A 144,179-nucleotide genomic window follows, 5' to 3' on the forward strand; every position below is an offset into this window, starting at 1 on the left:
GTAAAAAAAATAATTAAAACGATTACATGTAGTTCGCCCGAAAGTAACAGCCCGAATAAACATTTGCCCGAATATAGAACGCCCGAAAAATATTTACCCGAATACTTTTGCCCGAATATAAATTCCCGAATCCTATTAATTTTCCCGAAAAATACCCGAAAAAATAAAATTTTATGCAACATATAACTTTTACTCTCGTCTCGTCTCCAGTATTATATTGCCTCTCCTGAAAAAATGGAAGTTATTTGTAAGAGAATGTAATTTAAAAAATAAACTATCGCTTCTAAATTTTGATCCATTGTGACACCAGAAATTAAATTTTACTTCAACACTTGAAAATTTTGTGCGTTTGAAAAGAAGGCAATGTTTACACTACAATTTTGACGTTTAAATGGTTAGCAAACAACTGAATAACTCTCTTTTGTTTCTATCATTGCATATAACTAAATACCTCTCTTTTGTTTCTTTTTTTTAAAAACTTTTATTTTTTCGGGAAAATTAATAAGATTCGGGAATTTATATTCGGGCAAAATCATTCGGGCAAAAAAATTCGGGCAAAACCATTCGGGCGAAAAAATTCGGGCGAATTACCATTCGGGCGTGTATCTATTCAGGCAAATAAATTCGGGCGGGTACATTCGGGCGAATTACCGTGTACCAATTAAAACTGCTTCCAATGTAAATAAAAAAATAATAAATGCCCTTTCTGAATTTTAGCTTTTGGATATAACTCAAGTTTTCAATTTCTAAGACAAAAATTTATAAAAAAAAATTATATACAATAGCATGTCACAAACTACTCAAAATCGAGTGTCTTTTACCTTCTTCTTTCTAATTTTGAGCATCAGCAGCACTAGTAGTTGGACATAAACTTTACAAGCTTTAATCTAATTAAATAATGAATTAATTAATATAAAATAACTAACTAATAAATTTTATAGTTGACATTATTAACTAATATACAAATACAAAAATATGCAAATAAATATGCGTATTTCCTTATATAACTATTAGTCCTTATCATGTCCAACTACTGGACTCCCTAAAATTGCATGTTCAACTATTACGGTAAAAAAGCAATTATTTAGTTTCTAGATTTATATTTAACTACAATAAAAACTTAGATCAATTTCTTTTAATTTGAATCCTTTAATTATAATACAAACGAAATGTGAAAATGTTGTCAAGTAAAATTTAATTATCCTTGTAAAAATCGTTGCTAAATTTATTACTTATTTTAGCATTTTTAATGAAAAAAAATTAGCAGTAATTAATGAAAACATTGTTCATGAGTTTAAAATTTCTGCAATTTACAAAATAATTTTAAAAATATAAATGAAATAATTATTTCGTAGGCAAAAAAAAATTTGACAGTATTAAATGTATTACAGAATTCCGGAATTATTTCTCTATGATTTCACGATTGCGAGAGGATTATCAGTGACTACAATGGTTGATCAGAATCTAAGCAGAAAGAGGCAAAGGCGATTGCATGTTTCACCCGATTATACTTTAGCAGTATGATCTATCACAAAAGCCTAAGGAATTATCTACGAGTAAAAAATAAAATCAGAAAATAAAATAGTGCCTATCAATGTTCAAGAGAAATATTCGGGTAAGATATTTTTAGAAATAAATTTAATGTTATACTAGGAGAAAGACTTGTAACTCCTGGATCATAATTACGAATAAATTAGCAGAATTGATTTCTTTCTTTTAAAAGAATGACCCTTTTTGCAAGCACATTAATAGAATTAATATTGTTGTTTGTCTGGTCGTTTGCTGCTCTTGTTATTTTTGAATAACAAATTTTATGTTCTTGTCATTAACAAACTTGCACGACAAGCTTGTCGCAAACTTGATACAAAATTATATGCTATCTGGGTAGTCGAATTTGACTTATTTTCTTAGTTATTTATTTATTAATAATTAGTTATTTTCTACTAATAATTAATTAATTTTTACTGATTGATGAAGAACAAAATTTATCAAGGATTTTATTATTCAGATTTAGAGGGTGGAATGAGAAAGATATTTGAGAAGATGTTTAGTTAAGTTATGGATGAGTAGAGAAAGTTTTGTAACTGACATGTTTTTGATATGTTATTTTTGCAATGTTGTCTTATGCCCACAATAGGCTCTTTTGATGTCCTTATGGTGAAAACAACATAGAAATATTGTGGACAAAAATAAAAGCGTGTAGGTTAAGTGTTTTTGTAAATATTTATTTAGATTGCTAGTAAAATCCACTTTGAAGCGTCAAACCCTGCTTAACGCAGGGAGAGTACATAAAATTTAATTACACTTTAAATTCGGTTTTTTAAATTATAATTTAATTAATATTTAGAACTAAGAAATTCTCTATTTTTGAAACAGGTTCAAAAAGGTCTTGAATAGGATTTTTGGTGTTAAATAGGCTTACAGAATGTTTAAATAGGACACAGCGTTGGTGTTAATTAAGTCTTAAATTTTGACTTTATCTTCTACCAAGAAAAATGTAGTTTATTGATCCAATTTCTTATAGAACTCACGCGTAACAAAGGCATCAAAGAAGGCGAATAATTTAAATAATTGAATTATTCTTTTTAGTACTTTCTGAATTATTTACAAAGAGAAATTTATAGTAGTGGGTAACATAATGATAGTTAGGGTGACCATCTTTAGTGTTAAAAATACGTAATAATGTTCAAATGCATTAATAAGGGTTCCGACCACTCGACTAGTACAAAAAAATTAAAATTTTTGTACAAATTTCAAAACTTTAACCCCAATTAGTTTCTATATTTTTTAACGAACTACCCATGTAGAAAAATTTCTTGGCGCTAGCTAGCAGTGCTAGATACATGGTAAATTTACATGCAGTCTAGCGCTGCTAGCTAGCGTTACGAAATTTTTCTACACGGGTAATATTTTACGAATTTTTAAAACTTATAGAGGGCAATAATTTATCAAAAATTCTAGGAAATCCATTAAGATTTAATTTCAAATGGCTTATCAGAAAATGTCTCATAAATTAAAAAAATATCATTATAACATAATTAGAAATAATTTTGAATTCCAAATTCAACAACAAACAAAACTCATAATTATTTAATACTCAGGATTACTTGTCTTTCTCCTAATATAATAATATCTTAAAATTAGTCATAAGATAATAATCTATGTTTATTTTGAAATAAATGTTTGTTTTACTAATATAAGAGATCTTTTAAAACAGAACGAGTAAAATACCAGTAGTAAAAGTCTGCGTAGCGTCAGACAAAAGTAAAATACGTTGAATTTGAGGAGATAGAATTAATAGGCGTAGATATATATTATAGTGTTTTCCATGATAAATAAATTGATTAATCTTTATGAAATTATTTTAATCAAATAAAACTAAAAATTAAATAAAGATATTAAAAAAAATTTTAAAAGAAAAATATTTAATTATATTTAATAACATTTTTTAATATAACGCACTACACACTAGGGTCAAAATATTTTTTAAGATTTGACAGTATTGTACAATATCAAGAACAAATTCCATTCTTTAATTCTAGACCAAAATCAATCACATATATTAAGTATTTCTTCAAATTCTATAAAAATAACTTCTCTTGCTCTCTAAATTTTTCAAAGAATATAAATTGTAAATTCGTCGTTTCCGTTCTCTTGTTTTATCAATTAACCACATTTTTGAAAAATATGCATCTCTTTGTTATTGTAAAATAAGAAAATTTGGACCTAGAAAAAAAATAAGGAAATAATGACAGAGTTAAAATTTGTAAAATTATGTGAAGAGGGATAAATTTCATGTAAATATCTTAAATTTCCTAAAATCAAGAGGTTTTATATTTTTCAAAAGTGTGGTTAATTGATAAAACAAGTGAACGGAAACGACGAATTTGCAATTTATATTTTTTGAAAAATTTAAAGAGCAAGAGAAGTTATTTTTATAGAATTTGAAGAAATATATGTAAAATTGTAAATGATTTTGGTCTAGTATTAAAGAATGGAATTTGTACCTGCTTGATATTATACAACTATCAAATCTTAAAAAAATGTTTCAGAAATTTAAGAATTCAGATTTCGAAATCGCAATTTTCCCATAAAATCTCTGACTAAAGAATTATATTTTCATATTTACATTATTAAATTGGTCACATTTAAGCCTATTAAATTGTCAATTTAATGAACTTTAAACTGATCGTAGTTGTATAACTGAAGCATTTCACGTCAGAAATATCACGATTTGCAAAGGGTATGCCGATTTTCGCAAAACTTCGTGGGATTATAGTTCTATATAAGAAACTTCTTTCCCTTAAATTTTTTCAAAAAATATTCAAAATTGTTGAAGATACGCCATTTTGAATTTTAATATTAATTTTATAAAAATTTGAATATCTCGGAATATTGTTCATGGATTTTTATGAAATTTACACATTTTTCAGGTAAAAGTATGTACTTTAAAATGCAAATAAAATTAATAAAAAAATGCATTTTTAAATAAAAAAATTTTTTAAAAAATTTTTTGTTTAGTTACTCCTCTCTGAGAAAAATGTTATTAACATATTTAGATTCCTTATGAATTCACCTTTAATTTTATAAAAAAAAATTAATGGAGACTCAACTGGTTCCGGAGATATTGAATTTTTGTAAAAAAAGCATCGCCGCGCCATAGCACCATACTGCACAAGTCGCGTAGTACGTTACCGCAGTCGTGCATTGCTGCTGTAACTATGACTATTTTTTACAAAAAATTCAATATTTCCGGAACCTGTTGAGTCTCCATCAATTTTTTTTATGAAATTAAAGGTAAATTCATAAGGAATTCAAATATGTTAATAACATTTTTCTCAGAGAGGAGTAAATAAACAAAAAATTTTTTTAAAAATTTTTTTATTTAAAAATGCATTTTTTTATTAACTTTATTTGCATTTTAAAGTACATACTTTTACTTTGAAATGCCTCAACTCTTACATTTATTTCTACAGAAATATTTGAATTTGAAGTGAAGCGAGCATTTAAAAGTAATGAATACAAATGTACTGAAACTTTTTGACCCCAGTGTATAATTTAGAAACTCATTCTCTCTAACATTATTGTTCTTTATTTCATTTCTTTAATGATATTATTATTTATAATGCTTTTTTCCAGATTCAAAATCGAGGACCTCGAAAATCAGCGAGTGCTAATTTTCGACTAAAATATAAAATGTAAGTAACCTCTGGTTCTTTGTAGTCATAACAATTTTGAAGTTTAATGTCTTAAAAAAATTTTTTATTTTATGGAATATGTTTGTTGAGAAATACCTGTAAGGACCCGGATGAAAGATTAGATCTTCCCTTAAACATATTTTTAAATAATTTAGAGATGCACGACGAGCGGGACGAGCGAGAAATTTATAGAAACAAGAAAAATTCTCGGTTATTAACAATAAATCTCGTTCTCGTTCTCGTTTTAAAGGACGAGATTGTAATATGCCGAGAATCTCATTGTTTCTCGTTTATTTCTCGTTTTACAAGGTGGCCGCCGCTGGACCGTGAAAACTGGGAAATGCAAGGAAATTTTTTTTAACCGTTAAAAACCGAAAAATGACAATGAATTTTGAACTTGACCGGGAGTTTTGAAATTTTATATTAAAAACACTGATTATTTTGTAAGAAAAAAAAAGAAATATTAATTTTAAAACTTATTAATTAATAATTATATTTCCTTAAAAAAGATTAAATGCCTTTTTTTAAATCGTTTTATTTTGTCAGGGAATTTTATCAAAAGTACCGGAAAAATAATCCATTTTTAGAATTTATATGAAAATTATGAATTTTGTAGTCCAACGTAACAGACTTAAAAAAAGAAAATATTAACTTTATTTTTAAATTATTTCTATTTCTACCAATAATTGAACAAAATACAATTTTAATTAAATTTGTCGAAAAAATTTGAAAGAGAAAAAATTTCACATTCTATAAAATAGTGAAAAATAAATCAATTTATGAATTTTTTTGCAATAATATTATCACAAAACAAACAAATTTGAATTATTAAAAATTTGAACTAATTGGAAGAAAAGTGATAGGAATTTTCTGAAAATTAATATTGTTAAATAATGAATACAGTAAATAAAAAATATTAATAAATAAAATTATGTTTTCTTTGAAAATAAATTTTAAAAAACCGTATTTTGCATTAATATCAATTCGTTTTTCTGCAATAATTTACTAGTAACTATTTCTATATTTTAGAATGTTAAATTATTATTACTAATATTAATGTAGAATGTTACGGAAAAAATGAAGTATTATATAAATTCTATAGCTTTATGGTTTTCAATAAATTTCCAAATTATAGAGTAATAATTTTTTTATTAATTAAGAATGTTTAAAAAGTAACAAAATTCTATTATAATGCGTAATTTAAGTCACTTTTTCCTTACCGAATTAAATCTGCAAGAGAGCATGTGGCCCACGAATTAAGTAACATTAAAAATCTAATAGAGTCATCATTTAATCGATTGCGCCGTTTTGTAACAGTTAACGAACTCCGCGAGAATAAACGTTCACAAAAAACAGAAGTTGTTTGTATCGATAAATAGTCTTTGGCCATCTTGGAGAGAATCGGATATGTTTTTTGATGATTTTTCCACCACTCCAAAATGTCTGTTGAACTGTCAGCTCGTTTTTCCGAACAATAGATATTGAACTCTCGTTGCCAGTTATTTGTTGTATTATTATTAACAGTACTTTCTTCAAAAAATGCATTTAAATCAATATCATCATTTTCATCATTGTCAATTGAATTTTCGAACTGATTACTCGATTTATATGTTTCATTAGGTGCCTATATAAATAAATAAGTCCGATTAAAAATTTTGTTTTCATTTCACGCTTTAAAAAATTATTTTATTTATAAAAATGGGGTCAATTCTTTTTTATTTATATAAAAACAAATTTATTAATTTAAAGAAATTTTTCCTTATTCCAAATTTTTTTGAATTTAATTAATTAATTTTAATTTTTTAATAATATAACAATGTTAATAAAAAACTATTTTTTGACATACAAAAATTTTTACTTTACTTTAAAGAATTTTTTTTTTTTTGGTTTTATTAGCAATGAACAAAATTTTTTTGTCCGAAAAAATTTCTCTCTAGATGTAAATTTTATCCTAATGATGTTATTTTAATATAGGTTTTGGTGTTTTTTTATAGAACTTATTGAATTAAATGTAATTGTATATTGTAACGTTGTAATTAATAAAATGTAATACTATTACTTGATCCTCTTGATCTTGTGTTGAATTGGAATAGATTGTACTTAAAACAATTTTAAATTTCTTAATTGATGTATTTTTCATTTCTTTGCCCCAAGCAGTTTTTTCAAAAGTTTCAATTTTGAACCTTGGATCTAAGATAAGAACTGTACAGTACGTCCAGTTCGTCTTTGAATAATGCTTCATTATCTTTTTTTGGGCTGCTTCAAGAGCAACAAGAATAATTTTTTGAATAGGATTTAGAGTTTCAGCATAACGAAGATTGTTGATCGAATTCTCTAATTTATCGAGTAGTAAATTGATACCAATTACAACCAAATTCAAAGTCGGAGTTTTTTCAGCACTAAATAAATTTGTCAGAACTTTAAAATGACGTAAGTACTTTGTAACTTCTTTGAAAATTGTCCATTCTTGCTCAGTGATTTTTAATTTTTTAAATTTCTCATTGTGATTACACACTAAATCTAGAGCTGACTCCATTCGAATTGCAATGACTATCATGTCGTGGGTGGAATTCCAATCTTGTTTTTACATCGACGTTAGGTGACAGCATTTTGATATTACATGTTTCGCAGCAAAGTTTCAATATATTTTGCATTTGTTCTGACTTACTTAGAATTTTAAATAAACTTCTTAATTTATTTACAGGAGAGGTCCAATTGTTCGCTTCAGATTCGTTTTCTTCTACTTCCTCGCTTATTTCTTCACTTTCAGGGTCATCAATATCCATTTCTTCATCACTTTCTTCAATTTCTTCTTTTTCCGAGTTTCCTTCCTCAATTTTCAAAATTTTCAACAAGTCCTGAACAGCGAGATTAAGAACATGCGCCGTGCATTTAAAATATTGATTGATAGGGTCGAAAAGTTCAATTAGTTTTTGTAATTCGCTCATAAAAGTTGTGTTGGACGCCGCATTATCCACAGTTATTCCCATTATTTTATTATCAATTTTATTTTCGTTAACCACTTTAAAAAAACAAGATGCAATGTCTTTTCCTTTGTGCTGACCATGCGACGGACAAAAATCTAAAACCAGCGAATGAAGTTCCCAATTTTCATCAATAAAATGAGCGGTAATTTCGTAGTAGCTTAGAATGGCAGTAGACGTCCAACCATCTATTGTGAATGAAATTTTGGAAGCATTCAGTTGTAAATTCATTCAGTTGTTTTTGTTTTTCATTAAACTGATTTTCAATCAACGATTTCAAGTGATTTCGCTTTGGGAGTACAGCTGAAGGATTTAAATATTGAAATAAATCTTGCGCACCCTCATCGTCAAAGAAATTAAACGGCAAATATTTCTTAACAGTGAAGTTCAATAACTTTTCAATAAATATTTCCTGTTCAAATACCTAAAAACATTGAATAAAGGTTTGAGTAACACGTAGAAAAGAACATCTTTTTGTGAGGAGACTTATTTTGTTGCAATACCTTTAATGGATCTTAATTTCAGAAAAATTGAAAATTTTTTCGTAAATTCAAATATATAATTTTTATATAAATTCCATTTTTTCAAAAAAATTTACTTTTTAGACTTATTTAATTTGATATTTATTTTAAAATAATTCTTTTTACTCTTAAAAGTTTTCAAGAATCTAAAGAAAAATCCTTTTAGTTTACAAAAATGCGCAAATGTTTGAATATTAAAGAAAATACAATTTTTTTTATTTTAATAGAAAATTATGAGTGTTGAATATTGTAAGAATATAATGTTTAAGTTATTGATAGTCAAAAATTGTATACTGGAAATCCCAATAATAAAGAAATTCATACCTTTGATTTTGGAGTCGCAAAGTAAATGTCTTTGAATTCTTTTTCGTGGTATCGATTAAGATGTCTCTTCACTCCTGAAGTATTAGCATCGGTCATTTTTAAAATTCTTATGATTGGTGGCTCATTTAATTCGCAGAGCTTGCATCGAGCTTCCTTCACTCCATTTTCGACAAAAATGTCAAAGAATTCGGTTAACTGAAGAGCATTAGTTTTCCTTCTTTTAAACGATGTTTCCTTTCCAATATTTTTCTCATCAGTACACTGTAAAAAATTTAGGGAGTTAACGGACTCGGGAGTTGGGAGTTAAATTTTTCGAGTTAAAAATCAACTCCAAAAGAGAGTTAATTTCTAACTCCCTTTATTCAACACCCGCGCGAGTTATATTTTCCATGGGGAGTTAGCATTTGGGTGTTAAATTTTAACTCTCTTTATTTAACTCCCCTAGCATTAACTCTCCAATGGGTGCGACTTTTATAGACTCCCCTGGGGAGTTAAAATTTAACTCCCTTTTTTTACAGTGTACAACTACTTTTAAGAAATATAACCCGATGTTTTAAAAGTATATAAAAATTAATATATAACATAATTCAAATTATAAAATATGCACATTATTTACAATAACGACGTAGAAATAAAATAGAATTTAATTTTTCAAAAGAGGTTAAAACATTTATTTAATATTATTACTATTTTTATTATTCTTATCATTATTATTATTATTATTATTATTATCATTGTTATTAATATTATTATTAATTTATAAATATTCATGGTGTAAATAAACTCAGTATGAAAGTAATAATAATTTTATATTAAATTTATTTTTATAATATTGAAAATATATATTTACTGGGATAAAATTTCTTTTTCTTGATCTACATTACTATTTTCATTTTCCTGAACTGTGTCCGCAATTAAATTACCAACAGGTTCTGTGCTTTTCCTTTTTCTCATCATTTTGCTAAAATAATGTTCAGAATTTGAAGTTGTCAATCTGAATTGACATTTGAGCGAGAATGTGTAATTTGAATGGAGTTGAGAAAAGACGAGTATGAACAAATGAGGGGAGATGTTCACGTTCTGAATATATTCTCGTTAATCGAGTAAAGAAATTAAAAACAACGAGAAATTCTCGCTCGACGTGCAACTCTACTTTCACCCCACAAACAGATTTTACAAAAGATTATAATAACTTCCATAATATTTTTAAAAAATTTCATAATAACTATAATACTGCATTCTGAACACTCAAATTAATAAACATACCTGCTCTGTTAATTTTTGCACAATGTTTGCAAAATTAAATAATGAAGTGAAATAAAAAGTTATTAAACTTGTTTGTATTTAACTTATGGCACTGTTATGCGGTAGCCTTTGTTTGGTAAACGGATTGAAACTCCAGAGGCAAACAATTCAATTTTGATTTAAAATTCCAAACAAACGATTTTGTAAAAAAAAATTATCAAAAATGTATCGTACGGATATTAAATACTATAACTTCTAATTATCAAATTTGTCTAAAAATAATACGTCGTAACTTCAATAATTTTAAACATTTAATTTTTTTCTAATGTAATTATACCCATGTATAATTAAAAATTACCTTGATTTAATTACATACTTAATATTGTAAATGACTAATTTTTTTAACTCCATAAATTAAGATTATACTGAAATATTAAAATATTTTTATTTATTTTTACAGGGTTTAAACTGACCATTCATGTGGGACTTTCGTCTTCAAGAAGTAAAATGTCCATCTAGCTGCTGTCAATTCTCTCAATGAAATTTTGCGAAACGCAAAATAAGGTTTCCGTATCTGTGGCGGTGGTTATGTTAGTAACTCAGAATAACCCTCTCGGAGGGTTTGGGCGCTTATTATTCGCCCTTTTTCTCTTAACCACATGTTTTACTTTATCTAAGGCTGCAGCATTTCCTGACTGGACAGATTGCCCTGCGGTGTGTAAATGCAAATGGACATTGGGAAGAAAATCTGCCATCTGTCCTGCTGCTGGACTTACGTCATTACCTTCTGATCTAGATTCAGACATGCAACTGCTGGACTTATCAGGCAACGAAATTCCAGCCTTAAAAGCAGGATTATTTAAGGATGCAGGTTTATTAAACTTACAAAAAGTGTTTTTGCGAAACGCGAAAATACAGCAGATTCACGCGAATGCCTTCATAGAAATGCGAATCTTGGTTGAAGTCGATCTTTCGGACAATGCTATTACCAGTCTTGATCCAAACACATTTTTTGGTAATGAAAGATTAAAGACCGTCATCTTAAGTGGTAATCCACTTGTTACTCTAAAAAGTCATCAATTCCCAAATTTAAAACACATGCGTAATTTAGAAATTCAAAGATGTTCCCTGAAGGAGATTCATAAATTAGCCTTCGTGCGACTTGATGGACTCGAGTCTTTGAGTTTGGATAACAATCTTCTACAATACATCGACGTATCTTTAGTTTCCAGTCTAAAAAAGCTGAAGACTTTATCTCTAAACAATAATAACTGGAAATGTGATTGTAGGTTACGTGACTTTCGAACGTGGCTCATGACTGAAGGTCCAAGTAGGCTGTACTCAGTCGCTCAAATTTGTAAATATCCAAGAAAAATGGAAGGACGTCGTTGGGAAGATGTCAAATTAACAGAATTTGCTTGTGAACCAGAAGTAGTGGCTCATGCTAGCAGCACTCAAATTGAAATGAATGGGAACATAAGTCTATCTTGTATGGCAACCGGAGACCCAGAACCTGAATTATCGTGGCAGTTAAATGGTGGCCCCATTAATCTTACTCGTTCGGAACAACCTAATTTTGGAACTTATATTACTTATTCCATTTCATCTAATACAGTTGAAAACACCAACACTGGGATGACAGTTAATAAAAGGTGGAGCAATCTTACGGTCTACAATGCCAGTGATATTGATGCTGGTGAATACACATGCTATGCTAAAAATCTAGCCGGTACAGCAAGCACTGCTCTAAATGTAGCTGTCCCTCGCGTGTTCACAGCACCCACTCTCTCCCAAACAGACAATTGGCTCCTTTGGGTGAGTCTTGCCGGGGGTGGAGCTGTTGCACTTTGTGCTTCTATTTCTGCAGTTTTGTTGGCGCTTTGTTTTTGCGGTGAAACACGGCGCAAAAGTCGACTCCAAAAAGAGAAACTTCAAGGAAGTTCAAGTTTCGGAGATCAAGAAAAGAAGCTTCTTGATTTATCAGTAACAACAACCACGGCGGGTAGTTGTAATGAACGCACCAGTGGTCAAGGCAGTTTAGCAGAAGCTTGCAGTCCAAGTGATATGGAACTTATTGAACGTAGTTCCATTTGTGAACAAATTAATTCCGCTAATGTGACAATTGAAAGGCTGAGGCCAGAAATGTGCAATGTAAGTGCAGTACGCACTCTTCCCTGCTCTGCTATTTTCCCACCACCCCCATCTGGTTTTACAACAGGCCTCCTCCCAGCGGGGACATTCGGTAATATTTTCATTTCCGTGTCTCTTCCTCAGGGCTCGGAGCGCTGTTACCCTGACCTTCTGGACATTCCCGTCCACGGTACAATAAGTCATATGACTGAAAAACCAGCAGCAACTAATGTCTCAATTCCCACAGAGGTATCAAATTTTGCAACACTGCCGAGGCGAACATTGCGATCAACTGAACTTGGCTCACCTTACGACAATATGGGTCCCCGAGTTACTGCAACAGGAAGTTCAACATTTTCTTTAACAGACTTGGAGCTTCATTTGACGCCCACAACTCCACAGTCAGTTATTCAACCGCCCCCTGAATTCGTCTCGCTTTAATTTTCGGCGATGACTCTTTCATCCAATGACTTGTAATTCCCGCACAATACATCCAAAGCATAATTCACTTTAAATGCTGTCGGAATATTATAGAGTGATGTGAAAATAGATTTTTAAAAGTCGATATTTTCTAGGTTCTTTTAACAATTTTTTTATCTACTTCACACGAAATCAATGATTAAAGAAAGCTTGCGATGCTGTCATGTCATTTTTAGTAAAACTCATAATAAACTTACTTGGAATATGTATGGGAAATATCATTTCGAAATAAGTTGTTTGACTCCTTGTCATGGTGGTGCAAAACCAATTTTGACTTTTTTGAATTTCTTTACCGTCATGGCATGGAGTTTAAAATATCTTGCAATAAAATTATTTAATTCTCTTTTAATACTAATTTGTTGTAATTTACTTCAATTCCTTCACTATGCGTTTTAAAGATAAACTAGATAATTCTAACTCTGCTGACTTTCCTTAGTAGCTGCAAAGAGAACCTTTTACATAAGTTTTTTTTAAGTTCATGCTATTTGGAATGCACATGTCCTAATATGGGCCATATAATCACAGAGTAACGTAATTTTCCTTAAATTAAATTTTATTTATTTCTTTAGTAATGTACAATTTACAAGAAATTTATTTCAAAAAATCTTCCTTAGTTCCAAAGATATAATTTTCTTTTAGTTTTTGTTTTATTGTTTTTCTAAATGATTTAATGTAAAAAAATGATGTTTTTTCAGTTTTTTATAAACGTGGAAATAATTCTGGAAATGACTTCCGCAAGTAAATTTTGTTCCAAAATTGTATCTAAATGATTCCCGATGAGATTATTCGATAAAAACTTTATCAAAAATAAATTAATAAAAAGTTTTAAGAAACTTAATTTCAAAAAATTAAAATGTTAAACCCGAATGATATCGAAATTGTTGAGAACGGAAGAAAATCATTTTCCATAGTTTGCAAGACTTCCTACACTTTTACACTTTTGAAGAGTGTAAAATTTTACACCTCTACTCATAATTTTTCAAAAAATTCAAACTTAATATAATATCAATAAAAAAATAATATAAATAATGAACCTCAGGTTGAAAACACGTGAAGTGTTTACTTTCAGAAGAATCACCCATATCTAGTATTTCTAGATTATTTTATCAAACAAACAAATGTGATTTAAATTAACCTTATATTTAAAGTTGATATTTAAATGTTATTGAATATCATTACATTAAATAATTATGGTTATAATAATTATTAACAATGATTGATTTTTTAATTTTTTTAAAAGTAATTTTTAAGAAATTATTTTATTTAAACTTATTTATTCCTTAATGGTTTTAGGGAATTTGTCCCTAAATTACTTTGCAACATTTTGTAAATCTTGCTTTCGAATTGGATCATCATAGAATCTCATGTCTCCAATGATAGCTCGAACAACTCCATTGATTACATAATTGTCCGTGGTCCCATTGTTGCATTGCTTCGATAAATCTGGAGTTATTTGTGTCCAAGGTATTATATACTCACTCCAGTCTGAAAAATTATTTTTTTTTGTAAAAAATTTGTGATTTCTTCTCCATTGTTTGAATTTGTGATTGTGATTTGCTCGCCATTGTTTGAATTTGTAATTGTAATTTCCTCACCATTGTTTGAATTAGATATTCTGTTCTCATCCATTAATTAGTTTAAATTTTCAAACGGAGTATGTGTGTTCGATGCATTTTCGCGTTGAATTACAGTCGATTTATTTACAACTGGGAGATCTATAATTATGTTATTAAAACTTTCAGAGGACCACAATTCATTTTCTTCTAATAGCAATATTGGCTTATTTTGATTAGCGTAATAGTGAATGTCCTCACTTTCTGTGAGGAACGTGCCATCTTCTTCGGGAATGAAATGTGGCCCGTTGATCTGTAATTTTTTGTTTCCATTTTTGATGATTGTTTCTATATTTTCCTCCGTGAAGGATGCTATGATGAATTTCAAAATTTCCATTTTCGTTATCCCCAAAACATACTGACATGCCTTTCTTATAATCTATGCAACGAAAAGTTAGTGTGTTTGAGATGAATTTGTAATTCACAGTATTTTTGCCAATGAAAATATTACAATGTAAATCCCACTCTGTATCCATGAAAGCATTTGGAGTATACTCAAAGGTGTGTTTTGTTTCAACAAAAGCATTTGGAGGAAAAGCAGCTTTTTTAATTGATACCGCGATGATAGAGTTTGAGTTACATTGGTAAAATTAGTAACACGTCTAATGTCAGATTTTAACTTTGAAATGGTTTTCCAAACCAAATTTTTCTAAAGAATAATTTTACCAAATTTGAATCTTTTGTATTTCATGTGTTATTCGTTATTGTTTTTTTAATTACTGTTTAACGTAATACAATCAACTGACAGCAACAACTTCGTATTGTCTATTAGACTAATTATCGCATATGAAAATTCCAGTTTTGTAATTTGATGCGGAAACGATTTACTACAGAGAGGATACAAAACATGCCTGAAAATCCGACATAAATTGAAAATTTAAAAGATTTACCTAACCAATACAAATATATTTTTTCAGGAGAAAACTTTTTTCTGTACGATTCCTTTGATGACGAAGAAAACGATGATGACCGAATAATTACTTTTTTAACAACAGAAAATTTACGTTAATCAGCACGAAGTAGTATTTGGTTCGTCGATGGAACTTTCAAAGGGACATTTTATTCCATCGTCAGAGCCCTTTATTTGAGTTTTAATGTGCTTATTGAATTGTTGAACTGATTTGAAAGAGTGGTTACAATTATTAACATTACGAGAATGAGCATTCTTATCAGTGGCATAGGAATAATTAAAATAAACTTGTCTTCTGAATTGCTGGTACGATTTAAATTTTATGTTACAATTTAAATCATAACATATTATGTCTATATTTGGATCGTTTGAGTGCAATCGCTGATGCTTATGTTACAGAACTTGGGAAATTCAATAATTATTTAGTGTTTCCATTCTCAACAGGTATCACGAGAACGCTTGATTTGATCAATTGAGCAATTCCAACGGAGTTGCCATTGCCCTCTGACTGGTTTTAACTCTTGCGTCTCGACCGTCCGATCAGTTCATGAATTGAAAACCTCAAAAAATTCGCAATATGATTACACATGAGACGCACGTGAAACAGGATGATGAGAAGGCGAAAAAGAAAGTGGGTGTTGGATGAAAGCAAACAAGACAGAGTCCGAAAAGGTCCGATTTTTAACAGTGATTCAAAACGTTTATTCAAAAAACAAGATTTTAAACAATTTTTCAAAAGTAACAATGCACATGGTCAATGAAGAAAGAAAGTTAGAAAAAGAAAAGGGAGTTTATGAGTCTTCAGACTTGCATTGTGGTCATTCTGTTAGCGAAGCAGATATGAAATTAGCAACAGAGCATTTAAATGATGATTTAGATTGTTCTCGTCAAAGTCCAAATAAAAAAACATTATTAATGTTTCTGAAAAATGTAATAAGATATAAAAAAAAGGATCAAAAATAGGTGAATCCACATTTTACTCTTTGCGACCAAAATGGGTTATGATTGTTTCACCGAAAGAGTTTGGTTTGTGCATATACTATTCCAATTTGGAACTTTACCTTAATGCACTAAATAATATTAGAAATCAACGACAAGCTAATATTGCAAATTTCAGAAAGAGGTATTTCCTGTAGTACTTTGTTCCCCAACAACTAAAAATTGTAATTTTGAAAATTGTTCCCAGTGCCCCGTAACCAATAGTATAACACCGCAATATTTAGTTATTTCGGATGAAAGTAGGGAGCAAAATGTAACTTTTGCTATTTGTAATAACGAAATACTAAAAACTGGAACAACCACCGTTTCTACATTTTTAGCTGAATTGAGTACGTCGAAAATCAATGAAAATCTTCATAAGAGAATAAAAGAGACGCAACAATTGGAAATAAAAAAGAAACTGCAAAAACAATTTAAATAAAATTATTTTGCATTTTGATTTTGCTGAAAATTGGAAAAAAATTAACAAACAAGAAATTCAAAGTACGTATTGGATTTGTTCACATTGATAGATTTTAAATTTATTTTGTTGAAATAATAAATTTTAAACCTCATTATACTTGAAACTTTCCAGCACTTTAACTAACAAACTCGTTTTTGGAAGCAGATTTTTTAAATATGATAAAAACTACAAAGCAGCTTGTTTTCAATCACCAAAATTTAACAGAATCGAAAAGAAGGTCAAACTTAAATATTAATGGATTTTTTCGTTTTGCACCTTAAGGATATCCTAATTTCCGAATACGCATAGGAAGTTCAGAGGATATTCTAAAATAATTGTTGCTGTTAGGGGAAACATTACATTCTATTAAATGCGTGTAAAATGGCAAATAGAAACATCTAAGAAGTCAAACACCTTTAATAATATACATACATAATAATTCTAGACCAAATCTAGACCTCGATCACCTCTCACCTTTTTAGATGTCGAATAGACGTTGGTTAGACCTTTCATTTCTCGCTGGGTTCTTAATAAAAATAAGTATCCCGTGATTGTTAATCATCTATCAATTCTTAGCCTTAAAGTTGATAATTTAAGCTTTCATTAAAATACTTTCTGAGATTTTTATCATGTCGCGTTTTTATTTTACAGTAGGGGAAAAGCTTGCAGGTTGTCACGGCTTGCAGGTTTTTCCACTTGCCTTATTTTTTATTCTTGAAGCTCCATAATTAAAAATGCGACTGATATTGTTGTCAAATATCAATATGTTGTAAATATCAGTCGCGTTATTAATTATGGCACTTCTAGAATAAAGAGAAACGCAAGTGAGACAACCTTCAAGCCTTTCCCCTACTTTAAAAAGTGCTAAAAAGGCGATTTTTTGACATTTTAATCTCGTTTTTTATGGAACTGACCAAATGAAAAACTTTTTGATATCTCATTCTTGTTCAGTGACACCTAAAGTTTCAATAAACACAAACATTTTTAACTATACACTACATTAAGCTTTTCCTGTAACTCAGTGTAATGAATGATTAAATCCTTAGTAAAGCAGTCATGAGCTTTTAAACTGATTTTAATCATTGATTAACTTTAAATAGGAGTTGGTGAAATGTGGATTTAAAAAAAAACGAAAAATTTCGAGGTAATTGAAAATAGAATTGTTCCTAAAAAATTTGTAAAAAAAAATAGTTGAATTGGTAATATTGCCATGCAATGTTGACACAATATTGGGCTCAAGTGTTGTGCTATTTGGGACATAATTTCAAAGATAAACCATGTCAAAAGCAATATTGTAAAAATTTAAATAACTTAGGGTTAGAATTTCTCAAACGGATCACCTAAAACTAAAAAATTTTCTTTTTGAACCAAAATAGTTTTTTAGCGCTTAATATGGCTAAGAAGAATCCCTAAAAATATTAAGCCAAAAAAAATGTTTTGTAAAAGTTATTAACAATTCAATTTTTTAGTACTGCTAAATTAACAAATTTTTTTCTCGAGTTCCAGTTGACGGATTTTAAAATTAAAATATGGGTTTTTTTCGTCTTGAATTATTGCACTATTTGAATATGTTTTTTGTGTTTAAATTTTTTTATTTTTTATAATTTTTTATATAATTAGTTTATAAAATGTTAATAAACAAATATGTTCTTCACGTCCTAACAAAAAAATTAAAATTGTATTCTATTCCTTAAATGTCTCCGAGTGTAAAACCGTTTCGAAAAAAAATGAACCTCAATTAGAAAAAAAGTTATTAATTAAAAACTGCAGCTGTGTAGAGCTTTACATGACGTTAAACTCGCCCCGCGCACATTGGCATTTTTTACAATTTACTGTTCAAAATTGTCTGTAACCTACAAATTTTATCGGATTTTTATGGGCTTAGTCTTAAATTAAAGGGGATAAAATTTCTAAGATATCCCACTAAACCAATTTTTGAATTTTAAATTGTTTATATTTTTTTGTTACTCAAAGTTAACAATGTACAATATTTTTAGAAAAAATCATGTTTATTTTTTTAATTTTTCATTGCAGATGATTGGAATCAATATAAATTAGTCAAGCATGACACCAGACAAATAATAATGCATAATACAATCTATTTAAATTGTTGCAAATAATGTTAATTAACAAATAGATAACTTTGGTTTTTTTTATAAATTTTTTTTTGCAGACAAATTTATGTTTATTTAAGTAATCTATGTCGATTTTGGTAAAAAATTATTTTGAATTTAATAATTACCATTGTTATTAACAATCATATAAACAATAATATAGTTATCAATAATCAAGTAGAGCTTTACATGACTTTAAACTCGTTAAAATAGGAAAAATAATTTTTCTTTTTGCAGAAATAAGCCATTTATTTGTTTAAAAAGTAAATAATTTGTTTACAGCAAATGTAATTGTTTGTGCTAATAAATTTTTAAAGTTTCTGAAAGAATATATATATTATATAAACATTTTATGTTTAAAAAATGCCTAAAATGTTTACAACACGGAGAGAAAAGTTGTAGTTAATTCTACTTAACACGTTTAGTAAGTCAGTATGTAGTAATAATAACTGAATATTCAGTTACATTTAAAAAACATTATTTAGTTTCGTTTAGTCGATTTTACTAAACAGTGTTGTCGAAGACACTGAATGCTTAGTTAAACTCACAGAACACTGCGCAGTACACTGTTTTTTCAAAATTGCGCTAATATGTTTGCAGGTAAGTTTCGATATTCACGAAGTGCTTATTTTGAGGTTAGAAATTGAACGAAACGCTTTTATTATTGACAAACATTTCTTTATCAATATAGTAATGCAGTTTTCTATATTTAATTTGAAAAATAATTTCTGTAGTGATTACAGAAAAAATCAAAATAACCCCTTAAAAATATGCAAATTAACTGCTCGAAATTTTTTTGATAATTATGTTTTTGTTTTCTGTTAAAATATAAAAATTTCACGTTGACTTTCTACTACTATTAAAATTATTGCAAAATTGAATGTAGAAAAGAATATTTCAATATTTTTACATTTTACTAAACAGTTTAGTCCATTTGACTTTCTGTGCAGTTGAATTAACTTTTTCCTGAGTAGTCACAATGACTAAACGCCTGTTTAGTAAATCCTACTTCTCTCCGTGAAATGTTAAAGAAACTTTATTATTGTTCATATGATTGTCAATAACAATGGTAATTATTAAATTCAAAATAATTTTTTACCAAAATCGACATAGATCACTTAAATAAACATAAATTTGTCTGCAAAAAAATCCCGACTCAAAATATTTTTTTTATTTTTAAATGAGACGTCTATCACGAACCATTATTTTTTCCCGGATGCCCTTAAAAGTCCTGGAAAAAAATTAATTTTCATAACGCCGTGCTAAAAAGGGCACTTTTTTGCACCTTGTTATGAAAAATATCGTTCGTAACTAGTGCGAGCAGTTGCCAATTTTTGAACGAGCACTTTTTTTGGAACAAACTGTAGGCAAAGCTTCGCTATTTTTAAATCCACAAGAAAATTTTGGTGTTTTTTTGTTTGACTGATAAACTATGAAATTACCACGAATGTTAATAAAAACCCTTCAATTTTTTCTATTACTGACAATAATTTCTGTTTAAATCACTTAATTCTTCAAGAACTATCATAAAATTAATACTTAGAAATTATTTAATGAATAATTTTACTTAAATATTTCTAAATTAATTGAATTTTAAACAACTTAGATTTTTAAAATATTTTAATAATCCAAATTCTTCTGAAATTATTTTTTTTAATTTCTTAATATATATTAAATTAATTATTAAAAATCATGGATTTATAGAAAAATTTTAGTTAAAAACACTAAAAAAATAAAACATTAGAGAAATTATAACTGTTTGCAGAAATTCAATTATGTATGATCAAAATTTTTTTTTAAATTCTTCTCAAAATTTCAATTATCTTTCAAAATAAAAAACAATTCTTCTCCAAGATTCAATTATTTTCAAAAATTTTTACAAAATTCTAAGTGAACGTGAAATTATTGTCATGAATAATACAATTTTTTAGAGGTTCAATTATTTTCATTAATAATAAAACTCATCATAAAATTGCAATCATTTTTTACATTTTTAACAAAATTCTTCGTAAAAATTAAATTTAAAAAAACATTCAATTATTGAATAAATTATTTATTTTTGAGTTTCAATAACTAAATTGTCGTTGAATTTTTTAACAAAAGTTGATTTAAAAATGAATTTCATTTAAAATATTTGATAATAATTAAATATTAAAAGCATTATAACTTGAATTATTAGAAATAATGAAATTTTTAAAAAATTTAATTAAATTTTTTTAGAAATTATTTCAAGTTTTTATTTTCTAAATATTTAATTGAAATTTTTCATTCCAAATAATTGATAATTTATTTCTATTGGAGAAATTTACTTAAAATTGTATTCAAAATAATTAAAATCCTGTGAGGAATTTTAATAATAGAATTACTGCAACAACTTTTATTATATTTTTTAAAAATAATTCAATTCTTTTGAAAAATTTTATTAAAATAGTAGATTTCGAAAATATTTGAATTTTAGCGAAGAATTTCATTATTTGTGAAGTGTAACTAAATTTTTTCGAAAAATTTTTGAAAATAATTACATTTTCGAGGAATTTATTTAAATTTGTATTAAAAATAATTGAAATCCTTAGAAAAATTTTATTATTTATGAAAAAAATTGAATTCTTGCAACGAATTTTATTATATTTTTTAAATAATTGAATTCATGTGAAAAGTTGTATTCCTTGTAAAAGTATTTGAATTCTTGCGAAAGATTTTATAAAAATTGAAATTTTAGAAAAATAATAATTAAATATTTTTTTTAAATAGAACTATTTTCGAATAATTGTAAAATTAGAGAAATTCATAAATGAATGTAATAGAACATTGTTTTCAGTATATTATTTTTAACGTGAATTAGAATATTCTTTAGGCTCAGCGAAAAAGTCATGACTGAAAATCAGGGGAAAACAAAATTAAAATATTTAATATTTTTTTATTAAATTTAGTATGATTTAAACTAAGAAACAAAGCATTCTTTTTATTTGACTTTAATGAAAGTAAAATTAAAAGTTATGAATAAAATTAGAATATATTATTTTTTGTGCTTATTATCGTTTTGGATTATCATTAGTTACCATTTTGAATTTGAAAAATATCTCAAAAAGATTAAAAATTCTTTTTCAAATTTAAGTAGAGTAATAATTTGTATTAAATAATGATTATATTGTTAATAATAAAATAATTAAAACGACTCCATAAGAATCGAATTTTTAACGCAGCGTCTGACTCTTTTCATAGCGGAAAGAAAACATTCAGTCCATCTCTCTCTAATTGCCGATGACGGCCGAACACACGGTCGCTAACTTGTATTAGTAGTGGGAAACGAGAGAGAGTAAGAGATATCGGAAACTCTTCGCCACGCTCTCACCTTCTCTTTTCCCTCTCCTGTATACAATTGCCGTTTTGCTTCTAAGGTGCTTTTCTTCGCGACGCGTCACATTTGTTAATTAACATTGTTTGCAACAATTTAAATAAATTGTATTATGCATTATTATTTGTCTGGTGGTCATGCTAGACTAATTTATATTGATTCCAATCATCTGCAATGAAAAAATAAAAAAATTAAAATGATTTTTTCTAAAAATATTGTACATTGTTAACTTTGAGTAACAAAAAAAATATAAACAATTTAAAATTCAAAAATTGGTTTAGTGGGATATCTTAGAAATTTTATCTCCTTTAATTTAAGACCAAGCCCATAAAAATCCGATAAAATTTGTAGGTTACAGACAATTTTAAACAGTAAATTGTAAAAAATGCTAATGTGCGCGGGGCGAGTTTAACGTCATGTAAAGCTCTACACAGCTGCAGTTTTTAATTAATAACTTTTTTTCTAATTGAGGTTCATTTTTTTTCGAAACGGTTTTACACTTGGAGACATTTAAGGAATAGAATACAATTTTAATTTTTTTGTTAGGACGTGAAGAACATATTTGTTTATTAACATTTTATAAACAAATTATATAAAAAATTATAAAAAATTTAAAAACAAAAAATATATTCAAATAGTGCAATTCAAGACGAAAAAAACCCATATTTTAATTTTAAAATCCGTCAACTGGAACTCGAGAAAAAATTTGTTAATTTAGCAGTACTAAAAAATTCAATTGTTAATAACTTTTACAAAAAATTTTTTTTTGACTTAATATTTTCAGGGATTCTTCTTAGCCATATTAAGCGTCAAAAAAAAATATTTTGGTTAAAAAAGAAAATTTTTTAGTTTTAGGTGATCCGTTTGAGAAATTCTGACCCCTTAAAAAAATTTGGAAGAAGAAGATTTTGAAAAATTTCGAAATGAAAATATTTTCAGTATAATGGAATTTTTTCTTAAGTTATTTTTAAGTATACTTGAAACGTCCGTTAGACATAATTTTTTAATTACTTTTTTATAATGTGTTTTTAAAGTATTTTCTAAAGAATCCAGTGCGTATCAGTTTCAACTAATAAGACTTGTTTGCTTTTAGATTTATCTTATGGTGAAATAGTTAACACGTTTCTTCAACTCAAAGGAAACAGACTAGTTTTCTGTCCTCGCGGTTACACAAGTTCCGTATCAGCCGCCGTCAATTTTTCTCTAATAACCTATACAGCACTGAAACTTTTCTAAAAATTTATTAAAGATTTACTTACAAAATTTGAATTATTTTAAATTTGGTGACATTTGTGTAAATATTTAAATGTCCCTCTTCAATAAATTTTTAACGTGGGACTTTCCTGAACATTTAAATTACATTTTCGTTTAAATATAGATTTAGGCGAAAATTTAGTTCAAATTTTCAGGAAAGTTTCACGATAAACAATTATTATTGAAGTGGGATATTTAAATCTTTATACAATTGTCACTAAATTTTGCAATTAAAATACTCTGAAGTTTGCAAGTAAATCTTTAATAGATTTGTATCAAAGTTTCGGTTCTATGTGAGACTGGGATGGTTTTTCTGTTTTAGAATCTTGATAAAACAAAGTATATGTAATAACCTTCAAGGATAAGAAAGGTAGAGGGAGAATTAATTAATTTTTTTTTAAATCTATCTAACTCTTAATTTTTTATGAAATGATTTCCGACTTTTTCAGAAAAGGTGTTTGTCAAAAAGTGGTAAAAGAATTGTAATTTCTAGAGAAATAGTATATGATTTATCTAAACAGGCAAGGTTGAATTTCTTCAAAAAATTCTCTTATTGTATTCCAGTAGAACAATGCTCCCAACTTTTCTCCGAACAAATTTTTTTTGTTTATTATTCTATATTGTATTACAATGATTTGTATAATATTACATTGCAAAATGCATTAAGAACCTTTAATTTTGTAAAAAAATTTATATTATTAAAAGTTCTTATTTTAAGAAAGTAACGCGGTCAAAAGAGTTATTTTAATTTCTAATGATGAAATGTAATTTATCATTTATTAAATCACATCTACAGAAAACTTAACAGAAATGGGTCAAACTGATATTGCGAGATGCGCTAAAAAAATATTGCGGTTACATATATTTGTAGGTATAAAAGAAAATATTTAAATCAGATAAGTTTAAGTTTTTATTTACAAGTCGTTTTTAGAATTATTTGTGGTGAACTTTTTTGAAAAGGGTTAATTGAGAATTTAAAAAAAATTTTTTTTTTAAAATGTTTAATTTTTTAGTACAAAATGCAAATTATTTTGATTTTCATAGTGCAAAAAATAACTATAAACAAATCTTTCAAAAATTATTTTTTAATAATTTTTGATGATAATTAATTTTTTCAAAGATATCTATAATAAAAATCGTTTTAAATAATTCAAATTTTGTAAAATTAAATTGAAAATAATTAACTTTTTCAAGTATTTCATTACAATCTTAGAAATCTTTAAATATAAATTTAAAAATGAAAATTAGATTCGAATTGTTTTTAATTCAATAACTTTTTACTATTTTTATCAGGTTAATATATATGTGATATTTTTAAAACTGAAGTTGGTTCAAAATGATGAAACAAGAAGACCTAACTTCGTCCTTTAAAAATCACACTTATTAACCTGATAAAAATAGTAAAAAGTTTAAAGTTAATTAATTCGGAAAATAGCTTCTGGACCAAAGAAAATCTTTTTCCAGTGTTTGTATCTAGTGATCAATTAATTATTGCCCAATTTTCGTAATTTTTTATTTTTCTGAAAGGGAGTTATTTACATTTAAAAATCGTAAAAATAAGCAAAATGCCACTTTTAAGTGCTTATTTTTTCACATTTGTGAAGAAAAAAGGAAGAAAGTGATAAGAAAAACTAAAAGTCAATCACAGGTACTTTATATTTGATAAGGATTTATTCAATTTAATGATTTCTCTTCCTCACATTTAGTGAATGAAATTTGCAAAATTAGGTTATTTGCCAAGTGAACTTTAAAATCATTTTTCATTTAATATTTCTTATTATTAATAAATTGATTCTATTAATTTCTAATAATAGACTAAATCATTCTTAATAAATTCCAATAATTTTTTTACGTTTTTATAATAAATTATGTATTTTTTAAAATGTTTTCTAATAGATGAAAAAGTGACAGCTTTTACGACCTCATATACTTTAGATGCTTATTTTACAATAAATATTAAAAATATTTAAAAAATTCTTTTTGTTCAGTGATCCTAATACATTTAAAATCATTTCTGCAAAATATTACAATTTTTTAAAATCAGTCGGCAACGACTTTAGTCGAAATATAATGGAATGACTCATTATTTTCGAAAAATTAGATAAAAATATTTTTAAAAAGTAATTTTCAGAATTCTTTTATCATAATTTTTAAAATTCAATTATCTTCGAACAAATTAAATAAAAATTTACTTTTTTAGACTTACATATATTAAGATTTCGGAGAAACCATGGTCATCATATTTATAATTAAAATTCTTCAAAAATTTGATTATTTCTATTTATATATTTTTAAAAAATTCAATTACTTTTAAGAGATTTAACAAAATTTGAATTGTTTGGTGAAAAATTATGAAGAATTGAGTTTTTGCATTTAAGTAATTGAATTCTAAAAGAACTTTCGGAAAATTATTTAAAATAATTGATGTAGAGATGACATTTAGTTAAAAACTAGCCACAATTCGCGCGTGGCTGACTTCTCACTCACTTTTTAAAATAAAATTAGCAATTTTAAAAATAATAGAACGTAAAAGTTTTTAATTCAAATTATTTTTTATAAAAATAAAATATGAATTCGATATATAGTTTTAATATTATTATAATTTTAACAATCATATATTCTGGCATAGCGAATTTAGGGAAAAGTCAGGAATTTTTATTTAAAGTACTGAATAAAATTAAATTTTTAGAATTCATAAGAAAATTCTGAATTTTTGTCCTTTTTTTGTTTGACTCATAAACTATAAAATAATTACGAATTCTAATACAAAACCTTCAATTTTTACAATTTCTGACAAAAATTTCTTTTTAAATAACTTAAATCTTGAACAACTATCATAAAATAAATAAATTATTTAATGAATAATTTTACTTAAATATTTCAAAATTAATTTAATTTTAAAATAGTTGCGTTTACAATTTTTATAAATAAATGAACTTCAAACAATTTAAATTTAAAATTTTATAAAATTTCAATGTTGAATGAATTTATTAAAAAATTTTAAAGAACTTTAATTTTTAAAAAATTTTAATAATTCAAAATCTTCTAAAATTAGTTAAATTTGTCAATATATATTTAATTAATTATTAAAAATAATGGATTTATAGAAGAATTTTAGTTAAAAACACTAAAAAATGGAATTTTGAAGAAGTTGCAAATGATTGCAAAAATTCAATTATTTTCAAAAAATAAAATTCTTATCGCAAAATTTAATTTTGTCCAAATTTTACAAAAAAATTTCGACAAAATCTCAATTATTATCTTTATAACTAAAAAAATTATTTTTCAAAATTCAATTATTTTTAAAAACTTTATTAAAATTCTTGTCAAAATTTCAATTTCAAAAAATTTTCTCATTTTGATGATTTTCAATATCTACTATTTTAATAAAATTACCCAAAAGAATTCAATTATTTAAAAACAATTTTAATAAAATTCTACGCAAACATTTAATTCTTTTCATAAATAATAAAAATTTCGGAGAAATTTAAATATTTAATCATAATTTTTGTTTAAATTTTCTAATATTTTCAATTTGTCAAACAATATTTAAAAAAAAGTATACACAGTAACTAACTTCAAACTGCGGACAGAATGAATGAAAGAATACGAAAATTAATATAGTTAATTTTAAGTTTGGTAATACCAACACCACGTGATAAATGTTTATCTTTAATTTTAAAAACAATGTTTGTTATAAATTTGTTATAAATAACAAACTTGATACTATTTTGACTATACAGCCAATGCTGTATCATTTGTGAATATTTTAACCACTTATGGAATATGACCTTTCATTTGCAGGTGAGTATTCACATAAGCTATCCGCCCCTGATTTAGATTCTTTCTCGCTTTCCTGACGCTTTTAGCTCATCAGTTCGGCTGCGAGGCAGATCTTTGGTTCGAGTTGTATTCGCGACTGGTAAAGAGGAAAAGCATCTTATTGTTAAGAAATAAAACTTTAGAAAAGAAATATCAATCAAAACGCGGTCCAGAAAGAGAGAGAGAGAGATCAGACTCTATAAAAAGAAGAAGTGAGAAGGGGATGGAAAACGAGCAACGAGGTCGTGCATTCCGAGCATCCTCCACCTCCAGCCTCGGCCGCGAGGTTCGATGTGGTTGTCAGTTTTACCAGAGTGATTCGCTTCTCCCTGAACGTTGTACTCTTGTAGGCAGGCCACCATCCAGGTCGATGATGCAATCCCCATCATCTCATATAAGAGTACACCGCCCATGGTGAGTTGATTTTATAGTTTTGTCCTCTTCGCACGTCAATTGATTCATAATAAAGTGTTCTATATATATATATATTTGCCTACATTAGACCCTACGAAGGTTAAGAACAATCAATACGAACCCTTGAACAATAGCCTTTGTAAATGATGATTAACTCCGAGAACCCAGGTAATATTTTCTTTCCCCCTTCATCGCATGGAAGAATATAGATAAAAGTATGGAACTTGAAGTGTTACTCAGGAATTGAAATCTTTCTTTCTCACACCAAGGGATAATAAATAAGAACTTCTTCATCGTACATCTCTATCTCAATTCAAAATGACAAGACTATCTTCGTCTAATTAATTTTCAAATTACAGTGTATTTTCTTCCTCTTAAACGAATGCCAGAAGGATGTCTTCCTTTACCTAATTTGCATATCTCTTTTCATATAAGGATTATTGATTATTGATACTCTTAGATAGTTCAGAAATTTTTGTTAACAATTGAGTAAATAATGGGTGAAATTTTATTGGTGTCATTTTCCTTCTCATTTGCTCCACAGATATCATACTTCATGTTGGTGTTTATATATTGTGCGGTTATTTCGAGATTGCTCGTCTGTCTATAGATAGAATCAGCGCCCAGCTATAGACAGTGGTTCTGCACTATGTAGCCGAGAGCTGATTTTATCTTTTCATGGCGATGACGAGAGCGCATGTCCACCACACTACCGAGAATAAATCCAGATTTGAATCCGAGATGTGTTAATATATTTTAGTCGTGCCTCTGCACCCCCAACGATGGACCACGTTTTGGGGTCAATTAAACAATATTGTCCTTGAAATAATTTCTACATATTCGAAAATACTACTGATCACAATAACCCTAAACAAATCAAAAGATTTACTTAGTTTTTAATTATCATAAAAACTCAAATAATTAATTACATAATTTAAGTCAATAAAGTAAAAAAACATGTCTTCCCGCAGCAGTGAGCACGAGTACGAACCAATTGCATCTCCACCTCCGCCACCACCACCGCCGGTAGTAAGCATGGTGGCACCGGTGGTTCGAATCACTGATACGGACGTTACGCCTGTGGCAGACAGTGATGATAGTATTGACGACCGAGGACGATTCAACTTAAGGTTGGCCCTCGATGGCGATATAATTTTGCCTCTGGATGGCAAAATTGAAGACAATGCAATGGCAGGACGTGAACTTGGTGAAACAATTGATACCTCAGACGAAATGGAAAGCGAACAACTTCAGGAGAAGTTGGAAGAAAATTTCGCAAGAATTTCTAATTTGGAACAAAATGCTGCTGAAGGGGGGTCTGTGCCTTATCAGGTAAATTTTATATCCTTCAGATGAGGGCATATGTGTTTAAAAATTTATTTTGTTTTTTATTTTCAATTTCTTTCTAATCGACAATATTTACCTTTTATTCTTTTGTCTTAATTAACAAATCTTATCGTCCAATTATTATCCTTCATTCACTTCCCAGTTGAGTGCTTATTTAATTAACAGATCTAAGCAAATAAATGTTCTGCAACTGTAGTCATTAAAATTAAAGTGAAAAAAAGTGGGTCTTATGTTAACTAATTTCTCTGTCTAAATTTGAGTTCGCTGAATCTAAAGTTAGATTTTAAAAATTCAAAATAACTGAATTAGTAAAGAAGGCAAAAATTTGGTACTTTTAATTTGGAAATTTGGATGTTTTATTCATATTCAATAATTTTAAAAACTAAATAACATTTCAAATTCTGAAAATCTAATGTTATATTTGTGTTTCTAGTTCAAATTTTTATGATCTGATAAATAATAAAGGATATTATATGTGATTAATAATTTTTTATTTTTAATCATTTTTAAATGATTTAAATTAAATTATATTTTATTTTTTTGCCTGACTTAGATTAATTCATAATTATTAATCACATATATTAAATATTGACCAAGTTATAACTTCGAAAAAATAATAATAAAGGATATTATTAATTTTAACAAAAATAATATTTCGCGCTATAAAATATGCGAGATTTGATTTTTGTGCTAAATATATAAAAATACACTCTCAACATTCGCATTACATATTACATTTCAAATAGAAGAGGTGGCTCAGTGGGTCAGAATGTTAAAAAAAGTTGGCATAAAATGTATTTTCGATGGAAATTATTAACGTAAAAGATATTAAAGTTTTTGGGTCGCTGATTATGAATATAAAGTCAGTTTTTTAAACTTCAAAATAACGGATCTAATACGAGGGTGTTTTTTAGAAATTAAAAAAAAATGTTAATGCAATCATTCGAAAATAAATATTCGTGGGTTTTTAACGTCGCTGATGACGAATATGAAGTCAGATTTTAAAAATTACAAATAGCGGATTCAATATGGCAGATGTTTTTTGAAAATTTGAACGAATATCGTTTGGAGTTTAATATTTGTGGGTTTTTTAAATCTTGTTATGAATTTTATATTAATTTTTAAAAAATACAGACTTCGCACACATCTACTAAAACCTACTATTTACTACTTTTTTACCATATGCTACTATTTGGGTAATTTTTTAGATTTTAGCTACTAAAAGCTACTACTTCTGGTTTTTTTGTTTGATAATTTCCACAACATAAAACGATTCAATTATTTTCGAAAAATATTCAAAATTTAATTATTTTCAATATCTAATATTTTCATAAAATTTCACAAAAGAATTCAATTATTTAAAAAACAAATTGATAAAAATCATCCAAAATTCAATTTTTTTTTATAAATAATAAAATTTCCACAAAAATTCAATTAATTAAGAATAGCATTTTCAAAAGGATTTCGAAAAAGTCAATTGTTTAACAAAATTTTTATACAATTCTTCACAATAATTATGGAAATTCAATTATTTAATAAAAATTTTTGATAAAATTGTAAGCAAGAATTTAATTATTTTCATAAATAGAACTCATCGAAGAATTTCAATTATTTTTAATATTATTTTAAATTAATTAATCGAAAAATTCAGTTATTTAAAATAAAATTTGCATAATATTATATTTCGAAAAAACTAATTATTTAAAACAATATTTATAAAATTCTTATAAAGAATTCAATTATTTTCAAAAATAACAAAATTTTTTACACAAATTCAATCCTTTTTAAACATTTTAATAAAATTTTTTAAATAATTCACTTATTTTCATATATAATAAAATTCTTCTCAGGAATTCAATTATTTTTGAAAATTTTAAAAAATTCTTAACAAGTATTCAATTATTTTTATAAATAATAAAATTCATCGTAGGATTTCAATTATTTTTAATACAATTTTACAGGAATTGCTGGAAAAATGTAATTATTCTTAAAAATTAAATATCAATTTCTCGAAAAAATCAATTATTTTAAAAAATGTTTTTTTTTAATTCTTTGGAAGAATTCAATTATTTTCAAATATTTTAATAAAAATTTTCGAAAGAAATGAATTTTTTTAAATACAATTTTAATTAACTTTTTTTGAAATAATTCAATTATTCTTTTAGATTTTTATAACATTTTTCCCAAAAATATAATTATTTACATAAATAATTCTTTGAAATAATTTAATTATGTTGATAAATAACAAAATTATTCTCAAAAATTTTTAAATTTTGAGGCATATTAAAAAAATTCTTTCCGAAATTAAATTATTTTCATTAATAACAATATTCCTCACAAAAATTCAATTATTTTTAAAAAGTAAAAAATTTCTTCTTGGAAATTCAATTATTTAAAAAAATTCTAATAAAATCGTTCGCAATAATTTAAGTGTTTTCATAAATAATAGAATTTAATTTATTAGCAGGATAAGAAAGAAGTAAATATTTTGGATGAAAATTAGGAAAAAGTCAGGAAAATAAAATATAGAATAGAATTTTTGTCAGTTTTGTGATGTAAGAGGTCGTTTCTAAATAAAATCTACAATGATTAGTTTTTAATTGTAGACTAATGACAACTATTTATTGAAATTAAAGACACCTATGCGATAAATGATTCGAAAATTGTAAGAATATTCAACCTTTATAAATTAAAAAGTTTAAATTTTTTAAATTTACAATATGGAACGTTTTAAAAACTAAAGTTTTTTCAATTTAATTTTTAAAGGTTACCAAATTTGTGTTATTTTGTAATGCGTCCTATAAAATTCGTTATACTCGAAAAATAGCAAATATTAGCAAAAATTGCAAGCAGATACTGAAACTTGGAATCAAAACATAATGTAAAATTCAAGAATTAACGTTTGGACTAGCTTGGAACATAACTAAAATTATTAATCTTTACAGAAAAATTTTCCAGTTTTAGAATTTCAGAATCTCGTTTCTTTTAAGAATTTTAATAATTTAAAAATTATAACATACCTGAACTTGAAGATTTCATGGTAAATTTTATTTTTTAAGGCATATGTCGTTATGTACATTATAAATTTTATAATTGATGGTATATCACCTAATATTTAATAATTCATTGGTGCTTCGGAGTAATTATTTATTTTTAACCTATGACTTTTAAAAACATCAAGTTATAATAGATATGAAATTCGCAATGCTTTTTAAATCAAAAAACTGAAAAAGAATTTTCTTAAATTTATAATTTACTTCCAATTTTAAAGTGCATAATTTTTTTTACAAATTTACTTTTCTTTATGAGACAATTACCACCCACGAATGTCCTAAATTTTTTATTCAGGTAATTAAAATTACCTTTTTTGTCATTTAAATTGTCACTTTACTTTTACTAAAATAAATTTTTTTTAACTTTAAATTTCATTTCTACCAAAACTAAAATTAATTTTTTTCTTATACTCATTCACTTTTAGCAAAATAAAAATTTTAAATAAGTAATGAATGATATTATGTAAATTAATTAAGATGTAAAGTAAATACAAAAAATTAAATTTATTTATTTATTATTATTCATTTATTCCTGTAGAAAGTGAGCAAATTGAAAAATTTTATTTTCTTCTGGTTTAAGTGAGAATGAGTTTTTGAGTAAGGGTAAAAGTGAATATAATTAATTGAAGGTTTGGTTAATATTAGTCTATGAGGAAAGATGTAATTGATAAGTTTTGTGAGTGAGAGTAAAAATTAATTTTACTTTTTGGTAAAGACGAAAGTGAGCTTCTTAATGAGAATGTAAGTGAAAATAATATAGAATAAATTAATTGTTGTTTTAATAAAAGAGAAAATGTTAGTGTAAGTGAAAAACAATTAATTACACTTTCGGTTTATAAATTATAACTTTACCTCATTAAATTTTTGACCTAGTGAGTGTATGTAAAAATAACTGATTCTAGTTTTTGTGATGTGATGGCATAAGTGACATTTATTCCAGTAGAAAATAACAGGGTTTAAATTGTAGAGGTTTGTTATTTAGTTTTTTAGGTAAGAATCAAATGGTTTTTCTTTTTTTAAAATCGGTTTAGTAGATTTCGAGAAAAGTGTCTCCGATTATAGTCGATTTTGATGACAGACGATTTCGACTGCTTTAAAGCGTACATGTAGTTTTACTGACATGCGACTTTAAAACGTATGTGTAGCTGAGTGAAACTCACTTCAAGACATTTAAAGGTTATAACCTTTAAATGACTCAAAGTAAGTCACCTATCTTAATTAATGACACATTATGTCTCAATACATCGGTTTCAGAAATTTGAAACGCAAAAGTATCTTCTGATTCAATAAGATATTAATAAATGTGTTTCATAGTAAAACACTGAGACAACTCAAAGAAACGCATTGATTCGCCTTAGAGTTGCGAAATATGTTACGTGTTTAATTTTAAAATACAAGAGAAACGCCAATTTTTATAACGTATTAATGTTTTTGTGTACTTTTTCCCGTGGATTTAGACAAAATTTGTTTAATCTATTAAAAAGAGTAAATAAATCTAAGTGTAGAAGCATGATGATTATTTAAACTTAGAGCCACATATTCTTACGTAATAAGAAATATTACAATTAACAAATTATGATTGTCACCAATATGATAAATCTTATTTCTTAAACCATGAAGTAACTCATAAATTTTTAAATTTAAAACATTGTACAGACAAAAATGTTTATCTGACGTATATGCTATTTTGTCTGAACGCTTTCTTAATCTTTTATTTTTTATTGCAGGTGCCAGTGGAAGAAGAAATTCAGAACAAGCAAGCAAATCCTGGATTACAAGAGAAGCTTCGCAATCAAGCTGAAAAGCTGACTTCTCGATTTAAAAATTTCCAAAGGCCTAGTTTCACAGTTCCTACTCGTTGCAAATTTAGTAAAAAGAAACCCGCGCCAGTATCTGTTCCTGAAAACCAAAAAACTAAAAAATTGAACAGAATGGAACGTTTTAAAATGGCACTTCCTGAAAGGCCACGTTTTCAATTTCCTAGTATGTCAAAGTTGAGCTTAAAGAAGCATCCGAAACTTAATATTAAACGTCCTAAAGTGCACCTACCTGCAGCTATCAGTAGCACTCTGAAACGCACGCCTTCTTCGCGAGTGAAACAAAAACAACAATCAACGAAATCTTCTTACGGATCTCACAAAAATATTTTTTCACATTTTTCAAGTTGTCAGAAAATTTTTGATTGGAAGGCAAAAAATAAAGATGAATATACTACATCGTCACCAAAAGAAACACGTGCTCATGTTATCGACAGTTTCACTTATCCGCGCGCTAAGAATACCCTTAAGGATCGGGGGAATCAAGAATTTAAAGAAAATGAATTCTTAGATGAGGACATGTGTGATCAAAAAGTTGCAATAGAAAGAACAAGACCATGGAGACATGCATCTCTAGAAGAACCGCGATTAGCTTTTAGAATTCAGTCATCAGAATCTCATGAGGAATCAGAAAATTTACCTTGGGAGATTGAACAAAAAACATTTATTTATCAGGAAGAAATACAATTCGCTGATTATGAAGAAGATTCTCAGGAACAACCCTGCCAAACAGAAGACAATATGGAGACAGAAAAAGATGATAATTATAACGGTGAAGAAGAATATAAATTAAGGGTTATAAGACTGAAACAAATCGAAGATTTTAGAAACAACGACAATAATAAGTTTGAAGAATCTACTCCATCATTAGAGATTAATCAAATTGAAATTAGGAATATGTCTTACGAAGAAAATTCTCCAGGGCCTTCAAATGCTGAACAACAATCAAGTGAAAGTTCCTATGGAAAGCCTAGTCATATTATTCAAGAGACAGATTCAGACAATTTTTCAATTCATGACGATAATAGTCACGATAATATGAATGTAAAAATGTATATTGATCGAAATTTACATAAATTTCACGAAGATAAGTACACAAATTCACTTACTGACTTCAACGAACCCCCTGTACCACCTCAAAGACCTTATCGCACTAAATCATTAAGAAAAAGAAAAGAGAAATTTTTGAAGTCATTTAAAGATTCACCACCTATGCATACAAGAAATGATCAAATATTACACTACAGTGATCTATCATTGGAACACTTAAGTCGAAGGGACAGCTTCTCAAATTCTACTCACAGAATAGTTTATCGAGCAGAAACTATATCTCGTGAACAATCTCCAATAGATTATTTAGATGATATCGTAGTTTTAAAGCCTATACGCAGAAAGTCAAAAAGTTCCATTCACAGTCAAGCTGAATCTCATATTGGATCTACAAAGAATTCTGTTGATGGTACTACAACAGAATTGTTTTCACCAATTGTTCCTTGTCGTAGGAAACGAAGTCGACATCAGAATATAAATGGAGTAATTGATACAGAAAATGCAATAAACAATTCTATTTGCAATGGCCATAATAATATTTTGCAAAATTCCGTACATGATGAACTGTCATCAAACAAGCACTTCATGTATTTCCCACTTGATACAGAAAGGGAAAAAAACTTTTTACAAAATGTTGAAGGTGAAATGTTTCAAGTTCCACCTATACCTCCAAAAAGAAGATCGCGGTCTAGGACTGCTTCTTTTACAACAGATAAAAACCACTCTTTGCATGATGTCGAATCGATTTCAGAAGTATATCTTGCAGATTGTGATATGGCTCAAGCTGATCTTCATGAACAGTCACCTGGCTATGCTGTTATAGATAAACGTGAAAAGTCGTCACATGTTCCTCCACCTAGACAACGAAGACACAAAAGTGCTACAAATCCGAGACCTTCAACGCCTAAACGTACACAAAGAGCCTACAGCACATTAAGTCACGTGAAAAACAATATACCTAAAGCAGAAAATATAATTAATTCGTCGGAGGATGTTACACAATATGTTAACATTGATTCAGATGAAGAACATAAAAATTTCAAAAGTGAATTTCTCAATAAAGTTCAAAGTCGTCCTTTACCAGCTCCACCAAGGCCACCTAGATTACAGAAATTATCAAAATCAAGTGAATATTACGAACCGGAAAACGTGCGTGACAGTGGAGAAGCGGTTGCTTCTACACAGACTGATCCACTATCAGATGACGAAGTAATAGAAGAAGAAGTAACCCAAGCTAAGCTTGTTATGTCCCACTCAAGACATGGTTCACAGATATTAATTTCGACTGAACGAATTCCAACGCCAACTCTTCGACCAACAACGCCCTCATTACAAATTTCAGATCAACCGCTTGAAAATGATGATTTAGATCACTTAGAAAAACCTATGAGTAAATCAGAGGAAAATATTCCAGACAAAAATGATATTTTGCGAACAGCTTTACTATCTGATGAACCAATACGAATTAATAACCTAGAAGTTGGAGATTTACGAGTGGACCGACTCAGTGTTTCTCAATTAGAGGCATTTAAAATTGCAGCTTCTGAAATTGATGCGATGGTTGTTTCAGCTTCTGAACTAAGAAGGGAAGGAAGTTATAAAGAAAGTGAAATAAGTCAATCGTTGCTAGAAGAATTATTAGCTATTAGAAATCGTTTAGAAACTGTAGCACAATTCCAAGAAAGACCACGTTCCACAACAGAAGATGCATGTACAGCTACAAATGACGAAGAAATTAATATACCAGGCGATTTACAAGTTTCAGATGAAGTTCTACCGAGTCCTTTGCAACATGTTGAATCAGATGCAGAAACAGGGTCAGGTAATGTAGAAATAATAAAAATGAAAGTCAATAAAGTAGTTGAGCAAATGGCGCGATCATCTGCACAAATAGAAATTTTACAAGATCAGATTTTGCAGGTAAAAAGTCTGAAACCTGAGAGTGAAATCAGACCTGAGATGGACCTTGCAACTTCACGTGAAACATCTGTAGAAAAAGATGCGTTACTCTGTCAGAAAGTAAGAAGCAGTTCAATAACCTCAACACCACCTAGTGGAAAAGATTTTAAAATTCCATCTCATGCAAAATCTCTAACACCAGTAACAGACACTTCAGAAATACGACCAACTCATCGAACAACTTTGGAAATGTTATCACACCAAACAATTACTCCACACATTGAAGGAAGAGAATGTACAATTGAAACCTCACAAATTCCTGTTCATTTTTTTTCATTAGCTTCACCTATTCCACCGCAAGCTGAAACAGAAATCAGTCTTACAGAAACCACTCGACAAATGTTCAGAGCAATTCGTATCATTGGGGTCAGAAATTTGAGGCACATGGTAAATTACATTGCCTTAAAAGTGGGCAGGGAAGATGCAAGTGACAAAATTCGAGAAGTAGAATTAGTTTTGTGTGCCTTGCTACTGATAGTTGCTGGATTGTTAATTATATCGTTTGGAAGTCCACGAAATGTAACCCACCACCATCACTGGGATTATTTCAATCCACCACAATAATAATCCTATATCTACTTCATCCACCAGCAACATAAAATTATTATTTCTTTAAAATATGAAATTTAAATTGATATATTCTTTTTATTACAAATTTGTCTACATTGCTAAACTTTAATAGCTAGTGATAATCAAAATTAAATTTGACTTTATTATCTTCTTTCTACGAAATAAAAATTAATTTTTGACGAACAATATTTTATATTTTAAGAAAAAATTGTATAAAAGTTGTAAAATAAGTTCAAATTTGTTTTTCAATTTTTAATGTATACAACAATCGATTCACAAAATATTTTCTAATGGAAGAATAGGAAACCTTTTTGAAATAAAATTAGCCTTAAAAACTGAAATCCTTATAATCATAATTCTTTGCAGAGGACTTTATATTAAAATGCACTTTTTATTATAAATTTTTTACTACATGCCCGAATAGCAACGGATATTTCAAGATGATCGATGGACGTCCTATAAGTATACGGAAATTTCAATATCCCTAAGATTTCGGGTAGGTTTTCAATGCCCCATAAATAACCTAATTCCCACATACCTATGGTTTTTCCTTGGACATTATGAAAATTTAGGTGCTGTGTAGAGTTAGTTATAAATTTAAAACAATATGATGGCAACAACACTTCTATTACCTCTCTCTACTCTAATAAACACTAAGTTATTGTACAAGTCAACTTGTCTAAGTTATTATTTCATCAATCAAATATAAATAAAATTAGGGATATCTATAATTGAAGGGCTCCATAGAATAAGGAGACGAACGCGTGGTTTGGAAGGGATATTACCAGTCGGGTAGCAGTGGCAAGCCTTGAGCCTCTTACTGCTCCTTGACTGGTATTATCCCTTCCAACCACGTTCTCGTCCCTTTATTCTATAAAGCCCCTCAATTAATAATATTGACAATGAATAAAATTTGTCGGTTCGAAGATTTGAACCCTCAAGTTCCATTGTCGGAGACAAACAGCTTGTCCGCTCAGCTGTTTAAACTGTACTATGACATTCGAATTTGAGAAGCACTTATCTCAAAGTGTTGCAAAATTCAGAGGAATTGAAAAATTACAAAATATTAAAATGGAATAGACAGAAATTGAACTTACCGAGTATCACACAGTACCCAGGTGCGAATTTTGGTCGGCCGCCAGAGTTGGAAGGTCGGGCGCAGGTCGGCCCATCTATGGCTGCCAATAGGTCGGCAGCCAAAGTCGGGCCGACTTTGGTTACTGTTTCCACCCAAGTTTGGGCCGACTATGGGTGCCAAAGTTTAGAGAACCTAATTTTAGTTGGTCGGGCCGACTCTGGCCTCAGTCGGGCCGATGGTCGGTAAAACTATGGCAGCCAGAGTTTAGAGAACCTAATTTTAGTTGGTCGGGCCGACTCTGGCCTGAGTCGGGCCGATGGTCGGCTAAAGTATGGCAGCCAGAGTTTAAAAAGGTTAATTTCTGTTGGTCGGGCCGACTTTGGCCTGAGTCGGGCCGATGGTGGGTTAAACTATGGCAGCCAGAGTTTAAAAAGGTTAATTTCTGTTGGTCGGGCCGACTTTGGCCTGAGTCGGGCCGATGGTGGGTTAAACTATGGCAGCCAGAGTTTAAAAAACCTAATTTCACTTGGTCGGGCCGACTTTGGCCAGAGTCGGGCCGATGGTGGGTTAAACTATGGCAGCCAGAGTTTAAAAAACCTAATTTCAATTGGTCGGGCCGACTCTGGCCTGAGTCGGGCCGACGGTCGGTAAAACTATGGCAGCCAGAGTTTAAAAAGGTTAATTTCTGTTGGTCGGGCCGACTTTGGCCTGAGTCGGGCCGATGGTGGGTTAAACTATGGCAGCCAGAGTTTAAAAAACCTAATTTCAATTGGTCGGGCCGACTTTGGCCTGAGTCGGGCCGATGGTGGGTTAAACTATGGCAGCCAGAGTTTAAAAAACCTAATTTCACTTGGTCGGGCCGACTTTGGCCAGAGTCGGGCCGATGGTGGGTTAAACTATGGCAGCCAGAGTTTAAAAAACCTAATTTCAATTGGTCGGGCCGACTCTGGCCTGAGTCGGGCCGACGGTCGGTAAAACTATGGCAGCCAGAGTTTAAAAAGGTTAATTTCTGTTGGTCGGGCCGACGGTCGGTAAAACTATGGCAGCCAGAGTTTAGAGAACCTAATTTTAGTTGGTCGGGCCGACTCTGGCCTGAGTCGGGCCGATGGTGGGTTAAACTATGGCAGCCAGAGTTTAAAAAACCTAATTTCAATTGGTCGGGCCGACTCTGGCCTGAGTCGGGCCGACGGTCGGTAAAACTATGGCAGCCAGAGTGCAAAAAACCTAATTTCACTTGGTCGGGCCGACTTTGGCCAGAGTCGGGCCGATGGTCAGTTTGAAGTTGCAGCTTATAAAATCATTTTTGTTCTTAGGCTTTCATGTAAGCGTAGCGTAATGGTTAGCGTGTTAGACTTCGGTGCGTTAGGTTGCGAGTTCGATTCCTGCGAGCGTTAGAAATTTTAATTTGTATTTATGTGTAAGATTGCGTTTAGTGTTAAGATGTATACAATAAACAAATAAATAATGAATAATAATAATTAATAATAATAATAAATAATTAATAATTTTTTGCAATCGGTCGGCCGACTTTTGGCTGCCAAGGTCGGCACGACCAAGGTTGCCAAAGTGAATCCGACCTTCTTTCTCATGGTCGGCAAAGCTTTGGCACCCCTGGTCGGTCCGACTTTGGCAGCCATAGTCGGCCCGACCATGTCAGCCACTGGACGGCGGGTGTTACAATTCGCTAGTTCGGCCGACCTTTGGCTGCCAAGGTCGGCACGACCATGGTTGCCAAAGTCAAGCCGACATTCTTTCACATGGTTGGCAAAACTTTGGCACCCCTGGTCGGTCCGACTTTGGCAGCCATAGTCGGCCCGACCATGTCAGCCACTGGACGGCGGGTGTTACAATTCGCTAGTTCGGCCGACCTTTGGTTGCCAAGGTCGGCACGACTATCCACTTGGTCGGCGCGACCATGGCCCGACCAACTTTTCGCACCTGGGTATTTCGGAATTCACAAAAATTCAAAAATTAAAGAAATATTAAAACGGAATTGATTGGAATACACTTTCAAGAAATCTTTGCCTGAAAAAGGAATACATAGGAATTGGACAGAAACGGAATTCAAAAAAATTGATAATTTAACATTTTCTGTAAAAAGTTAAAAATGTTCAATTCTTCTCAATTCCTTACTTCTTACTGGGGACTTTACTCCTTGTCGTTAGCTATCAGAAAGCGACATTTTTGTGCATGTGAGATAAAAATTTATTTTAATATTTTTTTGCTTATTTGTCCCTAACACTATAAATTTTTTGTTTGAAACTAACTGTCCTTTCTTTAAAAATTCTAACGGAGGAAGTGGTTCTTAGCAATTAGCAACAACGGATGCTTTGGTAAGCATTATTATAATAATATATTTTTGCTATTAAATTTGATTGCTATTTTATTGCTATTAAATATTCAATAAAATTTTTTTAGTCATCTTGGGCGTAAGTTATGAGTCAAAACCAAAGGGTGCCCACAGCCGAACCTTTTTCCCTAATATTTCAGCTACACAGGAAGCGGTTAATATGTTTCAACATTTCCACAATTTAATTAAGTTTTTAAAAATGAATAGAATTTCTTTCAAATTGATATTTGTTGAATGTTTTTTTCCCTTTTTCCGTAATATACAGCCTTTCTGATAGAAAATTTAGTCTTTCTTTAGAATCCATTGGAAAAGCTTTAAAAGGCAAAAATACAAATTTTATTTTGTACATTTTTGTCAGAAATTTCTTGCTATTCAAAGAACTCATTTTTAAAAATGTCAAAGAATGAAAATTTTATTTTTTCTTCAACTTTTAAATTAAAGTTTATGTTTATTTATTTCCCAAATGCTCAAATTCCCGGAAACCTTTTCCCAAAAAGAAAATTCCACGAATGTATAATTTCCTGAAAAATATACGAACCCGAAAAAATTTGATTTTATTATTGGTATTTTATAAAGTTTGATTTAAAATGGATAATGCTGTAAAAATTGGGACTTTATACCGCCGCATACAAACTGAAGGACTACAGGAAGCTTATAACCACGTGACCAGTCTAGAAATAAAGAATTTTACACGCATGATGATGGCTGTTGCTTTCGTCCAGCCAGATCGTGTTAAAACAACTTTTCAGCTTCTCGTCAATGAAGCTCTCGAGGAACTGCTTCCTACTTTTGACTATTTCGAGGAAAATTATGTAAATGGAAGACCAGGTCGAGAACGAAGGAGAGCAATTCTTCCTTGTTTCCCTATAAATATTTGGAACTATTGCGAATCAACAGTGCAAAGAAATCTTCGCACCAATAAAGATTTAGTAAAGGATGGCACACTAAATTTTTTTACTGATAGGGAAACACCACCCCGATTTATATTTGATTCTTACAGAAATTCGAAAGGAACAAGCGGATACAAAGATATCTGTTGCAGAGTTAATTTTGGGAAGGCCCATCAAAGCAGCCCCCAAAAAGAAACGGGAAACTTATAATATTTAAAAATAATTATCTTACTACATTGCCCTTTCATTTTAATTTATTTTTAATTTTTTAGTTCACTATATGTGTCCTGACGCAGTGAAAGGGACCTTACGTCCAAAAAATTAATTTTTAGTTATATTTTTAGTTACTAAAAATTATCTACATTCTTTCAATCGATAAAATGACAATAATAACACAAAATCAATTTTTTGGGCGTAAGGTCCCTTTCACCGTGTCAGGGTACATATTTTATATATTTCATATATTTGCATACCCAAGTTTTATCTTTATACTTTTTAGAACCGGATACAGTAATGAATTATTGAGTTCTTAAATCACTTTATTTATTTTCGCGAAAAAAGGACATTCAGGAAAAAGGTAGCTACAAACCAGGTAGGTTTGTAGCCACTGCACCTATTTTGACTAGTCTCATGACATTCTTGACAAATAATTTTTCAAAGATTTCGACGCCTCCCGTTAATAAAATGCATTTTCAAAGTCCAGTGCAATATAATCCTAACACAAAATAAAATGCAATTTGAAGTTGCCTAAAACTCCCTGAAATAAAATTCTTATTCAACCTCCAATGCAATAAAATGCTTATTCGCATTAAAAAAGACAAATGCAAACCGGGTCAAATAAATATTTTTATGACATATATGTTTTTACTTTGACAACTGTCAGTTTAACTTTATTTTGTATTTTATGAAACGTTTCTGGAATACAAATTAATGAAATAAATAATAAATAAAATTAATTAACCAATTATGGATTCGAAAGAATCAACTTCAAGCGGTAAGTATTTTAAATAAGAATATTAAAAGTATATTGATTTTGATATACACAAATGTTTATTTTGGTTTTAAGAACCAAAACTATAATTATATAGGAAAAAAATATTAAAAATTTTTTTTATAATGTAAATAAAGATGAAGTTTACATTTTTATTTTCTAGAAATTAAAACATCTTTTATTCTGTAGGTTATTTTAATTGAATAAGTTTAATTTAATAGAAAAGTATGTTAACACAAAAACGTTTTAATAATATAACAATTAACACCACAGTGTGAAAAATTTTAAAAAAGAATAATTTAATCATTTTCGAATATTTCGCCTAGTAACAATCAATCATCATTTTTAAATTAAGATATTCCACGAAATAAATCAAATCATTTAGATGCGAGACAAAAATTTCCGAAGGTACAAGAAAAAATTTGTTTCAAGACTATTGGAGTATATATTAATAATAATTATAATATAATTTTAATCACATAATGGAGGAATTATTGAACTGTTATAATTTACTTTAGATAACCAAAGTTATCGTGAAATAAATGTTTTGACACTCTGATAGTCATTTATTTATTTAATGTAAAAGGTAAAAGGTGCGGGAGAAAAATTGCAAAAGACACGAGAGTGTAAAAGAACTGAATGCAAAAGATCCGAGAGTCGAGTGTATTTTCTTTTTGACCAAAAATATTTAATCAAAATATTATATTAAGAAAATTGTCAGTCAGCAGTTTGTTAGCAATCAACTGTTTCTTACAAAATTTAAGAAAAAATTAATTTCAAGTATGGAAATGTTAAAAGATACAAAGAATTATATCAAAAATGGTGTTAGTTATAAAATAATTCAAACCAATAAATACTAGTGCATTACATAAGTTTAAGAATAAACCATGCTAAAAGTTTAAACACATTGCACAAATAAAGGTTTGTTCTCTCTTATTTTCTCTCTTTCTATTATAAGAAATATTGTTGAAATTTCTGTTTCTATTTACTCCGAATTTCCAGTTTTTAGGGGTAAATAAAAACATTCTTCTATTTTTAATTAAAGTTTACAAAATGAAAAATTCAAAGTTGATTTTTGTTGTAGTATTAATAAGAGATAATTATTAATATAAATTTTTAGTTAATTTGTTTCCAAATCCGATTGATGCGATGTTATTGAAATATTGATTTCTGTAAAATCAAGATTAAGATTAAAATTAGTTTTATTACTATTTTTTAATAAATAAATAACTTTTTCAGTGTTATCATTTATAAAAAGTTTTTTTATTCAAACTCAAAACCAGTTGAGATTAAACCGGAATTGATTAAAGTAAAACTGAAATTAGTAACACCAGAACTAGATAAACCTGAACGTAATAAAATAGAACAAGTTAATGATTTAATACAATTAAAGACAGTTGAAAAAAAGCAGAAAATGAAGTGAAAAAAATGAAAGATGTGGATAAATTGAAAGAGGAAAAGAAAAAAAATTCAGAAAGAAATTTAAGAGGGAGAAATAAAGAGAAAGAAAATAAAAGGTTTCAATAAAATTTAATTGTTTAATTTAAAAATTTTTTGTCTTTAAAAATATAACTATTTAGAATAAATTAAAAAATTAAAATTATAAAATAATATTATATTTTAAACAATTAAAAAAACTAATTTAATTTTATCTAAATATAATTTTTTTGTCACAAAACAATTTTAGTAGAAGACATATGATTTTAATTTTCTTTGTAATATATAAAGTATGGAATACCTATTTAATTTATTAAAATAATTAGTTTTCTAATTTTCATTATTATAAAAAGTTTTCTTTATTTAAATAAGTGAAATATGACTAATTTCCAGTAAAAATAATTGTTTAAGTAGTTTGATTTTTTATAATAATAATATTATATTATTATAATATAATTATTATTATTACCAATAATACAGTTTTAAATGTTTATTTATTATTTACACAGGAAAAAATGAAGAAGATTCAAACAAACAGGAAAAGAGAAAAAATAAAGACTAGTTTTTATTTCTAGAAAGTTCATTCAGTTAAATTATATCAATTCTTCAAATGTAAATAAACAAATCTTTTTATCAATCAAATTTATTAAAGTAAATTTATTAAAATAAAAAAAATATGCAGTATCTAAAGAAAAATAATATTATTATTATTAATAATACAATTTTCAAATTAAATAATTATTTTCATAATATTTTAAGAATGTAATTTATTGAATTCTATTTGTGAATTTTTATAATTGGTTTATCTTTTTATATTTTATTATTCTTTTGTTTGTTTATAAATTAATTATATAAATTAATCTTGAATTTTTAATAATTTAAAATTAAAATAAATTAAAATATATTTTGTAGTATAACAAATAAGGTAAATGTTCCTATTATGGAACACATTAAATTTTTGACCCTATTATGGAACAACGAAAAATATTTCGAAATTAAAGTAGAAAATATGTTTCTCATCAATTAAAAGTGTTATTATTAGAAGATTTGATATATATTTGCACTATTAACTCAATTACAATAGTATTCATATTATAATTCTTTTTTTAAAAATGTTTTCATCATGTTTGGTCAGAGATGGGACAAATGTAGACAAAAATACGAACCTTGTTAGGGGAAATACAGTGCAACTGTGAAATTCAAATTGTCATATTTATTATAAATATGACAAAATGTAATTAACGAAAATTAATTTTTTGATTATTTATAACTTCGAAATTCATAATTCAGGAACCATTTTCCCAAAAAGTTAAAAAATTGTTTTAAATTATGCATGTTTCATAATACATACATTTTATATTAAAATGTCCTTATTTATGGAACGCCTGTTTCATGGTTACGTTCCACTATTTCTCAGCTGCGCATATTAATGGAACACGAATCATGTTTACTTTATTGCACTGATTTTCCACGATTTTTCACTTATTTCACTAATAAAAATTTAGTTTTTATAGTTTTACTTGATGCAAAGGTGTAAAGTGATTGTAGCATAATATTATTTATTCGTCGGATCAAGTAAGTATTTCATTTTCATATACCATTATCTTAGTTTACGTGCACCTAACCTCAAAAATCTGTTAGTAAATATGCAGTGTCATATGAAAATTTTTATTATCAATTAATTTATTGAATATTTTTTTCAGAAATGAAGGTAAATAAGAATAAAAAAAATGTGGATGTAAAATTAAAAGATTCTAAAAAGAAAAAGAATGTTAATAATCTATTGAAATCGAAGGTGAAGAAAGTCAAAATAAAAAAAGGAGCCGTATCAGTTAAAAGTTTACAAAATAAAATCACAAAGGAGAAACAAACCAGAAAAAAATATTCTTCAGAAGCTTTAGAGAGAGGTATTTTAGCTGTGAAACATGGAGTAAATCTTCGAAAAGCAGCAAGTGAGTGTGGAGTGCCAGCTTCAACTTTGTGTAGAAAAGTGAATTGCCCAAATAAAAGTGAGAGAAGATCAGGTCCACCAACAGTTTTATCGGAAAATATTGAACATAATATAGTAAATTGGATGATTCATAGGTCGAAAACTGGATCTCCAGTTAACAAAAACGAACTTTTGGATTCTATTCAATCTTATTTAAACTTCGAAAGAAAAGAAACTCCATTTAAAGATAACAGACCGGGTCGCAGTTGGTTTGACCATTTTATGAAACGATATCCAAATGTAACTGTGAGGAAAGCTCAGAATCTAACAGCTGCGCGTGCAGCAGTTACAGAAGAAGATCTACGGGAGTGGTTTGAAGAGATCCGTCTTTACCTCGAAGAAAATGCATTATTGAATTTACCTCCTTCAAACATTTTTAATTGTGATGAGACCAGTATGGAATTGTGTCCAGCTACAACAAGAGTATTTGCAGAAAAAGGGTCGAAAACTGTGTATAATATTATTGATGGGTCTGGCAAGGAATGTTATACAGCATTATTTATGTTCGGCGCAGATGGAAGACGAGCTCCACCAATGCTCATGTTCAAGGGTAAAACAAAGATTTCCAAAAATATTCTACAACACACACCAAGCGATTGGGGACTTGGAATATCCGAAAATGGCTGGATGACAGCAGATAGTTTTCACGAATATTTCACTATGGTTTTTTATCCTTGGCTTACAAAAGAGGACACAAAGTTTCCTATACTTGTGTATATGGATGGCCATGCCTCGCACATATCGATTCCTTTATTGTCTTTTTGTAGAGAAAAACAAATTCATCTGATTTTATTATTTCCAAATTCTACTCATCTGATACAACCTCTTGATATTGCATATTTTCATCCATTGAAAAATTTGTGGAGAGAAATGGTTCCAATCTGGAAGAGAACAAGTAATGCTTCTGAAGTGACGAAAGAAAATTTCCCAGCTGTTTTAAAATTGACAGTAGATTCTTATAAAGATGAAGCTAAAACAGTTATTAGTGGATTTAAAAGAGCTGGATTGGTTCCTTTCAACCCTGATGCTGTCAACTACAATATTTTAGATAAAAGAAAGGAAAGTGTCCAAAACTAAAAATAAAAATCAGGTACATATTGGTGATGTTTCCGTATCAAAAATGGAATATTTGGAGCATTTCGAAAGAACATTAGATCCTGGAGTGAAATTGTTATTCGAGACTAGTGAAACTGGACAATCGTGGATTGGTCCACTTGAAATGAAAGGATTATATGATTATTGGTTAAAAATGAAAAAAGCAGCTTGTGGTATTTGAATACTATCTATTTTTAATTTATTTTAATGATATTTCGAATAATTAATTTAATAATCAACGTTAATAATTTTTACAATATAGTTATATAAATCGTTTCGTATTGAAACAGAATGTCAACGTGATCGATTTTTTTAAAACAGATTTTTATTCATATAATTAAAGTTTTTAAATTGTAATTAATAATAAGATATCTTTGTAGATGTAGAAACTCAAGCGACAACAAGAAAAAGAGTCAATATCATTACAAATGAAAATCTTGAAAATCTTTCTGAGTATGTACAAGGTGAAGTAAATAATTTACTGAGAAATGTTACAGCCGAAAAAGTCCAACAGAACGAAAATTTGCAACTCAATTTAGACAAGTCTGAAAATTTCCAGTCGAATGAAATTATCGTTTTAAAAGAAGTCTCTCCAGCAATATTAGAGAACTTAGTTGATACAAATTCGATTGAAATATTGATTGATAATGATTTACCGTTTACTGAAGAAGAATCTCGTAATTCTATGTTTTCATTAGACCTTACTGGAGTTTGTAATGATAATATTAATGTTGACCAAACAGTAACCAAGCACATGGAGATAATCACCGAAAATGGAAATATTAATGGTAAGAATTTATAATGCATATTCAAAAATTAACTTATGAATATTTTGTTAATTAAATCTGAAATTCTTATATATATGCTTAGATATAAATGTTATTAAGGATAGTTCTCTGGATCTAAGTGAAGTTCCACAATCTGAAGTTTTATACAGCACAAATTCCAATGTCGCCCAGTTTGAAAATTTCGAAAACGTGGAAACTCGATTTCTCGAGAATCATGGATCTAAAGATCTTGTGAATGACACATCAACGAAAATTCAGGACGAAAATAATATAAGTAAGTTGATTAAATCTAAATTTGTTACAATTATATTATTGATAAATTAATATTTATTTATTTAATTAGAAATATTAAAACAATTAAAAAATTTTTTAGATGCAGAAAATTCTCGCGAAACCTTCGACAATTCATTTTTATTCCCGACAAAGTACCTTCCAAAAAAGAGAAAAAGTGAAATTGAAAAAAAAGGAAAACCCAAAAAACCATCTGTAGCTACTTGTGATACAAGGTGGATTGAAATGATGGAATCAGAAAAAGAAAAGGAAAATAAAGAACTAGAGCAACGACAAAGAAAAGCTCTGCAAGATGAAAAAAAAGATTTAAATGAAAAAAAGAAAAAATTGGACGATGAAATTAAACAAATACAAGCTAAGTTAAAAAGACCACCAAAGCAAGCAAAAAAAACATTGAAAATAAAGCAAGAGAAAAAATAGTGAATTATATTACTTAAGTATTTCTAAGTCAAAATTGGTTGATTCGTTCTAATGAAAGATTTTTAATGTAAAAGAACTTTACCGACTGTTTTATATTGAAAAATAAACAATTAATTATTTAGATGTTTAAATATTATTTGATTTACTATTTTCTTAACCCTTGCTGACAAAAACTAAAGAGAATTATGTACAAATAGCTCAAATTAGAATAAATATTAATGTTCCATTAATAGGGGCATTAATTATGGAACACCCATACAGGAGTGAAAATGGCGTTTCATAATACATGCATTCTACCGTTACAAAAATTGTTTAATTAAAAAAAGAAAATCGATTAAAATCATGTGTAAAAAATGTTTTTGGAATCTATAAAGATAGGACAATAGATTCATAGTTGACTATTTTTAATTTATTTAACTGTTTACTACAAAAAAAAATTAATTTTTAGACAATTGAAAAAGTGTTCCATAATAGGGACATTTACCTTAATAACACAGGCCTCAAAATTTTTTTCGAGAAAATATACATTGATATATATGTAGGGGAGGGTTGTCCCATACCGACCCCTCGTACCATACCGACCCCCTTATGTTTCTTGAAGATGGTACCACTAAAAAATTCGCCAGTACCATCAGTCGAACACTTTTTATCAATGCGTTTGATTTCATTCTGAAGACTCAAGCAATATTAGATTTTAGCATTGTTTAAATTAATTTTTGACCTATACGGAATTCGAGCTAACAGTGTTTTTTGAATACAGGAAAATTTTTACGAAATTAATTTTGATTGTGTATGACCTTAACTTTAACGCACAACATTCAAATTAAATTGATTCCATTGATATAAGTGATTGACAAAACATTTTGTGAAAATAGTGGGGGTGGTCCGAAACCGACCCTCAAGGGGTGGTCCCAACTCGACCCCCATATTTTTACAATGTAATTGTTTATTCTCTTCTTCCTACTTGTTCAAATGAAGTGAGGATAGGTTTTGCATATTATTACTTTTATTTTTTAGGAATTTATAAAATATTTTACTAGCAATCACAGCACTTACCTATTACTTAACTTTTATTCTCTTTTGGTTAAAAATTTTATTCATTGTCAGTTGTAAAATGTTCTTGACAAGGCGATATGAATTAAGAAAAGGTGTACTTTTCGACATCTTTGAAAGCAGTTAAGTACGAAAACGAAAAACCGGACAAGTGCGAGTAGAACTCGTACTAAAACCTAGGGTTCCGTACCCTCCATAAAAACTTCTAATTTTCTTTCTTTTAAAAATAAATATATATCAATTCCAATTCAATTTGAAGTTACTCTGTTTTGAAAATATAAACAAAATCATATTTAATGATTGAATTAATAAAAAAACAAATTTAATTTTTAAATATTTTTTTAAAAGATTATTTTTAAAAAATAGTGAATTAATAATGATTACTAAATATAAAACTAAATCAAATAAATTTTCTGTTATTGAAATTAAATAAATTATTTTGAACAAATTAAAACAATTTATTAATATTATGTAATTTTAATTACAAATATAGTAAATAATATAATAACTATATTATTCTTAATAATAATATTAATAATAATTGTATTATTCTTAATTATAAAAATACTTTCATTTGCTTCAATAATAATAATAATAATAACGAAAGTAATTTCTTCTGCAAATTATTAATAATCAACACTCGCTTCATTGAACAGCTATAAAAAATATTTGATTAATTAAATTAAATTTGAATTTAAAAATTTACATTTGTAAATTAATTAATATATAAATATTATATTTCGAATTTAATAAATTTTTTATTAAACTCAAAACAAATTTTTGATAAATATATAAAATTAATTTTTTTATATTTAATTTATATTATTTATTTTATATAAAATACCCTTCTAAATTATTGCCTGCCTAATCGCCATTGTGGATAAATTTCAAATGCTGGATGCATTGCACGTGGTGCATTCATTCCAAAATATTCTTCACGTGGGATATATTCATATTGTGTACGAGGTGCATATACTTCTTGTGGAGTGTACTGTGCACGAGATGCGTAATGTTCCGGCAGGTTATACTGTACACGAGGTGCGTAAGCTTCGCGCGGAGTGTACTGAGCTCGAGATGCGTATTCTTCCGGCAGGTTATAAACACGAGGTGCGTTTTCTACCCGTACAGGAGGTACGTACAATTCAGGTCGGGTGTACGGTGCAGACGGTACATACAGTTCACGTGGGGTATACTGTAGATGAGATACGTAAAATTCACGTGGGGTGTACTGTGCACGTAAATTGTTCATTCTTTGAAATTCCCTGAAATGGAAAACAATTACATTTTAAAAAAATTATATTATTTAAATATTGATTAATCACTACATTATTATTTTTTTTTAATTAATTATTTTTTTATTTTTATTAGAATTATTATTAATTTATTAATCTTAAATTATTTAAATAATTTTAATTAATAATTAAAATTATTTGAAAGTTTATTCAGTTAAATTATATTAATTTTTTTAATGTAAATAAAAAAATTTTCTTTTGATTAATTAAATTTATTAAAGTAAAATTATATTATTTATCATCATTTTTTTAAATATAAATAAGGTTATAATTATAACCTTTTATTATTTGTTAAAATTAAATTTTAATATAAATTAAAAATGTTATAACATTTTTATTGAAACCATTTTCTATAAAATATTTAAGTTTATTTTTATTATTTAATTATTTCATTATTTAAAAAATGTAATTGAATTATAATTATTAAAATTATTTTATCTTTATATAATTTATTATTTTTTCATATATTTGTTAATAAAATAGTTGTGAAAATTAATAATGAGTAATTAGTAATTAAAAATTATAAGAAATTAAAATATATTTTTTAATATAACAAATAATAATTAAACTTTGTAAATATTGTACAGAAGAAAAATTAGGAGACAGTAGGAGACAGTGGAATCTTCAACAGAAAATATTGAAGAGGGTATTTTTTCAATTTTTAAAAATTTTAATTAAACATTTAAAAAAAATTATATTATTTAAATATTGATTAATCACTACATTATTATTTTTATTTGTAATTAATTATTTTTTTATTTTTATTAGAATTATTATTAATTTATTAATCTTAAATTATTTAAATAATGAATATTTATTTTTAATTTAATTATTTATATGATTAGAAAACTTGCAAAAATTAAAAAAAATAAATAATATTAATAATAAATTTAAGAAATTAATATTTATTTGACAATGATAATATAATGAAATTATACCTTCTAATTTCCTTCTGTTTCAATCTTCTTTTCAATTTTTTTCTGCATTTTTCCCTTTTTCCTTTTCTTCATTTTTTTTATCATTTTTTTTTTGAAAATATTTAAAAATCCAAAAACTAAAAATCGAAATTTATTGTATTAAAGATTATATCAATTATATTTTTGTTAATAAATAATTTTTTTATATTATTATTTACCCATTTTTTATACGCTCTCTTCAAAAAAATTATTAACGCTCTTACAATCTGATTATGACGTGACGTTTCATAAACACAATCAATTGACAATCGATTGCATTTCTTTTATTACTTTATTTTTATTATGTATATATAATACATATTAATTTTTAAAAAACTTTTTTTTTATTTTTAAAATTAAATATCTTTTTAAATGTTTTTGAACATAATAATTTTTATTAAATTTTAATTAATTAATAATTTTTTTTAATAAATATTTTAAAAAATTTTTAGTTAAAGTAGGATATTTTGTATATTTTTATTATTTATTTTTATTAAATTAAAAATAAACTAAAATTTTTTATAATAAAAAATTTTACAAAGATATTTTTTAGTTTTATTAAATTGAAAAAATTTAAATATTATACAGAAAATGTTTATAAAAAATGATAATAGTAAATATAATATATTAATATATATTTTTTTTAAATTAATAAATTAAAATAGATATTTAAAAAAATAAAAATTATTTATTAAAGATTATTTTTTATTGTACAAAATTCCACTTGTCCGATGTGACGTAGTAAACACATTTATGATTTTTATTTTTATTTGTTACTTAATTAAAGTTTATATTTTATTAACAGTTTATAATTTCATTGTTTTCCTTTTCAAACTGCTCGATTATGCTCAAAAATTCTTCGTCTGACTCGGTCAAATCTAAATTATAGCAAACGTTTAATTGAATTAATAAAATAAAAAAAAATTGAATTAATTAATTAATTCTTAATTATTAATTAAAAACCTAATTCTTTAAATTAAAAAATTTCTACAAAAATTATATAATATAAACAAATTAAATATTAATTTATGCAATTATTTTATTAATTAAAAAAAAATTAATTTTTTTAAATGTTTAATTACAATTTTTAAAAATTGAAAAAATACCCTCTTCAATATTTTCTGTTGAAGATTCCACTGTCTCCTACTGTCTCCTAATTTTTCTTCTGTACAATATTTACAAAGTTTAATTATTATTTGTTATATTAAAAAATATATTTTAATTTATTATCATTTTAAATTACTAATTACTCATTAGTAATTTTCACAATTATTTTATTAACAAATTTTTAAAATTAGAATTCAATTACATTCTTTAAATAATGAAATAATTAAATAATAAAATAAACTTAAATATTTTATAGAAAATGGTTATAATAAAAAGATTATAACATTTTTAATTTTTATTATAAAATTAAATTAAAATTTAATTGTAACAAATAATAAAAGGTTATAATTATAACCTTATTTATATTTAAAAAAATAATGATAAATATAATTTTACTTTAATAAATTTCATTAATCAAAAGAAAATTTTTTTATTTACTTTTAAAAAATAAATATAATTTAACTGAATAAACTTTCAAATAATAAATAAATACCAGTCTTTATTTTTTTCTTTAAAAAAAATAAAATATTTTATAGAAAATGATTATAATAAAAAGATTATAACATTTAATTTTTATTAAAATTAAATTTAAATTTAATTGTAACAAATAATAAAAGGTTATAATTATAACCTTATTTTTATTTTAAAAAAAATGATGATAAATATAATTTTACTTTAATAAATTTCATTAATCAAAAGCAAATTTTTTTATTTACATTTAAAAAATTAATATAATTTAACTGAATAAACTTTCAAATAATAAATAAATACCAGTCTTTATTTTTTTCTTCTCTTGATTGCTTGAATCTTCTTCGTTTTTCCCTATTTAAAAAATTTTCTTTGAAAATTATATTATTTAAATACTTTATAGTTCTTGTTTTTAATTTTTTACTTACGTTTCTCATTATCCATTTTTAAAATTTTAAATTTAATTTTAATTATTAAATATTTTGAATAAATTAAATATTTTGAAAGATAAGATTTTTTTATGTGGTTGTATTCAAGTTCAATCATTATTTACTCTTTTTTTTTACTTACATATTATTGTAACTTCACGTTATAAATAATATTCAACTGTTGTCTATTAATCGCTCATTATTTCAAACTTTTAATTATAAATTAAACTTGTTCTATAATATTAATATATAATTAAACTGTAACAAAACCATACATTATTTTAAACTATTAAAAATTATTTTTTAATTAAAAAACTTAAAATTTAAATATAAATTGATAATAAAAAAATTGATAAAGTAATAAATAAAAATAAATAAAATAATGATTTGAAATTAAAATAAAAAATATATTTTGTATTATAAGAAATATTTAATAAAAATAAAAATTTAAATTTAAAAATGAATAATAAGAAACGTAAGTAAAAAATTAAAAAAAAAATTTTAAATTGGTTAAATTTGTTCTTAAAACAATTTCATTATTTTTAAAATGTTACTAAAAATGATCAAAATTCAATATTTTATATAAATGTTATTAAATATTTAATAAAACTTTGATACTTTACTCGATTCAATAAATGTATTTACATTTCATTTTATACAGAAACAGCATATGTCTGTTAGTAGAATATAATACAAAAAACAGAATTAAAAAAAAATTTTAACATTTACAAGAAAAACAGTTTTTCCTGATTCCTGAACAATTTCGAATTATTGACTTATGTTGTTTCTTCACATTAGAATAATAAATAAATATGGCTCGGCATTACATTTCCACTCTTGACATTGTATGTGTATTCGAGTTTGGGTATTCCAATTAAGTCCAGTAATTAGTCTAATACATTTTTCTAAAAATTTAAAAAATTATTATTTTAGTTAGTGATACGTGATAATTAAATTACCATTCATTGGTATTTAGCCAATTTCATTGAAATTTAAATTATGCCAGAATAATAATAATACATTAATTTTATTTGTCAGATTTTAATAATATATTTATTAAAATTTTAATAAAACTGTTTCAATGACATTGTTACCAAGATACACCACGTGGAGGTAACCAATGCTGTATCTCAAAAAAAAAATTTTTAAATTAACGTAAGTTAGTTATCGTAAATCTGTAGTGATCATAACGCAATAAATTATGATCTCTCTTTTATATTTTTAAAACAAAACATTTTTATTTAAGACCGTTAATACTGCCACTGCCAGACATGATTGACATCATGGATATGTTCGGTAGACCTTGTCGTGGTGGCGGGGCTTTCAACTAAAGGACAACCAAACAGCAAGAAAAAATGAATTCAAAAACTTCTGAGAAGGTACCCCATGTGAGCAGGCCGGAAACGGGAAATCTCACCATCGGTCCCAGGACCGATGCTCAAGTGCGCGCGGATTGTGGGGGCGCACAATTTCTTGCAGTGCCACGAGTGATCGTGGAAAGGGTAGATCCACAGAACATCGTGGAAAATAAAAAAACGAGGAAAGGAAGCACGTCGAGCCTTCTGAGTGTGTCAAGCTGCAGTAGCGGAAAAACCGTTCATAGCGCTATCCACTCAGAAGTAGACGACGAGGCGATAGAAGAGACTCGCGAGATATGCTTGCGGCTCAGAAAGGAGGAGGCGACTTGTCTCGAAAAAATGGAGTTGGAGGTCGCAAAGATGATAAAATCTTGCGACATTCAGAAGACCGTCAATAGGACGGTAAAGGATGGACTCAAGGTCATCGACGTCCTGCTAAAGGAGGCAAGGGCAAAGCATGCCGCGGCCGATGAGTCGGACTTCGATTTGGCATGCGTTCTGAGCGGTGCGGAATGCAACCGCAAGGACCGTAAGAAAGAGAGAGAGCGTTTCTATAGGCGTAATCTCAAAAGCGTCTTAAGAGATGCTCAGAAACGGAAGAGAGAGGGTGACAGTCCAGAAGAGACTCGAACCAAAACCGATAAGAGGAAGAAGCTCCTCCAATGGAAACGGAAGTACCAGATCCAAAGATTCCTCAATTGGAAAGAATTGGGTCAAAAAGATCCACAGTTCTAATCCGAGTCGGTAAAAGATTGACGTATGCTGACGTTCTGGGTAAGCTTCGCAAAGAGGTCAACCCAGAGGACAGCCATACGAGAATAGTAGCAGCAAAAGCTACAAACAAGGGGGACCTTCTGATTAAGTTCAGAGGAGACTCCGATAAGGACGCTTTCACCGCTGAGGTCACCAAGGCGGTTGGAAGCATGGGTAAGGTGCAGTCATTGGATCGAAGAGTTACACTCGAGATCCGTGATTTGGATTGCCTTACCCAAGAAGCTGAGGTGCAACAAGTGTTGTCTGATGCAATGGGTAAGCCAGTAAACAGGAGAGTGACGGTCTTAGGACCCAACCGCCGAGGGATGAAGCTCGCGGTTGTAGTCACCAACCTGGAAGAGGCGAACAGGCTGGAGAAATTGGGACACGTAAAAATTGGTTTTATGTGTTGCCCAATCAAAAGAAGAGTAATGGTCGTCCGGTGTCATCGATGCCTGGGATACGGCCATATTGGAGCCAAATGCCAGAAGGAGGACAGATCGGCTGCGTGCTTTAAGTGCGGTGAGGCCGGTCACAGGTTCTCCAACTGTAAAAACAACTCAAGTTGCTTTTTGTGCAAGGAAAAGATTGGTAATAAGGTGTCAACCACCCATATTGCAGGCAGCGGAGGATGCGGAGTCTTCAGGACGGCCCTTGAGGAGGCGAAGAAGACTCTCGCAAGAACTAAAAGCAAATAAGAAGTATTAAAAGGAGCCAAAAAGCGTGATTTAAACAGCTTTTAATTTGTTTGTTTGTTTTTTATTAATTTATTTTGTGATTTATTTGTCCTTATACATTTTTTTGTTTAATTTGTTTTGTGTTTTTTATTCGTCTTTAAACAGTTTTATCTTTTCAACATTATATACGTGTTTACTTTTTTTTTCTTTTCTTTTTTATATCCGTTTACAATTTTATCTTTTGACTTTTTACACTTCTTAAAATATTTGTTTTTTTTAATTATTTTTGTGCTGTGAATTCCGCTTGGACTTTGTAATAGTTTTAATCATTTTTTTAACTACGGACGCAGGAGGACCGCAGAGAAAGGGAGAAGGTCGCATTAGCGACAGAGTTGGAGCGCCACCCTCGAAGGCTAAAGTCTTACGACAGTTCCGAGGGAAGGTAAAGGGCTCCAGAAGAAGGGTTACGGGTTTTAGTGGGTCGGGCTGGTAGTAGGTCGCCAGTTTATTAAATTTATTATAACATTTATGTATTTATCTTTTTTTTTAATATTTTTTTTTGTTTCATTGTACCAACCCCACATAACCTTGGAGTGCGGAATCCAAGGTATCTGTAGGCAGATTTCCCAAAAGTCCCTAAGCAAAAAAAAAAAATAAAAAAAAATAAAAAAGTTATGTTTGAGTAAATTTTTTTTTAAATTTGAATTTATTTATTGCAAATCTATAGCGATGATTCGAGATTTGTTTAGTAATAACACAATAAATTAAGATCTCCCTTTTATATTTTTAAAACAAAATTTTTTATTTAAGACAATTAATTTTTACGCTTAAATTTATCGGATTTAACTTTCAACCCACCGGAGGTTAGAAGTATCAATTAAAATTTATTAAATTTTAAAGTTATGTTTAACTAGATTATTTCCGCAGTACGAACACAAAGAATTTTTTTAAATATATCCTTTAAATTTGAAGTAACATAAAATTTATTCATGTCAAACCCAACGTTGATTCGACATAATTTAATAATTAATTAATTTTATTAAATATTTTTATTTTTAATCAATCTTTATACCAAATCGAATCCATAATTGTTTATGATGACTAAAAAAGCTTTCTACTGTACCAGCTTTAATAAATTCTAAATTAGAAAATATATTGTCTATACTTGTACATTGTTTTGTTGAATATTCCATATTAAGTTTAGAATGTAAACAGTATTTAATAAAGTACTTAGAGATTTCATTATTTTGGATTTTAGAAAAGTCTACATTAAAATCACCTACTACAATAATGGGAGGAAGTGATATATTCTTTTGTACATTTTTGAAAATAACTTCATCAATACACGCAAGAGCAGTTTTAATTATACACTTTGGCGATCGGTATACACTTATTAATCGAACTCCTGCCAATCGCATTTCTACACATTCACAGTGTCCACCAACTGGACTAAGCTTTACATTTTTCTTAAAGTCATAATTTTCATTATTTTTATTCAAAAACGATTTCAAAAATATAACTGATCCCCATCCAGGATTCGGTTTTGTTTCTATAGGTCCATCTATTCTGACCGTCTGATAAAAATCTCTAATATTAAAATCATTTTTCCTACAACTCCACGTTTCCACGAAAACAAGGACATGAGAAGCTTTAACAATTGGATCTATTTCAATATCAATTATATGTCTATTAAGCGATTGTACATTATGAAAAATAATTTGAAACTCATGGTTGGGTTAGCTGTTGAAGCTGACAATTCAGGCATAGTATATCCGCATTGTGATATAGGTAGCCCAAAAACACTGTGCACGGTTTGTCCCCCAATTTCAAAGGCCGCTTTCCCAGTAAAGGCAGACAAAATTATCTTAATATCATCTGGATTTGAACCTGGAATTCTATTCAAATGATATACAAGAAGATACTGGTACAATGCTTTTATTAACAAATTTTTACCTACGCCAGCACCGCCATTTATAAACAAATACAAAGGTGAAGTGTCAACATTTTTATTTGAAAAATAATTTCCAACATGTAAAATAAAATTACGTTGATCAGAATTCAGAATACGAATCAAAGAAAGTACTTCTTCTTGATTTAAGACAGATGGTTGAGTAATACTAATTTCATCAACTGCTGTTGATGAAACACTGTCTGGTAAAATATCTAGAAAATTACAGTCATTTTCATTATTCTCTTCCTTATTTTCATATTCGAAACCTTCTAGTGGATCACTATAAGAAGGAATGTCTTCGTCATTAATTGATTGATCTGCAGTTACATCTTTAACTGCATTTAATAGCCATTTTTCCTGAAATCTACATATGAAAATTCGTAAAATAAGCAAAAATATAGTCCAATAGGCCAAGAATTGTGAAAACCAAAGGGGGAGTACACACTTTTTTTTCTAAAACGAAAAAAAATTTTAGTTTTTCGAAAAAAAAATATGAAGATGAACTCCAATAATTTTCTCTGTATGTTTGTTGAAATCTACACGAAAAAATAAATAAAAATGTATAACCCCAGTCCACTAGACTAAGAATTGAGAGAACTAGCATAGGTATAATTATTATCAAAAATTGAAAAAAAAAATTTAGGTTTTCGCTCAAAACGCAATGAAGATCAATTCTAATCATTTCCACTATATTTTACCTGTAATCTACACGTGAAAATACAAAAGTGTACCAATTTTCAGCTCTTTAGGTAAAAAACTGTGAGTGCTAGGGTGAAATAAACCCTTTTTTGACGAAATTTTTAAAAACTTAAGTTTTTCGATGAAAAAAATATGAAGATCAAATCCAATCAGGTTCGCTATATTTTTCCTGAAATCTACTGACGAAAATACATAAAATAAGCAAAACTGCAGTCCAATAGGCCAAGAATTGTGAAAACCAAGGGGGGGGGTACAAACTTTTTTTTTTAAACGAAAATTTTTTTTAGTTTTTCGCAAAAAAAAATATAAAGATGAATTCCAATAATTTTTTCTGTATGTTTTTTGAAATCTACACGAAAAAATAAATAAAAATGTATAGCGACAGTCCACTAGATTAAGAATTGAGAGAACCAGCAACGGTTAAATAATTTTCGAGCTTTCAAAAAGAGATTTTACTTTTACGATGAAAACATCATGAAGATCAATTCTAATCACTTCCGCTATATTTTTCCTGTAATCTATGCGTAAAAACGAATAAGTATGCCAATTTTCAGCTCTTCAGATAAAAAACTGTGGGCGCCAGGGGGGGGGGTACATGCATTTTTTTCGAAATTTTCAAAATTTTTGACTTTTTCGATAAAAACAGAATGAAGATCAATACTAAATGTGTTCGCTATATTTTTCCTTTAATCCATTTTTGAAAATACATATGCATACCAATTTTCAACTTTCTAGGTAAAAAACTGTGAGCGCTAGGGGGGGGTACATGCCTTTTTTTTGCGAAAAATGGCCAAAATTTGATATTTTTCGACGAAAACTCTATGAAGATCAATCCCAATCACGTTCGCTATATTTTTCCTGTAATCTACGCGTGAAAATACATACGTGTACCAATTTTTAGCTCTCTAGGTGTAAAACTGTGAGTTCTAGGGGGAGGTACATGGTCATTTTTGTAACCGTTCCAATAGGGTTCCTACCGGGTACGGAACCCTAAAAAGAATTAATAACAAAATTCGTATATATTTTACTAGAAATAGGGCGAAAATTAAAACAGGCAAAACCATTGCTGCTATTATATTGGAAATTTAGACACTGTTTAACAATTTATATTTATTATTATTTTAAAAAAGGCCTTAAAATTTATTTAAATAAAGTAATCATATTAATTCAAGTTTAACTACGTCAACATAACTTAAAGACATAAATAATCTCAGAGTAAAGTAACTAATGATTCATTTATTTACCTTTTCGTTCAGAAAAAGGTCCAAAAATGTATTTAAATGAAGTCAAAATAATTTAACAGTTCATTACAGACTGTTGAATTTTATTTTAATTACTATAATAATTTGATATCTTGATTATTCTTGAGATTTCCCCCAAACAAATGGGGGGTCGGTTTCGGGCCACCCATTTTGAGAAAGTTAAAAACGTAAATTTTCGCTTTTTCTTTAGATCTTTTATTAATGACAATCAGAAACCTCGGGAACCGTCAGAAAACATTGAAAAATAGTTCCTTTACTCAAAAAAATTTTGACGAAGGCAAAGAAACACATTTTTGGCACATTTTTAGCCTTTGCACTTTAGGGGTTCGGTATGGGACCACCCTCCCCTATAATAATATATATTTTCAAATTTCTATAGGGATACAAGTTTTTCTCATAATTTTCTTCACATTTGTCAGAAATTTTATGTTTATTTGTAAGAATTAACCCTTCATTGTTCTCTAAATGTGTATTTAATGTTACAAATAGTGCAAGTAAATAAGTAAAATATACTCAATATGTTAATGACTTACTTCACAGGTTTTGAATACTACGAGATCTGATATTACTGTCAGTTCTATTTAAAGTTAAACATTTTGTTCATAGATACAAAAATCTGAAGTATATTTAATTACATAGTAACTTTATATAAATCAAAGTAACCATTTACTTAACGATTTTTTCCATTAATTTATTTAGTAATTTCTAGATTTTATACACATTTACAGGTGTCAATTCTCATAAACAAACATGAAATTTTCAACAGATGTAAAGAAAATTATCAGAAAAATTTGTCTCTTTATAAACGTTCGAAAATAATGGTAAAAATATCTATTTTTTGGAGAAATTTTAATTTATTTTGAAACTGTGACGTGTTGGGGCAAAAGTAGACCCAGATTTGGATTCATAATTTTTATTTTTTTTTTAAATTTAAATTAGTTACTTTATTAAAGAAATACATTAATTTTAAATTTAGTTTAAATATATTCAATTTCAATAGTTACTTTTTTAGATTTGACCGGAGAAAGTATCATTCATACAGTAACATCTACTGCACTGTTTAGTAAGATAGTAAGATACACAAAGTAAACAGTATATTCTGCCTATTCTACTAAACACAGGGATTAGGTAGTTGTATTCTACTAAACATTCAGTTGGGGCGCCACTATCGGCATAGTAAATATTTTACTAAACTCATTCTGTCAAATTAACTGCAGCTCTTCTCTCCATATATTGCAGATTAGTTTAATCCATTCTCGTGTCATTTTAACACCTTACGATTTACTGTGATTTACATGAGGTAAACTAGAACTCTGTGGTTAAGGGTCCAAATTGACTTAAAAAAGACGAGAATCTACTCCCGCTCCTAAGAAAAACGAGTAACATGAGACGAGTATGTGAATTTACACAAGAATTCGATAATATTCAAGTCCTCTAATGCACTCGAGTACTTTAAATTATTATTCGAGTTTTTTTTATACAGCTCGGCTCGCCTCGAAAATACTCGATTACAGATTCAAGTGCGTAAAGAGCACAATAATAATTGATTTGACATTTTAAAATGTTCAATTAACAACAGAATCATAATCAGCAATCTCAATTACACCTTGTAGAGCTTATTAAAAAAAAAAAATTCTTCAATTTTATTTTATTTTTTTTAAGATTTCTATTCGAGAATAAAAAATTTAAAAAAATAAAATAATTTACAAATATTTTTTTTTATTATACAGATAGAAAGAAACAAATATTTTTTTTCATTATTTTTTTTGTGTCTAAACGATACTTACTTAGATCTTAATTTCCTTCCAATATCCTCTCAAGTTTTCCTCTCAAAACAAAAGTATTCCCCTTGAATGTATATTATTTTTGGTTTTTGGTGGTTAACCCCTTGACAGTCCATGGCCCATAAAGGGACATATCCTGTGGATATTTTTTTATTGCTCTCAAGAAAAACAATAATTGCCTGTTGCTTGAATTGTACTTGAAATAGAAGAATTCAGTGTTTTTAATGTATAATTTTTTACGTGTTTAAAGAAAGATACATTAATATAAAATCCTACTGAAAATTGAATACCAGTTGGTGACAACAGACGATAAATTTTCATGTGAAATTAATTAATTTTTTTGATAGCAGCTGATGAATTTCAAGTTAAAATTTTTTATTGCTCTCAAGAAAAATAATAGTTGCCTGTTGATTGAATTGTACTTGAAATAGAAGAATTTTGTGTTTTTAATGCACAATTTTTTCAGTGTTTGAAGAAAGATATATTAATATAAAAACCTACTGAAATTAAATACCTGTTGGTGACAACAGACGATAAATTTTCATGTGGAATTAATTAAATTTCTTTGAAACAAGTGATAAATTTCCTGTGGATATTTTTTGATTGCTCTCAAGAAAAATAATAATTGCCTGTAGATTGAATTGTACTTGAAATTGAAGAATTCAGTGTATTTAACTCTAGAAGCAGTACGTTAATTTACTCACCCTCTAAGAAGTAACTGGGGTGTCCTGACACCCCACGCTTTAAACTTGTTTTATAAGGTTTATAGTTGACGTAAAAAAAATTTATTATAATGAATTGAATTGAAAAAAATTTTCCGCAAGTCTAATTTTCCGAAAAAAAAATTTCCGAATCTAAATTTACGAAATAATTTTTTCGAAAATTAATAATTCCGAAAATGAAAATTACTTTGTTGTTTTTGTTAATCAAAAAGAGTGTTGTAACCTGTGTGCTTGTTAAAGTCAGTGAATAATAGAATAATGTCAGAAAAACTGTGAAAAAGTTAAAATTATTATTTCTTTTATACAAAAACCTACTATTTTTTTTACAGTCAATAAATAATTCTCAAAGAAGGTGCATTTCGCATATGATTAAAGTTTTCTTTATATTAAAAGGTTAAACTTTTTAAAACTGATTCGATTTAATATATTTGTTTTTCTATAAGATACAATGCAGCCGATAGGGCACGATTAATAACGATTAAAAAGTCAATCGTCCGCAAATGTAAGAACACGATTAAGAAACATGATTGAGGACAATAGACAATTTTTTGTTATTGTTTTCAATTGCTTCCAATCGATTTTTTCTAGAAGGGTTAAAACTCCTGATGATACATCAGTTAATTCCCTGTGAAGTATTTGGGCAGGTGGTTGTTCAGGGTGTTCTTCTGCAAGCCTTTTTAAACCAGCGTACTATTACGATGCATGTACAATACAAGTATAAGTCGTACTGGTACTTTATTCGCCGTGTACCTTTGCATGGTAACAGGTACTGTACTATTATGTCGTACCAGAATGCTATACTCGTATAATACATGTACGATAATAGTATGGTTTACTAAAGGTTTTTGTAATTTAGTTTATCGTACGGTTACTGTCTTCATACTATACTAGTACCGCGTGTAAAGCGTTCTATATCCTTCCCCCTCTTGTACTTTAGTCTGTATTATGTATTAACTATTTTAATTTATTATTTAATGGTAAATTTTCTGAAAGAATCATTACAAAGCAGCGGCGTAGCTAGGGCTGGTGTCACCCGGGGCGATTCTGTATAGTGTCACCCCTCCCCCCAAAAAATCAAAGTCATAATGAAGAGTTAAAAAAACTACTATATAAAACTATAAACTGAAAGAAATAAATTCTTTTATTTTAAAAAGTACATTAATTAAAGCTTTAATTTTGTATAAAACATATTCACGAACAGATATTTTATTTTAAATCATTATAAATGATTTGTTTAATTAAATTTTACTCTTCTGGCTTTAATAGCTGCAAAATTATTGATTATTTCATCAAAGTCTATGTTTTCAGATGTTTGTTTTTCAATGGATAATATAGCTAGATCGTTCAGTCTAGTCTGAGACATCGTAGACCGCAAGTAATCTTTTATTAGTTTTAGTTTAGAAAAACTTCTTTCACAACCTGCATTTGATACGCAAATTGTTAATAATAATTTTAATGACAAAGTTAAATTAGGCAATGATTCAACAAAATCCCATTTTAAAATAAAGTTTAAAAAATCTAAAGCGTTCCAATGGTTTGCTTCCAATAAATCCACTTTAGCTGCTTTCAAATGTCTGCGAAACCTGGGAATTTCCAACAACAGCTCAGCTTCTACTACTTCGTCATAAAAATCAGTAAGTTTCCTTAGTGTGTCTTTCAATTGTTTTTCGCTTGCATACAAAATACTATCAATTTGAATGGCTTCAAACGTTGATAATATATCTTGAATAGATTTTGATCTCGTTGCGATTTCTGAATGAAATCTATCCAAGCATTAAATCATAGATCTTCTAATTTCTGCCTGCAATGTAAGGCCAGCATCATTTGCTTGCTCTCCAGCCATTCTCTTCCTGAAGCGAACCCTTCTTTCTGTTTTAAGGCCATACTCTTCTGCTGTAAGCAGAGCACGATCAATGGATTTGTCAACAACATTGTTTCGTTCTTCATGGACAAAAAGTCGAAGCAATTCTAATTTTGCTGCTACTTTATCAAGACTTAAAGCTTTTGTTTGCAAGTATACTTGCGTGCAGTCAATTTCTTTTAAAACCTCTTTCCAAAAATATAAAAAGCAAAGAAAAGTGAAATTACAGACAGCGGGTAAAAGGCTCTGTGCAGAACCTCTGGTATCTACATTTTCTTGAGGATCGCACAGTTCTTCGATTGCTGCAATCACTTTATCGAAATTTTCTTCGACGGCTTTTACAGCAGCATAGTGAGCACTCCAACGGGTTGTTGACAATCTTTTGACAGAACAGTCGCAATGATTTAGTAATACATCCCATCGATGGGTTGATGCAGAGAAAAATGCGAAAATTTGCTCTAAAGTTCCAAAAAATGAAACACACAATGCATTTTCAGCAAAAGAATGAACCCCACATAAGTTGACTAAATGATTCACACACCCGTTGAAAAGAGCTTTTTCGTTTTTCGATTTTATGATGGCTTGAACTCCACCATGTACTCCACTCATAACAGTTGCATGATCATAACCCTGACAACGACACATCATTATATCTAGACCATCACTTTCAAGATTGGCAAAAATTTCTGAACTTAAATCTGAAGCCTTTTTTCCTTTTAACGGGAGAAACCTTAAAAAAACTTCTTTGATTTCCACTTTTCCGTTATTAATTTTGACATACCGAATTACTTCTGACATTTGGTCAACATGAGATGTATCAGGAGTGCTGTCAAACATCATACTAAAATAACCAACGGATTTGATTTCTTGAATAAGTACGTTTCTAACATGGCTGGCCAGCACATTTAAAAATTCATTTTGTGTTTCCGGTGACAGGTATGATGCATGTCGATCCAATCTCATCGTGTGTTCTTTCAATACAGCATCATACTTAGAGAGAAGTTTTACCATTTCAAGAAAGTTTCCTCTATTCGTTGAATTTTCACTTTCATCGTGTCCTCGAAATGCTAAATTTTGTTTGGACAAAAATAGAGTTATATCTAATAACCTCGTTAAAATATTTCTCCACTTTTTCTTTTCTGAGACCATATTTTTCAACAATTCGCTGTCTATAGTATTTTCTAATTTCAGACCAGTTTCAAAAAGTTTCCATTTTTCCAAATTTCCAAGGTGTTCTTCCGAATTTTCATGTTGTACCACTTTAGGATTTAACTTCCACCATTTGAAAAATCCGCTTACAAATAAAGATTCGGTTTCATCACTGCTGGCAAACAAGCGACAGCAAAAACAATATAATTGTTTGCTATTTGGCGAATAGATCATCCATTTCCTTAGAATTTTTTTACCATTAGGCATTTCTTTAAAAAACCATTCTTTCGATAAGCAGCGCATTTCTCCTCTAACTTTTAACCCTTGTCCGAATTTTTAGTTTATTTTTTCCCAAATAAGAGTAAAAAAAAGTGAAAGGATATATTCTTTGATTTTTTTTATGCAATAGGAAATGTTTTTTATCTGGTGGTTATGTTTGGTGGTTAATATTGAGAAAACAAAAATTTTTACAAGATCAGCTAATGCTTTAGCAAAAAATTTCAAGTCTTTTTAATATGGATCCGAAAGCATTGATCTAGTAAAGTCTTATAATTATTTAGGCATCCCTTTTTTAAACTTGAAAGTATCATGAAGACAATATATTTGACACGAGTGGACTAATATGACACTTACAATAAGCTTTTACAAAATTTCATTATAAGCATATTTTTATGGGGTTCTTATCTTGCACATCCATTTCTTTCACGAAATTGAAAAATTCAAACAACTGTTTTTGAAATCACAGCTTGCTTTGCTCATCAACACACCGGACTATGCGGTAAGATTAGAATCAGGAGTTCTCCATCTCTCTCATAAAATTGTTCCACTCATATTAAATTGGATTGTAAAAATTTCTAAGATAAGTTTACCAAGGCTTCCAAGAGTTTGTTCCGCGTGTCGAAAGAACCCAAAAATACTTACGGTCTAGATTACCGTTACCATTTAAAAGACTTTTTACATAGATAATAATTCACAATTTTTACATTTGTCGAATAAATACCGGATAGTGACTGTCTTTGCTGCCATCAGGGTAAGGATAATTTAGTTCATATCTTGTGGAGATTGCGTCTTAAATTCTCTTTGAATTAATGTATTTTATATTTTGTATCCTTTTTTATAACTATTCTCCTCTTGTATTGCATTTAATGAGCGTAAAACAAGTGTAAATGAACTAAACTACTACCGCTAATTGACAAACGCAAAATGGAAAAATACTTAGAACTATTTATTTATGTACTAAAAATTTTGACACAATTCGAATGGTTATGAATAACAAATGAATAACAAATTTATTTATTATACATCTTATATGTTCACTGCGAAAAAAAAGATTTTGGGAAAAAACAAAATTTTGGAAAATGTGATCTTTGGGAAAAATGATCATTGGGAAAAACATCCATTGGGAAAAAAACCATTGGGAAATGCAGATTGGGAAAAGTGTCCCCCTACCATTATATCCATTTTAACAACAAAATCATGGAAAAAAATATCACAAACAGTAAATAAATTTTAACAATCAATGTATAAAACTTAAGGACAATTTTAAAGCATATCATTGACCATCAAAGCCTTTTTAACCCTCAAAATTGAACTCTAAAATTACTTAAATTCATTTTTCGCATTTAATATTCATATTTTATTGTTCTCAGTTTCGAATTAAGATAATTAACGCCGTGTACAATAATTAATAAAATTTTTATAAACCATTTTCCAAAATTGATGTCTTGCAAAATCTCGTTGATGACAAAACAAACCTCTTTAAGCTTACATGAAATATATTTACTTTCACATTCAATAATTATAAATGTATTTTATTATTTGCAGAATGCTTTCTGTAAGTTTCTTTAAGTATTAAAGGCTTTTTTATCATAAAAATGAAAAATTAGTTCATGTTTGATTTACCCCAGCAAACACGTTATATAAGTGAGGTTACAGTGTTATAGAACATTTGTTCTTAACTAGTTATAGATCTGTGATAGAACCTGATTGTAACAGAGTTCTAGAACATAGTTACAAGTTAGTTACAGAAGAGTTCTGTATTATGCTTATGTCACAGTTCTATCACAATGTGATGTAAGAGTTACATAACTTTAATGTCGCAAATTTTCTGTAACTGTTGTTCCAACCTTGTTCTATAACTGTGTATAAACATTGTTGTGTAATTGGTCTAAACATCTGTTGCAATGCAGTTCTGTAATATACAGTTTAACATTGTCCGAACAATGTTAAACTCTTCTAACAAATTTGGTGTAGTTCATATTATTTTTAATATAATATAATATAATTCGTAATAATTTATAAAAAATACCGATATGGGTGATTCTTCATTAAGTGGTCACTTTTGCTTCCCCTCTGTTTCCTATTTAATAACTTGAAAAATTGTTATCTAATCTACTTCAAACTTTTGCATAATTAATCTGCAATATGTTTTTTAGTAATATCCTAATCGAAAAAATTTTTTTAATTAAAACAAAAGTTGTAATTCAATTGCAAATGTTCAAGAAATGCACATTTGTCGTTTCTCCACACATGAATCATGAAGTTTAATATGTTTTATTTTGCACAAACTTTATTTTAAGCGTTTTTTTATTTATTCTATTCGAAAGTTCATCTCAAAAACTAAGTTTTAGTGTGTCGTTTTCTAATTTCCATTAAAAAATCTGTGTAAAAATATTTTTTTAATATTTTCCCCAATCTTTTTTTATTTAGAACTGGAGTTTACAATTTCATTGATTTTCATTAATTTTATTCCCTTTTTTAGTGCGATTTTATTTGCCATTAATATTATTAAGTTAATAAGTTGTATTTATGTTAAATTTGCAAAAAGAAATATAATTTTTAGATTTAAAACTACAAAAGTTACTATTATTTTATAGCGTATTTTAATGGTATGTAACTCCATACCCGACAAAATTGCCGAATTCTAAATGTATAAAAAAAAATAAAAATAATAGTGATTTAGAGTAAGCAAATCTCTTTAATAATCTGCAAAAATTGTTTATTTTTATGAATTTTTACGGTTTCAATGAATTTTTTTCTTTGATTTGTAAACTCCAGTTCCTGTAAACTCCAGTTCCTAATTTCGTTTCGCGTAATGGAAGTGTTTTGTTTTCTTGAATAAATATTATTAACCTCGATTAACCTGTATCAAAACAAGTAATTTCAATAACAGGTATGAGTAAAAATATTATTTATTTATTTATTAAAGCAGTTTAAAGTAATTATTTGCTTATTTACACTATTTATAATTATTCACAGTCGAAAATTAACTTTTTCAAATAAATTATTTAACCTTTAAACTACAAATTTTTAAATTGTTTGTATATAAAACTAAAGAAAGAATTAAACTCAAATATCTATAAAATAATCATTTTCAAGCTTTATTAAAAAGATCTAAATAAAAAATTTCCAAAAAATTTAATTAAAAAAGAAAATTTTAACATATTCAAAAGTTACCACTTTGTGGAGAATCACTCATATAGTAATTATTGACAACAAATTGCTTTCTTATTTCTTTTATACTACTATCAGTAGCATTTTTTACTCTATCTTTAAATTTTCTTCAGTTTTATTATTCTTCTAGTGACTATTTAAACAATATTATTATGTATAAAAGTCTCATAAATGTTTTAAAGGTGCATGTAATGTAATCGAGAATGTAATTATTCGTTAATTGTTTGACATTATTATTATTCGTAATAGCAAATTTTTTTGATAAATTAATTTCACAAAGAATTTTGTAAAATCTATTTATATTTAAATGAAAAATTATAGAATATAAATTTGTTATAAAAATGTAGAAATTTCATTAATTAAGCTTAAATTTATTGCTTTAATCTTTCATTTAAAAAGTAATTTTTAAGCCTTTCCTTATGCTTGTAACTTTGAAAATTTACATTTTTCAATTAACATTATTAAATATAATGTATATTATACATAACATAATTATACTATTGTTGCAAATACAGTATCCTTTTTCAAGTTACAAAGCACATTTTCATAGTTCCTTCGTTATATATGTAAATTCTAAACTTCCTTTCATGAGCCTCCGTGGCGCAGTTGGTCGACATGTATAAATATTCCGGGTATGTATGACATGCGAGAACAGCGTGGAATATTTTTTTAATTTTAATTAAAATATTTTTTAATGACAGATATGAGTAACAGAAATTTGTAACTGTTCTAGAACTGTGACAAGTATCTTCGTCACCATGTTACAGATCTGTTACTTAACTGTGACAACCTTCTGACTACGACATTTTGCGTACCCAGTGAGTCCCCTGTGAGTCACCAGTTACATCACATGTTCTTCAATTATTTGTCACAGTTCTGTAACAGATCTGTAACAGTGTTTGCTGGGACTTTATTAACGTACACTCAAATCTCGCTATAACGACCTTCTCTATAACGAGCGCTCTCTATAACGAGGGCTCTGTCTCTCGGTATAGCGAGAAAAATTTCCTCCTGATTACCCCCACTATTTATAAACAAATGCACATTCAGTTGGATTAAATTTGGTTAAAATCAATATTATTTATATAAAATAAAAATAAAAAAAGTCATAAAAAGTCATTTCTTATTTGAAATTATATCAATGAGTCGAATATCTTTAAAATTTTAGCTTATATAAATTTCTGTATGTTAAAGTTCAAATTAAACTAGGTTACGTTTGTAATTTTGACATTATAAAAATTGTAAATACTAAAAAAAAATGAATGAAGAATTGCGCTCGTAATAGAGGGAGACTTGACTCCCGAACTTCTCGTTATAGCGAGATTTGAGTGTAAATGGTTACTTATCGTGTAAACAACTGTAAGTATATCCAAGACAAGAAGTATTACTTTTAACTTGTGAATAGGAATATTCATCAGTTATTTCTTCTCCTTCTGTGTGTTCCTCATGAATTTTATATATTTCTTGTAAATACTGTGTAAAATCATTATCTAACAAATGATAAAATATATATATACACCAGAAACTCGATTTAGCGGTCGATTCGGTTCTTATTCGCTAAATCGAGAATAACACGTCACAATTTAAAAGTCGAATTCTAATTAATGCAGATCTATACATCTTGAACACAAAATCTTCAAATATTAATTTACAAACGTACAAAGTATAGGGGAGACTGGGGTAAACCCAGGGTTGGAAACGTAAACTACCTAAGGTAATCTACGTATAGTTGTTTACATGTAGATTACTTGGTAATTTACGTCAAGAGTTTTATGAGTTTTATGACCTGAAAAGCAAACTTTTCAAGAGGTTATGTTATGTTTTTTTAGTCTTTTAATGGCCGCCATCTTGAAAATGTAAATAACATTAGTTTTCTACATTGTCTACGTAAATTACTTATTCTACGTAATCTAAATCAGAAACCAAAAATGACTCGTTATTTTCCAATCCTGGGTAAAGCCGCTCACTAGCGATTTGACGTTATGAACTCAACTTAAGATGGAGATATTGGTACTGTGAATAGTACTTACATTCAACTTACATAGAATCAGAGAGACGCATGCATATCCCCTAATCGCCAAGTCGTCGAATGATCAAATAGTCGAATGCCAAGTAATCGAATGGACAAAACGTCGAATGCTAAAAACATCGAATCGGCATTTAGTCGAATGCTAAAAACATCGAATTGTCAATACGTCGAATGTTCAAAACGTCGAATTATCAATTCGTCGAATGTTAAAAACATCGAATCCTCAATACGACGAATGTTCAAAACGTCGAATTATCAATTCGTCGAATGTTAAAAACATCGAATTGTCAATACGTCGAATTATCAATTCATCGAATGTTAAAAACATCGAATCGTCAACATGTCGAATGTTCAAAACGTCGAATTGTCAATTTGTCGAATGCTCAAGAAATCGAATTGTCAATACGTCGAATGTTCAAAACGTCGAATGATAAAAACGTCGAATGCTAAAAACATCAAATCGTCATTTAGTCGAATGATAAAAACATCGAATTGTTAATTCATCGAATGCTTAAATCATCGAATTTTCCATTCGTCGAATGTTTCAAACGTCGAATGATCAAAACGTCGAATGCTAAAAACATCGAATTCTCAAATCGTCGAATGCTCAGAACATAGAATAGTCAGTTCGTCGAATGCTCAAATAGTCTAAACGCCATCTGTTCGAAATGTCAAGTAGTAGAATGGTAAAGTAGTCGAAACGCCATCTGTTCGAATTGCCAAGTAGTAGAATGGTAAAGTAGTCAAATGTTCAAAACGTCGAATGATAAAAACGTCGAATGCTCAGAACATCGAACTGTCAATTGGTCGAATGCTCAAAACTTCGAATGATAAAAACGTCGAATGCTAAAAACATCGAATCGTCAAAAGTTCGAAAAAGTTCTTTGTTTTAAGTTAATGTCTACTGAAAGCAAAGAACTTTTTCGAACTTTTGACGATTCGATGTTTTTAGCATTCGACGTTTTGAACATTCGACGAATTGAGAATTCGATGTTTTTAGCATTCGATTAAATGAAGATTGGATGTTTTTAGCATTCGACTAAATGACGATTCGATGTTTTGAACATTCGACAACTTTACCATTCTACTACTTAATAATTCGAACTGATGGCGTTTCGACTATTTGAGCATTTGACGAATGGACTATTCGATGGTTTTACCATTCGACTAAATGACGATTCGACGTTTTGAGCATTCGACGTTTTGAACATTCGACGTTTTTAGCATTCGACGTTTTGAACATTCGATGTTTTGAACATTCGACAAATTGAGAATTCGATGTTTTTAGCATTCGATTAAATGAGGATTCGATGTTTTTAACATTCGATGTTTTGTCCATTCGACGTTTTTATCATTCGACGTTTTGAACATTCGACGTATTGACAATTCGATGTTTTTAACATTCGAGGAATTGATAATTCGACGTTTTGAACATTCGTCGTATTGACGATTCGATGTTTTTAACATTCGACAAATTGATAATTCGACGTTTTGAACATACGACGTATTGACAATTCGATGTTTTTAGCATTCGACTAAATGCCGATTCGATGTTTTTAGCATTCGACGATTAAGTTGTCAATTCACAGAAAAAGCAATTCACAGAAAGAAAAGACGATCAGCATTTTGGAGCCAAGAGTAGCGATTTCAATAGAAGGGAAATTGTATAAATAAGTTATAAAATGAATCCTGTAGATGTCTCTGCCAAATTATTTGAGCATTACACGGGTTGCAGAATTTAATTAATAATAAATAATTATAATACTTCTAATTATAATAATTGTAACAAATAAATCTGATAATAATTAATATAATATATATATTTTAATAATTGTGATAAATAATTATTATTATAGGGGAGAGTGGTCCTAAGTTGGCCGCCTAAGCAAATTGGTCGAAAATAGTAACAAAATGAAATTTAATCACTTCGGCAAGTATATATTAGTGTTCAGAGATCGTTTTGCTATAATTTTGTGGTATTTAGAACGTTATAGAATGACTTTTGTAGTCTTAATACAATAAATCGTGAAAAGCTGCATTTTGGACATTTCAGAAATAGCGGTCCTAAGTTGGCCACTCCCTGGTCCTAAGTTGGCCACCACTTTTTTCGCTTGAGTATAAGGAAGAAATGCATATTCTTTTCAATTACGCAGAAATTTTACAAATTTGATACATTTAGGAGAATAAAAACGCATTATTTAACTATTTTTGTTTAGAAAATGAAGCAATATTTTATTTCATTTATTTACAGTGGTGGATGGCTGTAGAGACAGGCGTTTTTGTACTTCATTTTTTCTAATGTTTTTTAAACCATTTTTTTTTGTTTTTTGTCTTTGTTTAATTCCTACGTTACACTTTTACGGTCTTTCTCGTGATAAAAAACACAAAAAAGAAATAAAACATAAATAAAAACAAACAAAAACAATAGGTGGCCAACTTAGGACCACTGTAGATTTTTACAAGTTTCAAATTATTACGCTAATAAACAAAATTTATTTAAAAAATCAACAGAACCTCTTATTACAACATTAAATAAAGGAACTAGCGCACACACTTATTTAGAAATTTTTAATTATTTATCTCTTGTAGCTGCTCTCAAAAAAACAAGAAAAATCAAATTTTTTTGGTCAAAAACAATATTATTGTCCTCACAATGCGTAGAAGAATCTTAGATTATAATTAGGTCCATAAATTATATCATGGTTTATCAATATATCATACCACAAAATTATAGATTCGTCCAGTATACCATCTCTGAGAAATGCAGGGTGTCAACTTAGGCCCACGGCCAACTTAGGACCACTCTCCCCTAATAAATAATTATAATAATAATTCTTATAATAAATATATTATAATAATTATAATAATTGCAATAAAAAATTATAATAATAATTATTATAATAAATATATTACAATAATTGTGATAAATAATTATAATTATTATAGTTATAATAATAATTAGTATAATAAATATATTATAATAATTCTAATAAATAATTATAATAATAATTTTTATAATAAATATATTATAATAATTGTAATAAATGATAATTTTTATTATAATTGTAATTAAAATAATATTACTATCAATTTATCAATTTGTTTACTTATAATTATTAAAATTATTTAACAGATTGAATATTATTAACAAAAAATTATTCCTAATTATTATTATTAATAATACTATTATTGTTTTTTTGTATAAAAAATTCGTTTTATATATTATTCAAAGTTCTTCGGAGAAGAATTTAAAGGTAAGTAAAATAAATATGCATTAGAAAATATTTATTATTATCTGTTCTATTGAAATTAAGAATAAATTAATTTTCATCGCCCTTAAATAATTAATTATTCTTAAATTATTATTATTCTTAAATAATTAATAATTAACAATTAATTAATATTCAACCAATTGTTAAATATATCTATACCAATAAATTATTTATTCAATAATTAACCCGTGTGGTTAGCCATGACAAAGTTAGGTTTCTGGTCAGGGGCTAGCTTGTAGTGGGGCTCCCCGGACATAGCACGGCTAGCGCCCAGATTCAATTTCCACACGGAAATAAGACTAATAATTTTTACATCCTTTTTCTAGATGCAGGATGAATATTTTGAATTATTTAATTAATTAAAATTAATTAATTTAACGAAAAAAATTATTATATCCCTAATGGAATTTTTAAATTATATAGGGTAAATGCACTAGTAGTCGGACACTTAAGGATACAATCTTAAATTATGCTTTTTTTCTTGAAATAGCAAATATCTACTGTGTTTATAAGCACATTATTAATTAAAGGAGTTCTTCAGGATTAAAAATCATATAAATTTGTTACAAATAGTTGAGTATTTAATAAAATATAAACATTTTAATAAAAAATTACGAATGCTTTAGTAGTCGGACACTTTTTCCCCTTGTTTCTATAGTCGGACATCTGTCAAATATTTTGAATTTATAAAGTAAAAAAGATAATTTTTTAATTGCTATCTGCTGGAAAATGGAATTAAAGCATATTAGAAGTTATTAATATAATATTTAAACCCTATAAGTTTTAATATTTATGATTAATTATCAACAAAACTTTGTGCCACTCATCGCGCTACTCGAAAATGGTTGTATCTATAGTCGGACACCATGATTTTTAAAACATTAAATAAAATATTTCTTGTTTAATTATTTTCGAAAATAACACTATTCTAATAAAATATAAACTTCACACATTCGTCTAGTATACTTTTTAAAGTAATTATCACAATGCATTATTATTTATTTGCCAAAAAACACGAAAGTGTCCGACTACTAGTACTGTCCGACTATAACCGCACTTACCCTATTTGAATAAGAAAAATCAAAAAATATATCAAAATATACAACAAATAAATTAGGCAAGTATTGTACTAGTATTTCTTTATTTAATTTATTTATTGTTAATTAACAATTTTTTTTATAATATTTTTCAATGAAAATTAAGCGTTTACCTTTTAATTGCAAGGAAAATTATCTACTTGCCAATGGAAATAGCATAATTATTTTTAAATAAATTGTAGTTAATAAATAAATTTCTTTTAATTTATTTATTAATTTTTTATTTCTATTATACTTTCTACATACAGTCACGTATGTAATAAGTCATTTTTGCGGCAATATATAAAACTTGTACGGCTTGTGAGCGTTTTCCATAATACTTTGGAATGTACATGGTTAAAAACGATATTTAAAGTACGGGGACAGTTCGGCAAAGTACGGGAATAAGAAAATAGGTTTTTCAAGAAAATTTTCGAATGGAGAACTACACCAAAGTATTGGAGGCGAGTTTTTTGGGAAAAATTAAATCAGAACATTCAAAATCTGAATTTTTGGATTTCGGCAAAGTACGGGAAAGTACAGCAAAGTATGGGAGATTTAAAAAATAGATTTTTTTAAATAATAAATATGAAAATTGAAATTCTGAATTTTTGGAGTTCGGCAAAGTACGGGAAAGTACAACAAAGTATGGGAGATTTAAAGAAAACTTTTTTGGGAAATATTAAATATGAAAATTGAAATTCTGAATTTTTGGAGTTCAGCAAAGTGCGGGAAAGTACAGCAAAGTTTGGGAGATTTAAAAAATAAATTTTTTTGAAGTATTAAATATGAAAATTGAAATTCTGTCTTTTTAAAGTTCGGCAAAGTACGGGAAAGTACAGCAAAGTATGGAAGAGGAAAAAAAAAGTTTTTTGGAAAATATTCAGTCTAAAATTAAAATTCTGAATTTTTGGAGTCTGGCAAAGTACGGGAAAGTACAGTAAAGTATGGGAGATTAAAAGAAAACTTTTTTGGGAAATATTAAATCCGAAAATTATAATTATAAATTTTTGGAGTTTGGCAAAGTACGGAAAAGTACAGCAAAGTATATGTGAGTAAAAATGAATTTTTTGGAAATATTAAAACAGAAATTTTTTTTAAAAAGCCTTTTTTTAATCTTGCATACTTTGTTGTACTTTCCCGTACCTTACCGAACTCTAAAAAGAAAGAATTTTTATTGTCAGACTTAATATTTCTCAAAAAACCCCGTACTTTGCCGATCTTTATAAAGACAGAATTTAAATTTTCAGATTTAATATTTCCCAAAAAACTATTTTTTTATCTGAGACTTCTTTAGTATCAGAAATTTTCTTATTTTTGGAATAATTTTTTTAACATCTTTAAAAATTCATTTTGTAAATATTTTTCTAATATTTGTATAAAAAAATAAAATGAAAATTATTCAATCTTCTTTCTTGTCCTCATGAAAAATTAATTTTTTACGTTTATTTAATTAATGATTCTATAAATACAGAGATGACTAATTTTTTAAATTAATTTTTTAGATAAAAATGAAATATTTATTAACAATTTAATTTAATATTTAAATATCTGTGACTTGTTTAATAGCAGAAATTAATTTTTTTAGAATAATTTCTTTAAACCATTTTAAAAATTGTTCTGGAATTTTTAACGAATACGATTAAAAGTCTCTTGTCCTCTTGAGAGTTGAATTTTTTAATTTTTCTATTTCAAATGTTAACATAACCTCAATTTCCAGTGTATTCGTTTTCTACTTATTATTCAAAAGTATTTCTTCCCTTATTAAAATTTTAGTTTATTCTATTTTAATTTTAATTAATTTAAATTAGGGGAGAGTGGGGCAAGCCGGTCATACCTACGGTTTTAACTTTAAAAAAATTTACAAACGGGCCGGTTCGCTCCACCCCCTGGGGCAAACTGGTCAGTTGGGTTTTTTATCTACAATATTGCATTTGTATAATTTTCAATAACAACAAACATAAAAAATCATGTGAACAATGGTTGTAATAATGTAAATAATAATGCAGGATTGAATTTTAATTAAATAAATAACTTTTTTAAATAACAAAATAAGTGTTTGAAATTATCAGAGAAACAATATTAAAGAGTCTAATTATCATTGGAAGATAATTATTTTTCATTGAAAGTAAATATTTTAATGAGAAAAACATTCTAATTAATAATAATTTTTTGAAACTCTGATACAATGAAATTATCCTATGGCCGGTTTGCCCCACCGAAAACTGGCCGCTTTGCCCCACAGGCTCATTTTGAGAATAAATATTTGTTTAAAAGAAATGCTTTGCAAATTCATCAAAGTTTTTTGTGGTAAATATTCCTGAGGTGTGCACCTTCAAAACCCAAGACCTAATATTTGGAAATATTACATGATTTCCTCAAAAGTTCCTTAAGAAAAAATTCGTAAAAGTGTAGAAAAAAACTAAAAAAAAATTTTTTTGCTCCCAGCGTTGCACAAACAAAAGTAAAAAATGTCAAATTGAAAAAATAAGGTATACTACACATGGTTCTTTCAAATTTCTAAATAGCACTTTTGACAATTTCGCCATGTCGGAGATATTGACCCTTGGCCGGTTTGCCCCACTCTCCCCTAATAATTTTAAATAATTTTAATTAATAATTTTAATTAATTAATTAATTTTAATTTAATTTATTTATATTAACTTTTTATAGTTACGGTGAGTACTATTTAATTTTGCGGCAATATTTAAAGACTTGAGAATTTTTCATTAGTAGAAGTTATTTTTTTGTAGTTGTTGTTTTGTAGTTAACTTTAATAAATTTTGCAAACTGTCCGGTTTGCCCCACCCTCTGGGGTAAATCGGCTAGTTAGGTTTTTTGTCAATAATTTTACATTTCAATAATCTACAATAACAACAAACAGAAAGAATCATGTGGTTGTAGTAATAAAAATAATAATACGGGATTAATTTTTAATGAAATAAATATTTTGTTTAATAAAAAAAATGTTTGTCATTAGGGAACGTTCACAAACTACGTAGCACGTTTAAGAGGAGGGGGAGTCAAGCAATTGTCTACCATAAGAGGAAAAAATGGCGCTAATAAATGTAATTGCGTCTACATGGGGGAGGGGGGGGGGTAAAATTTCCAAAAAATAGGTCTACGTAGTTTATGGACGTTCCCTCATCAGGGAAACAATACTAAAGGGTTTAATTCTCATTGGAAGACAATTATTTTTCATTGTAAGTAAATATTTTAATAAAAGAAACATTTAATTTAAAAAAAAATTTTTGTATGAAACTTTAATACAATAAAAATATCCTATGGCCGGTCGCACAAACACAAGTAAAAACTGTCAAATTGAAAAAATAAGGTATACTAAACAAGATTGTTTAAAATTTGTAAACAATACTTTTGACAGTTTCGCTATTTTGGAAATATTGAGACACGGCCGGTTTGCCCCTCTCTCCCCTATGAGTAATTTCAGAAAAAGTGCAATTTGAAGCAATAGAGTAAGAGATTTAATGTGCAAATTTTTTTTCTTTTCAGAACATACAATACTACTTGAGAAAGTTAATTTCAGAATTTTTCGTCATATTATTTAAAAAAAATTATATTTTATTCATACAAAACGTAAAATTGGAAATTAATTACAGAAAGTGTTAATAAAATAAACAATTTGACGATGTATTTTATATAAAATTTATTCATCAGTTGATGTAATATTCGAATCTTGAATGGGTGATCCGTTTGGCGTAAGCCATATTTCTGGTGACGATTGCGCGGTCATATACATTTCAGAAGAAGGAGATGTCGGTGGTGATGATAATGGTGAAGGTGATGCCGATGGTAATGGTAGAGGTGATGGCGGTGGTGATGGTGCAGGTGATGCCGGTGGTGATAGTGATGCCGGTGGTGATGATGGTGATCCCGGTGATGATGATGATGATGATGGTGAGGTTGATGCCGGTGAAAACGGCGACTCACACCTTGTTGGTGGTGAGGTTGAATCTGGTGCTGTTAAAAGATTTTTTTATTGAAATTATAATACAGTTTTTAGAGAAATTAATTTTTTTTAGAAATTAATCTTTGTAAATCTATGGAGAACGAAATAAAAAGAATTATGTTAACACATGTAAAAATGATTCGTACGAATTTTGTCCGAAATTCGACTGAATTCGTACGGAATTCCTATCTAATTCGTATGAAATAACTAGCAACATTCATGCAGCATTTTGAAACGTTTTTTCTTACAAATATTCGTGCAAATAACACCAACAAAAATGTTTTTAAAAAATTTTCGGCATAATTTCCATACGAAATTCGAACGAATTAATAACGAATTTTTTTGAAATATTTTTAAAAATTTCTGCTCGGAAATTCGTATGAAATTCCGCACAAAATGTTAGCTAAAGTTTTTTTAAAAAAAATTTTCGTTCAAATTTCCATACGAAATTCGTACGAATTTTTTTAAAAATATTTTCAAAAATTTCCGCTTCGAAAATTTAGTCGCAAATTTATGAAAAAAGTGTTCAGCTGACTTTTCATGCAGAATTTCATGCGTATTTCCCTGCTGAAGTTCTTTTTAAATATTTCATAAAAAATTCGTTTGCAATTCGTTCGAATTTCCTTCGGAAATTTGACGAAAAATTTTTGAACGAAATTTTTGGCTGAAATTTTTTTCGGAATTCTATGCGAATTTCCATGTAGAATTTTATAAAAATTTTCCAAAATTAATTCGCTCTAATTTCGTCCGGAAATTTGGCAGACAATTTATGAAAAAAATTTGTAGCTGACATTTTGTGTGGAATTTCTTGCGAATTTCCGAGCGAAATTTTCTAAAAATGTTAGAAAATTAATTCGCTCTAATTTCGTACGAATTTCGTTTAAAAATTTGACCGATATTTAAAAAAAATTGTAGCTGACATTTTGTGCGGAATTCCATACGAATTTCCGAGCAGAAATTTTTAAAAATTTTCCAATCTTACGTCGGTGTTTACATGCTTGCGTTCGAACGCTGCGTTTTGTGTTGAATAATGAGATAGAGAAAGAAAGTCATACTTCTATCCTTCTTACACTCACTGCTCAACGCAAAACGCAGCGTTTGAACGCAAGCATGTAAACACCGCCTCATTCGCTTGAATTTTGTACGAATGTCGTATGGAAATTTTAACGAAGAGTTTTGAAAAAAAAATTTCGGTTATTATTCTCACGAATATTTGTACGAAAAAACGTTTCAAAACGCCGCACGAATTTTGCTAATAATTTTATACGAATTCGGTACAATTTCGGGCGAAATTCGTACGAATCATTGTTACCTAGGAAAATATTAATTTCTTTTATTAAAATATTTATGTTAAGTGGAGGTGTGGAAAAATGTTAATTTCTTAGAAATTAGAAAATATCTATAAAAGCATAGAAAATTTCTTAAATATCAAAAAAGTATTGATTGTTCTTTATAATTGGTTGATTAATTATTTTTTACTAATTCAAATAGTGGAAAAATTAAAAAATTCTGCCAAGTTCTATATTTTATTATAATTTTTGTGATCATTTTATGAACACTTTGCTTCCTCATAGAGATAAAAATAATAGAAATATATGAATAATTTTTTATAAATATGGTAAAAGTGATTGAATCTTGGGTCAATCAATGTATTTTTAAATACCCTACAAGATAGTTATAATAGTTTAATAGTTAAACAAAAATTTTTAAACAAAAAAGTTGAGAAAATGGCATTTTCCACAATTTTTGGTTTTTAAAATACCAATAATTTCGAAATTTATTATCGAATTAGGTTTAAAAATTGGTCAATCGAAGCGTTTTTTAATGCTCTACAAGTTGGTAACGATAATTTTAAAGTTACTTCTCCATTTTTCAACAAAATTTTCAAAAAAATCTTATTTTCCAAAATTTTTGATTTTTAAAAGTTTAATATCTCCGGTTAATATTGACGAAAAATATTCAATTTGGGCTTAAAATGTGCGTCTAAAAAAACTCTACAAAATTATGAAAAAACATTTAGGTATAGGTATTCTAACATTTTTTTAACCCTCCGTCACACACCTTAGAAAAAATTACGACTTTACACACGTTTAGAGGGAATCCCTCACCACATTGTAAAATAAGCGACATTACAACATAAACAAAGGAATTTGCATGCATTCTGTTTCGCCTTGTTCCTGTTGCAATTCGTTTAAAAAAGCGTATAGGCTCGGATGATATCGTCCAAGAAGAACTTGGAATCTATTATGCCATCCCTCAGACGCGTTATTTGTTCTCGCAATTCCTTGAAGAACGGCATCATATTGGTTCCACAGTTTTGGCTCGTATCTTACAGGCACAGCTTTTCTTCTACCTCTAGCAGTCTTGCCACGAATATAAGTAACCTGAGAAGAAACAATTTATAATTATAATACATGATTAAATACATTGTAATATATTAAAATAATTATTGAAATTGTAACCTCGAAGTATTCTGCAACAGGGACAAATTCCTCTGGTACTTGGTCGAAAAATATATCAAAAACCTTAGGCACATCCGTGGCAGGTACAAACGCAAGAGCGCACATTGTTCGCGTTGCTTCTCGAATACTTATCTCGTCCCTGTTGTTATACATAGCCTGCAATCCTTCTGCTTGTACTCTTCTATACACGCTCTGACACAAATGAAATAAACATAAATGTACGATGTTTCCAATGTGGGTTTGCACTGCATTTATTATTGCCAGTTCGAAATCTGACATTATTGTTTGTGGATGAAGAGTTTGAATGCCTAGACGATTTGCCTCAGATATTACAACTTCGATTACTTTTGAGTACGCCTCTTCTTGTTTTCCTTCCAGCAAAGCGTAGACAAATGGAAGTGCTATGTCACGTTCAATTCCCTTGTGAATTTGTTTAACAGTGCCCATTATAACAAAAAGTTGAAAAAAATAGATGGGACGACCTTGAACGTGCCATCTACAAACCACGTGGAACTTCGAAATAACGATCTCAAGTTTTCTCGGGTTGCATAAACTATAATTCTTCAACAAGACAAGTTATAAGATTCATCTCCATAAGAGTCGTACATTAGGAATTTATCTCCAATTTTAGTTTTTACATATTGATCGGGTATCTCTTGTAGCTCTTCTGCATTCCGAGGGTTAGATGGCATATGCTTTAAACGTTCTCTTTGAATCATTTTAATTGCATTGGTTCGATCAGGAAGTTTTGCTAATACAGCATCAGGTATGTTCTGCAGTTTTCTGGCAATTCTCGAGGGTGGACATTCTGGATGTTCGACGGCAAGTCTTTTTAGATCAATTTTCTCTTTGAGAGCTTCTACTTCTTCAGGATCTGGTGCATGACCGTGAAAGTCGGCATCTCCTCCAGAAAGAATTTCAACATTATCTCCTACACTAATTGTAGTTGCCCTAGCGCCGCATTGTTTTTTTTCTTTGCATCTCCAATATATTTTTGTCCCAACTCCAGAACTGTGCTTTGTGTATAAATATCCACTTACATGTAAATATCTCGTTTTGCCTTTTGTTAAAATTTCAATTTCCATTTTAAATATAATTACTCAATAATTTTGAAACACAACAAATTTTGAACTACGTTGATAAACCTAAACTGACGGAAACTGTTATGAAAAGACGGTTATTCGAACAACTTAACAACTTCAAGTGTAAATAAAAAAAAATGAAGGTCTGAATTGAAAAATTGTTTCCTTTAGTATTTAAATTTAAATTTTTATTTTTGGATATTTAATTCCTTGGACATTTTGTGTTTTGGATCTTCAAAGTCTTGGACTTTTCGGTTTGGATCTTTTGTCCCTATACCCGAATGCAGATATTCAAAGGAATTACACTTTACATGTAAAAATAATTTAACATTAACAAATAAGCAAAAAAATCATTAAATAATTTATTTTAATTATATTTATAATATAATTTTGTCATTAACCAACAGTGAAACAAAAAATGTTTTGAAAACTTGATTTTTTACTTAACATAACCTCACTTTTTCGAGTTTTTTCTGGCTTTGAAGCTTCATAATTAAATATTAATTATGTTTAAACTAAATGCTTTTTTAGAAATGTGTTGAGGAGTAAATTGTCGAAAGGTATAAAAACTGATTTTATTTTGCAATGAGGAAAACAAAAGTTATTTAAAAAATACTGAAACCGTAGAGGGAATCCCTCCCTAGGTGTGTGACCCCTACTAAAAATCCCTGTATAAGATCTTGTACAAGAAAATGCACACGTTCAGCAGCTGAACTTGTACAAGTTCTGGTAAGAACATGTACAATTTCTTGTACCAGGATTTGGAACAAGTTCTTGTATTAGAACTTGTACAAGAAAATGTACGAGTACTTGTACAAGAAAATAAACTTGCACATGAACCCGTACAAGATTTTGTATAAGTTCAAGTACAAGTACTTGTACATGAACACGTTCATGTTCTTGCACAAGTATATTTATAAATAATTTTTTTTTAGAAAATTGGATTAAGTAAATTAATAAATAAATTTTTTTTTAAATTGGCATTTTAATAACTTATAAGCATTAAGACTCTCCACTTTAGGCAAGCCAAAAACTATTGCGCAGCTCTAAAAGCTTATAAAAACTACTGCGCAGCCTTTAATGTTTTTAATTTTTACAACTTAAAAATAATGTTTAAAGAAAATGTACAAGTACTTGCACATGAACCCGTACAAGATCTTGTACATTTTCTTGTACAAAATCTTGTACGGGTTCATGTGCAAGTTTATTTTCTTGTACAAGTACTCGTACATTTTCTTGTACAAGTTCTAATACAAGAACTTGTTCCAAATCCTGGTACAAGAAATTGTACATGTTCTTACCACACGGAAAAAAAAAGTTCCCAGATATTTCAGGAATTATTTCCTAACTCTTGGATACGTGGTAACAGCTCTGAACTAGCGTCGAACATTCAATGGTAATCAATGAATGTTTGAAAGAAATTCGGGAACTGTATTAGAAAACGCTGTAAATAGTCCAATAGTCTTTTTTTCATTTCTTTCTCATGTAAAGTCCATGGCACTGGCCGCAACTGTTTCTGAAATTTTCGGGAACTCGTCAAGGAATCTTGGTGCGCAGAAACTGTGCGCACCAGTCTCAACGTCAGTAAGACTTGCGTGCCTTATATATTTATTTTATGCTGAGGTATTTAACGCTCCTGTTTAGCTCACGTGGATAAGACGCCGGACTTCTATTCCTCGGGTACGCGAGTTCTGTTCCAGCCGCCGTCGATTTTTCTCTCATATGGTTTTTTCTATTTCAGAAACTTAATAAAAAATAAAAATTGTATGTGATCTTCAAGGATAAATGTGTGTGTGTGTGTGTGCGGACGTGTCAAGGAGGGGAAGTGGGAGGGGGGAAGCAGAATCCATTTTTTCTTGCATTCGCCTAACTTTTCGATTTTCTTGAACAGTTCCCGACTTTTTCAAGAACAGTTTGCCGAGAAGTGGTGAAATAGTTATAATTTGTAGAGAAATAGTAAATGACATATTTAAACGAGGCAACCTTTAGTTCTCTGTGAACTACCCGCCGTATCCAAGAGTTAAGAACGAAGTTCCCGAATAATCTTCGAACTTTTTTTTTCCGTGCAGAACTTGTACAAGTTCAGCTGCTGAACGTGTGCATTTTCTTGTACAAGATCGTATACAGGGATTTTTAGTAGGGACGGAGGGTTAAAGTTATGGGTAAAATACGTTTTTTTGCAAAATTAAAAATCCAAAAAAAATTTAGTTCAACTTTATTAATTTATCACAAAGTACTCTCACTTTATGTCCGCAGGTGAGATCTACAATTAAAAAAAAATTTAATCCAAAAGCTTTTCATGATTTTCAGATATTTATGAAAATGGGATAACTTAATTTCGACTCCTTTTTATCATATAATTACAAGAAACTGGAATTATTTAATTAAATAAAAACTCATCAAATATAGAGTATTTTTTATGAATTTTCAGGATTAAATGCGGGAACAAAACGAAAATTTTATTGTGTAGAATTCGGTGTGATATATAGGTTACTTGGCGGACCTACTTTATAACTTTTACCTATTATTATAATTCTTATATTTGTTTAATTATTATAAAATAATTAACTAATTTTTAATAAGGGTCAATGATTCCTTTTGCATTTGCTAGAATTTTTTAATGCTTTTGTATATATAGTTTCTAGTTGCTAAAAAATTGACATTCTTCTTTACCTTCTTCACTTTACACTTATATTTCAAGTTAGGTTATGAATATTTTAATATAATTTTTTTATTTCATTCTCTACAGAACATACTGATTCATTACAATAAAAAACCCAATAATATTAAAAAGAACTTACATATGTCTCTTTCCATTTTTATTTGAAGAGTTTAAAATATAAGGAAACACTGAATCGGCTAGGCAAGACGGGGGTTTTTAGGCGTCAGCAGCATTAAACCTTTGTCATAATTCACAATAAAGTTTTGGGCTAACGCACAATAAAAATTTAAGGTTGTTTCATACCTCTGTCCGCATGCATGTACATTTTAATGTGTAAAATTTCAACTTTCTCTGTCCAATAACTCAATAGTTGTATTTGTAAAAGGGTTATTGTTTAAACGTATATAAAGCATTATGAAATTTTTTTTTATTTTTCTAAATATGTAAGAAATATAATTTATTAATAATTTTTTCTTATTTGTTCCATTTCAGTTGATTGCATTTTGGATATTTAAATGTTACATTTTCTGCTAGAAATAAATAGATAGAAAGAGAAAGTTTTTTTCTATTCCTTTGTATGTATAACCGTTTTGCATCCCCAAAACATTATAACTTTTTATCTTCAAATTTCTATCTCTTTTTATACCCTAGTATTCTCTAATATATCTATATATATTTTTATAACTAAATTAATTTATATCTGTTACTTCCTTATTCCTGCTTCTATCCGTATGTTCGGTAATATCCATATACTTTTATCTATTTTTAGATTATTAGAGATTTTAGTGTTACAATTTCAATTTAATTTATTATTTAAAAAATATTTTTCCAGTTTTCGTACTTCTATTTTTAATAATTCAAGTTATTTATTCATTTCTTATGAAATAATTATTCATTTATTATTTAAAACTATTTTTCACTTCAGATCACAGAAGGGCTCGAACCCTGAACATTCGGGTCGCAAGTCAGATACATAGCCACGCCCCAAGCAAAAATTGTCAACTGGCGCAGTACTAGCTGAGTACTGTCCGCCATGATTGAACCAGTACTGACTGTACTGCGGTGCACTGCTGGTGAATTATAAATTTAATATTGATTCTATTGCTTAAACCAGTAACTAACTAACTTTAAGGAGAGAATGATACTTTCTTAATGGGACATTCCAGTTCAAAATGTCAGAAAAAATCGATTTTTTTTTATTTATTTTCGGATTTCTTATAGTGTCAAGAATACTCTCCTAAAATATTATTGCAAAATTCGAAGTAAAACAAAAGTTATACATCCTTATTCTTCGCCATGTCAAAGATGTTTTTATATGCGCATAAGCAATCGAATGATTTAAATGTTTTCTCATTTGCATTTTTTAAAAAAGACAAACAAAAATGTATTTGGTGTTGCTGATCACAAATTAGATATCAAATTTTCAAAATTTAAAATGGCGGATCCAATATGACGAAAAAGAAAAATTTTTATTTTAATTTTTTTTTCGTCCACCATATTGCATCCGCCATTTTTAATTTTGCAAAAATGATGTCATATTCGTAATCAGTGACCCAAAAAACCCCCCCGTAACGATTTTCAAGCAAATCTAATTATTTTGAAAAATATGTCCGCCATATTGGATCCGTCATTTTGAATTTTAAAAATCTGATTCCATATTCGTAATTAGAATTAGAACCTCAAAAACTAAAAAATTTCCAACTCCCCTTTTTTATAAGAGAAATTCTGAATAAAAACACCTTTTTTTGCATATTTGGGGGAAAAAGTACTCTAAAAAGGGGGGAAGAAAATTCCACTTTTTTTGAGGTTCCACACCTAAAGAAATATCTAACGAAGATAATGTCACTTCGTTTTTGGTTTTATCTATTTTAGAAAGTTTGGAATCAATCTTACCACCGAAAATGGGCATTTTCGAAAATGGCGTACATCGCCGCCAATTTGAAATAAAAATAATAAAAATTTTTTTTTTACAAATTCTTCAATACATTATTTATTACATGTAAAAGAAATTTTTAAAATAAATGTCATAGTTATTTTAATAATATAATAATATATAGGGGAGAGTGGGGCAAACCGGACCCCCTAACGGTTTTTTGACTCTTGTGACTAAACGAATCAACCGATTTCATTTTCCGATGGCTTGTTTGAAAGATCATTTAATTGTGCAACTTTTTCCCAGAGACACCTATATTTTATCTTTTATTGTTTAGTTGATGTGTTAACTTTAAAAAATTTTGCAAACGGTCCGGTTTGCCCCACCCCCTGGGGTAAACCGGGCCTTTTGGTTTTTTATTTATAATATTGCATTTACATAATCTACAATAATAAAAAACATGAGGAATCATGTAAACAATGGTTCTAGTAATGAAAATAATAAAACAGGATTGAATTTTAATTAAATAAATATTTTTTTGCAACACTAACCTGTAAAATTGAATTTTACACACAGAAAACTGTGTGTAAAGTACTTCATTTTATAGCGGTGTGTAAAGTGTTACTTTACACACCGCTAGCAGTGTGTAAAGTGAATTCCAGTGTGTAAAGTGATTTTCAGTGCGTAAAATGATTACTTTACGCATTCTTGTGACTGTTTGATGAGAAACCATGAATTAAAGCTTTTAAACAACAATTTACAATCACATTTTTATTTTAGCTTCTAGAAAACTTCATTTAACAGTTCCCCCACTACACCTAAACTTTCAGTAATATTGGCAATATTGCTGCAAGTTTAGTTGTTTTAGTGTTGCAAAAAATTTTGTATGACACTCGTGCGTAAATCAGATTATACTTGTGTGACTTGCAGCACTCGCCTTCGGCTCGAGCTGCAAACGTCACACTCGTATAATCAACGATTTTACGCACTTGTATCATAAATAACTATTTTTAATAAAAAAATAAAAATGTTTAAAATTATCAGGGAAACAATATTAAAGGGTCCAATTCTCATTGGAAGACAATTATTTTTCATTGTAAGTAAATATTTTAATGAAAGAAACATTTTATTTAAAAATAATTTTTATGAAACTTGAATTCAATGGAAATATCCTATGGCCGGTTTGCCCCACAGGCCCATTTTGAGAATAAATGTTTGTCAAAAAGAAACGCTTTGCAAATTCATCAAAGCTTTTGGTGGTAAATATTCCTGAGGTGTGTACCTTCAAAACCTAAGACCTAATATTTGGAAACATTACACGATTTCCTCAAAATTTCCTTAAGAAAAAATTCGTAAAAGTGTAGAAAAACTAAACTAACTAAACTAAAACTAAACATGGTTGTTTTAAGTTTCTAAACAACACTTTTTCCAATTTCGACATTTCGGAAATATTGAGAGGGGTCTGGTTTACCCACCGGTCCGGTTTGCCCCACTCTCCCCTACTAAAAGAGCCATCTTTTTGCCTGTTTTGAACTGGAATGTCCCCTTAATCAAAATTATTAAAAATTTTAACTAACTATAATTACAGTAGCTCATCTTTTGTTACTATAGTAAAAAAAGTGTTGTTAAAAAAAAAATGTGTTGTTACTATATTAAGATTTTTGGTAGAAAGCGGGATTCATTGAAGCTCTTTGTATATTCGATTGAATTCGATTGAATTTCCTTCAATTTGTGTAAACGAATTCGCATTCAATATAATTGTCCAAGGCTTGAATTCGTGCTGACGAATATTAAGAAAAATTAAAGACCCCAAAACTTGTCCATTAAATTGGTAAGAATAGAAGGTTTGGAAGTTCAATACAGTTTGACGAATTCAGGAAAATTGCAACATACTTCCAATTCGTAGTTGTCACAAAGCAGGATTTACTGAAGCTGTTTGTGAAATCTTTTTAATTTATTTCAATTATATAGTTTTTAATAAAGTAAGATTTTAGGCCATTTTTTTCCACAGGTTTGTTTATTTATTTATAACAACGTTTCGGTAGCTGCCGCTACCCTTATCAAGTTTATAAAAACAGTTATAAAAAGAAACTTTATTATTTTTATTTTATAAATTTAAACTTGGTATAAATTTTAAAAGGTTAATTTTCACCATCTTTTTTTTTAAAATTTTGTTTTTATTTATTATTACACAATTGTCAGTAATGTAAAGAATTAGAGTTAAAAAATTTTTATATTATTATTGTCAGAATATTAAAATTGTAAATAAATAAAAAATATGATGATGGTTTTATCCATTCATATGTTACAGCTGTAACTATACTGTAACTATACTATACTATACTGTATAGTTACAGCTGTAACATATGAATGGATAAAACCATCATCATATTTTTTATTTATTTATAATTTTAATATTTTGACAATAATAATATAAAAATTTTTTAACTCTAATTCTTTACATTACTGACAATTGTGTAATAATAAATAAAAACAAAATTTTAAAAAAAAAGATGGTGAAAATTAACCTTTTAACATTTATACCAAGTTTAAATTTATAAAATAAAAATAATAAAGTTTCTTTTTATAACTGTTTTTATAAACTTGATAAGGGTAGCGGCAGCTACCGAAACGTTGTTATAAATAAATAAACAAACCTGTGGAAAAAAAATGGCCTAAAATCTTACTTTATTAAAAATACGTATTCCACATTAATAATATCAGAATTATATAGTTTTTGTTTACTGAGTTACAAACTATTTTACTTAACTTAGTTACTTACTAACTAGTTAACTTAGTTACGAACTAACTTGCGAAGTTACTCACCCAAGCAAAAATTGACAACTGGCGTAGTACTGCGCCAGTACTGACCGCCATGGTTGAACCAGTACTGGCATTTGACCGAAATGATAATGCTTTTCAGTACTGGTTTGATGTTACTGGCGCAGTACTGGTTCAGTACTGGTTTAGTACCCGTGTAGAAAAATCTTTTGGCGTTGGTCTGAATCAGACCAGACCGTCTATTTTCCAATCTAGTGGAAAATTTATTTAAATTTAATCTTAATGATAAATCGTCCAACGTCCTTCCGGCAGGACGAAAAAGACTCAGGTAAGTCCCTCCGAAATCACTAAAGAAAACTAACATGGATTCAGATAAATAAAAAATGAAATATATTATTGGAAAGGTAACGAAACAAGCTTTCAGCGCATATAAATATTGAGCTTGTAAGTTCAAAACTAAGGGCTGGGTAGTTTGAAGAAGTTCAATTTTCCAAAAATTCACATAATTTTTAGTCACAGAATGACGAAGCCCGGTCCTGCCGGCAGGACGCTTTTCGCTTTATTTAAGAGACTACCTAGCCCAGGTTTATAAATTTAAAGACTCGATATTTACATCATTTGAAAGCTTGTTTCATTACCTTTCCAACGATATATTCAGTTTTATATGTATCTGCTTCCATATTAATTTTATAGAGCAACTAGCTGTCGTACCCGTCTTCGACGGGTGTTAGGTCTTTTTATCTATACATTGCTTATAATTTGTAAATTTTAATTATAATTAAATTATTAATTGATATTTAGCCAATTCCATTGAAACTTGAATCAAAAAATTGTATCATATATTAAAAATATAAATTAATAAATGTTTAAAAATAAATATTTCAATGACTTTGTTTCCAAGATGCAGTCGGGTAGTAATGAGTCTCAGAGTCGATCACTGATACTTAATAAGGATCAAGCAAATTATTCTTCTCGACTTCTCATTTCGCTATTAAGAAAAAATTATATGAAATAAAATAATAAATAAATTAAAATTTCTTATCTCAATACTTCACAATAAACAACATTTTTTGTTTGTCCACTTGGAGCATGAATGTACAGAGATTCAGATGAACCAACTCTAGAGCATCCCACATAAAACTGTCCATGAGCAAAACATTCAGAAGAACTAACATCTATCCCTGCTATGGATAGTGTTTGACCTTGTGATTTATTTATCGTCATAGCAAAACAAAGAGAAACCGGAAACTGCAAGCGCTTAAATTCAAATGGGTAGTTACTGGGAATAATTGGAATACGCGGAATAAAAATAGACTCGCCAGCGGCACTTCCAGTAAGAATGTCTGCTTCTATGATAAACCTGTGCAATGCTTTAACTCTTAAGCGTGTACCGTTACATAGTTTGGGAGGATTCATGTTTCTCAAGAGCATGATTGGAGCTCCAACTTTCAGCTTCATTTCGTGAGCCGGTAATCCTGGAGCAGTAATCGAGTTCAAGAATTCTGTAGGAAAATGAACGCAGTCATCATCAGTAACAGGTGTGTTTACTGAAAGATAAATTCTTTCATCTGCTTGATATAAAGAAAGTATTTTTTGGTTGACACGTGATGCTTCTTCATTATTTGGTGTTAGGATGGCTCTATCACATAACCAAGAATTCTCAATTGATGTTAATTGGTCAACTCCGGGAAATACTTTCTCTATCAAAACTTCCTGAGAGGTGATGACTGTTCCTAGAGATGGTGGGATAGTAATACATCCATCGTTGTTTTCTATTACACCATCTCCAATTCTCATTAACAGGTTCGAGAATTCTTGAGCTTCTCGTTCTCCTCCAAGCCTTACTCTCATGTTTATTGAAAGCGATAAACGATTGATATTTGGCCATAGAAATGATCTCTTTATTGTAGCATTAACCTCGTCAGCTCTTGTTCCTCTAGGTACAACGGGAAGAGTTTGTCGGAAATCACCAGATAGTAACATTGTCACCCCTCCCATAATTGAATTATTATTTCTTATGTCCTTGAGTGTACGATCTACAGCTTCGAAGCATTTTTTATGAGCCATAGTACATTCATCCCATACTATAAGGACACTCTCTTTAAGGACATGAGAAATCGCAGCATCTCTTGATATAGAGCAAACCGGTGTTTCCATCTGTTGAATGTTAAAAGGAATTTTGAACATCGAATGGGCCGTACGTCCACCAGGAAGAAGAGTAGCTGCAATTCCGGAGGAAGCTACGGCCAACGCGATTTTACTTTGGCTTCTTACTTTAGCAAGAATTAAATTAATTAAAAATGTTTTGCCAGTACCTCCAGGAGCATCGAGAAAAAAGACGTTGTTTTGACAATCACTATCTATACTTGAAAGAACTTTACGATAAACTTCAGTTTGCTCATCTGTAAGAGAACTTTCGTTTTCTCTTACAAACGACAATAGTTGATTTATATCGTAGCTGGTCTCTCGAGTATATTCAGTGTTTGTTAAATGATTACTTGAGGAAGGAGAAGGCAGATTCAGATCACTAAGAATTTTGTTTCCAATACGGAGAGTTATTGCTTGTATTGCTGCCAAGCAAAGATCATATAAATGAGGAGAATTTTCGAAAGATACATTTGAAGTTGTTCTTTGGGCTTCTCTTAAATAATCTTCAGCAAATGAATCTTTAAATTTATTCCACAGATCTAACGGATCTTTAGGATCGCAGAATACTAATATAACTGCAAATAACTCTCTTAGTCTGGAAGGAGTATCAAAAGCAGCACCTTCTCTAAGCGCCTCTTCCCAGTGAACATCATCCTCAATCAATTCTAAGGCTAGGCAAGCAGACTTATATGATGGACGTACCACGCCCATAACAGTTCGTAGACTCTCAAACGATGTGCGACCTTTAACGTGATGGAGAAGCATGCGTAAATAATAGCACTCATTATTATAAGGGTGAATGCTATATACTCTTCCAATTGCGGGATCTCTAAAAACTCCAACATGACCATCCACTGGTATACCTCTTTTTCTTCTCGAGAATTGGCCTCGGTTTTTATTAAAAGTAAAATATGAGGGTACTTCACAGTACAGCAAAACAGTTTTGCAAAACTGTCTGTTTGGCAGAGTTTAAAAAATGCCATAAGAGTAGTATTTTTTGGATTTTCTATACGTTCTTGGATATTCTCTGGCGTGAAGTACACTCTCTGCCCCTTCTCGAGATGAACATCTAGATAAATCACAGGCGGGTATCTTTCATGTATGGGAAATTCAAGAATTCGCCAAACTGCTTCAGAAGTTGAAATATACCGCCCACTTTGATATCTTGTGATTTCATCATTGTCGTTAGTTACACCAAATGTGGCTTGGTCACTTCCTTTGTTTACATATTTACATATATATTTTATAGATTTTACACTTCCGCAATTCTCCACATTGATATGAGTCTTAAAGGTTCGTAAAAGAACTGGTGAGTATGGTACAATCCATCTATTGTCAATAAGTATGTTTTCTCCCCTAACCTTAAAATCAATTGTTATCCCACCATCTTCAGGAGACCGTCTCCTGTAAGCAGGATAGCCATCATCGTTTGTCACTGTTTCTCTTAAAAATTGCTTAGGAAATTTTTTAGTTTTTAACTTTAAATGAAATACTCTGGAAATGACATCGTGGCGATCCTGTGCAGACTGATCGTTTGTCAAAAGAGAAGTAATTTCATTCCATTTTGGATTGGTAGTGATTGTAATGAAAAGATCTGGACGACCAAATTTTCTAACGTAAGAAAATGCGTCTTGTGTGCGCGAATGCATATATCTTGGACCACCGGTAAAGCTTGAAGGCAAAATCACTACCTGACCCAAAACTTCAATATTTTCATCTCTTCTCATTGCATCTTGAAGATGTACATAATTTTCTGCTCTTAGTTGTTTTTGATGCAATCTAATGTAAAGTAATCTTTCGCTTTCAATTTTGGCATACATGTCTACCAGGAACTGATTAAACAGTTGCCTAAATTGATGCAATTGATTAGGTTCGTTTTGTCTGACCATTAAACGATATGCATAAAACTCTAATGCGGAAATTTTTTTGTTAGTAAATTGTCCTGTCATAGGATCTATATGTCGATTCAGAAAATTATATCCATCTTCACCACAACAAAACATCAATGGATACTGGAGAGCATCGTAAGACCGATGAGTCTCACATATTCTGAGCAAACCACCGGTCTTTTTCTGTAAGACAATATCTCTGGCGTCACTTGGTTCTCCCACCATGATTACTGCAACCTCACTTACAGATGGCGCGAGATATCTTCCACGATGCTCCCCTGCAGGTTGTCGATCAGCCTTAATCATTAATCGATCATTTTCTGCATCGGAGGGTAAGATTTGTAAAGCATTCTTAAAACTGCGAATTAAATTATTATTTTCATGGAGTAAATCTTGCAATTGATTTAGTATCTCAAAGTCAAGGTCACTAAAAACAGACATTCTTCTTTGAACCTGCTCTTGAGCATCAGGAATAAAATAAATTTGTAAATATGAGGAAGGCTGGTTAGAAGGCGGCAAAAGAGAACCGATCAGATGATATACTTGACCTTGTATGCGAAAGGTAGGTCTAAAACCAGGTTCATAAATTTCATTACCTCCAAATGAGGTCATTTGGAAGGCACTGTTATATGATCTTATATTTCTTAGAAAAGATTCAGATTTATAATGATGACCATCAAGTAATGATCTGAGTGGTTCAGGTGCTTCTAATATAGGAGGTAGTGAAATTTTTCCCGAGGAACAACAAATTCCCTTAGATTCATTTGTCCATCTTAAGGCACGACAATGATTACAGACATTATCCATATTTCCTATATTAGCAGCTTGTGAATACTCAATTAGTGGATCATAAGAAAATCCACTATTAACCTTTTCCTGCCATTTTCTCAAAACTCTATTAGCATGTCTTAGTCGTTCTTCGTTAAGTCTGTTTACTCTGACATTGTCTGGCTCTAAATCGTGAATAACATGTTGTCTTTCTCTGTCAAGTCGTTGTCTGACAGCAGTCTCTTCAATACTTTCTCTCTGTCTTATTTCTCGAATTCGTGTAGTCTGCTCCGATAATCGATTTACATTCAAATCATTATAAATCTGATGTCTATTTCTATTTCTGGCCAACCTAGATTCTTTCTCATATAAGGTTTCTTCAGCTCTAACATTAGCATTTCGTTCTCGATTACTCTCTAGTCTCACATTCCTCGTCTCTGTACTTTCATTTGCTCTAACATCAGCATTTCGCTCACGATTACTCTCTAATCTGACATTCCTCGTCTCCATACTCTCATTTTCTCTAACAACAGCATTTCGCTCACGATTACTCTCTAGTCTCACATTCCTCGTCTCTGTACTTTCATTTGCTCTAACATCAGCATTTCGTTCTCGATTACTCTCTAGTCTCACATTCCTCATCTCTGTACTTTCATTTGCTCTAACATCAGCATTTCGCTCACGATTACTCTCTAATCTGACATTCCTCGTCTCCATACTCTCATTTTCTCTAACATCAGCATTTCGCTCACGATTACTCTGTAATCTCACATTCCTCGTCTCCATACTCTCATTTTCTCTAACAACAGCATTTCGCTCACGATTGCTCTGTAATCTCACATTCCTCGTCTCCATACTCTCATTTTCTCTAACAACAGCATTTCTCTCACGAATACTCTTTAATCTCACATTCCTCGTCTCCGAACTTTCATTTGCTCTAACTTCAGCATTTCGTTCACGATCACTCTCTAATCTCACATTCCTACGCTCTATACTCTCATTTGCTCTAATGTTAGCATTTAGCTCACGATTACTTTCTAATCTCACATTCCTTCGCTCTATACTCTCATTTGCTCTAACGTCAGCATTTCGCTCACGATTACTCTGTAATCTCACATTCCTTGTCTCCATACTCTCATTTTCTCTAACAACAGCATTTCGCTCACGATTACTCTCTAGTCTCACATTCCTCGTCTCTGTACTTTCATTTGCTCTAACATCAGCATTTCGCTCACGATTACTCTGTAATCTCACATTCGTCGTCTCCATACTCTCATTTGCTCTAACATTTGCACTTCGCTCTCGATTATTTGTTAATCTCTCATTCCTTTGTTCAACATTCTCGCTCATTCTAGCTTGCGAATTTCGAATACGATTATTTGCTAATCTTGATCTTGTCACGTGTGTATTCTCCATTTTCCTTGAAATATGGTGACGCATTCTATCCTTAGCAAGTCTTTCTTCTTTTTTCTCTGACGTTTCATTTTGACTGTTTAATGCCTGCCGCTCTCTGTTCCTTATCAGTCGCTCTCTGTTAACAGCATCGATATCTTCCGTTGATTGTTGAGATGATCTTACATTTGATCTAGAAATCCGTCTTCTTTTTGCTTCTCTTGAAGTTGAACCAATATTAATTTTCCTTTTTAAAGGCATAAGTACCTACATATCATTAAAACAATTTTTGTAAAACTCATTACTTTATTACTTCTCTTAGTTAACTTTTCAAATTTTTTATTTTTCACATAGGTAAACATACCGATTAAAACCAAATTCTTTATTATAACTGATTTTTTAATAAAAATAAATACAAACCTTTAGTTTATTAGAATAGAAAAAGCATTTTTATCATGCATTATATTACAATTCAATTTTCAAAGAACCACAATAATAAATAAATAAAAAAGATATCTTTTTTAAAGTTTCTAATTTTGAAAATATTAGTAACTTTTTTCTTCTGCGCTGTATAAAATTAAAAAATATTTTTTTTTAATTGTTTAAACTCAAATAATAATTTAATATAATTTAATATAAAAACTCATATAGAGTATCTTTTTCAATTATTTAAAATGTTTGTTTATTATGACTGAAAGAATGTTAAATGAAATGCCAAAATATGTATTTCTGAAAGCTCTATACAATTTTTAAAAAACTTCTAATGAACTCATAACCATTTTATACAAATATATTTACAAAAAATGCTTTTTTAAAAAAATTTTCCAAATGAAACTTGATGAATAATGTATGAAATTTTTTAGAAACATAATTTCTCAATTCTTTAAAATTCAAAATAGTGAAAAAATCTGATTCAAAAATTAAAGGTAAAACAGTATATTTATAAAAATTCAACAAAATGACAAATTTTCAGTAAAATGATTTTTATTGTTAATAATTTACTAATATTAAAAATAATTATAAAAGGAAATTAATTGTTTTGCTTTTCTTTATTCTCATTTTCTTCATTTCTTAATTTTTCATTTTTGTTAATTATAACCCTAAATTTTGCCGCATTATCGCATTCCCATTCAATTTTATGCTTTCCTACTTGTATATCCTCAAAATTCATTTTTAAATCATAGGCTTCCATATATTGTTCTTCAGTTATTTCGTCTATTAAAAAATTACATAAATAAAATTGATAAAAACCGAATTAAAAGATTATTCATAAAATCTGATTAATGTTTATACCGTATATTGTAATGGAACCCATAATTTCAATTTCTTTCGTCAAATCCTATTAAAAATCAAATTGTTATAAATTTAATTATGAGAATTATTCAATAACATTTATTACAGTTTTAATCAGTACGTTTATTTTTCAAAAAATACAAACATTCAAAAATAATAAAGATTATAACAGTACCTAACTATTATCATTTTTATTATAATAATAATTATTATTATTATTTTACTTTTTTCATAAAGAAAAAGAAAATAATTAAATTCGAAAAGTCGTAAAATTAAAAATATAACTGAAAGATGAACATTCACAAATCATAGTAATAATAATGATTGTAATAAAAAAGATTTACAAAAAAATAAATTATTGAAAAATGATTTAATTTAAGAAATGACAGAAATATAAATCTGAAAAATGAGCATTAAAAAATAAATATGATGATGATAATCAAATAAATAATATTTGTCGATATTGTGGCATTAGGTCCACAATATATATTGGTTAACCACAATATTTATTGGTTAATTTTTGAAAAGAAAATGAGAACAGAAATAAAGAAAAAGCAAAGAAATGATAATTTAAAAAAATAACAATGATTTTAATGTTCGTAGCAATAAACTATTATTATTATTATTGTTTGTTATCATTATTATATTTTTTAACAATTTATTTACGAAAAAACATTGAAATTTAAAAATACACAAAAAAATATCACATAAATAAATCTTGAAATTATTTGTTTAAGAAAAGAATAAAATAACGAAAAGAAAAATTTACGAAAAGAAAAAAAATTGAAATTTAAGAATACACAAATTAAAAATATCACATAAATAAATATTGAGATTATTTGTTTAGGAAAAGAATAAAATAATTTAAAATAATTAAACATACCTTTTTTATTTTTCTAAAATATTTTTTTGTTTTTATTTATATATACGTTCTATTTGTATATTATTATTATTTTTTATTATTATATATTTTCTCAGTTTCTCCAGTATTTTTTTCTTTATTAGTGACAATGTTATCAATATTGTCAAAATTTTTGGAATGATGTATAATAACAAACATTCTATTGTTTTATTGTTCCTACTTCAGCACATTGCATTGTTTCTATTTTTTATCTTCTAATTTAATATTTTATTTATTTTTTATTTAATATTGATTGAAAATAGAAATAAAATTTTTAATTCAAAATTACATATAACAATTCAATTCAAAATTAAATTAAACAATTACATATTATTTATCAAAAAAATTAATTAAAATTTTTTTTCGAAAATTAAAAAAATTAATTAAAAATTTACATTCATTATTTTCTTTATTTTATTGCAAAAAGGAATTGTATTTATCTAAAAAAAATTAACTACAAATAGTATCGCATCAATCCGACAAAAATTAAAAAATATTAATTTTTTTTATTTTTCATATTTTTTGAAAAAGTCATAACTTTTGTTCAGTTTAATATTTTTCAATCGGATATGGCTATAAATTTAAGTTAGACTAATACATAAGAGCCTGTAAAGTTTTGTTTTAATCGGTCAAGTAGTCTTTGTGTTTATCCCGGACAAAATATTGCGTACAGACATACATACATACATACATACACACAGACATACATACATACATACATAATTTTTTTTATTGTCATTTTTGGAATTCTTACTACTCAAATAGAAAAACTAAACATGAATTTTCAAATTCTATGCAATGTACAGACAAAAGTCTGATCTTATTTATAAAGATTTCTAAGGGACTCGCGCCTGAGTCTATACTCAAATATACTGAAAAATATTAAAAATGAATTTTTTTTTAATTAAACAATTAGGTTTCATTCTTTGAACGTTTCTGAAGAGAAAGAGACTTGTCCGGTCAAAAAATATTGATTTTTGGGGATTTTACATTACATTTACGAAAACATGTTTTTTTCACTGTTTAGAAACATAGCAAGTTTGAAGGATTTGAAAAATGGTTTAATATTATTATTTTAAAAAATCAAAAATATGGATTTTTTCGTCTTTTCGTCTATTTTAAGCCTAAAGAGTGCCAGAAAAGAAAAGTTGAATTCCCTTTTTTTAAAAGCCTTTTTTTCGGAACGTCCTTCCGGCAGGACGGGCGTTTGGACGATTTATCATTAATATAATAAAAAAAATTAATTTATATTTGCAAACATGTAATAATTCCCAACTTTTAACTTTTAATCAAATTAATGTTTACAACGCAGAATAAACGCAAACCTATAACGAAATAAAATTTGTCACTGCGAGGAATCGAACCCACGACCTACGGACTTCTAGCCTAACACTCCAACCACTACGCTATCGAAGCTACAGGATAATAAATTTTAATTTTCGACACCTTTTACACTTATAATTAATAAAGAGCGTTTAACTGTGTAATTTAGTTAAATTATTATTTAATTGCACCTTATTCAAAAAAAATCAAATTAGTTAATTACCTAATAAATTTCCATAAATTACCTCTAAAATATTCATAAATTACCATAAATTACCGACGTTAAATTTTTTAGGTCTAATTTGTGTTTTACATATTTTAATAAACTGTCGTCAAAATATTTATAAATTATGGCATAAATTTCCATAAATTACTGCAAAAATTTTCATAAATTACCATAAATTATCAACGTTGAATTTTTTTAGTTAAAAATTTATCGTCAAAATGTTTATAAATTATCTGATAAATTTCCATAAATTACCATAAATTACCGATGTTAATTTTTTTAGTTCTCGTTTGTTTTTCACATAGTTTTATAAACTATATCGTCAAAATGTTTATAGATTACTGCATTAATTTCCATAAATTACCGCAAAACTTCCATAAATGACTGAAATCCAAAATTTTAATGATAATTTTTGCTTTACATATCTTTACGAATTATTGTGAAAATTTCTATAAATTTTCGTAAATTACCGCAAAAATTTCCATAAATTGCTAAAATAAAAATTTTTAATTGTAACTTATGTGGAACATATTTTTATGAATTATTGCAAAAATTTCTATAAATTACTGCATAAATTTCCATTAATTAGTTCCTAACTGACTATTGTCATTTTACCGTGTTAGCAATACTGGCACAGTACTGGCGTAGTACTGGTTTTCCAGTGTTGTTTTCGCAATACTGGCACAGTACTGGCATAGTACTGGCGTACCAGTCTTAAAGGGCAGTACTGGCGTAGTACAGAAATTTTATTGAAGCCAGTACTGAACCAGTACTGGCAAGCCAACTGCTGGCATGCCAGTACTGGTGCAATACTGCGCCTGTTGTGAATACTGACATTTGACAGAAATTTTTGCTTGGGAGTAACTAAATTAGTTATTTAATAAGTTAGTTAGTCAGTTAGTAAGTAATTAAAATAAAAAGTAACTTACCTGTAGTTAGTAACTTATTATGATAATAAGTAATTAAGTTTGTAAGTTACATAGAAAATTAGTAATCTACTCAGCTGGTAAGTTAGAAAGTTACTAACAAAAGTTTGTCTGGCGCAAAACTTTTTTGAACAAATTGGCAAAAAAATTTCCGTACGAATTTCTGAGCGAAGAAATTTTTTTAAAATCCATATTAAAAATTAGGGTGTTACTCACACTAATATTCGTCCGAAAAATCGTTTCAAAACGTTACACGAATTCGATAGGAATTCTAGACGAATTTGGTCAGATTTCTAATTGAAATTCGTACGATATTCATTCAAAATTCTTACGAATCATTTTAACTTGATGGGAATAAGGAGATATGATTTATATCCCTTTTTACTTCCAGCAGGGTAGATATCGACTTATAAAATTAATAATAAATATAATAATAACGTATCCTTTATACATTAGATAATTATGGGATAGGAAATTTAAAAAAAGTAGTAGTGGGAGAATATTTTAATCTGGTATTATTTATATATTTTATTACCAAATTTTTTTAGTAATATCAAAATTATTATTATCTATTATTTATTCCTTCAATTTCATTATAATAATAATTAATGTAATTAAAAAATAAAATATTTAAAATATTAATATAATTATATTTAATATATTTATATAATTAATAATAAAATAATAATAATAATTAATAATCAAACTTATTTATTCATAATTTTTTTAATCTTCAAATAAATAAATTTATGTATGTATGTATGTATGTATGTATGTATGCATGTATGTACGTATGTACGTATGTATGCATGTATGTATGTATGTATGTATGTATGTATGTATGTATGTATGTATGTATGTATGTATGTATGTATGTATGTATGTATGTATGTATGTATGTATGTATGTATGTATGTATGTATGTATGTTTGTATGGATGGATGTGTGAATGTGTGTATCTATGTCTGATATAATTTTATTTTCAATTTATTTTTCAAAAATCTATTATTTTTGAAATCTTCCTTTTGCTTTCATCTATTTTTACTTTGTCTTAATTTTTCCGAACAATTATAAATTCTATTTTTCTTTTCCTTTCTCCTTTCTGTTTGATTTTAATGTCGCTTTTTTCCTTTTCTTCTTCTCGAGATTCTAATCGTTCGCCTCTCTTCTCGTTTTTCTGTTCTTCTTCACTTTCTAATTTTTCATCATTCTCTTTTTTTCTTTGTTCTTCTTCTCGAGATTCAAATCGTTCATCTCTCTTCTCGTTTTTCAATTCTTCTTCACTTTCTAATTTTTCATCATTCTCTTTTTTTCTTTCTTCTTCTTCTTCTCGAGATTCTAATAGTTGGTCGCTCTCTTCTTTTTCCTGTTCTTCTTGGTTCTCTAATTTTTCATCATTCTCTTCTTTTCTTTGTTCTTCTTCTTGAAATTCTGATTGTAAAGCATGTTCCTCTTTTTGTTGTCGCCAGTAATTGTGTTCATCCATAATTTCTTTCACTAATTTTACTCTGTGCTCCAATTCAATGTGATTTTTTAAAGCTAATTTTGTTGTTTGTAGTTTTCCACAGTGTGGACAGAAAATCTCCCTGGTCTTTCTGACACCCTTATATGTTAACACTGCGGTGAGAAAGAATTATGAGAATGAATAAATTATGAAAGAATTATTATAATTAATATAAGAATGTAATGTAATGTCACATGGATTGCATGAATATGCCATAAAAATTATTTGTTAGAATATTTATTAGAAAGAATTCTATTAGATAGAAAATTTATTTACTTTAAAAAATTTAGATTTTAAATTAACGCGAATTTTTACATAGTCAAAAATATTACTTAACACAATATTAGGTCACCGAACACTGTTAAAAATCTGACTCCAACTTTACACAAAAAAGATTGAAATGTTGCTATTTCAACTTCTCAAAGTGTGAACGCTTGCATTTCATTGGCTTAAAGGTTTTAGTAAATCCAATGAAATGAAAGCATTCATACTTTTTGAGATTTAAAATACATAATATTGAATCTTTCGGTGTAAAGTTGGTGTCCTATTTGTAACAGTAAATTTTCATTTAACATTTAATCTAATTATCATTCTTGTTATATACAAAAAATGTAATCTACTTGAATTCTAATTTAGAAAAATGATCATTAGCAGAATTTAAGTAAGTTACATTTTCAAATATAAGAAATTCTACCTCGTCTAATCTCATTTTTTCAGATTTTTAATTTGCACGAATTGTCACTTAGGGGGCGTCCATAAATCACGTGACTCAAAATAAGGGGTGGGGGTTAGGGAAACTATCACGGTTGATCACCTGGGGGGTAGGGGGCTTCGCACATGATCACGTGATATGAATTAACTCTAAATTTTCAATGAAAGCTTAATTTGAGATTTTGACGATTTTTCATAGTCAGCATCTCAATGGGTATAAATAAAAATATTAATGAGATGATTATTAAATAAATATATTTAGAATTTGCAGTTATCAGTCTCTCAAACTTTGTTAAAAATTTTTCCTTCGTATTTTAACAATTTTCATAAAAATTAGAAGTCACGTGACAATGGGTGGGGGTGGGGGGTCATAGAATGTATCACGGTTGATCACTTGGGGGGTGGGAGGTCAGAAATTGCCCGAAAACCAGTCACGTGATTTATGGACGTTCCCTTAGTGGTACTTCTAAATTAACGAAATATCAATTTACTGAATAACCATTTGTTCGAACAAACATCCGACAAAAAGATTTCAGCGCCAATTTTAAAATTGACTAACCACTATTTTTTTGTAATTTCTGATGGGTCTTTTTTGAAACTGGCGCTAGAGTCGTTCTGATGGAAGTTGTTCGGACAAATGTAAATTTTGTAAATTGATATTTCGTCAATTTAAGAGTTCTACCAAGTAATAATTCGTGCAACTTAAAATTCGGATAAAATAAGATTCGATAGTATTCCTTATATATTTGAAAGATCTCACTTACTTAAATTATGCTAATGATCATTTTTCTAAAGTAGAATTCAATTAGATTCCATTTCTTGTAAATAACAAGAATGTTAATTACATTAAATATTAAATGAATATTCTCTGTTACAAATAGGACACCAACTTTACACTGAAAGATTGAAAATTATATACTTTTAATCTCAAACAGTGTGAATGCTTTTATTTCATTAGATTTACTAAAACCTTTAAGCCAATGAAATGTTAGTGTTCACACTTTGAGAGATTGAAATAACAACATTTAAATCTTTTTGGTGTAAAGTTGGAGTCAGATTTTTAACAGTGTTCGGTGACCTAAAATTGTGCACTGTAAAAACAAGTGTCTCAATGTAAGACGTTTTGTCTCCACTTTTGAAACATTTGAGGTGTTTTACCTTAAAATTATTGAGGTAAAACACCTTAAATGTTTCAAAAGTGGGGACAAAAATGTCTTACATTGAGACACTGTTTTTACTGTGTGTTAAGTAATATTTTTGACTATGTAAAAATTCGCGTTAATTTAAAATCTAAATCTTTTAAATCAGCTATATGAATTTTTTTTTTGTTTTTAATTAATATTCGAACAATTCTGATAAAAAATTTGTATCGAAATGTTCTGGCAATATTCGGATTCTATTTAGTTACGCTTCGTTAAAATTACAATTCTACAAAAAAAACAATTAGTAAGAATTGATATTCGAGTAAATTAAATTTCTGGCAAATTGAAATTCTAGCAAATTGATTTTTGCTAAATTTTAATCCGGACGAAAATTGTACTCTATTAATATTCTCGTAAATTTTTAATCAATTTAGATTGAATATATACAAAATAAGAAAATTTACCAGTTGAAGAACAGCTTGGAAGTTCAGCAATGAACTCTCCTTCACCTTCTGGTATAGCTTCGGCATTTAAAATATTATGAATTTTGTCCAAATGTTTTGCCAAAAATGATGGCCGCGTGAAATCTTTATCACATATATGACATGATCTTCTTAATTCACGTTTTGTCTCCTCTTCCTCAACTGAAAAATGGATTAAAAAATAAATTAGGATTAAGATCCAACATATAAATATATACATTAAAGATACATATACTATACATATACATATACATATACATATACATATACATATACATATACATATACATATACATATACATATACATATACATATACATATACATATACATATACATATACATATACATATACATATACATATACATATACATATACATATACATATACATATACATATACATATACATATACATATACATATACATATACATATACATATACATAACCATATATATATACATATACATATACATATACATATACATATACATATACATATACATATACATATACATATACATCTTGGATATAAAAAATCTCAAACGTTCATTAACAATTTTGAAAGTTCCTTCACGTGTTCCCTTCACGAAGCCATTCAAAAACTCTTCCATTCTCTGGTTTATTACATGCTGATTTTTTGAAAGCAAAGCCCGTCTTATGGATTCCCATCCGTCTAGAATAATTTCCTCTTTCTTCTTATCAGCACTCGACAATTTTTTGAATGGAGAAGCCAACGTTGGAGCATCGACTATCTCTTGGAATATTTGTGATATCATCTTCACCAAATTATCTGAAAAGAAATAAATTTTTTTAAAACTAGAGTTGTAAACATACATACACACATGCATGCATACTTACACACATACATACATACCCAAAAAGTGTACGGGGCTTGACTTTGTTCCAACAAATGAATGCAGTACTCGATTAAATCGCTCTAATAAATTGTTGGTTCTGTGCATTGATAAGTACACTGACAGCTGCTCCGGATTAGTTTTTCGAAGCCATTGCTTTTCAAAATATGATAGGAACTGATCTAGAATATCCTTTGTTTCTTCGTTGAGGTTGTTTAAGGTAAAGAAATGTTTGTAAAGAATGTGAAAAAATAGTAATTTTTGTGGGAGAAATGGCTATTACAAAAGTGCGATTTTAGTGCTTGGTTTCTTCACCTTTTGGTTTGTTTACATTTCACAACTTGGACTATCAGAAGATTATTGAAATTTGATTGTACAGATGACAATCTTTGATGTTAAAAATGTTATACCATCAGAGATTGTTGTCAGTCGCCTAGAAGAGGGCAGATTCCATATTCCACAACAGTGCAATATTTTTTACAAAATTGTCCATTTTAAATGAATTCGGAAACACTAAGGAATTTTTTCAATTGCATTGAAACGTGTTGTCATAGTCAGCGCATGCGCTCACATTAAATTTCGACAATACTTGATAGTAGTGACTACAATCAGAAACTTAGCATATGTATATGTTCTCGGGTAACATCTTAGATTGTAAAAAGTGGATAGTAGATTGTATCCAGTATATCATTATATAAATGATGGTACCACGTACAATCTTTTTTTTTACACTAAGAAAACTGGATAGTCAAACTTAGAGGGTTAGGTTTTGAGTGTTAAGCCTGATTCTCTGGATAGTTAACTTTTCCCTCCGAGTGAGTCAAATTAATCATCGGAGTGTCTATTTATCCCTCAGAGATTGTTACGAAAAACTTAACCTCAAATATAGTCTGTTTGTCCCTCCAGATAGTTAGTTAAATACTCCAGTTTTATCCGTGTAACCATTAAAATTCTAATTATACATTTATCTCAGTGTATGTTTCACATAACCTAAAAATTTTTGAGACCATCGAATACTTTTAAAGTTTAAGCAAGAAAATTAGAACAAGGAGATGAAACTTTAATAGTATTGGTGTCCACAGACTTTGCTCAGTAGATGGATTTAAGTAATCTACGTATATACCAACGTTATAAAATAAACAGAAGTCTTAAAAACAGTTGATTATCAGCGCATGCGTATTAATATGCGATATATATTAAAATTCGTTGCTGAGCAAACCCTCCAAAAAGAGGCGTCTACTGTTGGCATATTGGTTAAACGTTCCCTGTATCAAAACAGCTAAGTTTCACCTCTTTGTTTTAGTTTTCTTGAGTTTAAGAATATTTTTTAAAAATACCATGCAATTCGGAAGAATTGTATCTAAGAAGGAAATCTTCTTCATCACTCTCTAAATCACATAATACTTGCAACCTCTTCCATGTGGTACCATCTACATTATAAAAATATGGAATTATATACTATGTGTACGCCCACATGAAAAGGGCCCATTCTGACATTATTGTAGTTATCTATATGGCGAATTCATTGTCAAATTTAGAAAATTTTAAGCGGTCTTAGAACCTTTTTTGTTAAAAACTCGATGAGTTATATAATTTTAAAGTTTAGAATGGCAAAAACCTCATTTAAAAAACAGAATTAAAGATTCCAGTCCAGGGCGTCTTAAAGATGAAAAACCAATAAGTTTTAAATTCTCCCCTACCTCCATTTTGAAAATATAGAAATTCGACAAAATGGGCCCTTTTCATTTTTCTAAAGAACTAATGAAATTAAACACTAAAATTAACGATAAATAAATGAAAACCGCATGATTCGATTTTTTAAAACATATAAATTTATAATAAAAAAAAAATTAAAATTTTTCACGAAATTTATTAAATTTCGATTATCTCAAAAATTGAAGACGATAAAATAAGCCCTTTTCATGTGGACGTTCATATTTGTTATAAAGTCAAAGATCTAAGATACTAACTAGAATTACCGCGATAAATAACAAAATCAACTTTGCCATTTTCTGCACCAAATTTGTGTTATTTTTCTTATTTTTCTCTATTTTATAATATTATTACTATTGTTATTTAAAAATACCATTTGTCCCTGGAGAATTCTTTTTGCTTGAGCTTGCTTTAGGTTTTCCATGTTTAGTATTCATTGTATCCAATTTTGGCTTTTTGTTTTGATTATCTGATCATTTAATGTCAATAGATTAGTTTTTATTATTGTTTATATTTTTAAAGTGTTGTATCATTTTTTTATGAATTATTATTTATTTGTTTTTTGATTTGTTAAACATTCCGAAAAATGCAACTCTCTGATTTCTTTGAAACTTGGTATACTTATATATTTTCATACGCTAATCATGAAAATGATAGGGTAAGTCCGGGAGAGATGGCCATACGGGAGAGATGGACAGTTGAAATATTTTACAGAATTTGTTAATAAACATCACTTATTATGAGATATTCTTTAACCTTTTGTGACTAATAATAAATGTAAACAACAAATTGTTGAAAAATATTGAAAATGTAAGCGTAATCCTTCTACATTTTTTTTGCATGGGTCGAAAATAATTTGAGAATTTCAGATTTCTTATTGCTTCATTGTTATTTTTCATCGGATTTTTTAATTTGAAGTTTTATTGAGTAGTGCATAACCCACGCTTCGACATACACAAAGAAATGAATGGAAAAATTATTTTATTTATTTAATATTTAGATGTTTACTTTTGTCATGTATTATTGGGTGAGATGGCCATTAATGACTTATATTTAAAATTTTTTATGTTAATGTTAGATACTTAAGAAATATTAAATGAAAACAAATTAAAAATGTCCGAGAACATAATAATTGATCTAAGTGACATTAGAGATGGAGTTATATTTGTAGGTTGAGTCGAAAGTTACAATCAAACAATATTAATTAAAGATTGGATTTTAAATTTTTGGCTACATAAAAACTGCACTTAATCCCATGATAAATGTTCAAAATGTGACCAGGTACTTTTTACAAAATGTAAATTTTGAGATTGTTCTTATGAAAATATTTTATTTTACTTTTCCTTACTTTAAATTTAAGTGTTCAATGTTATAATTATCAATAAAAGTTTAGACATAAATCGCTTTTTTATAATTTTTACAGTACTTTAAAAAAACTATGGCCATCTCCCCGGACTTACCCTAATGAAATTATATGAATAGGTACTTTTAATAGAAAAAAACAAAAATATTGTCTATTGTTTTTATCTCTGTAAATAATAGAAATTTAAAAAATAGTTTCAAATAAAAGTTGTACATCTTGTTTAAATACGTTTTTTATATCTTCTACATTTTTATTATAAACCATTTTTTTCACAAAAAATGCGAAGCACGCCGAATGAATTTACTATATGGGATTTAAAATCATATAGAATCAAGCAAATCTAAACCACCTTTGAGACAAATATATAACTATAAGAGCCGAATTGACTTTAGAATTGATACTAATAAAAAGTGTTGAACCCATACCCGGTCCGCTACAACAAAAAGAATAAAAATTAAAAAATGGATATTATACAGAAAACACTACAGCCTTATGTGAGTCCAGTTTTCACTACTTTAATAATATTGTATAATAAATTTAGGTATTTCTATCAAAAAGGAACATAAATTTAATTAACATATCAAAAACTTTTTATACTGAAAAGATAATAATTGATATTAATCAATATTATATAGTATGCAATACATATGGGTCAAAAAATGTATTTTAATGAGTTCCATAATTACTATTACAAACTTTTTTCAAAACATATTTTTATAATTTTCACCATTAAAAAAGACCTATTTAGACAATTTGATAATTATTTTTGTAATTTGCGCTTATATAAAAATTTAAAACATTTATTTTAAAGTAAATTTAGAAAAATAAGAGGTGAGTTTATTTACCCTCGATAAATTAAGTAATTTCATCTTACAGAAAATAAGTAAATGTTTAAATTATTTTTATAATAAAATATTTTTACGCGTTAAATAATTGTAGATTATACTAATAGAAAAAGATTCTACTTGATTTAAAATTTATTTTATTTATCATGTTGAAAACAATTTTTTAAAACTATTCTATATATTAAATAGCTAATGAAAATACTTTTTGTTTTTAGGTAATTAATAACAAAAGTTTTTAAATAAGATCTACAATTTTTTTTGCGTACTATCTTTTTTATAGGAAACTATAGTAAATGTGTATTATTAATTTTTATATAGTTACACTTACTCTTGGAAGAAATCCTTCTTTCTCGTGCTAATAATATTGAAGGCAAAGACTCTAGAAAAAATATAAATTTTTAGTTTAATAAGAATAAAATAATAATTGATCGAAAAACCGATTGGTCTAGCTCGGTTGTCGGAATCCGAGCTAAACAATCTATTGGCAGTAAAATTAACTTTTATTTCCTGTTAATTATTTAAATAAAAAATTAATAACAAATGAAATCGAGTATACGCGGTCAGTCGCATGGTGAGAAGTTCCCTCACTTCGCGTCAAAAATCCCCGACATTTGCTGCTTTCAAATTCAATAACAAAGAAATTAAAATATAATGTTAAAGATGAATTTGATTAATTATTAAATAAAAACAAATCTTTATTTTGAGCAAATTCAACTTTAACTGTATTGAAGATAATTTCAAAAGGTTAAATAGAATAAGACTCAAAACTTATCATCCCAAGGTAAACGTTATTTGCTTTTCGGGAACAAAATTTATATTCAAAAGGTAGTGGATCCCTCTTTTAGGTTTATTATTAATTCAATAACCCCGGTTAGACAGTATTTTAATTGAAAGAAGTAAAAAAAAGGATTAGGTGACAACAGTTAGAAAACTGTAATAAAACACTACTTGCAATATGATTCAATATAGAATGCTCTCGTTTATTCAATTCTAAATGATTAAAATATTCATTTAAAAAAATATTATACAAAACAAGAATTTTACTAGATTCTAAATTCTTTGTGTTTATTAATGCATAATAGTTAGTATTGTGAAATATTCCTTTTATAAAATACAATAGAAAATTCTTTTTTATGCGTAATAATAATATAACATTAATGATATCCAATAGTTATTTTTTGTTTGTTTATAAAATAATAATTGTTATGTCTTAAAACAAATCGTAATGTGTAAAAGTGTATAAATGTGTAAAATATGTAATAATTAATAATCAACTCACCAACTTATAAATCTTTTATTTATATTAGAGACAGAAAAGTTTCCTGTTACTCTTTATAGGTGAATCACTCAGATTCATACCTGTAGTATATTCCTTATCAAGATTTTCTCTTCCTTGTTTCTTTTATTTCTTTTATTCTTCAATAGTTTTTATTCCTTCTTAATTATTTATGTTCAGTATAAGACTCTTTGCTTATCTTAATTCAAAATTATATCAAAATTTATTTTAATATTCAAAAATCGGGGTCACCGATTTTGAACTTTTAATCAACTCTGATATTTGCAGTAAAGACAATTACAAAAAAATGCTTTTATAATCGCGAGATATAGGTTTGAAATTTAACACTCTGTCTTCCCTTTTAAATAAATCACTTTTATTTATTTTTTTAATAATCACTTTTTTTATAGTAATATTGTCTTTAAACAATTCTTTTTTTTAATTTAACTTCTTTTTAACTTTTATTCTTTTTTAATGATATGGTAAATCACTTTTCTCACTTTATTTCTTTAAAATTACCTATTTTTTATATATAATCAAAAAATCATATAAATTATCAATTCACTTCAACTCAATTTGATTAAAATCAACCCTTATTTTGGGGACAAAATATAAAACCTCCGCCTTTTGCGGGAAATAAGACTCAAAAATATAAAATCATCCGCTTTGCGGGAAAAACAAATTAACACTCTACCGATTTTCGGGAGGAACACTTAATTCTACGCAGCCTTACTGCGGGAGGAACAAATTCGGACTCATTAGTTAAAACGATCGAAAGTATGGATCACACCTTGAAATTAATATAAAACGATAGAGTGGGGATGCCGGTGCACACGGCTCGCCAAACTTCGTTGTTGCCAGGCAAGCTTTTTGCAAGCTTGCAAATTCCTTAAAATGGCATGATATAGTTCGATGCTCTGTATCCTCTATTGCCAATGTTTAAGTGTGTACTTTTTCTTGGTATTTTACCAATACAATTAAGAGTCTTTTCTGTGGACAGTAACTTATAACAAAGTAGACAAATTCCTTTTGAAATAAGAGTAATGCCCATATTATTTCAACCAATTTTAGAATTATAATTTTAAAAATAATATTGAATGTTATTGGGAATGAAAACAATTGAAGAATGATTATCGTTATTTTTTAAGTTTGGATATAATTTAATTATGAAAAATAGTTTTAAGACAAATTAATTGATGAGTTAATTATGTAAAAATCCTCTTATGTCCTGATAATATGTGTATTGAGTACTTAATTCTATTTACAAAAGTCCCAAATTTTTAATGAAATTATACAATATAACAAATTTTTAATTAATGAAAAAATTAAAAATAGTTACGAAATCATACGTAACATATAAAAAAACACCAAAATTGTTTTAATGTAAAGAAGAAGAGTGCCGTAAAAGGTACTGAGAATCTGAAATTATAATTTTTTGTATTTTAAAAGTTATAAATAAAAAAAGAAACAATGAAAAATATCCTAATAAAGTCGGCTGTAGACGCAAATTAGGTTAATATATAGAAAATTTCTAAGTAGAATGGTTATTCTTAATCCAAAAAAGTATTTCTCGGGGACTCTTGTCGAAGTGCGTAAGGCCAATAGGGCAGGAGTATAAACAATAAAAAAAAATAAAAAAAGAAACTGGGTGAGGGAAATTCTCACCATGCGACTGATGGAGGGTTAAATAATAAATAATTAAAAAGAATAAAAATAAACAATTGTTTATTAATTTTTTAAGTTTTCAGGGTAAATTAAGTAAAGTAATATAAAAATAAATTATTAAACTAATAGTTTAATAAAATTGATTAACTTTAGATATGTGTTTTTAGCACACATTATGATTCGAAATAATTTAATTAATTTAAAAATTAATTATTACAGGTTTATTTCTTATTATATACAGAGGTAACAGAGTTTAGTACAAAAAAGTAATTAAATATTTGACAAGTTAAATTTGCGATTCGTTAAATTTATTCACTGGAAAAATTGATTTTATCACAAAAACATTAGGGCTTCTGCAACACCTCGAAAACCGGGAAATGTCAAGGAATTTTTTCTAAAGTCAGAGAATTTTTTTCTTTATGACTTGAAATACTCATGAACAATTTTTTTTAATATCCGTAATTAGTTTTACAAATTTTAAGTAAAAAATCAATAGCAATAATTAATATTGCCTTTCTAATTTGCATGTCTATTCTATTTTGATAAATAATATGAACCGCACAGACATATAATAATCAAATAGAAAAAGATTAATCACTTAAAATTCTGAAATATCAAAAGAAAAGTAGAAATAATGAAATTATAAAAATTCATTTTTTAAAGTAAATCAATTTATTTTTAAAATACATAATTCAGTGCTCGAACTAATGTCCGTAAATCCCGTAAAGGTCTGTAATTTTACTTTAGGTCCGTAAAAGTAATGGTTTTTTGAAAAATGTCTTAAATAAAACTTAAATAAAAAAAATGGATTTACATTTAAATATGGACTTTCTTGTAAAAAACACACACACACTATATCAATAAGTACACTCATACGGCAACTAACGCAAACAAAGGCGGTCTACGCTGTTTCACCGGAATCTAAAACATGGCGTCGAAAGTTTCAATTATTTTCACACCGGAAGCCACTTTTCTAAAGCAATCGCCCATCCAGTTAATATAAAGATCAGTGGTACGTGTAAACTACATTTAGAATATTTTCTACTTGTAATTGCTTTATAAATAAAATGAAATAAATATTTTAATACCTTTATCTTTCTTGCACAATTCTATTACTTTCAAATCATTGGATATTTTGATCTCAACATAATTAAAGTTGTCATATACTGCAGAAAATTTATATTGATTATATATAATTTAAGTTTTTATTTATTTTACATAGACCTTTGAAATTTAAACTAAATATGGAATGTTTAAGCCAAAAAAACGATTTGTGTTAAGTCGAAATCTCGCTCCCGGGACATTCTACTACTCCACCTAATTTCCGGGCACAGTCAGTCATATATACATGGTATAAACTACTTCTCCCCCCACATATATGCAGTCAAATTTTCTACTCTCCCCTCCCTTAGTATTCATATTCAGTTCGTTTACATAAATTCGACTATTTTCAAATAAGAAAATTCTACACATGATTTCTATTGTTTTTAATACAATTTTAGACAATCAATTTTTCTGTAAATGATTAAATTTTGTGTTTAAATAATTGAAATCTTGTAGTACTTTTTAACAAGAATTACACTATTGAATAATTTTACTTATGGGGTTATACCTGTTTGAAGGCTTAAAAAAGGGTCTTTTTCAAAATTTTTTTATGAGTAGTCTAAAATTATTGTTGGCGGCTTTAGAACTCAGTGAATAGTGTTAATTTTTTTTGTAGAATTTTCCTTCGAAATCTGAGAATAAAGTGACAGATGAAGGGCGTCAATGAAATTTCACTGCATATTTGTGGGGGGGAGAAGTAGTTCATACCATGTATGTCTGACTGACGGTGCCCGGAAGGTAGGTAGAGTGGGGGAAGGACCCTTTACGCCAACATGGGACTCCACTAAAGGTAAGAAAAGAAGACACCACTTTAGAAAATATACCCAACAGGTGGAACTATTGGATAGTTGGCTACAGTAATTGTCCATATTTTAGTCTGAATTTAAAAGATTTGAGTAAATAGACAGTAATTTATTAGTTTAAAATAATTGTTCTTTTCAGACGAATCGTTATAAACACAATTGTGATTAAATAAATGTTAATTAATTAAATAAGTATTTACCTTTCGATATGTTTGTAAATTTTTTTACATTATGTGAAAGTGATCTCATGACAGAAGCAACATCTAATCTAAATTTTAATTAAGATTTATTTTGTTAAATTAAATCCAGTTTTCATTGTATACAAGAGGTAAATTGCTTGAATGGCACCGTATATTAAACCATAATTTTCTTTTTAAGTGCAGAAAATACCTCTTTTTGGTATAAGCACTTTTACAGTCGTTCAAAATGTCCTATCGAGTCACAGTGTGAACAAACGATGTGCAAAATATTTTTTGTCCTACCTGCACGGAAAGTATGTCATTTCGGGCACTTAGAGCGGGCGCAAAGTGACTCATTCCAACGCAGGGGTAGGGGAAGCGGGCGGAAAATATTTTGCGCCCGCTTACCATCCTCCAAGCGGGCGCAAAATATTTTGCGCCCGCTTCTTCTACCTCCGAGCGGGCGCAAATTATTTTCCGCCCGCTTCTTTCGTTTTAACGGTCATAAAGTAAAGAAAATTTTGCGTTACTTTATTTTTTTCACGTAAAATAGCTAGTTTCGTATACATAATATGTAAAGTACGTATTTTACCCCCCTCTACTCAAAGATACATTGTGTATTAAACATTTTAAGTAAAAAATGCGAGATATTTTACTGTAAAAGGCCACGTAATTTAACTAAAGTATTTTATGTGTCCAACCCTGCTCAACAAACGATGATTCCGATTCCCTGTCTCATAAAGGTCTTTCTCCAATAGGATTCAAAAAGCGGCGTTGCGTTGATTTGCAGACGCAGTAACGTCGGGTTGCTATGGTTACCCATGCTAAAACCATACGTTAGTTACGCATCGCAGCGTATGAGTTTAGGATTCTATTGGAGAACGACCTTAATATCTGGTTCTATTCCCTCCGAAAAACAACGCCGTAGCGTAGCAGACGACTTAGTGTTAACGATATCAAGCACGTTTCTTTTTGTCATTGCTGAAAATTGTCAAAATTCGAAAAAGATGATGGATAATTCAAATGATTCGGATGAAAATGAAGATACTAATTTCCACACACCACCGGAAATTCGCGAACTTGTGAAAGAGGCTCAAAAAGATTTCCTGCCGTCAACTTCAAAGAATAAATATAACAGTGTCTACACAACATTCAAGACCTGGGCCAAATCAAAAAAGGTGACGACTATTACAGAAAATGTTATGTTAGCATATTTGATAGAATTATCTGAAAAGTATAAACCACCAACGGTATGGTCAACATACTCCATGTTAAAATCTACTCTAAAAAACAATGACAATGTTAACATTGCAAGCTTTATGAAAGTTACAAGTTTTCTGAAAAGAAACTCAGATGGTTACAAATCAAAAAAATCGAAGACGTTATCTCCCGAAAATGTTAACATGTTTCTGTCCGAAGCTCCGGATGACATATTTTTGGCTACAAAAGTAAGTAAAAATATATATATCTATAAAAAAGAAAATAAGATAGAAACAAAATAAAACAAAAATTTATATAATCAATAATTATATATAAAAAAAAGTTTAATAAAAATATGTATAATAATTAATAATGCGTGCAAAAATAATTTCATAACTGCACAACAAATCAACAAATTTATTAATTTAATAAATAAAGTTACACGTTAAATAAATAATTGATAAATATAATAATATAAAAATAAATACTTAAAAATAATCATTTCAAAAAAATCATGCATATCATTGTTAAAATCTATAAAATAAAATGCAAATATTTATTTATAAATAAGTACAATATATATTAAAAAGTATAACAATAACAAAAAAATTATAAATTAATTAATTAAATTTTATAAAGTTAAAAATCAATAATACATTAAAAAAATATTAATTAAAAATAATGATTGCTAAAAATGCATGCATATGATTGTAAAATATATAAAATAAAATAAATAACCTTCTATAAATAAATAAAATATATTAAGAAATGCTTTAATAATAAACAAATAAAACAAAAACTACCAATTATATAATAAAAGCTAATTAAAAATTGAAATATTTTTTAGGTTGCTTTAATTTTCGGCATAAGTGGTGCTTGCAGAAGGGAAGAATTATCAAAAATAAAAATGGAAGATGTTCTTCATGAAGGCAATCTGCTTTTAATAAAAATACCAAATACAAAAACCAAAACACCACGATCATTTACTGTGGAAGGAGAATTTCGAGAAATTGTGTCAAAGTACGAATCTCTAAGACCAAAAAATGCTAATTCGAATAAATTTTTCCTTAACTTTCAAAAAGGAAAGTGCACCACCCAAGTTATTGGGAAAAATAAATTCGGTAAAATGCCGAGTGAAATTGCCAAATATTTAGATCTCGAAAATCCTGAATTATATACCGGACATAGCTTTCGAAGGACATCTGCTACATTACTAGCCGATTCTGGTGCGGACATAATCGCTCTTAAACGTCTCGGAGGTTGGAAAACTTCAGCCGTAGCGGAAGGTAAAATTTCATTTTTATTTAAATTAAAATTTGTTTTTCTAGTATTTGACATTTTATTAAAATCCTCCCTATAACTTTTAACGAAACTTTGTTTTCCTATATTTAAAAATTGTTTAAAAATAACTAATTTATATAATAATAAATAAATAAAAATGAACTAATATTCTAAAAAATAAATATATTTCTAGGTTACATTGAAGAATCAACAACATACAAGAGAAAAATTGGAAATCAAATTGAAGCCTCAGTGAATTTAGCCTCATCAAGTGGTTCAAAGCAGATCAAGGAAATTCCATCGAATGAGTCAAATAATAAAAAATCAAATAAACGAAAAATTATCCACGAAATTGCATCAGATATTGACTCTATTTCAACTGCAGCTAGCTCATCAGGGCAAAACACATCAAACAAAGTTCGGAAAACCAATGACATTCATTATTCATCACAAATTAATAATTCTCAAGAATCAAACAATCAATCAATTACATATAACATATCGCACTGCACATTCAACATCTACAAATAAATAATTTGACATTCACACATCTGTATCTTTTGCTCATATTTTCATTATTTTTTATCTCGCCTCGTTAAGTTTTTGTTTCAAAAAACAACAAATATGTATAAAATTTAATTTTTTCTTAACGAAAGTTTATGAATTTTGTTAAACTACAAAACATACCATTCAATGTGTGACATTTAAGTATTGTTTAAAATATTTTCAAAATAAAAATTTTGGTTCAATTTAAGATGTATTTAAAATATTCTTAAAAAACATATAGCCCCATGCTTGTTTCCTTTAAATCTCTTTTTTAACTTTTTATATACAGTTTGTGTCTAAAATGAAATGCTTTTTGTCCAGGTAGGACAAGAAAGTTTGTTCACACCTCGGACGCAAAAAATAATTGAAGCGAGGGCAAGATTAGGTAAATCGAAAAAATCATTAAAAAGAATTCACTGCTCGTGCCCTCAATGACATACTTTCCATGCAGTTAGGACAAAAAATTATGTTAGCATCATGGGCGCAAAGGTGATTACGACGATGGCGAAATGAAGGGACCGAGGGGACACAATTTCGCGCCCGAGGCGAAGCCGAGGGAGCGAAATTGTGTCCCCTCGGTCCCTTCATTTCGCCATCGTCGCAATCACCTGTTTTGCGCCCTTGATACGAAAATAACTATTGGCCACAGTTGTAATGTGAGCCAAATTTTTGTACATCGGTTAGTCGGACTGTGAGGAATCAGACGCATTTTTCATTGTTGCTAATGGTTGACAAACGAGGTTTTTACATGCATGTATAAAGAAAACAATTATGATATTAATTTTTAATTGACTATTATAAAGGTTTAATTAAAATCTATACATGACTTACTTTTCAGTTTTGCTGTTGTTTTTCGTTAAAGCATTTTTCAGAGTGCAACAAATTTCGTTCAAGCATTTGATTGATTTTAATTTTTTAGGTAATTCTGTTTGTAGGCCTTCTAAAATTATTTTAAACAAAAGATATATATTAAGTTGTCAAAATTATATATATTGCAGATTATTATTTGTATTCAAGAAATTTTTCTGAAACTTCGTATTAGACAGATTATTCAATAAACTATATCCAGAAAAATATTAAATATAAATTAATAATTTAAAATGTTAGTTTATTTGAAACATAATTAGGGCTTAATTAGCTTACCTACTTTGATTTTAGTGAAATAGTGACGAAGAAAGTCATTATATACACAGAAAAACGATTTACTTAAATGCAGTTGCACATTCTTACGGAATTTAAAGTGTGTGATGTGAGTCAGTACACTCTGCATGAAAGTCAGTATCTAGGTAAAAACCTTAAAACAAGTTCAATGCCGTGACTTAAAGTTAGCTACTGTGATAGGGGAGACTGGAGCTAAACCGGACAAGTCAAATATTTCCGAAACCATGAAGAATTTCAAATAATGTAAATAAGGTATGAACGCACAGGGGCTGAAGACTCTTAGATTGTTTGATAGATACAGATTTAAAAATTTTAACTCGGGGTAATAAGCCGACTTTCGTTACTGTTAACAGAAAAGAAGTGTTGGATATTACGATCTGTTCCAAGTCTTTGCGTGGTGGCGTACCTCCCCATTTCGTATGGAACGCGGGAGGAGTTGGAGATTGCAGCGGAATATCTGCGCGATTGTATTGACGGCTCCTTTGAAAGAAGCTGTGTAGCTAAGAAAATGGACTCTAACGGGGGTAGAAATAGTGGACCCCCTGTTTGGAGAAACATAGGAAAACGGTAAGAAAGCTTTTTAATAAGGCAAAGAAATGTAGGCATTAGCAAGCATGGGATGAATATCATACCGCTCGCAATTCTTACAAGAAAGAAGTACAAAGGGCAAGGGGTGTCAGATGGAAAAGTTTTTGTGAGGGAATCGAGAGGGTACCAGAAGCATCAAGACTTCATAAACTAGCTCGAGACCCAATGGCCAAATTAACTATTATTAAGTTACCTAATGGGGGCTATGCCCAGGCTAAAAAGGAGTGTCGAAAGCACCTTATGGAGGTAAACTTCACAGAATTTACAGAAAAGTTGGAGAATAACTATTGCGTGGGACCCAAAATGACCCGAGGAAATCGGAAACACTGGAAACTAGCAGCCAGGGTCGTAACTCCGGAAGGGATTGATTGGGCCATAAGCACTTTCAAACCGTTTAAGGCCTAAGAGGGGGATGGTATATATCTGGTTCTTTTGCAAAGGGGATTGAAATGTATTAGACTACTCCTGTGTAAGATTATGAGAGTGTTTATAGCTCTTGGTTACACACCGGAGTCTTGGAAAAAGACGAGAGATGTGTTTATTCCGAAGGCTGACCCTCCATTCGACAGTAGGTAGAATAGAGGGACAAATTAGCAGTGGTGGTTATGCGTTTGGTACCTTTCTTGATATTAAAGGTGCCTTCCCTAATACTCGTAGCAAGGTTATCTGTAGGGCAGCTAGAAAGCGAGGTGTTCCCAAGCCGTTAATTAAGAGGACTCTTCTAATTATAAGAGGACACTCAATTGAGACGTTCTTAGAACTTACGGAACATGCACTTAAGATTAATAAAGATTGGTGCAGTCTAACTGGACTTTCTGTAAATATGAAGTCAATTGGCTCTATAAGACGATTTTAAAACCCAGGTTTCTTCATGCAGTGGTGGTTTAATGGTCTAGAACTCAACTGATAACGGTTAGAGAGAAACTGGACAAATTACAAGCAATGGTTTTCAGGGGTGTCACGGGGGCTATAAGAACCACGCCAATAGCCTCGTTGGGATTCATATTAGCAGAGGTATCCACTACTATATTGATTTCATCTTTTAATGGATGCCTCCCTCCCAAAAAAACCTTTTTTGGAATGCTTGGCCCTCCCCAGAAGCCTTGTTTGGATCCGCCACTGGGTGAAAAAGGCGGCTCTTACTATGAGCAGGTTAACCGCGCAGGGAAGGTGGAAGGTTGGTGGTATACACACCAAACTTCCACGCTCAATTCTATCAATACCAGAATTAAGTATGATGCAAGATAGAATGATCAAGAGGGTGAAATTTAAACCCCGTTTTAAGATCATTACACCTTCCAGAATGGACTGGAAGAAAGGTTTTCCACTTGGGGACGAAGTCTGGTATACAGACGGCTCCAAGATGGACTGCGGTGCAGGCTTCGGAATTTATCGAAAAACTGGCTGCATTAAAGTGGCTGAGTCACTAGGACAATATGCCACGGTCTGGCAGACAGAGGTCTGTGCGATTTTAACTTGCGCCCAAATGTCCATTCGAAACGGAACAAAGGGCAAGAGGATTAGTATTTGTGTGGATAGTCAGGCGGCCTTAGGGGCTCTGAAAAATCCCACAATAGAATCAAAACTCGTCTGGGAATGCCGCAGCGTACTAGATGAGTTGGGTTCAGCAAATAAACTTTCATTGATTTGGGTACCGGGTCACTCGGGAATCAAGGGTAATGAAAGAGTAGACGTCTTGGCGAAAATTGGTTCCGAGACGGAATTTATAGGTCCTGAACCAGCAGTGGCAATAATGCCGTGCTTGGTTAAGGGAGCCATGGAAAGATGGGGTCAAAAGGAACATAAGAAGTATTGGGCGAACGTTAGGGTAAGAAGGCAAGCGAAAACTCTGTTGGGGCTAGCACTCAACAAGAGGCGAGCGAGCGATCTCCTAAAACTCGATAAGATCAGAGTTAGAACCGTAGTTCGTCTACTTACGGGTCATGGACTATTGAATTACCATCAGCATAAAATAGGCAGACAAGTTTCACCTATGTGCAAACTGTGTGGGGAGAGTAACGAAACTTCGACTCACATATTATCTGAATGCCCAGCGCTAGCTAGGATCAGGCTATCTAGTTGGGGTCAAGCAATTATTGACCCTAAACAGGTGAGCAACCTATCGATAGAAGAGATACTGGACTTCTGGAGAAGAACAGGACTCTAAGGGGTTGCTATAAACGAGCGAGCTGGAGCATGGTACAATGGGTTTTATGACCTAGGTGCTTACTTTCCCCTCTTGAGGATTAGATTAGATCAAAGACGGATTAACCTTTTTTAATTTTCGAAGGCTTATTTTAAAGCTGAAATTCTAACGAAGATTTATGTGTTTTTAGAAAAATTTTTCTAGATTTTTGAAAAAGTTGAAGTCAAGAGACAAAAATTAGAAAATTTTTTTTATTTCTTTCTTACTCTACAACTTGAAAAATAATTAACGAAATGACTTCAAAAACGGATTATTTTACGCAGAATTTAATCAGCTTTCTAACCGTATTTAAGTTTTTTTTACCTCCTTTTATTTCTGAGATATGATTGAAAAAGTGATGGCATGTTTTTTCATAGAGTCGAATGTAATCGTCCTGATACTTTTGGACGGTAGTGTATGGATTGTCATGGATAACTATAGAATAAAACAGGAATTACACAAATAAAATAAGATAAAAATAATCTTTCTTTATTAATCTTTTGGATTAAAAAATATAAAGTTGGATAGAATTTGTATCCATATACTTCCAACAGGGCAGTAACACGCAGATTGTTAAATTACATTCAGGTTATGTTTAATGCTATCAGCTTGTAATCTTACTACGTTGGACGTGAAGCAAATAATTTCCAGCGTTGGCTCAATCGTGCTGGCCACAAAGGGTACTTTTGACTAGATGTTACAGAAAAATGATTTTTGTTTAGTATCCCACGATCCCGTCATATCTATAATTTTTAACGTTAGTTATAGTTACTTTTAATATTACCAAGTAATTCTCCTGAGGTTTTGCTTTTTTTATCACTCCATAAAATTTTTCAACTGTTTCCAACACATTGGATGTTACAATAACCTTCCTATCCATAAAGCTCATCTGGCTCTTCAATGTCGATGCTATCGACATTACTTCGTTTGCAAAAAACCTTTCTTTTTGATCGTTTGCTAGGGTTAAATTTAGACTTGCGGCCTCAAGAACTTTATCTTCTGGCAATAAGGCTAATGAAATCGCACAAGAAAGCAAGTTTTCATTGTGGTCTATCAGCTTATTATTTAACCAAAAAGTCTTCATTACCTAAATTAATTTAATTTATTTTAGCTTTCATTATATATAAATATATTACCAGTGAAACCCGAATACTAGAGGTGTGTAAAAAGCTCGAATGTCGAATCTCCCCAGGAGGAAAAGTCGGACGAATGTCGGAGTTTACAACCGCCTGGGATCCGCGCCCGTGCGGATCGCCAGTACCGATGTTTTGTACCGATTCGGATCCCAAAATTCAACCGGCGCGGAACAGATTAGGCTCCGACTTTCGGATCCGCCTTTCTACTTTCGTCAGTACTGGCGCGGTACTGGATTTGTTCCGCCTGCGGATTTCATTCTTCTAAGGGCGTCGGAAGAATGACGGATGTTAGGTCTGTACTGGCTCGGTGCTGGGGCGGATCCGACTGCGGATCTCGTCATTTATTGTTATAGTTCACATTATCAGTATAATCATAAATTTATTTTATTATATATATCATAACTAACTGCATTTATTATAATAATATTATTATTATTATTATTATTATTATTATTATTATTATTATTATTATTTAACCAATAAATAAATTAATTGTATTGATGCAAAGGAAGAATATAAGAAACTTAATTTTTTCATTATATTTATAAAAATCCAACTTTATTAATTATAACAGATTATTAATTACTTATTTATTGTTAATTAATTAATAATCTCTTTTTATTTTAAACAATATATTTAGTAATTATTTATTGACACTTTTCTGCAAATTAAATAATTAAAAAAATGTGTTGTTCATTAAAATTTAATTTAATTATTAATAATTACAATTATAATTAGATGTAGGTTGTTAAAGTTAAAGCGTTATACACAGTTTATGCAAGCCTAAAGTACAGATCACAGTCTGTTAAGTTTGGGTCTTATTTTAAAATTATAATTAATATTTCCTAGTACTAACAATAAAATTTTTATATGATCTATTTATAAATTGCGTGTCGGTTTTAACATTGACAGAGTTCGGATTTCTCATGATGTAGAACATTTCTAAGAAATTCCGTTTGTACCAATTTACTTCAGAATCCAAGATTCTTGTATTATTAAAATCAAACAGGTGATCTAAATCATGAGAGTGACGAACTAATGCTGTTCTACTAGTGTCTTTCCCACAATCTCTTTTGTGTTCGTAGATTATTTTTCTTAGCTTCCTGCGCGTTTGACCAATATATACGCCATTACAACTATTACATGGTATTTCATATATCACATTTGATTTGTCAAGTAGTATTGTAGGGTCCTTCGTGGAACGGAAAACATCAATATCACACTTTTCGGTTTGTAAAACTGGTATTAAATCGTGTTTTTTGCAGATACCATTCAGCTTTCTATGAAGTTCATTTACATATGGTAAAATCACTATTTTTTCAAACTGAATGGTATTCCTGACACGACTACTCAGTCTGTTATAATCATTAAAAATTACATTTAATCTTTTATATATGCACTTATTGATAAATTCTATAGGATAATTGTTCAAAATCAAAATTTCTTTTATTAGGTTTATGTTTTCATTATGGAATCTATTGTTTGACAACTTTATAGCACGATCAATTAGACTGTTCATAGTGCTAACCTTGAATTTAATGGAAGTGTTAGAGTGATAATTAAGGTATCTTCCGGACCAGGTCGGTTTCCTATACCAATTTGTGATGATTTTATCGTTTTCAATTATCAAAGTAACGTCTAAAAAGTTTATTTCTAAATTTCCAACCTCCATTGTGAATTGGATTCTTGGGTGACACTTATTAAATTCATCCAAAAAATGGTCAGTTTTGTCCGAAGGTATAATAGCACAAATATCGTTCAATGTAATTTTTAATGATTATAATAGACTGAGTAGTCGTGTCAGGAATACCATTCAGTTTGAAAAAATAGTGATTTTACCATATGTAAATGAACTTCATAGAAAGCTGAATGGTATCTGCAAAAACCATGATTTAATACCAGTTTTACAAACCGAAAAGTGTGATATTGATGTTTTCCGTTCCACGAAAAACCCTACAATACTACTTGACAAATCAAATGTGATATATGAAATACCATGTAATAGTTGTAATGGCGTATATATTGGTCAAACGCGCAGGAAGCTAAGAAAAAGAATCTACGAACACAAAAGAGATTGTGGGAAAGACACTAGTACAACAGCATTAGTTCGTCACTCTCATGATTTAGATCACCTGTTTGATTTTAATAATACAAGAATCTTGGATTCTGAAGTAAATTGGTACAAACGGAATTTCTTAGAAATGTTTTACATCATGAGAAATCCAAACTCTGTCAATGTTAAAATCGACACGCAATTTTTAAATAGATCATATAAAAATTTTATTGTTAGTACTAGGAAATATTAATTATAATTTTAAAATAAGACCCAAACTTAACAGACTGTGATCTGTACTTTAGTCTTGAATAAACTGTGTATAACACTTTAACTTTAACAATCTAGCCTAACCTACGAATTTCTTTTTAATGACTTCTGCTATCATGCTGATGTTGACAGCAAGACTGAATTTTCAATGCTTTTGATGTTTTTTAGTGTTTTTTAATGTCTTAGCATGCAATATGCCTGTGATGGTTGTTTCAAATATGTGAAATGTTTGCAGCAATTTAACCTCGTTTTGTCATCATCGTAATAGTAACATGTATAATTTACCATATTAGCATAGGTTTGTAACATGAAAATAATTTTGTCTCTCTCTATAGAATGTTCGTTTTTTTTTTGTTAATATAATTTTTATGAACATTTGATTTTTTAGTAATACTGAAGATGATCAGCGTTGACCTGATGGAAAAGCTTCTATAATAAATAGGACTTTATGAAATTGACTTGATAAGAAACTATTGATTACACCTTACATATGATATTAATAATTACGTAATAAATATGAAAAAATATACCTAATAATAGAATTATAACAAGTTTCTTTTTAAACGAAATATTGAAATATTCATAAATACCGGTATAAAATCAGTCCGTATTTGAAAATTGTTTATTGCCGCGTATTAATTTCACAATTTTTATTTCAGCTAGTGAGACTTGAAAGCACTTAAGATTTGAGAGTTCCATGCGAGCGTAGCATAGTGGTTAGCGTGCGTGATTTCGGTGCGTAAATATTCGGTTAGGCGTAGGTTCGTACCCCCAAGCGTTAGGATTTTTCAAATGTGAATATAAAAAAAATACCGTTAAGTGTATAAAAAAATGTGTAAAGTGAACTATCAATGAATTGTTTATCAGTATTTATCTTTTGCAATTAATTATTATTTTTTATTGATATTTGTTGAAATTATCATTTTGATTCTAGCTGGTTGTCAGGCGGTAGAATGCCAGCATTGCCAGCGCACATCTGGCTAGGAAATTAAAGATCCGCAGTCGGTACAGTGCCGGGTCCCAGCCGGTTGAATTATACACGGAACAGCTCTTCGCGGCCGGTTACCGGGCGGTAGAATGCCAGTTCCAACACGGATGGCCAGCCAGCTCCTGGCCAAGTCATCTTTTGGTAGAATACCAGTTCTCGGGCGGTAGGCAGGCGGTTCCCAGCCAGTACCACTACTCCGGCGTCGGTACAGGCGAGGATCCGCGCCGGTTGTAAATTTCCTACTGGGTCGATCGAGTATTTTCTAGCTTTTCGTACTCGAATTTTTCGGGTACTCGAAGTTTTCCAGTACTCGTTACATCAAGCCTGGCTCGGGCTCGGCTATTCGAGCTTCTTGCACACGTCTACCGAATACCACTCTCTAAATCTGAATCAGCGAAATTCAGCGTATATGCGCTAATTAATCAGTGAAATTTCACCGATTATCTACTGAAATTTCACTAATAATTCACAGCGCATATACGCTAATTGAAATATTGGCATACTTATAGCTGATTCAGATTTAGAGATGTTTCAAAATAAGTTATTAAAGGGACACAAGATAAGAAAGGATCTTATTTTGAGACGTTTAAGGTGACTAGTTTAGGATGGGTAACGGGCCCAATAATTTTTTCGTGTACACCCGTGTAGAAATTTAACCATGGCCCAAATCGGGGCCAGATCTTTTGATCATTGTGTAGGCAATAACATGGCAATTTCTATACGGGCATGTTTCCCAGTAAAAAAAATTCGATACACGGACCGCGGAGTTCGTATACGAGCTCGGTAGCTCGTATGAGAAATCTCTCATACGAGCCTTTTCCGTAATGAGAAGTGTATAGATGCTTGTATACGAGGTGACTTTTAAAGCATTTTTCTTAATATAACACTATTTTAAAGTAAATGTAGATAATAGAAATGAATTTTCAAAGTAAAACAAAGCTAAATTTATAAGGGAAATGAAGTTTTAAGAAAAAAAGGATAATTTTGTTCAAAGAATTTATTCACACTGAAAAAAGGTTAGAATTTGATAATTCCTTGTTACTCTAACTAACCGACATTAGATATTTCTTGGATGCGGTAAGCACGATTTTGTATTGGCGGTAGAATAAATAAGTTGTTCTTCATTGCTAATTAATAATATATTATTATTTATTTATTAAATAAATGTTCATATAAAATAATTAAATTTAATACAAAATCGTGCTTACCGCATCCGAGAAATATCTAATGTCGGTAAGTTAGAGTAACAAGGAATTATCAAATTCTAACCTTTTTTAGTGTGAATAAATTCTTTGAACAAAATTATCCTTTTTTCTTAAAACTTCATTTCCCTTATAAATTTAGCTTTGTTTTACTTTGAAAATTCATTTCTATTATCTACATTTACTTTAAAATAGTGTTATATTAAGAAAAATGCTTTAAAAGTCACCTCGTATACAAGCATCTATACCACGAAGTAGTATAAGGAGACTTAACGCCCATGTAAAGTTTAAAAAAACATGGCCCCAAAACAAGGCGAAGCCTATCTCAAGTTTTCCGGTGTTCGACTGTTCCGCGCGACCTCCTCGGGAAAATTTACAACTAAATAGTGACGTCTGCTTTTAAAGCACTGTGAAGTGTTTACATTTGAATGACATAAATAATAATTTAAATAATTACTTATTATTTAATTATGGGAGCAAAATAAGACTATTTGACAGTACGTATGAAAGCTTACTTTCTTTACAAATAATATTCAGCATTATTTTTTAAAGAGATAATGTTTTTTTGACTGTATTTACGTTTATTGTTTTAGGTTATATTTATGTAATTGATTTTCACAGACACGGAAATACATAAATAATTTTTGTTTTTAGATAATATTAATTATTAGAAAGAAAAACAAAGAATCATGGAATATTCGATGGAAAAACTTACATTTAAAGAGTGTAAGATCAAATTTAATAAATCACAATTACCTTCTGATAAGTGGTATCATATGACAAGAAACAAAGAATTTATTTCGTTTATAAAATTGGAAGAAGATTGTGTTACCAAAAATAGAGTTGTTATTCTTAAAGATTTGAGTATAAAAATTTTCATTAATGATAAACTTTTTCCTCTATCTCAATTTATAACAATGAAAAATATTCAAGAAGTTGAAAGTCTATTAAACATTGTTGATAAAATGAAATAGAGAAACAACAAATTATTTTTATAATTATTTTATGGTTTTAATATTTCGACAATGCTAACTTTAAATTCATATTTAAAAGTTAATATTATTGTTGTACATATATTACAGGAATGTACATGAATTATATATAAAAGTGATTTTATATCTACTTATACAAATTTTGTTCATACACGTATAAATAATTATATACAGTGCAGGGTTGCCACAGTTTTTATATTTTGAAATTGCATTACTTTTTTCGGTTTTCCAGGTGAAGAAATTAATTTTTTCTTGGCGAAATATCGCACATTTATAGAAAAGAAATTTTAAAGTACCACACCTAGAGAAATGATATATTTGTCTCAGAACCAACTAGATTTTTTATTTGCTTCAAATAAATTTTATTTGGTTTTAATAAAATTTTATTTTGCTCAAATATATGTTTTATTTATGTCGAATAAAATTTTTATTTAAAACAAATAATAAGTCTAGTTGGTTCTGAGACAAATATACGTTTATTTAACTCTAATAAAATATATTTGGTTTAAATAATAATTTTCTCTGGGTGCATATTCTTAAAAATAAATTTTTTTTTATTATTGATTTTAAGAGTATGTTACTTTAAAATCTTTTATGATTTTTACATAAGTATCATTTGCATTTAAAAATAGGGTAAAGTTCATTCGCATTTGAAATTATTGAAGAACTCTCAATTTTTTATCATTTTCCTTGACTTATCTCGGTTTTCCAGATACTTTTGTATTTCTCTGTGGCAACCTTGTATTAATAATGCAAATTAATTTTTAATTTAAAAATTTTTAAAATAAGTAGTTTTCAATGTTAATATAAATATTAGTCATAAAATTATTTGTGAAAAATACATTAATTTTTACTGAACTTCAAGACATGTACAAATTTTATATGTGTTTTTACTTTCCGGTGGCTTATATATAAATGGTGTAAAGACAATAAATAAAAATAATTATCTATAACAAATGCTTACAAAATTTATAATCCAACTATAACAGTTTTTGTCATATAATAACGTCTATAATAAAATTAAAAAATTTCGTATAACAATTATATAAAGTTATTTTGAAATTAGCAATGTAATTTTGTTTTAAAGTTCTTTTAAACAATACATCATAAATACTCGTAAATATCTTTTTGACTGTGTATAAACTTTGTGTACTTTTTAAAATTATTAACTTTTAAAAAGAAAATTTTTGAGCAGGTACTAAAATTTTTACAATATCCTAAAAGGATTATCTATAATTATCTTTAAATTATTGATAAACTATTTGTTATAACTGAGTTTTTAAGAGTACATTGTAAATTTGCAATTTACATTGTAAATAAATTGGAAAATATTAATGTTTTTAAATACATTTAAATGCTTTATATGTTTTTGAAGCAATATCATTTTAAATAAATTATTTTTTGATTTTTTTTTCAGGTACATTTGTCTCAATTGACTTTATATAGTTTTGTTTTCTTTTTCGTGGTATCTTTGTTGTAAATTCTGTGTTCGGATTATCACAGGAATTGTATTTTGACGAATCGAAGTTATTTTCTTTTCTTTTCGAAGATTTTGAACTTAGCTTCGCAGCTTTTCTCCTTTCTCGTGTCTGCTCCCGGAGGTCATTGTGAGTCATTTATTCTTTGCAAATAAAGTGCATTCGCACTTTAAACGCACGTTAAGTAAAACGTAATAATACGTTTTGTTAAAGAAACGGTATGCAACTCACAGCCTACAACAGGAATCGGGTCAACATGTTCCAAAGCTTCGGTTATTTGTAGCAACGTATTTGCATTTAATTCTGTAGAATTAACAGTACTAACAGTTGCATTTTCTAATGTTGAAATTAATTCGTAGAGTTGAAACGATGGGTGTAGTAAACCTCCTCTTGATTTTATTTCTATTAATTTGTGACGTTCAGGTATAACGTCTGTAGGTGCCAAAACCAGAGTTTTTAAGCAATTATTGCAAAATACATTTCTCTTGCCTTCAATATATTTTGCAAATCGTGCACCTTTCCTACTGACGTATCCAGCGATATAAGAAACTTCATATTCGGATGTTTCCGACATAGAGTAATCATGTTCAAACATGATTTGGGATGCTTCACCTAGCAAATGTGAGCCAGGTCCTCTGTCGACAATGGTGTCAACCATTCCTTCCCAAAGCTTAAACATTTGAATAAATAATGTTGAGTCCGGATGATCATTTGATCCGCAACACTCACGCATTAATCCAAAAAATCTCTGAAAATCAAGATAAAATGAAAGTAACGTTACAGATAATTTTAATTGGTAATAATTAAAAATAATTTAAAGATTCATATTCAAAGTAAGTAATATCACCTCCAAGCAGTCCTGGTTCAACGTCCCGTCATAAAATAATCAAAATTGCACTTCGAAGTGAGAAAGCTACAAATTTCTAACGCTCCCGTGAGGGAAATTAGCATCCCATAAAAACAGTTATTTGTTAAGAATTCATGATTTTCTTGCTTAGCCTGAACCTCCCATTCTTCTAAATATTTAATAAAATCAGTAACAACCTATAGTAAACCAAAGTAGAATTAATCATATTATGTTTATTTCATTAAAAAATAAAATTAAAAATACTAACATTAAAATACTTGTTTCCTGGTGCCATATCATCACCTGGAGTTCTGCCGTTCATTGCATGAATAACATCCGTGACTCTCTTGCAAAATTTTATTGTACTTTTACAATCTTCTAAATCTTCATGAGTATTTTCATAAATCTGCAGAGCATCATGGATGTTAAAAAAATCGGGCAAGTGCGAGTTGCACTCGCATTAAGATCGAGGGTTTCGTACACCAAAATAAAACTCATTTTTTATAAAAAAAAATATATATAAGAAATATAATTGATTAATATTAACATATATAAACCTATTGAGCTGAAATTCGGTACACATATGTATTTTTATTACATATAGATTAAAAAAAACTATAACTATAATCCACATTAATATTAACATACATAAACATATTGAGCTGAAATTTGGTACACATATGTATTTTTATTACATATAGATTAAAAAAAACTATAACTATAATCCACATTGAATTCTTATGTTTTATTTACAAATAACAAAAAATATATATTTTACCTGATTAGAGATAATATTTAAAATAATATATTGGATATAAACTAACAAAAGATACTTATATTATTAATTATAATAAATTTTTTATTTATTGGTATTTTGCCAATTTCATTGAAATTTATTTTAATTTAAAATTTTTTTAATATTTTATTTTTAAAAATCATTACTTTTTTCAATGATATTGTTTCCAAGATGCACCACGTGGAGGTAACCAATCATGCATCTCAAAAAATATATAAATTTATATATCAACTGTACTTGCTCCAAAAACAATTAACCATGACCACATAAAAAAATATTTAAGGTATAACATTCTCATGACTAAATAGCAATTTCATTAAATTAAAATATTTATTACAATTATTAATTTTTATTGTAGCCTTGATCACGATCGAACTTATCATTAGCTCAACCACAGCTCTCTAAATATTGTTATCTAAATATATACTCATAAATTTGTTTATCATCCACTAATCAAAGTCGAACCTTCCGATGGCTTAACCGCAATTGCATATTAAAATATATAATACAATTATTAATTCTTTGTAATGTACCCTTGACCACGGTCGAACTTATCGTTAGCTCAACCATGACTCTCTAAATATTGTTATCTAAATGTATACTCATAAATTTGTTTATCATCTACTAATCACAGTCGAACCTTCCGATGGCTCAACCGCAATTGCATATTAAAATATATAATACAATTATTAATTTTTTGTAATGTACCCTTGACCACGGTCGAACTTATCGTTAGCTCAACCATGACTCTCTAAATATTGTTATCTAAATGTATACTCATAAATTTGATTATCGTCCATGGATAACAGTTAAACCAACCAACGGTTAACAAAAACTGTTGATGGCTCAAGTACAGTTTCCTTAGAATAATGATTTAAAAGACAAACAAATATTGCCTGAGTAAAAAGCACAATTTGTCCAATTTTTTTATCGTATGTGTTTGTATTTTATCGATAATGTGGGTAAATTTACTATTCTATATTTTTACATTTTTTAAAAAATTTGTAGATGTATTACAGTCATGAATATCGAAAATGATACAAAAATTTTTTTAAATATATATTTTTTGTTGTGTGAGCACGGCACGAAATAAAAATTTATTTGGTTTGCATTATTCGAATATATAATTGCTTGTGATGACTAAAAAATGTATCTATTGTACCCACATCAATGAATTCTACGTTAGAGAATACATTATCTATTTCAGTAAACTGCCTTGTTGTAGACACATTATTGATTCTCTTTTTCAATCCATAATTTTGAAAATACTTTACTAATTTATTTTCACGAGATTTATTAAAATCAATATTAAAATCACCCATTATAATAGTTGGGGCTACTAATCTCTTTGTTTTTATATTTCCAAAAAGTGCATTATCAATACATTCGATTGCTGTATCTAATGAACACTTAGGAGATTTATATATTGAGAGTAATCGAATTCCGTATAACATCATTTCCGTACATTCACAATGTCCATTTTTATTTTCAAATTTACAGTACCGTTTAAAATTTTCTATTTTAATTACACTTTTGAAAATTTCTTTTAAAAATACTATCAAACCCCATCCAGGATTTGAATTTTTTTCAGATGGTCCGTCAATTCTGATCATTTCTGAAAATCCATTTAAATGAAAATTATGTAATTCACAGCTCCAAGTTTCTACAAAGAAAAGAACATGAGAAGCTTTTATAATTGGATCTGAATCTATATCATCGACGTGCTTGCACAAAGACTGCACATTATGAAATATTATTTGAATTATGTCGTTAGGAACATTTCTCAAGAATCTGTAACATGGTACTAGAGGACTACTAGATTCAAGTCTATTCATTTCCACAATAACTGGATTGTCATTTTGAGGTGGAGAAGGTGCTTGAAATTTACAATTTTTTATAACAATAAATAATCCTGAAGCTGTTCTCGCTCTTGAACATGCTACGTACAGCATAGATCTACGAACATTTTGATTAACATGAACTACAACTTTATCCATGGTAGCACCTTGACTTTTATGAATAGTTATTCCTTCTGCAGCAACCATAGGAAATTGAGTTCTTTGTACAATCAAATTAGATGATTTCCATCTTTTTATAGTTTACGTAGCTGATTCAATCGGCGTCCATTTCATTATTATAAAATTATTTTTATGACCTTGATTTAAATATTCAAATTTGTTTCTAGTACATTTTCCTATATTTTCGTCACCGAAATCCATCCATAATCTTAGTGGACGTCTCTCACCTGTGATTTTATGTTTACCAAAATCTATAGCTTTTAATATACCACTAGTACGGTTAACTACCCCATCTGAAGTATCAATATTTACAGTTATCATAAATCTTGCTCCATCTGTATTCATTTTAGATAAAATTTTATTATTAAAATCGTCTACTTCTTTATTACTTGCGAATAAATGAATAGCACCTTCTGCCTCAGGGGGAAGCAAATTAATAGTAAAACATCTATTCTGTATAAGGTTAATATCAGTAGAAGACATCGTTCCTGAAGCCATATTGTTTAAAGCTGTAGCAAAACTTAAATCATCTTTCTGACGCATTATTTGTGTCATATGAAATAACTTAAATTGCTCCCAAAGTGGATTACCAGCTATTACCGCCATTGGATTTGCTCTGGTATTGAAAAACCCAATTATCACCAACTGGTGGTAATTGTTGAAAATCCCCTACTGCAATTATTGATATCCCAGCAAATGGTTCATTAGTATTAAATATTTGTTGTAATCTCCGATTAATTTGATATAATGTTTTGCTTCCCAACATAGATATTTCATCTAAAAAAATAAGATTTACAGATTTTAATTTACAAGCAAGAGTATTGGACGTAGAAGGTGATAATTCTGGCATAGTATATCCACATTGAGATATAGGAAGACCAAATATACTATGTACTGTTTGTCCTCCAATTCCAAAAAGCAGCCTTTCCTGTATATGCTGATAAAATTATTTTAAGTTCATCAGGATCTCAACCAGGTATTCGATTGAAATAATATACCATGAGATGTTGAAAAAGTGTTTTTATTAGCAAACTTTTACCTACACCAGCGCCACCGTTTACAAATAAATATAATGGTGGAGAGTTTACTGTTTTATTTTGAAAATAATTAGCAACATGTAAAATGAAATCTCTTTGATCAGAATTAAGAATTCTTACCAAACTGTTAACATTTTCTTGATTAATTACTGGTGGCTGAGCCGTAACAATGTTTGCATCGGTTTCACTAGATTCATGCAAAACGTCAGAAAATTGTAATTCGTGATCAACATCGCCATCTTCGTTTTCGTATTCAAATCCGTCTAATGGTCGATTGTTACTATTAATATTTTCTTCATCTTCTTCTTCAGCTGATTGTTTGGCTGTAGCATCTCTGACCGAATTTAAAAATATTTCAAATTCCTCAGCATCTCCAAGCTTGTTAAATTGTCTGCTTTCTTTACTTATAATATCTTTAATAGTATCTTTAATCATTATTTAAAAGTTTAATCCAAGAACTTTTATGTACATTCTCTTCAATATTGTCTATATTAGCTTCATCATAGTTTTCATTATTTTCATTTTTTATATTATTTTTTTTATCCTTAATTGTTTTCGCGTACATATAATAAGCAGCAAAATAAGCTAAACACATAACATCAAATCTATCGTCCACTGGTCGGTTTGCGTAATGATCTATTAAATTTTTTTCGAATATATCAGTAGAAAAAAAATCCAATTTTTCTAAATATTTACGTCCTTTTAATATATGTACACGTTGTGAAGGGTGAGAAGTATTAATAAATATTTCTGTTTCACTGCTTCGTGACAACGGTAAGCCGGCCAAACAATATACAGCCTCTTGGGCAGAAATTTCTGACGAATTTAAAAAAGCATTAGAAACAACTCTTAATACTTCCTTCACTCCTTTATTGCCTTGTTTAGCCTCATCAACAGCAGACCGTAATAATTTCGACATTCCTCTATCTGCTTTATTAATATAATCCACAATATATATTGAACACGCGAAAGGATCTAAAATAAACTGTATGTCCATGTTTGATTCCTATTAAAATTTTTACGACAAGTATGTGTATGCACGTGCTGTTGTAAATTAGAAAGTGTAGTTATAATTTCATCACTACTGCATGAGATTATTTTATCAACAAATAGAGTCACCGCATTTACAGAAGTTGCATCACCAGGTTTAAATATGGGAGCATCTTTTAACCACAACATTATATGTGCGTGTGGAGAACCTCTATGTTGAAATTCTATTCTATAATAAAAATGTTCAATTTTGTACTCTCCGAAAGGACCTACAGGACTATTCCATGTTTTTCTTAATTCTTTTAAACGACATTCAAAAAATGTTACACAAGTAAAAGGATCAGATTGTATAAGACGAACTTTCGTTTCATATGACAAATCGTCCGCTTCATTTAATGTTACCATCTACAATTTTCATTAATTGCTTTATTAAATGAGGCCATTTAGTTTCTGCTGCTGACAAAGTTACAAATAAAGATGGAACACCAAATTGCCTAACCATTCCTAAAACTTTCTTTTTTTTCACCCTCCCAATGAGCTGGAGAATTCCTTATACCTTTAAGAACTTTATAACCATCATCATGTTGAATTAAACTTTCTATATAGTTATCGTCCAATAAATTGCTTGCAAAAATTGGCACACCTTTTAAAGATTTTTTCCTTAAACATGTGCTAATATTACTTGTAATTTGTGACATTTGTTGTTTTTTTAAAGCTGTAAAAATATAATCGATACGCATTGCACGACGGTCAAATCTTGATATTTCTGACTTTATGATTTCTGAATGACTTAGTTTTACAGAAAAGTTACGTTTATTACCTCCATGAATTTTAATGAAAGCAAGTTCTTCTAAATTTTGATCATTAAGAAGATAAATTGGTCTTTTTCCTTCACCAGGAGCCATAGTAATAACTACATCCTGTTCCTTATCAAGAAGTGTTTCCACATTTGATGGATTAATTGGCATTTCTTCAAATTCAATATTTTCTTTACAAGTACATTCAACTTGTGTTAATATGGAACTTTCTTCATTATTTTCTTCACATTGCCAACTATCATCAAAAATTATTCCAAGTTCTCGAAAAAGTTCTGTATTAGTTAAATATTTAGCAGCTGCTCTCACCTTTTCTGGACAAATTACTTCTTTACGACCATGTTTGTAACACATTTTTCTTTTCAGTTTTATTGTTATAACATTATGATCGCTAACATTTCTTGGCAGTGCATTAACCATTGTATCAACATCAACTGGAACATTTATAACTGTACCCGTTAAACCGTGCTGAAATCCAATACCTTGACCCTTACGCACTATTTTTAAAAATATATGACGTGGAGAAACTAATCTTTCTTCCAACGGAGTTAATACACTCAATACTTCAGGGATATTGGGAAACATCAATCCATTGCATAATGCCAATCGCGGAATATCACCTACACATATCGTGTTATAACAAGTATTTAACAGAAATCCCCATTATCTAAATTTGTTAAATAAAAAATATTATTGATATTTTCTTTTGAAATTCCAATTCTATTCAAAAGATTTGTTTTATTTAATTCCTTCAAAGAACTCTTTCGCCATAAACGACCACAGCAATGACAAACGTTTGTTTGACCATTATTTATCCCATCAAAAAAAAGCATACTAACTTCATTCCAATTATTCAATGACATTTGTTTTTTATTTCTTCTCATTTCATACTCATGTTTAAGTTTTTCACGATTTTTTCTTGCACATCGACGAGATATTGTATTAATTATCTGTTCTTTTTCTTTTATTTCAATATTTTTGTGTCTAATACGGTGCCTTTCAATATCAACTTGTCTTCGACTATTTGATAAATCATTATAATTTATACATAGTGGCTTCTTTATCGAATTATTACCTTTCACTTTCCAATTATTTCCAATTCTCAATACTTTATTATTATCATCAAGAACATCGATTTTACGTATAATTATATCTTTTTTAATATTAGTTGTCGCTTTTATTTTTTCTAAGAATATATTTGTTGAAGAGTTATGAAGGCTACTTCTAACTGTTTCATGTGTGTAAATTGATACTTTATTTTTCTCAAGATGTTCATCATTCAAACAAACATTATTTTGATAACAATCAGTAAGATCTACAGATTTTTGAATTGGGAAATGTGATAATATATTACTTGTAAGAATGTTATATAAATGTGGACGCATTGATTTTTCACAAAAGTGTAACTCACAAGGATCCTTTCCAAGCATAATAGATGTTGCAAACGCAATTGCAAAAACCCCACAATCTATACCATTACTTTGCCTCTATACGAAAGGAAATACAATTTTTGGACAATGTGGAAAAAGAATAGAAAGATAGATATTCTGAAGTTCATTAAGATTATTATATAGACTCATAAATTCGCAATTTATGATTAACATAGTGAATACAACACCAATGTCCAACTTCATCATCATTCTTAGTGGCATTTTCACTATCACGATATATCAATTGCAAATGCTCCTGCGTAGATAAAATAGGTTTGATTTCTTTTTGAAGATCTGGTACTATTAATTGAAATATATTTACAGGCTTAAAATTTGAATTTTGTTCTAATATAGAATGAAACTTATTTATACATTCATCATCCAGATAGAATTCACTATCTAATACACATAAAAAGCCAGAATTTTTAGATTTAGCCGTATCCTCATTTACTCTATTATTAATTTTTTTAACTATTAAAATTGGAAAATCTAATAAAATATCACTTGTAAGAATGGTATATAAATGTGAACGCATTGATTTTTCACAAAAGTGTAACTCAGAAGGAACATTTCCAAGCACAATAGATGTTGCAAACGCAATTGCAAAAACCCCACAATCTATACCATTACTTTGTCTCTGTACAAAAGGAAATACAATTTCTCTACAATCAGGAAAAAGAATAGAAAGATATATATTCTGAAATTCATTGAGATTATTATATAGACTGTCATAAATTCGCAATTTATTATTAACATAGTGAATACAACACCAATGTCCAACTTCATCCTCATTCTGAGTGTTATTTTCACTATCACGATATATTAATTGCAAATGCTCTTGTGTCGATAAAATAGGTTTGATTTCTTTGTGAAGATCTGGTACTATTAATTGAAATATATTTACAGGCTTAAATTTTGAATTTTGTTCTAATATAGAGTGAAACTTATTTATACACTCATCATCCAGATAGAATTCATTATCTAATACACATGAAAAATCAGACTTTTTATGCTTATCTATATCATCCATTGCCCCCTCAGTATTATAAGGAAGCAGTAATTCTGTTTTAGTAATTAATGAATTGTTTTTAGAAATAGGTGAAATAGAAATTTTCTCATTTCTAAAAGAACGTTTTATATTTTTATATCTTTCATTTTCATCTTCTCCATAGTCGCATTTTCTTTTAAGATTATTTCCCGATTCAGATGTTCCAACTAATAAATTAGTTTTACAACGATTCAGAAAATAATTTTTATCCAATTCATTTGTTTGGAAGGGTAAATAATTTTCTGAAACAGATGTAATTTTAGCGGATTTATATATATTTGAGCTTGTAAAAATATTTTCAGAAACGATATTCCCTTTTTCAATTTCTTCTTTCACAAGTAAACGTTTTTTAATTCTAATTCGTTCTTTCTTCATTCTCGCGTTTTTTTCTAAATTATTTTTTTTCAAAATTTTTTTTGGGCGACCGCGAAAACAAGTTTTATAATTATTATTCTTTGTATTTAGTATTATATCTGTTTTCGAAAGAGTTGTAGTAATGGATAGAATATTTGTATCATTCGAGTTTTCTTTTCTTTTTTTAATCCTGTATCGTTCTTTCTTTACTTTCTCTTTGTCACGTTCTCTTTCTAACTTACTTTTTTTAAAAATTTTTTTTGGGCGACCGCGAAAATTAATTTTATTATCATTTATTTTTGCATTTGTTATTAAATTATTTTTCGAATGAGTTGTAGTTATATATAGAATTTTTGTATCATTCGAATTTTCTTTATTTTGTTTAATCCTATTTCGTTGTTTCTTTATTTTTTCTTTCTCCCGTTTTCTTTCTAATTTACTTTTTTTTAAATGTTTTTTGGGCGACCGGGATAATGAATATTCTCATAATTTTTATTTCTATTCAATATCAAATTATTTTGCGAAAGAGGTGTAACCACAGATGTAATATTTATAGCATTTGACCTTGTCAAACGATTTTTAATAGTAAATCGTTGTTTCTTTTTTCTTTCATCATCATCTTTCATTTCTATTTTACGTTTTAAAGAATTAGTTGTTGGGCGGCTTCTAATATCACATTTTAGATGTTTATAAATGTCGTTTTCATTCATTTTTCTGATTTCTGTACAAAAAAAATATACTATTAAAACTTCTATTTTTTTCAACATAACAGTTAATTATTTTATTAAATAAAAATTAACGAGCAATATTGAAAATATTATCAAAATTACTATATTTTCATACAGAATTTTTGAAAATATTCCACACTGTATATTTTTATGGAATTTTCAATAACTTTTAAAAAACTGCCAAATTGTTACCAACTCCAATTGAAGTTGGTAAGAGTTTCTTATAATTTTTATTATTTCCTTATCCCTTTACCTAATCATGTTATCGTTATCATCCGTTTGGACGCCTGGTGGGGACTATAGAAAGTACATTTAAAAACAATAGAGTGGATATAAGTCACCATAGGCAAAGGGTTATTATTATATTTTTTAAATTTTTAATTCTTTCTCTAATTATTTTACACAGAAAATAATTGTTACTTGACAAAAATTTTTAAATTTAAAATAATCCATAGTTAGAGTTAATTTGAATAAACCCGGTTACGAAAAAGTGAGGGATCCGAAAATCTTTATATAACGACTGCGAGAGGGGGCCTCACTCTTAAACCATTTATTTGTGTTAAGGTAAGTAACTGTAATTAATGTCATGTGAAGAAAAACAATGCTCAAATGTTTTCAAATAGTGGGGATAAAAGAGGAGAAATATTTCTCGTTGTAACGAGAGTTGACAGCTCGTTGTATCAAAAGCTCGTTGTATCTAAACTCTTTATATCAAAATTCGAGTGTATTGCCAAAATTTTATCTTGACAATTGTCAACAGGATAATTAAAGTTGTCACTTAAGGTCATGTTATTCAGTGTGAAGTTTTTTTATAGTAAAGTATATGGGACATGTGACCACTTAATAACATGACATTAGTGCAAAAAAAGTTTACATTAATTTTCAGACTTTTTCAGTATTTCATCTCGCATTTGAACAGTAACAAACTTAAAAATCATAAAAAAGATTTTTATTATTCCTTATGACTTCCCAAAAAGAAATTGACTTGTATTTTCAATTTTTGTCAATTCAGTTAATAATGACAATCTATTCAAATTTAACTAAAAAAATTCTAAAATGTGTGGTAAATCCAGACAGAGCTTTTATTACATTTTAAAAAGTAGAGAGTGTAAGAGAGAGAGCAAGACGGAGAGAGTGAGTGACTTGAAATTCGTAATCAGAGACCCCAAAAACCCCCTAGTAGCAACTTTCAAGCAAATCTGATCAAATTTTAAAAATGTCCGCCATTTTGAATACGCCATTTTTATTTTTCAAAATCTGACTTTGGATTCGTAATCAGTAACGCCAAAAACATTTTTTTATTAACTTGGCCCAACTTTACAACTCGGGGCGAATGTCGAAAATAACCTAAGAAACGCAGTTTAAGTGACAAAAATTTACCCTGACCAAACTCTGGACTATGGTTGGCCCAACAGTTAACAAAACTTTAATAAAAACAGTTTAAATAACTTAAACTTTTTTGGTTAGACTAACTCTAATTTTTTAAAACAATAAATTAAAAAAAAAATTTTAAATATTATTTTCCAAAATTTTCAAAAAAATTTTACAAAATTTAATTTTTATTAAAAAAATTTTATATTTGAATGTTTTTTAAATTAATTAATAAAAATTTTAATTATTAATCGTCACACCAAGAAACATGAATATATTAGAATCTGAATGTTTATAAAATTTAATTATTTATCCATTATTAAATTAAAATTTAAAAAATAAAATTTTTTTAATAAAATTATTTAAAAAAATGTAATTATTGTAATTTAATTTCACAAAATTTCTAGTAATTAGATAATTTTTTAAAAATTTTTTACATACTACAAAATTTGAACGTTATATTAATATCCATAACAATTAAAAAAAGCAAATTTTAAAAATAAATTAAAATAATAAAACTTTTTTTAATTTGGTTAAAAATTCTTGGTTTAGCATAAAATTCTTAACTTGTTTCAAGTTTTTCACGGTTAAATTAAATTCACATATATTTCCCGATAAGTGGACCTGCATAACGCTTCTATAAAATTATTTAAAAATGATTCGATTTAAATATATATATATATATATATATATATATATATATATATATATATATATATATATATTATTAATATTAAATTTGATTCCCTTTTCAACGCTTTTTTTTATTCCGATTGTTGTTAATAATTTTACATTACTTTTATTCCAATGTGTTTTTTTCTAATTTATTTCATATTCGTTTAATTATTTTTAATATCCTTCAATGTTTTTATATATTTTTATTTTTAAAAACAATTTTACATTGTTATTATTTCATCCAGTAATTTTTATTTATTTTTTTTATTTATTTCAAATTATGTAAATGAAACTTTTCTAACATTAATCAATTAAATACTTTATTTCAAATGTCAGGTACAATATGAAATTAGCTTAAAATTCAAAAACATTCAATCAATATTTTTTTCAAATGTCAGGTTCAATATGAAGTTATCTCGAAATTAAAAAAAGTAAACAGTGAATTATATTAATAAATTTGGCTTTTTCCTTCAGAGAAATAAGATTTGAATAAATTAAAAAATAATTATTAATATTAAAATATGGAACAAAATAAAAGAAGTAAGTAAAATATAAATATTTAATAATAATAATTAAAATATTAACAATTTTTTAAATCGTTTTTATGTTTTACAGAAAATGAAAATGATTCGGATGAATTGACAAAAAAGGGTTAAACAAGGTTAGTTTTAATATAATTATATTACTTTTATTAATATTAATAATAAAAATAATATATAAATTTTTTTTAAAATTATAAAATTCTATTTCAGATTTACCAGAATGTTCGACACATAAAGAAAATATTAAAGGTTAGTTTCTACAAAAAAAAATTAAAAAAATAAATATTAATTTTATTATTTACTAAATTCATTAATTATTAAATATATTTATCATTACAGAAAATGAAACTAATTTACATGAATTACCAAAAGAAATGGTTAAGGAAGGTTAGCTTTAATATATATTTTTACTTTTATTAATAGGTATTAATAATAAAAATATTATATAAATTTTCCTTTAAAATTATAAAATTTTATTTCAGATTTACCAGAATGTTCGACACGTAAATAAAATATTAAAGGTTAGTTTCTACACAAAAAATTAATTATTAATTTTATTATTTACTAAATTCATTAATTATTAAATATTTTTATCATTACAGAAAATGAAAATAATTCAAATGAATTACCAAAAGAAATGGTTAAGGAAGGTTAGTTTTAATATATAATTTTATTTTTATTAATAGGTATTATTAATAAAAATATTATATAAATTTTCCTTTAAAATTATAAAATGTTATTTCAGATTTACCAGAATGTTCTACGCGTAAAGAAAATATTAAAGGTTAGTTCCTACTCAAAAAATTAAATATTAATTTTATTATTTAGTA

At 28.6% G+C, this 144,179-nt stretch overlaps 6 protein-coding genes across 8 annotated transcripts in view; 5 read left to right on the top strand and 1 right to left on the bottom strand.

Annotated features, from left to right (window-relative positions):
* LOC122507661 (peroxidasin homolog) overlaps positions 1–13,237 on the top strand; it is a 15,978-nt gene extending 2,741 nt beyond the window's left edge. Inside the window, exons 2-4 of the mRNA XM_043620496.1 lie at positions 1,392–1,615; positions 5,140–5,198; positions 10,733–13,237. Coding sequence (XP_043476431.1) covers positions 10,810–12,843 — 2,034 coding nt within the window. The 5' untranslated portion in view covers positions 1,392–1,615; positions 5,140–5,198; positions 10,733–10,809 and the 3' untranslated portion in view covers positions 12,844–13,237. The remainder of the gene's footprint in view (positions 1–1,391; positions 1,616–5,139; positions 5,199–10,732) is intronic.
* Positions 13,238–27,439: 14,202 nt separating this feature from the next.
* LOC122507658 lies at positions 27,440–38,333 on the top strand. 3 transcript variants are annotated; one of them, XM_043620492.1, is made up of 4 exons: positions 27,440–27,805; positions 28,777–29,137; positions 33,933–36,894; positions 36,993–37,143. In XM_043620492.1, exons 1-4 carry the CDS (start codon positions 27,615–27,617, stop codon positions 37,010–37,012), a joined length of 3,534 nt encoding a protein of 1,177 aa, XP_043476427.1. In that variant the 5' UTR covers positions 27,440–27,614; the 3' UTR covers positions 37,013–37,143. The 3 variants fall into 3 exon arrangements, with proteins under 3 accessions (XP_043476427.1, XP_043476426.1, XP_043476425.1); XM_043620491.1 differs by having other exon boundaries at positions 27,444–27,805; positions 28,780–29,137; positions 33,933–38,333; XM_043620490.1 differs by having other exon boundaries at positions 27,444–27,805; positions 33,933–38,332.
* A 4,552-nt stretch (positions 38,334–42,885) lies between these two features.
* On the top strand, positions 42,886–47,414 carry LOC122507666 (MFS-type transporter clz9-like). The gene is made up of 2 exons (XM_043620501.1): positions 42,886–42,913; positions 46,099–47,414. The coding sequence occupies exons 1-2, from the start codon at positions 42,886–42,888 to the stop codon at positions 47,412–47,414; spliced, it is 1,344 nt and encodes a 447-aa protein (XP_043476436.1).
* A 17,801-nt stretch (positions 47,415–65,215) lies between these two features.
* On the bottom strand, positions 65,216–69,929 carry LOC122507667 (zinc finger MYM-type protein 1-like). The gene is made up of 2 exons (XM_043620503.1): positions 69,908–69,929; positions 65,216–66,774 (listed from the first exon to the last, which is right to left on the bottom strand). The coding sequence occupies exons 1-2, from the start codon at positions 69,927–69,929 to the stop codon at positions 65,216–65,218; spliced, it is 1,581 nt and encodes a 526-aa protein (XP_043476438.1).
* Positions 69,930–116,403: 46,474 nt separating this feature from the next.
* On the top strand, positions 116,404–118,853 carry LOC122507663. The gene is made up of 3 exons (XM_043620498.1): positions 116,404–117,066; positions 117,666–118,104; positions 118,293–118,853. The coding sequence occupies exons 1-3, from the start codon at positions 116,440–116,442 to the stop codon at positions 118,628–118,630; spliced, it is 1,404 nt and encodes a 467-aa protein (XP_043476433.1). The 5' UTR covers positions 116,404–116,439; the 3' UTR covers positions 118,631–118,853.
* A 2,685-nt stretch (positions 118,854–121,538) lies between these two features.
* Positions 121,539–122,561, top strand: LOC122507668. Its single transcript, XM_043620504.1, has one exon. It carries the CDS (start codon positions 121,539–121,541, stop codon positions 122,559–122,561), a length of 1,023 nt encoding a protein of 340 aa, XP_043476439.1.
* Positions 122,562–144,179: the final 21,618 nt, after the last annotated feature.

This window comes from Leptopilina heterotoma, unplaced genomic scaffold (assembly GCF_015476425.1).
Source record: "Leptopilina heterotoma isolate Lh14 unplaced genomic scaffold, ASM1547642v1 Lhet_509, whole genome shotgun sequence".
NCBI lineage: Eukaryota > Metazoa > Arthropoda > Insecta > Hymenoptera > Figitidae > Leptopilina > Leptopilina heterotoma.

Excerpts from the sequence above, each read along its gene's own strand:
- LOC122507658 (XM_043620490.1), top strand. The coding sequence starts at position 27,615 with ATGGAAAACGAGCAACGAGGTCGTGCATTCCGAGCATCCTCCACCTCC. Across the intron at positions 27,806-28,776 it reads ATAAGAGTACACCGCCCATG|CAGTGAGCACGAGTACGAAC; the intron begins GTGAGTTGATTT and ends GTCTTCCCGCAG. Across the intron at positions 29,138-33,932 it reads GGGGGTCTGTGCCTTATCAG|GTGCCAGTGGAAGAAGAAAT; the intron begins GTAAATTTTATA and ends TTTTTATTGCAG.
- LOC122507666 (XM_043620501.1), top strand. The coding sequence starts at position 42,886 with ATGGATTCGAAAGAATCAACTTCAAGCG. Across the intron at positions 42,914-46,098 it reads GAAAGAATCAACTTCAAGCG|ATTCTAAAAAGAAAAAGAAT; the intron begins GTAAGTATTTTA and ends TAAAATTAAAAG.
- LOC122507667 (XM_043620503.1), bottom strand. The coding sequence starts at position 69,929 with ATGAGTGATTCTCCACAAAGTG. Across the intron at positions 66,775-69,907 it reads GAGTGATTCTCCACAAAGTG|GGTTAAAAGTTAGAGGAGAA; the intron begins GTAACTTTTGAA and ends AATTCGGACAAG.
- LOC122507663 (XM_043620498.1), top strand. The coding sequence starts at position 116,440 with ATGCTAAAACCATACGTTAGTTACGCATCGCAGCGTATGAGTTTAGGA. Across the intron at positions 117,067-117,665 it reads ACATATTTTTGGCTACAAAA|GTTGCTTTAATTTTCGGCAT; the intron begins GTAAGTAAAAAT and ends AATATTTTTTAG. Across the intron at positions 118,105-118,292 it reads AACTTCAGCCGTAGCGGAAG|GTTACATTGAAGAATCAACA; the intron begins GTAAAATTTCAT and ends ATATATTTCTAG.
- LOC122507668 (XM_043620504.1), top strand. The coding sequence starts at position 121,539 with ATGAGCAGGTTAACCGCGCAGGGAAGGTGGAAGGTTGGTGGTATACAC.